Source organism: Pongo abelii, chromosome 10 (genome assembly GCF_028885655.2).
Source record: "Pongo abelii isolate AG06213 chromosome 10, NHGRI_mPonAbe1-v2.0_pri, whole genome shotgun sequence".
Taxonomy (NCBI): Eukaryota; Metazoa; Chordata; class Mammalia; order Primates; family Hominidae; genus Pongo; species Pongo abelii.
Window position 1 is genome coordinate 67,478,561 of NC_071995.2, and position 118,657 is coordinate 67,597,217.

At 38.3% G+C, this 118,657-nt stretch overlaps 1 protein-coding gene across 7 annotated transcripts; it reads left to right on the forward strand.

Moving 5' to 3' along the window:
- Positions 1 to 814: 814 nt before the first annotated feature.
- Positions 815 to 113,416, forward strand: FRS2 (fibroblast growth factor receptor substrate 2). 7 transcript variants are annotated; one of them, XM_009248017.4, is made up of 10 exons: positions 815 to 1,161; positions 64,708 to 64,803; positions 65,831 to 65,873; positions 71,709 to 71,776; positions 96,350 to 96,444; positions 103,226 to 103,317; positions 104,545 to 104,731; positions 105,491 to 105,649; positions 106,335 to 106,498; positions 108,221 to 113,416. In XM_009248017.4, exons 6-10 carry the CDS (start codon positions 103,252 to 103,254, stop codon positions 109,169 to 109,171), a joined length of 1,527 nt encoding a protein of 508 aa, XP_009246292.1. In that variant the 5' UTR covers positions 815 to 1,161; positions 64,708 to 64,803; positions 65,831 to 65,873; positions 71,709 to 71,776; positions 96,350 to 96,444; positions 103,226 to 103,251; the 3' UTR covers positions 109,172 to 113,416. The 7 variants fall into 7 exon arrangements, with proteins under 7 accessions (XP_009246292.1, XP_002823553.1, XP_063568260.1 ...); XM_063712190.1 differs by lacking the exon at positions 71,709 to 71,776 and adding an exon at positions 86,665 to 86,744 and having other exon boundaries at positions 1,005 to 1,161; XM_002823507.6 differs by lacking the exon at positions 71,709 to 71,776 and having other exon boundaries at positions 895 to 1,161.
- The last annotated feature ends 5,241 nt before the right edge of the window (positions 113,417 to 118,657 follow it).

The window sequence follows — 118,657 nt, forward strand, 5'->3', positions numbered from 1 at the left end:
GAATCCCACCCCCTCCTCCTTTCCATCCCTTTTCCCTGTCTGGTATGTAACTCTGTGGGTCCTCATACTATCACTGCACGGAGCTTCACAAGCACCTGCATTTTTCCAGTTGTAAAAACCTCTACTCTTTCTTATTTCCTTAACTAACCTTTTCTTTTGCCTATTGCTGATGAGGTATAAGAATAGTTGACTTTTATCCAGTGCCAGACACTCTGAAATGTTTATCATGCATTATCATTTTGGATTCCTACAATACAGAGATGATTTTATAACTTGCCAGGGTGAAAAAATAAAAGTAAATAAAAGGAGACAAGCAAAAAGATTCCAGATCCCCACCCCAACCCCCCAACCCCAGCTCTAGCCTCTGTTGAAGTCACCAGTGATGACAGAATATAGGAATATAGTTTGAGCCCTGTCTTTAAATAATTTAAAAATCTTGTTTGGGGAGATGAGATTTATACACACATGAATTAAAATCAACCAACATTTGTGAGATTGGGTTTGGTATCTTTGACCGTTTTTCTCCCCTGCAAGACGTAGATAATAGCACCAACCCCAAGGAGTTTGGGGATGATTAAATAAGTTAATGCACCCGAAGGGACTTAATACAGTGCCTACCACGTAGTAAGCGTTCAATAAATGTTAACTATTATCATTATTTTTTAAAGGAGGCAGATTGGAGCGTAGAGTACACTGAAGGGAGTCGGGAGGCCGGGTGTATGCACTGGATTCTTGCACCTAAATTCTCCGAGCCTCGGTTTCCCTATTTGTAAAATTAGGTAGCTGGAGTAAAACAACTCAAACAGCAGTTAAAGCAAAGGGTGCAGCACTCGCCGGCGAACCAAGGAGCCGCGGGGCGGAAAGGGTTAGTCAGCAGCCCAGAGGCTGATTTGTGGGCGCCCGGCGAGAGAGGCCCCGCCCCGCCCCGCCCCGCCCTGGAGGCCCTGGCAGCTCCGGGCTGAGAGCAGTTCCGGTGCCAAAACCCTTCCCTCCCCCCGCTCCCCCGGAAGTGCTTTTCCAGGATTCGGGCCGGAGAGAGGCCTTGTAGGCACAGCGGCTGAGACTCGATCGGCTCCAAGTAGGGGCTCCAGCGCGGGTCGCAGTCTGGGGGTTCGCGCCCGCCGACCCGCGCCCTGCTCTCTCTCAGCACCTGGGCCGACGGTGAGTGGCTAGGTAAACGGACTGGGACGGCCGCGGGCCCGCGTCAGGGCTGGCGTTCTCGTGCTCCCGCTGCCCGCTTCGGGATCCGGGCTGAGGGCTCGGCTGCCGGCGTCCGGGGAAGGGGATTGTCGACCGCCGCGGACTTCTCCGGGCCAGCAGGAGGGGAAGAGCGGACTGTGGGTCCTTGGAGTGGGCGGGGCGGAGCCAGGGAGGGGGTTCCCAGAGCTGTTGTTGCTGTTGGGACTCGAGAGTGGGGATGGGCTGGGCCTCCGTCCGTCAGACCCCCCTCATGTTTGCTGCCCCAAACCTCGCCGCTCCCCAGTTTGGTATTCTGTGTCCGGCCTGGGGTAGTAGCTGGACACCAGACTCAATCTTGGGCTCCAGTTCCCGACTTTTCGCCTCCTCTGGGTCTGTCCCGGGCTCAGTAATTAACCCGGGTCCCAGGGGTGTCGTCTTTTCACTCCAGGGTGGGGCGCTGCCTGTAAATGCCAGGGATCTTTGCAGGGCTTTTCGTCCAGATTTGCTTCAGAGTTGTCCAGGATCGATTTGGACTGGGCTCGGAACCGGTCCTGGATACTTAGGTCGCTGTGGCACCAGCATGCTCTGTATCATCTTTACTCACTTGAAAGCTTACTGAAGCTGTTGTTGAAGTAAACTTAAAAAAAAAACTTGCTTAAGGAAAATCAGTAGTTTAGACACCCCCTCCCCCCGCCTTTTTTTGCAGACATTAAAAAAAAAGATGCTTTTCTCTAATCTACACTCTTAATTCTTTTGGCTGTCTGATGTCACAGTTGTATGATGAGTTCATTCAGAGGCTGTACGAATTGATTTTAAAGAGTTGGACAATTATATCCTTTCTTTCAAAGTTTGTTTACCTTCATATTTGGAACTGTCATTTTTCTTAAAGAAAAATTGTTCTTGGATTTTCTTGAGAGATTCCTTACACTGTTAAAATTGTTGCTGCAATGCAGAGTTTCACACAGGTGGGCAGAGATGTTTTGTTTAAACTTATTCCATGAAGTGTTTACTTCGGATAAACTGAGGATTTCCTAGGGGAGAAAGTGATGTAGGTAGGTTTAGTGAACAGATTTTAGATAATAAACTTTACTGCTGAAAGGTTTGTAGGAAATATGGGTTTTCCACAATAAATGGTGATTTAAAAACTTTTTATAAGGGAATGCAGTTACTGCAGATTATTGCTATTAGCAGATGGCCACTGTTTTTGCAGCGTAGAGTATTCACAAATCACCTTCTTGAAACCAGTGACACTATCTGCACCTCTCATCTTGTGTGTAGATTAGGATTTATACTGTAGTTTTTTGGGTGCTTATGTCATTCTCTTTCCTCCCACCCCTGAAAGGGGAGGTGGTATCATGAATCAGGAAAAATAGACTGAAGTGACAAGTTCAGTGAGCTTTCCTATGCAAAGGGAAATTTATTTCAAGGTTGTTGATTTTGGACAGGCAAAGGGTAGATGATTTTTCAAGTCCTTGGAAAAAATTGTGGAGAGATTAGCTGCACAACTTTTCTTTTTCCTTTTCCTTTCTTTTCTTTTTTCTTTCTTATCGAGACAGCCTCATTCTGCTGCCCAGGCTGCAGCACAGTGGCACCATCATAGCTCACTGCAGCCTCCAACTCCTGGACTCAAGCAATCCTTCTGTCTGAGACTCCCTGAGTGGCTAGGACGACAGGCACCAACCACCACACCTGGCTAATTTTTTTTTTTTTTTTTTTTTGGTAGAGCCGAGGTTTCACTGTGTTGCCCAGGCTGGTCTTGAACTCCTGGGCTCAAGTGATCCTCCCATCTCGGCCTTCCAAAGTGCTGGCATTACAGTTGTGAGCCACCATCCCCAGCATATTTGCACAACTTTTAGATAGAAACTGTAGATTCTTCCACATATGAAGTACTTAATTATTTAGAGCATAAGATTGGAATATTGGAATTGAGAGAATCTGGAAAAATAGTTAAGTTAGATGTAGTTACAGATTTGCAGGTATGACAATGTATTTTGAAGGGAAATATTTCAAGAGTTTTAAGAGCAGAGAAAGGTGATCGGGGAAAATCACTTACTGATTGTATTTTTATGTTATACAAGTCAATTCAACAAACACTGAGCATTTGCTATGCATCAAGCTATGTTAGGCAACTATGTAAGGAGCAAATAAAGGTATGGCCATAACAGGTAAGTTTCATGTTTTGGTAATAATTTCTGAAATCATGAAGAGTTGAGTTGTATTCTTTAGGCATACTAACAATTTTTTTTTAATTGGGACTTAAAATTGGCGATGGGTGTTGAGTGCTTCATGAAAAGTGCTATACTGGGCATTTTAGGATATAAAGATTAAACTTTTGGTTTTTAGGAATTTGAAATCTAGAAGGGGATATAAGGTTTGCGTAAACATTTACAACATAAACATTTGTAAATACTTAAGGGTGGTTTGAGGTAAAGTTTGGAGTAAATTATACAAAAGAAGAAAGGGTTCATTTTTAGCTTAAGTAGTGGAAATTTGTGGAGATAGCTCAGAAGCTACTGTTTATTGAGCATTTACTCAACAGACTTAATGCTAGTTGCTGTTCACAGCATTTTCTTAGCTTCACAGCAATATGTAAGTACCTTAATAATGAGGACAGTGAGGCTCAAATATATTAAGTTACTTGCCTGGGCTATGTGGCTAGCATGTAACAGCCCCAATTTGAATCCAAATCTGTCTGGTGCCAAAGCCTGTGTGTTTCTACTGCATCATGTTGCTTCCCAATAAACTGGTAACCTGAGTTTAATGTTACAGAGAATAAGACTTTTCTAAGACAAAGATTTATGGATTGGGAGTAGGTGGGTGAAGAAGGCCTTTCAAATAAAGAGAATGATGTGAGCAGAAGTGTGGAGGTGGGAAAGTTCACTGTGTACTTGGAGAAAAGTTAGTGGACCAGATTACCTGCAATATACTGTTCATTTTTGGGAATTAGAGATGAGGTTTGAATTTTAAGTGGGGGCAGGATTGTGGAGCATGTTTAACTGCTGCTTTTAGAAGTTCGACATTTGGGGAAAAAAAGTTCGACATTTGGGAGGTAATGAGAAGTTACCAAGGTCTAATAGAGTAGCATGCAGAATGATTTGATTTGGAAAGCTGACTTTCAATATAGTATAAATACTGAGCAAGCACAGTGGTAACGGAATTAGAGTGAAGGCTCTGCAGGACCTCAATGTCGTAGGTGGGTGGCGAGGAGGAGGGGATTTTTGGAGCAGGTTTGGAGGAGATGGAAGGTGAAGATTACACTTTTGTTTTTGAGACAGTCTCGCTCTGTTGCCAGGCTGGAGTACGGTGGCGTGATCTTGGCTCACTGCAACCTCTGCCTCCTGGGTTCAAGTGATTGTCCTGCTTCAGCTTCCCGAATAGCTGGGACTACAGGTGCTCGCCACCACGCCCAGCTAATTTTTTGTATTTTTAGTAGAGACGGGGTTTCACCGTGTTGACCAGGATGGTCTCGATCTCTTGACCTCGTGATCCGCCTGCCTCAGCCTCCCAAAGTGCTGGGATTACAGGCGTGAGCCACTGCGCCCGGCTGAAGATTACACTTTTTAAGTGTCGGAGATGTTGACGGTGGTACTCTTACTAGAAATACGGGCAAGGAGGTATGTAATGAGATCAGTTTTGGATTTGTTGACTTTTTTGTATACTTGCCAAATGCTGGAAATGTCCAAAGGCTTTTGGAAATGTGGATTTGTGGTTCAGGGGAGAGGTCAGGACTAGGCATATATTAAACATGGGTTTAGTGAATAATACAAATAGGTGTACTAGTTGAATCTGTGTAAGAAGATGAAAGTGCCGAGGGAGAATGTAGAGGGGAAAGAAAAAAAAAAACTTCTGTTTTAAATGGCATCTGTTTAAAACAAGGAAATATGCTAAGTGATTTATTTTATGCAGTGGGTAAAGAATTTGATAGTATGTGTACTGCTTCTTCACACTGTAGGTTCACACGGAGTAGAAAGAATCTGATCATTAAAAATCCAGTTGGGAAATACAGTTTTCTTGCCCTGGGTAGCAAGAATACTATGCTATCATTACCCTGTTTCAGGGAGGACAAACTACTTCAGACTCATTTCATCCAGAGTGTCAGATTTGGTTACTTAAAAGCTATATTAGGTTGTTTCTTTTGGACATTTGTTTGGCAAGTGGTATGTGAGGAGTTGGAAGCAAATCTCTGATACAGTATTTCACTTATTTATGTGTGTGACATCAATTTTGGTTTCAATATCAGGAACCTCTGAATATTCAAAGATAATATTTACATCTCATTAAGGCTGTTAATATTGCTTTTTATAGAAAATGGCATTTAATTACATATTTTTCTTCCAACTCTGTTTTATAAGTTCTTTTGATTAACATGATTAGTTTTGGCTTATAATGTTTGGATTATATTAGAGGGATAGAATAAGATACTTTTATCCATTGTATGATAACACATGAAAGTTACATATTTTATTTTGGAAACTGTTTAAGAACTGTAAATTTATAGAATTTCGTGTGGTTTTCTGTTTAGGTATTTAAATGGGGGAACTTGAGTATTAATGTGTAAAAGATTATAATAGTTTGCAGAATGAGGCTTAGAGTTGTAACTTTTTGAGGGCAAGTTTATTATTTTTAGACTGAGTTACCATGGAAGTGTTTATTTCCTTCTTGAGAATTAATACATTCCTTTTGTTTTTCAGGAATATGTTTTCCACTATATCACAGGCACTTGGGAATGTCGAAAGAGTCCTGTGTCAGTGTTGTTGGAGGCAGGGGGTTTTGTGTGTGCTTTGTCTGGGCTGTTTGGCTTAGTTTCAGTAAGCCTGGTATTAATGAGGCAAAGGTCAGGAGTTCCATTTAGCTTCAGTCTAAATGATGGCCAGGGAGTACACCCCTCACTCCCTCCAGCTGTCTTGGAAATTCCTTGGTTGTCATTGGTCACAAAGGTGACTAGATGAGGGTGGATCATTATACCATTGGAAGAATATTAGAGGAAACTTAGGATAATGGCTGGGACCTCTGACTCTAGAATTAGATAGACCCGTGTCAAAATCCTTGGTGTTCGACCTTGGGAGAGTCCCTAAACTTCTCCAAGCTTACATTTCCTCATTATTGAACAGGTTAATATTTGGTTTGGGCATTACCTATCATCACTTTCCTTTTCTCAGTGGGAGCTAGCCACTTAAGCTTGTGGCTCCCGAATGCTGGACTGTGGAGTAGTGTCAGTTCATGACAGAGTTTTCCTTTGAGTGAAAGGAGAATGTAGTTGGCTTCTTTAAAGCTAAATCTATTGATATTTTTTTCTAAAATTATCTTTTACCATTTTTGATGGGCGCTTAGTTCTTTTATGAAATAGTGGTGATGGGTAATCCGTAGTTTTTGTTTTTGTTTTTTAAATGTCCTTGGCAGAATAAAAGTTGGCAACCCTATGCTGGTCACCCTCTCCTTCCTCGTGCCCCTTTTTAAAGATTATGGTTCTGTGAAATCCGAAAATCTTGGCTTAAACGGAATCTGAGGGATTGGAGGAGACTATTCATCCACATATTTATGCATATTAAAGAAGGTTTGGGGTACATTCTGCCCTTGTGTTAGCCTACAGAGGCTGAATTGTGATTCTCGCCACCATTGAATTTAATTTTGTCAAGATTCACAGTCAATACTTATAACACATTTCAAAGAGCAGTTCAGACTGTTTTCAGTTGAGTTCACACAAGTGGCTCTAAATTACTTGTTTAAGACTGTGTTTCTCAACCAGAGCCTCCGGAGAAAACTGTTGAACTGTGGGTGCTGCCTGGGGGTGCTGCTTTAAGTTATTTACTCTGTTGATTAGCCAACAAGATAAATCACTCGCCTTTGACATAGTGAAGCAGCAGAAATTGGCTTTCCACTTCACTTCTTCTGCAGGAAAGATAGAGCAAGAAAAGCCTTTTTATTAATATAGCAAGTAAACCTTCTACAAATATCAGTATTCAAAATGCTTTCTAGAGAAAGAATAGTGCAGCACTGTGCGTAATGGGTTATGTAAGTGGAGTCACAGAAGTCCTCCTGGGGACACAAACCAATTATGAACGTAAGTGCATATTGAAATTGCATCAGTTGTCTAGATGAGGAGCTTATTGACTCCCTGGTTCACTTGGGTGAGCAGGCGGTGGTGGGGGAGGGAGGGGGTTGTGGGGGTGGGGAACTTAAGGTGCAAACCTAGCCTAGGTGACTGTTAAATTAAGGCTTAACATTTGTTTCTTTTGAGTGTTTTTGGTTGGGTAATTTTAAAAGTTGGGAATGCTATAGAAATATTTAAATTCTATTAGAATGCCTAAGGCAAAATGTTCAGGTTAAGTAGAACATGATATGGGTTTATAGAGTTATGTTGTGTATCATTGTTTCTGGTAAATAAAAAATGTTTAATTCATTTATTTTAACAGTGCTTAAATTTTTCTCTTAAAGTACTCCCAGTGGCAGAAATGTGGATGAATAGTACCCTCAGAAGTCTAGGAATGCAGCCCAAAGTGTGCCTGCTATAAATTGAAGTTTTTGATGCCTGTAGGGTTTTATATTTTAAAATTTATATAAATGTTGCATTTTGCTATCTTACATGCATGTTGACAGTATTTTAAAATACTTTTTTTTTTTTTTTTTTTTTTTTTTTTTGAGACGGAGTCTTGCTGTGTCCCCCAGGTTGGAGTGCAGTGGCGGAATCTCAGCTCACTGCAAGCTCCGCCTCTCCTGGGTTCACACCATTCTCCTGCCTCAGCCTCCCGAGTAGCTGGGACTACAGGCGCCCGCCAACATGCCTGGCTAATTTTTTGTATTTTTAGTAGAAATGGGGTTTCACCTGTTAGCCAAGATGGTCTCGATCTCCTGACCTCATGATCCGCCCACCTTGGCCTCCCAAAGTGCTGGGATTACAGGCGTGAGCCACCGCGCCCGGCCTAAAATACTCTTAACTAAAATTGATGCTCCTAAGAGAGAGTGCAGTGTTCATCCTGCGGCTTTTTATATCCCTATGGTGTGGCTTTATCACTGGTTAGTAGTACTGTGCTTAAATATTTAATAGTAGCCTATTTATTTATTTATTTATTTATATTTATTTTTTTGAGACAGAGTCTCGCTCTGTCGCCAAGGCTGGAATGCAGTGGCATAATCTTGGCTCACTGCAAGCTCCGCCTCCTGGGTTCACGCCAGTCTCCTGCCTCAGCCTCCCGAGTAGCTGGAACTACAGGCGCCCGCCACCATGCCCGGCTAATTTTTTGTATGTTTTAGTAGAGACGGGGTTTCACCATGTTAGCCAGGATGGTCTCGATCTCCTGACCTTGTGATCCGCCCGCCTCGGCCTCCCAAAGTGGTGGGATTACAGGTGTGAGCCACCGCGCCCGGCTATTTATTTATTTTTAAACCCTGTGTCTGATGGTTTTTGTTGGAACATAGGAGATGGTAAACAATTTCTGATACTTCCTATGTATTTTTAATAAATAGCAAGCTGTTTTAAATACTACTAAGAAGCTGTAGTTTCATAGAAATAAAATGACTTTTAAGGGGGATTTAATCCGTTAAATTTTTTTTTTCTATTTAAGATTTTAAAATTATCAATGTATTTCTATCATTATAATAAAATATGGTAGTACTGTCTAAGAGCTTTCTGAAATGATGGAAATGTTCTGTGTCTATGCTGTTCAATATGGTGGCCCATAGATAGCTTCTGAGCACTTAAAATATATCTAGTGTTATAGGAGAACTAAATTTTTAATTGACTTTAATTTTAATTAATTTAAATATGAATACACATGCGGCTGGTGGCTACTGTATTAGTGCAGCTCTATAAGGTTAGGAAGATGAGAGAGAAGAGAAATCAGACATCTTCATGACACCTCTCACCTCACATGTAGGCAGATTAGGCACTCAGTAAGTATTTGTTGAATGAAATAATTCATCTTTTTGTTTGAATTTTGAAGACCAGTGTTTGTGAAGTATTCTAAATTTTTGGGGAGGAGCCATAGATTTTTGAATTTTTTTCTTCTATATTGATTTTCAGAATTTACTTTTATTCTTACAAAGACATACATCATTATGTGTGTGTGTGTGTGTGTGTGTGTGTGTGTAAAGAATTATATAATGAACTACCATGTATGACCAACCGCTTTAAAAAACAGAACACTGCCAGCACCTTTGATGGCCCTTCATGTTTCTCACTACTTGTGATCTCTGACATACTCTTTAAGTAACCGCCATCTGAATTTTATATTAATCATTACCTTGCTTTTCGTTTTAATTTTATATGAATGTCTTTTTTTTTTTTTTTTTTTTTAACATTTCCCTCTGTCTTGGAGTTTGGAAGTTAAACTCTGTGTAGCTTTATTTTAGTTCTCCCTGACCTCCAACAAATGAGATACTTTTGTTTTAAACACTGTTACTTTGATTTGCCTATACACTGTATTTGCAGATGTCTGCTTATTCTCATTTGCATCTGAGACCTCTGATCTAGGACCATTTTTCTTTGTGTGAAGTACATCTTTTAGAATTTTCCCTAGGGAGGGTGTGTTGGAAAACTTTTTGTTGGAAAATGACTTTTTCTTAGCCTCATTCCTGAAACTGGTTTTCCTGAGTATATATTCTAGATTAGCAGTTGTTTTTTTCTTTGTTCATTATAGATTTTATTTTGTTCTCTTCTGGCTTTTATTGCTGTTGAAAAATACACAGTGTGATTGACAGTCCTTTACAGTTAATCTGTTGTTTCTTTTTTTGTTGTTGTTTCTTTTTTTTTTTTGAGACCAGTCTTGCTCTGTTGCCAGGCTGGAGTGCAGTGGCGCGATCTCAGCTCACTGCAGCCTCTGCCTCCCGGGTTCAAGCAATTCTCCTGCCTCAGCCTCCTGAGTAGCTGGGATTACAGGCGTGTGCCACCACGCCTGGCTAATTTTTGTATTTTTAGTAGAGATGGGGTTTCACTATGTTGGCTAGGATGGTCTCCATCTCCTGACCTCATGATCCGCCTGCCTCAGCCTCCCAAAGTGCTGGGATTACAGGTGCGAGCCACTGTGCCTGGCCTAATCTGTTGTTTCTTTATGGCTAGTTTTAGAACCGCTTCTTTGTCCTTGGTGATCTGCATTTTCATTTTTATGTTTGGAAGTTGATTTCTTTTTATTTATCATGCTTGGTATTAACTAGGTTTTCAAATCTGAAGATTAGTGTCTTTCAACAATTTTGGAGAATTTTTGGCCTTTTTCTTAAATTTTGTCTTCCATATTTTCTGTTTGGAACTTGTATTTGAAATATGTTAGATTTTCTTACTCTACCTCCGTGTCTCTTAACCTGTCTTTTATATTGTCCATTTCATTATCTTTGTGTATTGTATTGTGTTCTGGATACTTTTCTTGAAGTTAGCTACTTCTCTCTTCAGCTGTGTTCAACCAGTTTATTGAATTTAAAAACTTTTTATTTAACTATTATACCCATTTTTTTCATTATGGTTAAATACACATAACATAGAATTTACCATTTAACCATTTTTAAGCGTACAGTTCGGTGGCATTAAGTGCATTCACATCATTGTGCATCTGTCACCACTACTGATCTCCAGAACTTTTTCATCATCATGAACCAAACTTGTACCCATTAGACAGTAATTCCTTATTTCCTCTTTTCTGTAGCTCCTGGCAACCACTATTTGAGTTTCTGCCTTTACAAATTTGACTATTCTAGGTACTTCATATAAGTGGAATCATAAAATATTTGTCTTTTTGTGTCTGGTTTATTTTGCTTAGCATGTTTTCTAGGTTAGTCTATGTTATAGCATGTTCTTTGAGTTTTACAAATTTATGTTAGAGATGGGGTGTTGCTATATTGCCCAGGCTGGAGTGCAGTGACTCTTCATAGGGGTGATCATAGCACACTACAACCTCAAATTTCTGAACTCAAGCCATCTTCGTGTCTCAGCTTCCCAAGTATCTGGGAAGCACAGGCACATGCCACTGCACCTGGTCGTTGAGTTTTTAAAAATTTCATTTACTATATATTTTTGTTTCTAGACATTTTATTCAGTTCCTTCTTAAGACTATCATCCTTTTTTTGGGTAGTCTTATTCCTTTTCTTGGTTATATTCTCAATATTTCTTTTATTTCTTAAAAATCTATTAAATATACTTATTTTACATTTTGTGCCTGATAATCCAGTATCTGACGTCTTTGCAGACATGATTCTGCTGTTTGTTTCTGCTGGCTGTTGTTTATGGTGCCACGTCTTCTTGTCTTGTAATTTTTGACTGTGAAGTTCTTGTAACTTTATATTAGTTTTGCAGAGTGATTTTTAGTAGTACTTAAAAATTTTATTCCCTAGAGCTTATAAGTAAATGCCTGGAGAATAGTGTCCTATTTTCTTAAACTTTTTATTTTGAAATAATTTCAAACTTACAGGAAAGTTGCAAGAATAGTGCAGTAGAGCTCTGTATACCCTTTATCCATATTCACTCATTTTTAATATTTTGCCATATTTTTCTTTTTGCATACACACATTTATTTTTTTGTGAACCATTGAAGAGTAGGTTGTATGCCTTTTACTTCAGGGTGTATTTCCTAAGAATAAGGGTATTCTCTTAAGATAATCACAGTACCATCATGAAAGTCCAAATTCCAGATTTTTTTTTTTTTTTTTTTTTTTGAGATAAGGTCTCTCCCTGTTGTCCAGGCTGGAGTGCAGTGGCACAGTCACAACTCATTACAACCTTGAACTCCTAGGCTCAAGAGATACTCATGCCTCTCTTGTAGCTGGAACTACAGGCAGGCCCAACCATGCCAAACTAATTTTTTTTTTTTAAGATTTTTGTAGAGACGGTGTCTCGCCATGTTGACCAGGCTGGTCTCAAACTCTTGGGCTCAAGCTATCCTGTCTCGGCCTCCCAAAGTGCTGGAATTACAGGCATAAGCCACCAAACCTGGCCTGAGAAATTTAACGTTGATACAGTACTTTACACTTTACATTCCCATTTTGGTAATTTGATCACATATTGTATTTTAGTCTCCTTTAATTTGGGGAGAGTTCCTCAGCAGTTCTTTGTCTTTCATGGAATTGAAGAGTGTAGGTCATTTATTTTATGGAAAGTTTTTCAACTTGGGCTTGTCTGATTTGATCTGATTAGCTTTTTGATTGTAGTCAGGTTATCTTTAGTCAGAATGTTACAAAAGTGATGTTTTCTTCTCAGATTATCATATCTGGAGATACGTAATGCCCACTTGCCCCTCATTAGTGATTTTAACTTCGGTCAAGATGTAGTCTGGTTCTTCTACTCTATAGTTACTATTTTTCCTTGTAACAAGCAGTCTGCTTAGAGGTACCTTAGTGTTTTATGGTTTTTTTTTTTTCCTTAATGAAAACTAAGTGTAGTAATAATATACCTTATATTTGTATAGTGCTTTCTATATATATGTGTATAAAGTATAAGTATATATAATTGTATATGTATAATTGTTGAGAGTTTAAGGCTTGTGTAGAAGAGGTTTTTGATACTTTGCATAACTCTAGCTAAGATTTGTCAGATCAAAAAGTCGATAGAGTTGCACATAGCAAAGGAAATTCTAAAGCATTAGGTGACAAAGATTAGTAAGGCAGATTTTTTGATACCAGATCATTTCTTTTTATTAAACAATCCTTTAAGATGTGAGTGATTAGAGGAGGTGACTTAAGGTTTTCCTAAGGTAAACTTTTACGTTGATATTACGGGAGTGTTGGTTAATATAATCCTTTGATCTGGTAAATTGGTAGAAGCTGGGCCTTTTTCCCTCTAACCCTCTACCTCCCATTCCCAGTTAAAGCTGGAGAGACTTGGGCATTGAACCTTTGTTAAAACGTGAATTCATCCATTGACTGACTGAGTCAGTAGATAGTTATTGGGAGCCTACTATATTAGGCATTGTGTTAAAATGTTTAATTAAGACAGATGTGATTGCTGTCATGGAGCACAGTCCAGAGGTAATAAGCTTTTATATCTTTTGTGTGTAGTAGTCATTTATATATTTAAAGTGAATGTCTGTAAGAAAATATCATTTATATCTGTTGAAACTGTTTTCTGGCAAGGAAGAAAGTTCCGAAGGCTCTTGCTTAGTAAATTATGTAAGTATAGGCTTTGAGGTTCAAAACTATTCAGTTAAGCATGTTCTGAAAATTGACTGATATTTTCATTTAAATTGAAGCCTTTTATTAAAACCTGACTTAAGTAAATTACATTCAATCTAAAGACTGCCATTTGCCTTCTATGGGGTTTTGTGAATAGTTAGTAGGTTAGTGCCTTGAAAGCTACATGTTACAGGGCTCATTTTACATTCCCACATCTCCCACTCTCAGAAAAGTTTAATATACATGGTAGTGCATGTATTATTTTAACATTTTATTTTGAAGTAGACTCACAGGAAGTTGGAAAATAATAGTCCTGCATACCTTACCTTCACTTGGTTTTCCCAACGAAAACATCTTATATAGATGTCATTTATGAACACAAAGAAATTGACATCAATACATTACTGTTAATGAGACAACATATGGTATACAGATTTCACCGTTTTTCAACCTGGACTTCCTTGTGTGTGCATGTGTATATATAGTTCTGTGTAATTTTATCCCATGTGTAGTTTTGTGGAAACAATACCACAATCAAGATACAGAATTGTTCCATCACCATGAAAGAACTCCTTAGTGCTGCCTCTTTGTAGTTACAATGCCCCGTGCCCCTCAACCACTAGTTTTGTCATTTTGAGAATGTTGCGTGAAGTCATGTAGTATGTAATCTTTGGAGATTCAGGTTTTAAAAATATAATTTGTTTTAATTCAAAAAGTGAAATCTCAGAAAGTTTACAAAAATAGAAAAAAATTCTTAATTCTGTCACTAATACAGTCAATTTTGGAGTTTTTTATAGCCTTTTTCATATACATCTTATATCAGTTATAGTATATGCTCAATTTTGTTTGCTGCTTTTTACAAACTTTATATTATTTTCCGTGTCACCATCCATCATATTTAATTTTTGCTATCATAAGAAATGTTGCAAAATATATTAAAAAAATTAAGCTTACAAAGAGAAATATTGCAGAAAACACCTCTGAATATATGGATTTCTTCATATTTCTAGTTATTTCCTTAAGGTAGATTCCCAGGTTTGATTTTTGAGTCAAAGGATATGAGAGTTTTTTAGTCTTGAAATGTGGTTAAATTGCTTCTCAAGAGGATAGTATTACTAGTACTGTTTCACTGTATTCTTTTAGATTGGGTGCTGCTTTCTCCTTCCCCCCAACTTACTAGGTAAGAAAGGTACTTCACTGTTGTGGTTTTAGAGTGCATTTCTTTATGTAACAGTTTTTTCATGAAGAGTAAAATTGATTATAATGTCCTAAGACATGAACTTTAAAAAATGTGATATTACTTTTAATTAATTGGAAAAGCTTTTTTTTTTTTTTTTTTGACAGAGTCTCGCTTTGTCACCCAGGCTAGAGTGCAGTGGCGCGATCTTGGCTCACTGCGACCTCCGCCTCCCGGGTTCACGCCATTCTCCTGCCTCAGCCTCCTGAGTAGCTGGGACTGCAGGCGCCCGCCACCATGCCCGGCTAATTTTTTGTATTTTTAGTAGAGATGGGGTTTCACCGTGTTAGCCAGGATGGTCTCGATCTCCTGACCTTGTGATCTGCCTGCCTTGGCCTCCCAGAGTGCTGGGATTACAAGTGTGAGCCACAGCACCCGGCCTGGAAAAGCTTTTTAATATCTGTGCCAGTGTTCCACAGTTCTGAGCTGGAGGTTGAATCACCACATCCTTCTCTTTAGCTTACAGGTTTACCTACAAAATGATTGCCAGTTTCTACATTGCTTCTCTTTGGTCTTTATCATTATCTCCTAGTTACTCTCCTCAATTTGGATTCTCGACCTTTCTTCCTGTCTGCTCCCTGTTCAAAGAGCTGCTGCTCCCTCCACTGGTACCACGCCAGCACCTCATTCATTTTTCCTGTGTTGTCACTTTCAAGTGCCTAGTCGTGCTGACATGTTAATACATTTCTGTAATCTTATCTTTATAGTTAAGTATACCCCTGGGAGACTACAGTCTCCTGGAGCTCTCAGGAGTATTGGCCTTGACGTTTTTTGATGGCTGTTTAGGAATTTATATGGCTAATAATGTCTGAAGTCTGTATGTGTAACATATATGAATACAAAAATAACAAAACAACAAGAAAATTGTGCATCTTTTACTTTTCTGTATGTTTTGGGAGACAGCAGTACTATGTTGTTAGAGCAGCAGATCATTATGGTAACAACAGAAGACATCAAAACCTGCCAGGCATGGTGACATGCACCTGTGGTCCCAGCTACTTGAGAGGCTGAGGTGGAAGGATCACTTGAACCCACGAGTTCAACACTAGCCTGGGCAACATAGTAAGACCTCATCTTAAAAAACAAAAAAACACACACACACTCACCCCCCAAAACTCTTAAAGTAAAACAGAAGGTTTTTTATTTATTTATTTATTTATTTATTTATTTATTTATTTATTTATTTTTGAGACAGAGTCTCACTCTGTCCCCCAGGCTGGAGTGCAGTGGCGCCATCTCCGCTCACTGAAAGCTCCGCCTCCCAGGTTCACGCCATTCTCCTGCCTCAGTCTCCCAAGTAGCTGGGACTACAGGCGCCTGACACCACGCTTGGCTAATTTTTTTTATTTTTAGTAGAGATGGGGTTTCACCGCGTTAGCCAGGATGGTCTCGATCTCCTGACCTCGTGATCCACCTGCCTCGGCCTCCCAAAGTGGTGAGATTACAGGCGTGAGCCACCGCGCCCGGCCTATTTGTTTATTTATTTAGAGATGGAGTCTTGCTCTTGTCACCCAGGCTGGAGTGCAGTGGTGCGATCTCGGCTCACTGCAACCTTCACCTCCCAAGTTCAGGCGATTTTCCTGCCTCAGCCTCCGGAGTAGCTGGGATTACAGGCTCCCGCCTTCATGCCCGGCTAATTTTTGTATTTTAGTAGAGATGAGGTTTCACCATGTTGGCCAGGCTGGTCTGGAGCTCCTGACCTTGGGTGATCCGCCCACCTTGGCCTCCCAAAGTGCTGGGATTATAGGCATGAGCCACCATGCCTGACCTAAACAGGTTTTAATTGAATACTTACTAAGATTCAGACACTGTACTTAAGTGCATTTTTTTCAGTCTTCACAATAATTCTGTAAATTTTGAGATAGCTACATATTAAGATCCTCTATGTGATATATTGAGTAGGTACTTGAAAATGTTGGTTACAACGAATCATAAAAAATAACATTTTTTTATTTTAACTAGAACATACATTCCTTCACTTTTTCCCTATAGGCTCAAGGTTTTTGTTTTTAAATGGGTTTTTTAATTAGAGTTCTGGATTGCCTTTTTTGGCATAATCCACAGCCATGTAGCATTATCCATTAAGTATCCTAATAGATTCCCTTTTTTATGGAGAAGAGAGAACATAAGGCACTTTCAGTGTAATACAGGCATACCTCATTTTTTTGTGTTTTGCAGATAACTGCATTTTTTTTTTTTTTTTTAACAGATTGAAGGTTTGTGGCAACCCTGTATTCAGAATTCTGTATCAGTGCCATTTTTCCAGCCAGCATGTGCTTACTTCATGTCTCTGGGTCACATTTTGGTAATTCTCACAATATTTCAAACTTTTTGTCATTATTATATCTGTTATGGTGATCTTTGATGTTACTATTGTAATTGTTTTGGGGCACCTCAAACTGTGCCCATATAGGATGGTGAAATTGATCAATAAATGTGCGTGTTCTGACTGCTCCACCGAATGGTTGTTTCCGCATCTCTTTCCTGCTCCTCAGGGTTCCCTATTTCCTGAGACCCTAAATATTGAAATTAGGCCAGTTAGTCCTATGGTGGCCTCTAAGTGTTCAAGTGAAAGGGGGAGTCACACATCTCTCACTTTAAATCAAAAGCTAGAAGTGATTAAAGTTAGGGAGGAAGGCATGTTGAAAGAGAAGCCTCTTGTGCCAGTTAGGTTGTAAATGCAAAGGAAAAGTTCTTGAAGGAAATGAAAAGTGCTACTCCAGTGAACATCCAGATGTTAAGAAAGTGAAAGTCTTATTGCTGGTATGGAGAAAGTTTTAATGGCCTGAATAGAAGATCAAACCAGCCATAACATTCCCTTAAGTCAAAGCCTAATCCAGAGCAAGACCCTAATTCTGTTCAATTGTATGAGGGCTGAGAGAGGTGAGGAAGCTGCAGAAAAAAGGTTTGAGGCCAAGTAGAGGTTGGTTCATGAGGTTTAAGGAAAGAGGCCATCTATGTAACATAAAAGTCCAAGGTGAAGCAGCAAATGCTGATGTAGAAGCTGCAGCAAGTTACCTAGAAGAACTTCTTTATCATTTTTCTTAGAATTATGTTTTATTGTTATATAGATGAGGGCTTGCTATGTTGCCCAGGCTGGTCTCAAACTCCTGGCCTTGCCTCCTTATGCACCAGAACCACAGGCCTGAGCCAACATGCCTCACCAGAAGAACTAATTTAGATAATTGATGAAGGTGGCTACCCTGAACAACAAATTTTATTGTAGGTGAAACAGCTTTCTATTGCAAGATGCCGTCTAGGACTTTCGTAGCTAGAGAGAAATCTATGCTTGGTTTGAAAGCTTCAAAGGACAGGCTGACTCTCTACTTAGGGGTCAATGCAGCTGGTGACTTGAAGTTAATATTTACCATTCCAGAAGTCCTAGGGCCCTTTAAGGATGATGGTAAATCTACTCTGTGCTTTATGAATGGAACAACAAAGTCTGGATAACAGCACATCTCTTTACAGCATGGTTTATTGAATATTTTAAGCCCACTGTTGAGACCTACTGCCCAGAAGAAAAGATTTCTTTCAAAATATTACTACTCACTGACAATATACCTGGTCACTCAAGAGCTGTGATGGGGATGTACAAGATTAATGTTGTTTTCATGCCTACTAACACATCTATTCTGCAGCCCATAGACTGAGGAGTAATTTTGACTTTCAAGTCTTATTGTTTAAGAAATACTATTTTGTAACACTATAGGTGCTATAGGTAGTGATTCTTCTGATGGATCTTGGCAAAGTAAATTGAAAACCTTCTGGAAAGGATTTACCATTCCAGAGAGTCATTAAGAACACTTGTGATTTATGGGAGGAGGTAAAAATATCAACATTAACAGGAGTTTGGAAGAAGTTGATTCCAGCTCTCATAGATCTCTTTGAGAGATTGAAGACTTCAGTGAAGGAAGTAACAGCATATATGGTGAACATTGCAAGAGAATTGGAATTAGAACTACAGCCTTAGGATGTGACTGAATTGCTGCAATCTCATGGTCAAACTTTAACGGATGAGGAATTGCTTCTTAGGAATGAGCAAAGAATAGTTTCTGAGATGGAATCTACTCCTGATGAAGATTTTGGAAACATTGTTAAAATGATAACAAAAGATTTAGAATATTACACAAATTGAGTTGATAAAGCAGTGGCAGGGTTTGAGAGGATTGATGACTCCAATTTTGAAAGAAGTTCTACTGTGGGTAAAATGCAGTAAATTAGCACCACATGCTACAGAGAAATCTTTTGTGAAAGGAAAGAGTCATTTGATGCGGCAAGTGATTGTTGCCTTAAGAAATTGCTGCAGCCACCCCATCCTTTAGCAACCACCACTCTGATCAGTCAGCAGCTGTAACCTTGAGACAAAACCCTACACTAGCAAAAAGATGACCGCTTGCTGAAGGATCAGATGATCATTAGCATTTTTTAGTAATAAAGGATTTTAAAATTAAGGTATGTGCGTTTTTTTAGACATAATGCTGTTGCACACTTAATAGACTATGGTACAGTGTAAACATAACTTTTGTTTGCCCTGGAAAACCAAAAACTTTGTGACTTGCTTTATTGCAAAATTTGCTTTATTGCTGTGGTCTGGAGCAGAACCCGCAATATCTTTGAGGTATGCTTGTATATAAAATCCTTCTATGTTTTCATGCTTTTCCTCCTATTTAAAGCTGTTTTGACATATACCTAATTCCATAATAACTTTAAAAAATACTAGCCTCTGAATCTTTTTGAACTTTTCAACATAATTTTCACAGAAACAACCTTCCTTTTTCCTCATAATTCAGTTCATACGATCTTAAATTACATAATTACAGTAACAAGTACAGTTGGCATAAACTGGTTTGGGAACGGACAGCTGGCTCTTATTAAGCATTAAGTGCAGAAGGGTAGGGACATGTTAAGAAAGTGGTCTGCTTAGAAGACTACTAGGTGTAGGTGATGAGCCTGTGTTGGGCATTAGGGAGTGACTTATGGAGGGATTGGAGAGCTTTATTTTTTAAGTTTGATACAGTAGAAGTCTGTTAAAAGGGTTTCTACTGAATTATTATTCCTCTTTCCATTTTATAGATGAAAAAACTGAGGCCTCAGAGAGTTAAGTAACCTTCCCAAGGTCAGGCAGGTGATAATGGAGCCCCAGGATTTTTACTTAGGTGCGTATAGGTTCAAATATAGCATGTACTGTTACCTTCTGTGCAGGTGTTTGATGCCTTTTAGGGAATCTGATTTACCCAGTCAATAGGTAATCTTGAGTGGTCTTCAGATAGTGTTTGGGGTATCTGTAAATTGTCCCACATCTTAGATACTGGCTTCATTTTGCTCCTTGGTTCTTTTTTTGCACCAACTGTGTAAGAAAAATGAGGCTACATTCCAAGATAAAAATTAGGCTTACAAGGCTTGGTAAGGTGGCTTCCGCCTATAATCCCAGCACTTTTGGAGGCTGAGGTGGGAGGATAGCTTGAGCTCAGGAGTTCAAGACCAGCCTGGGCAACATGGTGAAACCCCGTCTCTACTAAAAATACAAAAATTGGCTGGGTGTGGTGGTGCGTGCCTGTAGTCCCAGCTACTCAGGAGGCTGAGGCGGGAGAATCGCTTGAACCCAGGAGGCGGAAATTGCAGTGAGCTGAGACTGTGCCACTGCACTCCAGCCTGGGGACAGAGCAAGACACCATCTCAAAAAAAAAAAAAAAAAAAGAAAATTATTGGTTGGTTGGTGACATTCTTGTCCTTTTCCTTTGTAATTGTCAAGATATGTAAATACCACATATTAATTCTGAGGTTTTTTTACATCCTGTTTTCTTAACTCTACCTTTTGTGAAGTTTTTGGGATTTTTTTTTTTTTTTTGGCTTTTCTGGGGGTCATTAGCCTGAGTGTTTGAATCTGGCAAAGGAATATACTGATTGTTTGATATGCCAGCTAACATCTTTTGTATGCTGAGTTATATTCTAGACCTCAAGAGACTATAATTGATTTTAACAACAAACCTTTGAGCTATATAGTTTGATTAAAAAAAAATAGGTCATCAAGTCTAAAACATACTGATGTAGCAGTATGTTCAGATGGCCAAGTCATAATGTTGTTAACAGAAGACCCAGTAAAAGGATTTTAACAAAAAATAAATACACTACTCTTTATGTTACCGTTATGTATTTTCCCCATTTCAAGAATTTGCTTTCTAGTTTTATAATGAAATAGATTGTTTGAATCTGAGAAAGAAGAGGGGACCTGAGTAGTATTAGCTGCTATCAAATTAATAGTTCTTTATCTAATAGCAAAAACAAAAATCATATTAAATAGCAACATTTAAAAATTAGCTTGAAAAAGATGAATTGTTTCTTTACATTTCTTGAGTTTTAATGACTAATTGAGGGATTATAGTGTTCAGCTTATTTGGAATTTAAGAGCTGAAAAGAAAAATTCCATTAGAAAAATACCTTAAAAATGTGTGGGTTTTTTTTTTTTTTTTGGCATTTGAAACTTTTGCCCAAGTTTTTGTCCTCCTTCTTCTCTTGTTTTTAACTGCCTTTTGGATTCAAATGATTTTGGCACTTCTTAGGTTCTTTACAAAATATTTCTGGTGTATATAGCCATTTGAGATCTAGATCATAACCAGAAATTTCAGCCAGATGGTTTTTTTCTTTTGGTGAAGCACAGTTTGTAGAGTGCTAACAAAATTGTATTGTATTCAGTGTTATTTCTGTAAAAAGATTGCTTTGGGTAAGATAATTCTTTGTGTATTTCTTGACTTCTTATATTTTGTTTTGGTTGATGCAAAGTTGCCATGGTTATACTTTTCACTAAATAAATAAGTCCTCTACCTGTGGTTATTGGTAACCTCTAATAGCCTAGATTTTCAGTCCAAATTAAAAGTGCCTAGAGATAAAAGAGTAGAACTATTTATGGATTAGAGGATCTGAGAGAATGTCCTAAATTCTTTTGCTGTTTTAAAAATTATTTTAACAAAAGTTTAGTATGTGTACATGATCTAAAATTTAAAGATACAAAAGGGCTTATTGTGAAAAGCAAGTCTTTTTCCCTACCTTTCTGTCTACTAGGTCCTATGCCCTGAGGCAGTTGCTGTTTATAGCACGTTTTCTTCCTACATTTATAACCACATTCTTTTTCTTTTGAGACAGGGTCTCTTGCTCTGTCACCCTGGCTGGAGTGCAGTGGCGTAATCTTGGCTCATTGCAGCCTTGACCTCCTGGACTCAAGTGATCCTCCCACCTCAGCCCTTGAAGTAGCTGGGAGCACAGGCACAAGCCACCTGCCTGGCTAATTTTTTGTATTTTTTTAATAAAAGCGAGGTTTTGCCATGTTGCCCAGGCTGCTCTCAAACACCTGAGCTCCAGCAATCTGCCTACCTTGGCCTTTCAAAGTGCTAAGATTAATAGTCGTGAGCTACCACGCCTGGCCCATACATAGCTTTTTAATGGCTGTGTAGTATCCATCGAATGGAATGTACTATAAATTCCCTTTTTGGTGGACGTTAAGTTTGTTTCCTATCTTTGGTGTGTTTCTTCCATTTTTTTTTTTTTGGAGATGGGTACCCAGGCTGAAGTGCAATGTCACAATCATAGCTCACCACGGTCTTGAACTCCTGGGCTCAAGCTATCATTCTGACTCAGCCTCCCAAGTAGGTAGGACCACAGGTGTACAGGTGCATACCTCCATTTCCAGCTAAGTTTTTAAAATTTTGTTGTAGAGACGGGGACTCACTATGTTGTCCATGCTGGTCTCAAGTGCCTGGCCTCAAGCAGTCCTCTCAACTGCTGGGTTTACAGATGTGAGCCACAGTGCTGGGGCTATGTTTGACTTTTAAAATAATGATTTAATGAATATTGTATACATATTTTGCCCGTGCAAATATATATCAGTACTTTAAAATTAGAAGTAGAATTTCTGTGCCAGTGGATATACAATAGCATTTTTGATAAATATTTCCAAATTGTTCTTCGTGTATTCATTTCTAAAGATAGAATGTTAGTTTTATAAGGTACTCTGCAAAAAATATGATTACTAGTTTGGTTATATGCTGTTTATAATTAGATTTATTTTCTCTATTTTTATTAATTATGTGGTTGCAAGCACTGATCACTCTTGTACAAACAACTGGCTTTCACTTGTTTACTTCATCAAAAATGTATTATTTTCATTACTAGCAGTCACTGTAATTTTACTTTATGTGGATAGCCTGTATCTTGTGAATGAATTGTGTTTAAAAAAGAATTTGACTAGAGGCTAGCGGTAGAGGAAATGGAGAGTTTAAAACAAGACAAACAAAAAAGAGTAATTTGGAATTATGAATCTATATTTCCATTAAGTCATATAAAATGGAGTAACACGGAAATGGGAAAATATGTTACTAGTTCCACCCAGGGGATCCTGATACCTGTGATTCAGGTGAATTGAGATGAATTAGGTCTTGAAGGAGATGATGGAGAGGGATGAAAAGTGGAAATGGCTGTAATTGTCAGGAAGATTTATGGAATCTGAGAAAAGGGGAATGGAATGGAAAAGAAGATTTCTAGGGATAAGACAAAGAACCATCTGTATGTTAAGCATAGTTTATTCCTTTTTAAAAAAATGTCATATATTTTTGGGGGGCAAGTGAGTGGTTACTGTTGAAGTCACTTTAAGGATTGTTTTGGGAGAGACGATAGCTTGGCTCCATATGGATTTTTTTTAGGGATACTCTAACTATTCTTCCCTGAAGTGAAAACATACACAAAAGCTCTAACTTAAAGATAATGTTCTGTCTGTTATAGTCCACTTAGTTTAGAAGTATCTAGGGCTGGTCTCACTTGGTAGTAATAATTCTCTATTTGGTTCCATGGTGGAGCAAAACAGACTTGACTGTACAGCCATTGTCCTTCAGATGTGTCTAAATTTCTCAGTCTATTTATGAGCATCAACAAACACTTTGTGCATACTTCTGCCATGGGTTGAATGCGTCTATTTTCCTTTAATTTAGTTTAAAACTAGTAATGGAATTCCTGAGGTTTTGAGAGGAATAGTGTTGGCAAATTAAGTTTTGAAACTAAAGGCATATTAAGATACCAAGCAAAACAGAGAGACTATTGCTTTAGAAAGAGATCTTAAAACTCCGCTGACATTTGCAAAGCCAGTGTCTTATATTTATAAAAGCTTTAGATAGGAACTGCTATTTTTCTAAAATTGTTGGTTTAAAAATAATTGTTACATTTGTGCATTTTAAAAGTTGCTTCTAACACACTTTGGGTGTGCTTGAGCTCAGCCTTTTCAGCAAAGTATACAGACATTTGGGCATCAGCCTTTTTGGTCTTATTCTGTCTCAGACGATTTATGGATTGTGGATGTCAGGGATTTGATAAGCTCCCATTAAAATTTAATGTGGTTTTTAAAATTGCTTAAAATGCCCTTTGAACCTGTTAAAATGTGCTGCCGTCATCTGAATTAAGAAATTTAGCGGCCAGGCGCGATGGCTCACGCCTGTGATCCCAGCACTTTGGGAGGCCAAGGCGGGCGGATCACCTGAGGTCGGGAGTTCGAGACCAGCCTGACCAACATAGAGAAACCACGTCTCTACTAAAAATACAAAAATTAGCTGGGCATGGTGGCGCATGCCTCTAATCCCAGCTACTTGGGAGGCTGAGGCAGGAGAATCGCTTGAACCCGGGAGGCGGGGGTTGTGATAAGCTGAGATCACGCCATTGTACTCCAGCCTGGGCAACAAGAGCGAAACTCTGCCTCAAAAACAAAACAAAACAAAACAAAAAAGAAATTTAGCTAAATATTGCTAAAATGACAAATGATAGCACTTGTCATTTTGATGTTTGTTCGTTAAGTGTACTTTCATTCCCTTTAGAAAATACTAGCTGCATATACATAGGATTTTGTTGATTTAAAATATGCCTTTTCCCTGATTAAATATCTTTAATACTATTTCATCTGCATTCCATTAATATTCAATCGTGGCCTCAGCTATTTACGTGAATTTTACCCATCAATCCATGAGCTTTTTTGAGTGTCTACTGTGTGTTAAATCTATCTGTATGTATTGTTTTCTTGTTAGGCTTCTTTTCAGAATTTTTCCAGGGCAAGAATTATGTTTTCTTATATTTGGCAATTTTGCGCAATGCAATTTATACCTTATTGTAATGGGTAGGTGTTTAGAATTTATTCGTCCATTTGTGCTAGAGGCTGAGGCTACAAAGTCCAATAAGGTAAGGATCTTTAAGTTCCTTAAATTTTGATAGAAGATAAAGAAAATAATTATAGTACCATAATAATTTAAAAATACATCTTTGAGTGGGCCAAAGCTCTGTCTGTGATGGAGATTTTACTCTGAAGAATGGTAACTAACATTTGTAGAGTGTCTACTCTGTGCCTAGGGCTTCTGTCTCAGTTTTTCCTCCTAGCAGTCTTTCAGTATAAGCATGATATCCAATTTATACATGAGGAAACTGTCTCAGGTTATATAATTTGCTGAAGTTCATTTAGCTAATGAGTTGTGGAGCTGGAATTCTAACTCAGTTCTTTCTTTTAAATTGGGGCTTCTAAATGTTAGCATTATTGACCTTTTGAGCCAGATACTTCTTTGTTGTGGGAGACTGTCCTATGCATTGTAGAATGTTTAATAACATTCCTGGCTCTACCTAAGGCCAGAGTGAGTCAAGGAGGCACGTAGGACTTACAATTTAAGGAGGCAGTCACTCTCAGGATCTTGTAAGTGCCGACCCTATGTTTTATCTCACAGCACCTGAGTAAGTTCTCCTGCGCTATAGCCTGTTGCTCCTAGGTTTTTATTTTGTTTTGTTTTGTTTTTCAGATGGAGTTTTGCTCTTGTTGCCCAGGCTGGAGTACAGTGGTGCACTCTCAGCTCACTGCAACCTCCATCTCCCGGGTTCAAGTGATTCCCCTGTCTCAACCTCCCGAGTAGCTGGGATTATAGACGCCCACCACCACGCCTGGCTAATTTTTAAATTTTTATTAGAGACAGAGTTTCACCATGTTGGCCAGGCTGATCTCAGACTCCTGACCTCAGATCCACCTGCTTTGGCCTACCAAAGTGCTGGGATTACAGGCATGAACCACCTCGCCTGGCTGCTTTTAGGTTTTAATTCAGTATTCCCTGGTATTGATATGAGGACTAAATCTCCTACACACTTAGATGTTTCATGGGAGCTGAAGAACAGTGATGAACTGGAGCTTTTAGGCATTTATTGTTTTTCTCATCCCAGAACACATACTCTTGGCCAAAAGTGGCTAATCAGAAATAGCATTTATAAATGCTAAATAAATACTTGCTAAGTATTACAGTGCTTAGAAGCTGTAAGTGATGTGTTATGAAACAAACCTATTGCTTCAGATTATTGGAAACTTGTACTATACATGGAATATGCTCAGCTTACTCATGCCTGATGGGCCTAGCATTTAGCTGCTAGTCTTGGCTTATTTACCGTTAGAAATTCCATTGATTGTTTTCTCATTTCTGTGCCTCAATATAATAAATATTTCCTTGTTGTATGGATACATCCACTAATACCTTTTGATTAACTACACTGTAGCTTGCATGATAAACACAGTCTAGATTGTTTGGGTAGTTCTCTAGAATGGAGTATTTAAAAAATGGAGACTATAATAAAAATCTAAATTTTAGGAGTATTACAAAATAATGCTTAACAGTTTGGGAGGCTGAGGCAGGAGGATAATTTGAGGCCAGGAGTTTAAGACTGTCCTGGAGAACATAGCAAGACACTGTCTCTACAAAATAGCAACAACAACCAAAACAAAAATTAGCTGGCTGTGGTGGTGCACACCTGTAGTCGTAGCTACTTGGGTGGTGCACACCTATAGTCGTAGCTACTTGGGAGGCTCATAGGGTGGATTGATTGAGCCTAGGACATAGAGGCTTTGCGAACTCTGATAGTGCCATTGCTCTCCAGCCTGGATGACAGCGAGACTCTCTCAAAAAAAGAAAAAGGAAAAAAAAAAGTGCTTAATTGAATTATTAATAGTGTGCCAGATTTGGAGGCCAAGTAGTTTTAACTTACATTTAGCTTTCTGATAAAGCGTTAATATTTGACTTATGATAATAGTAATTTTTTTCTTTTTATTTTATTATTGTTATACTTTAAGTTTTAGGGTACATGTGCACAATGTGCAGGTTAGTTACATATGTATACATGTGCCATGCTGGTGTGCTGCACCCATTAACTCATCATTTAGCATTAGGTATATCTCCTAATACTATCCCTCCCCCCTCCCCCCACCCCACAACAGTCCCCAGAGTGTGATGTTCCCCTTCCTGTGTCCATGTGTTCTCACTGTTCAATTCCCACCTATGAGTGAGAACATACGGTGTTTGGTTTTTTGTCCTTGCGATAGTTGACTGAGAATGATGATTTCCAATTTCATCCATGTCCCTACAAAGGACAAGAACTCATCATTTTTTTATGGCTGCATAGTATTCTATGGTGTATATGTACCACATTTTCTTAATCCAGTCTATCATTGTTGGACATTTGGGTTGGTTCCAAGTCTTTGCTATTGTGAATAGTGCCACAATAAACATAACGTGTGCAGGTATCTTTATAGCAGCATGATTTATAGTACTTTGGGTATATACCCAGTAATGGGATGGCTGGGTCAAATGGTATTTCTAGTTCTGGATCCCTGAGGAATCGCCACACTGACTTCCACAATAGTTGAACTAATTTACAGTCCCACCAACAGTGTAAAAGTGTTCCTATTTCTCCACATCCTCTCCAGCACCTGTTGTTTCCTGACTTTTTAATGATTGCCATTCTAACTGGTGTGAGATGGTATCTCATTGTGGTTTTGATTTGCATTTCTCTGATGGCCAGTGATGATGAGCATTTTTTCATGTGTCTTTTGGCTGCATAAATGTCTTCTTTTGAGAAGTGTCTGTTCATATCCTTTGCCCACTTTTTGATGGGGTTGTTTGTTAGGATAGTTAGTTCTTCTTGTTGAATTGATCCCTTTACCATTATGTAATGGCCTTCTTTGTCTCTTTTGATCTTTGTTGGTTTAAAGTCTGTTTTATCTGAGACTAGGATTGCAACCCCTGCTTTTTTTGTTTTCCATTGGCTTGGTAGATCTTCCTCCATCCTTTGATTTTGAGCCTATGTGTGTCTCTGCACGTGAGTTGGGTTTCCTGAATATAGCACACTGATGGGTCTTGACTCTTTATCCAATTTGCCAGTCTGTGTCTTTTAATTGGAGCATTTAGTCCATTTACATTTAAAGTTAATATTGTTATGTGTGAATTTGATCCTGTCATTATGATGTTAGCTGGTTATTTTGCTCATTAGTTGATGCAGTTTCTTCCTAGCCTCGATGGTCTTTACAATTTGGCATGATTTTGCAGTGGCTGGTACCAGGTGTTCCTTTCCATGTTTAGTGCTTCCTTCAGGAGCTCTTTTAGGGCAGGCCTGGTGGTGACAGAATCTCTCAGCATTTGCTTATCTGTATTTTATTTCTCCTTCAGTTATGAAGCTTAGTTTGGCTGGATATGAAATTCTGGGTTGAAAATTCTTTTCTTTAAGAATGTTGAATATTAGCCCCCACTCTCTTCTGGCTTGTAGAGTTTCTGCTGAGAGATCCGCTGTTAGTCTGATGGGCTTCCCTTTGTGGGTAACCCGACCTTTCTCTCTGGCTGCCCTTAACATTTTTTCCTTCATGTCAACTTTGATGAATCTGACAATTATGTGTCTTGGAGTTGCTCTTCTCGAGGAGTATCTTTGTGGCGTTCTCTGTATTTCCTGAATCTGAATGTTGGCCTGCCTTGCTAGATTGGGGAAGTTCTCCTGGATAACATCCTGCAGAGTGTTTTCCAACTTGGTTCCATTCTCTCCGTCACTTTCAGGTACACCAATCAGATGTGGATTTGGTCTTTTCACATAGTCCCATATTTCTTGGAGGCTTTGTTCATTTCTTTTTATTCTTTTTTCTCTAAACTTCCCTTCTTGCTTCATTTCATTCATTTCATCTTCCATCACTGATACCCTTTCTTCCAGTTGATTGCATCGGCTCCTGAGGATTCTGCATTCTTCACGTAGTTCTCGAGCCTTGGTTTTCAGCTCCATCAGCTCCTTTAAGCACTTCTCTGTATTGCTTATTCTAGTTATACATTCGTCTAAATTTTTTTTCAAAGTTTTCAACTTCTTTGCCTTTGGTTTGAATTTCCTCCTGTAGCTCGGAGTAGTTTGATCGTCTGAAGCCTTCTTCTCTCAACTCGTCAAAGTCATTCTCTGTCCAGCTTTGTTCCGTTGCTGATGAAGAACTGCGTTCCTTTGGAGGAGGAGAGGCGCTCTGCTTTTTAGAGTTTCCAGTTTTTCTGCTCTGTTTTTTCCCCATCTTTGTGGTTTTATCCACTTTTGGTCTTTGATGATGGTGATGTACAGATGGGTTTTTGGTGTGGATGTCCTTTCTGTTTGTTAGTTTTCCTTCTAACAGACAGGACCCTTAGCTGCAGGTCTGTTAGAGTTTGCTAGAAGTCCACTCCAGACCCTGTTTGCCTGGGTAGCAGCAGCGGTGGCCGTAGAACAGCGGATTTTCGTGAACCGCGAATGCTGCTGTCTGATCGTTCCTCTGGAAGTTTTGTCTCAGAGGAGTACCCGGCCGTGTGAGGTGTCAGTCTGCCCCTACTGGGGGGGTGCCTTCCAGTTAGGCTGCTTGGGGGTCGGGTCAGGGACCCACTTGAGGAGGCAGTCTGCCTGTTCTCAGATCTCCAGCTGCGTGCTGGGAGAACCACTGCTCTCTTCAAAGCTGTCAGACAGGGACATTTAAGTCTGCAGAGGTTACTGCTGTCTTTTTGTTTGTCTGTGCCCTGCACCCAGAGGTAGAGCCTACAGAGGCAGGCAGGCCTCCTTGAGCTGTGGTGGGCTCCACCCAGTTCGAGCTTCCCAGCTGCTTTGTTTACCTAAGCAAGCCTGGGCAATGGCGGGCGCCCCTCCCCCAGCCTCGCTGCCACCTTGCAGGTTTGATCTCAGACTGCTGTGCTAGCAATCAGCGAGACTCCGTGGGCGTAGGACCCTCGGAGCCAGGTGCAGGATATAATCTCCTGGTGCGACGTGTTTTAAGCCCCTCGGAAAAGCGCAGTATTAGGGTGGGAATGACCCGATTTTCCAGGTGCCGTCTGTCACCCCTTTCTTTGACTAAGAAAGGGAACTCTCTGACCCCTTGCGCTTCCCGAGTGAGGCAATGCCTCGCCCTGCTTCCGCTCGCGCACAGTGCGCTGCACCCACTGTCCTGCGCCCACTGTCTGGCACTCCCTAGTGAGATGAACCCGGTACCTCAGATGGAAATGCAGAAATCACCCGTCTTCTGCGTCGCTCACGCTGGGAGCTGTAGACCAGAGCTGTTTCTATTCGGCCATCTTGGCTGCCCTCCGTAATTTTTTTCTTTTAAGTTTTAATGTTTTTTTTGATAAATGGTCAAAACTCTGTCCTAAAACATATTGTCATGGATTTACACTTAAAGCTTGTAGTCTGGCCAGGCGTGGGGGCTCACGCCTGTAATCCCAGCACTGTGGGAGGCCGAGGCGGGTGGATCACGAGGTCAGGAGATCGAGACCATCCTGGCTAACACGGTGAAACCCCGTCTCTACTAAAAATACAAAAAAATTAGAAGGGTGTGGTGGTGGGCGCCTGTAATCCCAGCTACTCAGGCGGCTGAGGCAAGAGAATCGCTTGAACCGGCGAGGCAGAGGTTGCAGTGAGCCGAGATGGCACCACTGCACTCCAGTCTGGTGACAGAGTGAGACTCCCTCTCAAAAGAAAAAAAAAAAGCTTGTAGTCTGATGAACAAATCCATTGCAATAGAAAGGAGCCTGTGAATGATAAAATAGGTATATCTACATATTTTTGAAGTGTCCAGCTAAAGTCAAAACAGCAACCTAGTTTGGGTTTGGTAGAGCTCTTACAGGCTTCAGATCAGATATATATAAACCAAACGCTTTCACTTATAATAATAGTGTATAACAATTCTAACTTGCAGTTGTATTAGTAGTTTTATCATTATTAGGAAACACTCTATACTTTGTAGCTTTTTGCCTAAGGTAACTTTTGGTTAGAGAAGATATTAGTTGTCTTTACCATTTGCCTACAAAAATCATTGTTTAGGGCATAACAAATAGGAATCATACATTTATATCTAAGAATATAATTGGATCTAAGTGGCTGAAATTAATAACAATAGGTAACAGAGAACAATTCTATGTGCTAGATGCTATTCTAAGTTACACACACTCTGTCTCTTAATCCTTACATCTCCTGCAAGGTTTAAGTATTATTGCAAATGTATGAATGAGGAAATGAGGAAGCAAAGATATAAAATGGATGCTATTAAATAAAACTGAAGATAGAGTGTTCTAGAGTCAATTAATTCAACCTAGATTCATTTCTTCATACAACAAATCTTTATTGACTATTGGGCCCTGTTGTCTGTACTGGGGACTGGGGCTGTAGCAGTGAACAAAGCAAAGTTCCTGCGCTCATGTAGCCTACAGGCTGGTGTTTAGAAAGAGACAATAAACAGATATATAATTCATTGGTGGTAATAAGTGCTATGAAGAAAGTTCGTGAAAGGGTTGGACTGTGGGGTGAGCTTAGTGCTCTTAGTGTCTCAGTTCATTTGGGCTAATATAATAAAATACCTTAGACTGGGTAGCTTATACATAACAGATTTCTTTCTCATAGTTCTGGAGGCTGGGAAGTTCAAGTGACCAGTAGATTCAGTGCCTGGTAAAGGTGTACTCTCTGCTTCATAGATGGTGCCTCTTGCTGTGTCCTCACATGGTAGAGGGGGCAAGATTGCTCCCTTCAACCTCTTTTATAAGGGCACTAATCCCATTCATGAGAGCAGAGCCGTCTTGACTTCCTCACTTCCCCAAAGGCCCTACCGCTTAATACCGTTGTTTTGGGTACTAGGTTTTAACATAAAATTTTAGGGGGATGCCAACGTTCAGACCATAGCAGATGATAAGGAAAGGGCTTTCTCCTAGAGGTTGCCTGAAGAGCATGAGAGAGTGAGCCCTGTAGATATTTGGGAGAGAACATTTCAAGAGAGGGAAAAGCAAGTGTAAAAGCTCTAGCTGAGCTAATTTGTTTCTTACTGTATTCAAGGAACTGCAGAGAGAGCAAGGGGCCTGGCCATTGTAAGTACTTTCACTTTTACTTGGGTGAGATAGAAAGTCCTTGGAGAGTTTTGAGCAGAGTAGTAGTCTCATCTGGTAAGTCTGCTGTGTTCCGCTAGTAGATGTCTCAAATGGTAAGGTGATTATGAGAGTATAACTGTTATTCCAGGAAAAAGATAATTCCAGCAATATCAATCATCAGACCTTGTTTGTTTTTTCAGATTTTTTTTGATGTGTACATTAACTTTAACAGTAGAAACTTGCTATTTTCTCTCTTTTTTTATGTGAGATTTATCAACTAAAGTGCTATTTTTCTGAATGTAGAGTGGGCCAGTAGCATTATACTATATATTTTTAGGATTACAAAGAAGACATAAGTTAGCCCTGACAGGAAGATTGCAGTCTAGTTGGAAAGGAAATACTAAAATATGCAAAACAATAATTTTATGTTGTGGATCTATTCTATACAAGGAATTAATGTATCAAGGGATAAAAGTATAAGGCACAATGACTATCCTCAGACTGCTAATAGTCTAGTAGAGGCTGAGACAGAGAATTTCAAAGTCTACAAGTTTTGAGATGAGTATTAATTCACCTGCCACAAGAGCCATGAGGTGTAGAGCAAGCTTGTCCAACCTGCGGTTCATGCGGCCCAGGATGGCTTTGAATACGGCCCAACACAAATTTGTAAACTTTCTTAAACCATTATGAGGGTTTGTGTGTGTGTGTGTTTGTTTTTTTGTTTGTTTGTTTGTTTTGTTTTTTTAGCTCATCAGCTCTTGTTAGTGTATTTTATGTGTGGTCAGGATAGTTCTTCCAGTGTGGCCCAGGGAAGCCAAAAGATTGGACACCCCTGGAAAGAATATGAGAAGTGGGGGAAGTCTGGCCTGTGCACGTTTCAGAGAACTGGTGGAGCTTGAAGAAGTGGAGGATTGGCAGAGGTTATTCAGGGCGTGGGAAACACTGTGAGCCAAGCACATAAAGTCAGGTGTATTTGTGATAGTGGGCAAACCAGCCTTGAGCTGAGATTGTGTGTAGGATTATAAAGGAGTAGTAACACTGTTGTTTATTGAGCTTCTATTATGTACCAGTCCCTTCATTACACACTTGATGTTTATAACAACTTTATGAGGTATTATTGGCCCTCTTTTTACAAATGCTTAGCCAAGGTATCTGGAGGTTAAATTACTTTTGTAGGATGACACAGCTGGTAAAAGATGGAAATATTACTTGAGCAGTTTGATTCTAGATACCATGAAAATCTATTATATTGGTAGAATTGGGGCTAGATAAGTGCCTAAAAGCTGGGAGAGTAGGCAACTCTTAGGATTATAGTCAATAGGAAACTATTAAAGATTGTTGACTAGAAGTGTAACCTAGTGAAAACTTTTCAGGAGTATTATTCAGGCAATTGTGTGTATAATGTATTGGACAATGACCTTTGCAAAGGTCAATTTAGAGGACATACAGGAGGATTTAAAGAGAGTTGAACTAGGATGCTTGAATAGGAATTGAGACATGAGTCCAGATGGGACTACTTTTTGGAATGTATTTTTTTCTTGATGATAAAAATATAGAAAACATACAAAGTTACAGGAAAATATGGAGCAGATGGAACTTACTCATTTCTACCATGTACCATGTAGAAATGACCCCTGTTAATATTTTAGGGCATTCCTTTTCAAATCTGTCCCATCTCATGTCTTCCCCTCTGCCCTCCACCCTCCAATTTTAGAGAAAGCATCCACAAGGCTACATATCTCCTCTCATAGAATGTGAAAGTTTTTAAGAAACAACATTCTAAAATAACATGATTTTATTTGCATGCATGATTTTATTTGTGGAATGAATGAGCTGGTAAATTCTGGAATTCAGTGAATGGAGAGGGATGAATCACAGGTAGCTTCTAGATTTTTATATTGTGTGAATGGTTATATAGGAGAATTTAGCTAGGTTTTGATGGTGAAGTTGGAGTAGAGTGGGGGTGGGAGATGATCCAGAAGAAAATGGTGTTGAATTTGATGTGCTGGTATAGTATCCCAAGTTGGAATCTGGAGCTTAGTTGAGAATTTGGGGTCATCAAATAAGCCAGAAAATGTGGAGAAAAAATTGAGTTTAAAATGGCCACAATTCTGGTCAGAGTAGTGTTTCTGACACTTCAAGGGCCATTCCAAGATTCAGTTACTTCCTGAATATCTTTAAATGACTCTTTTCCTTAAATACATTTATTTAAAGAGAAATTTTATATTGGTACTGTAAATGGAAAACTAGTATCACTGGCTTTGAATAGTTGGCAATGGCAACATTAAAATAACAACGAAATAATGATATTAACTTTTAGATAGATGCTGTTACCTGCTAAATTATCTGAGCCTAAATCTGCCCAGTAAAAAAAAAAAAACAAAAAACAACAACAAACGACATGAAGAGACTAAGATCTTGTAATTAGAAGGCTTGAGGGATTGAAAAGCTATTAACTTTCTCATGACATGATTGGTTATTGTATACATTCTACCTAAAGTGGGCATACATCCCACACATCCTAAAGTGGGGAACACCAAGGTGTGGCAGAGGGAAGAGGAATTGGCAGTGGGAACACAGAGGAATTGATAAAATACCTTCTTAGTGTGTTAGGAAGTTTTATCTAGAATATAAATTAGTAAATGAAAATGTGGACAAGGTGCCTAACAATGATGAAGAAAATACATTCTTAGCTTTCAAATATAGTATCTATTAGAACATTTCTTTTGGTTTTGATTCTGGTCTTATGATTGAGTCTTAGCAGGCTTATTTAATTCAACCATAATAATTCAGTAAATGACATTTGTAGATACAGGCTTAAACGTGAATTAGACTGTCATCTTTTTATATATGAACTGTCTCTAAAAAGGAAGAATTCCACCCCTTTTTAGATCCTACTTTGAGGGAATGTGATTATATATAATAGGGATAGGGAATAATTTTGAGGAATAGTTTTGTGAGTCATATACAAAGGTATGAACCAACACTGGTCACAGATGTGAAGTTCTTTTTACTTTTGGTGGATGGGGGAGGAGTGAATGTATTAATGGTTTACTTGTGTTTTTGTTATCCTTAAAATGAAAATTTGTCCCTTAATTCCGAACACATTTTTGGAAGTTCTTTAAATTTATGGTGATTAAATCATTCTACTTTTCTATGGATTATGCATAATAGTACTTTGTTGTTTTCTACATTATAAAATTAATTTTAAAGAATATCTAAGGGGCATGTATGTGCTTTCCCTGCGTTCTTTTCAAGCTGAATTGAGAGGGTCCCAATTTAAGATGAACTTTTTCTGTTGAAAAAAGACTTCTTTAGGAATTGCCATCCTTAAAAAAAAAAAAATCATTATATTGCTGCATATGATGATTACAACCTCCCCCCTCCCCCCTTAAAATAATGAGACAAGATATAAATAAATACATAATGTAATTGCCAGGACACAAAGCTCTGTAATGTACCTGAAGTACAGACTGCTTATGGCACCTAACCGCCATTTTTAACAGTGATTCTGTAGGGGTGGAAAGACATTCGTGACTCCCAACCAACCAATGAATCATTCTGGCATGTACCATGTTGAAGTTTGGAATAGAAATAATTGTTTCTAGCAGAAGAGATGTATTAGAATTAGATTATCTCTTTCTGTTATCTGCTCTTGAATGTGCCAGAAATTGTATTCAGTAGAAGGTATAATTGTTAACATATTTCTTTTGCATTATATTAGGGCTTTTAAACTTAATTTTGAGCAACATTCAGTTTAGCATAACAAAGAAATTAGATGTAAGTGTGATTCACTGTAGAAATATGCTCCACTGCTCATCTGGAGATTTTTCTGGTTCTCAGTTTCTTCAAGCATATCAGGATTCTTGAACTCTGGAGGGTGTGGACGGTTGTGAGGAAAGAGGTGATGAATTGGCTGTATCACCTGAAAGTAAATTCCCCATCTTAATCAGTTGATGTTGGGATTTCATTATCATATTGTTTATTAAAACACCATTCTATTGTCGTTGATATATTTTCCAGGTTACAAGCATTCTTTACTAGACAGCATTAACGTAGACATCTGTGGAAGCACGTGTGAAACAACTGTATGGAGAAACGTCTATCTGTTTTTTGAGATGGAGCCTCCCTCTGTCACCCAGGCTGGAGTACAGTGGTACGACCTCGGCTCACTGAAACCTCTGCCTCCTGGATTTAAGCAATTCTCCTGCCTCAGCTTCCTGAGTAGCTGGGTTTATAGGCACCCGCCACCACGCCCGGCTAATTTTTGTATTTTTAGTGGAGACAGGGTTTTACCATGTTGGCCAGACTGGTCTTGAACTCCTGACCTCAAGTGATCTGCCCACCTTGGCCTCCCAAAGTGCTGGTATTACAGGTGTGAACCACTGTACCTGGCCAACACCTATCTTTTGTATTAAAGGGACATCATTTATTAGAATGGACTTCGCTGAATGCAGCTTTTCCAGTTGATAATGTAGTTATTCTAAGAAATCTTATATATAAAACACAGTTTACTGTGATTTTTTTAATTTTTAATTTTTATTTTTTTATTATAGAGATGGGGTCTCACTGGTTGCCCAGGCTGGTGTCAAACTCCTAGGCTCAAGCAATCTTCCCACCTCAGCCTCCCAAAGTGCTGGAATTATAGGTGTGAGCCACCATGCCTGGCCACTGTGATTTTTGGTTGATGACAGCTTCTCCAGCAAATATTTATTGCATGCCTATGTGTCAGACATTTTTTAAGGTGCTAAGTATTCCGCAGAGAACAGGAGACATAATCTCTGTTCTGATGGAGCTTTCATTATGATAAGTGAGAGTAGCAGCAAGCAAATTAATACACATAGTCTGGTAATTATAAATATGAGGGAAATGAATGCAGTGTGGTTTCAAAGCTATGTACCCCATTATGGTGACCTTTCTTTAGTTTCCAGGCAAATTTATAGTCTGCCTCTGGTCTTCCTGTTGGAGGTGTTGCTGAAGCTAGAAGGAAATCTACCTACTCCAGCAGCAGCAGCAGCAGCCACAGCAGCAGCAGCCGCAGCTGCAGCTGCCGCCGCCTACAGCCTTTCCCTCCAAGGAGTCCCTTATTAATTTTGCTACATAACAAATTACCATAAATTCAGTGGCACCCACAGTTCTATACATCAAAAATCTGGATACAATGTGGCTAGATTCTCTGCTCAGGATATCACAAGGTTGAAATCGAGGTGTCAGCTGGGATGATTTCTTGTCTATAGGCTCTGGCAAAGAATCTACTTCTAAGCTCATTCAGATTATTGGCAGAACTGAGTTCCTTGTGGCTGTAGGACTGATGTCTTGTTTCTTTGTTGGCTGTGAGCTGGGAGTCACTCTCAGCTTATAGATGCTGCCTTTATTCTTTGCCATATGCCCCCCCTCCATTTTGAAAGCCAGCTATGGAGAGTATCCTCTCTCACCGACCAGTCTCTCTGACTTCTGTCTTCTAGACCCACGTTTGAAGGATTTTTGAGGTTAGTTCAGGATTATCCAGCTGGATAATCCCATTTTCTTAAAGTTAGCCTGATCATGAAAGTAAAATCCCATCATATTCATAGTCCTAGAGATTTTATACATCATGGAGCAGGGATTTTGGATCTTAGAATTCTGCCTACTACTGATAGTCCCCATTGCATGGCTGACAGTAAGTGATGCAGTCGCCTCTTGTGTGTGGTGTGTGAAGAGGAGCATTAGCAACCCTCCTTTGTACATCTGTCTATCACCAGAGACCACGAGCTTCTACGTGATGGTAATGGAGATTCTTTTGGGCTGTGGAGAGGAGGTTGGGCAGTAGTTGGTAGGAACTGCTGAAGTTGTGGAATAGTGTCTTTGCATTTACCTCTTCAGTGCTAGGAGTAAGATGGGGAATGATGGCTCGGAGAAGAAAGCAGAGTGGAAGGTAGGTTCTCATGCCCTACATCACCCTTGGGGTGCAGAGTTTAGCCATTTTATAGAAATGAGAACACCAGTGCTTTTATTTTTTAAATCCCAAATGAAAATTAGTATTAAACTGCTTTTACAGATTTTTAAAATTTGGCTGGGCGCGGTGGCTCATGCTTGTAATCCCAGCACTTTGGGAAGCCGAGGTGGGTGTATCAGTTGAGGTCAGGAATTTGAGACCAGCCTGTCCTACACGGTGGTGAAACCCCGTCTCTACTAAAAACACAAAATGCTTATTGCATGCCTATGTACCTGACAGTTTTTAAGGTGCGAAGTATTCAGTAGAGAACAGGAGACATATCTCTGTTCTGATGGAGCTTTCATTCTGATGACTGAGACAAGCAGCAAGCAAATTAATAGATACAGCCTGGTAATTATAAATATGAGGGAAATGAATGCAGTGTGGTGGCAGGCACCTGTAATCCCAGCTACTCGGGAAGCTGAGGCAGGTGAATTGCTTGAACCCAGGAGGTGGAGGTTGCAGTGAGCCAAGATCATGCCTGTACACTCCAGCCTGGGTGACAGAGTGAGACTCCATCTAAAAAAATAAATAAAAAGTTTTTAAGGGAATTTAAAGCATAGAACCAGGAGACTGAAGTGAGAGTTTATTTAAGAACACCAAATAAAACAAAGTACAGATGATCCCTGATTCACAGTGGTTCTACCTTTGATTTTTTGGCATCACAATAGATTTATTGGGATGTAATCCCGTCACAAGTCAAGGAACATTTATATACATTATAGAGGGAAAATAAGTCTGCTATGTTAACAGTTGCATCCCATTATAAAAAATATATTTTTTTCTCATAGATTATTATAATGTAATAATGTTCTTTTTATTTAATGTATGCTTTAAACATAAAATGTGCATTATGATAACTTTAAAAACACAAATAACTTTTCCTTCTTCCTCAAAGTAGAATTACAGCCTGATGGAAATAAATGGACAACTATTTCCAGTTCCCCACTTTTTAAGTTGCTTACAGTTGTGCATCTGGTGGTAGAAGCCTAATCCCTCATAGACAGGGTCTCATTCTGTCACCTAGGGTGAAGTACCGTGGTGTGATCACAGCTTAGTGCAGCCTCAAATCCCTAGGCTCAAGTGATCTTCCCACCTCAGCCTCCCTTAGTAGCAGGAACTGACTACAGGTGCATGCCACCATGCTAGGCTAATTTGTATTATATTGTATTGTACTGTATTGTACTGTACTGTACTGTACTGTATTTGTAGAGATGGAGTCTCAGTATACTGCTTTGGGTGATCTCAAACTTCTGGTCTCTAGTATCCTTCCACCTTGGCCTCCCAAAGTGCTGGGATAACAAGTGTGAGCCAATGTACCTGGCCTCTTCTAATTTCCAGTTTTTGTTTCTAAAAACTGAATATCACATGGTACCTAATATTAGCAAATGAGGAAATGGAAGCAAAGGTAGTGTAAACTTTCTTTTGTAGTAGTCAACTTTTGGCTTAATGTTTTGGAAATATAGTTCTGTGGAACATTTCTCTGCTTTTACAGTGGTGGAATAGTAGGATTCACTGTGTAGCTAACGTTGAAATACTAATTCCATAAAATAAAGGATATACATAATAAGAATCTGTTTAGCAATAGGGTAAATAAGCACTAAGGTGGTATTCTCATACTGGGGAAAATTTTTGCTTTATTACATCAGCAAATAATGTGTTCCACAAGTTTTGATTTATTATTTTAACTATATGGGTGGTCTTACATCTAAAAAAGAATACCGCTTAAAAGACTTGTAGTACAGCATATAAGTTCTATTAGACATGGAACTGTGTTTCTGCCAATAACTCGACATTTTGAGGACAGATAGCATCTCATTTCCAATTTGAGATTGGGTACAAAAATATCCTGGGGCTGAGAATAGGCATAGTAAATTGCACCAAGACAAACCTTTTGTGTATTTGTAGTGGAGGAAAAGTCTACATTGAGTTTGCATGGAAAAATGTCATAAAAGCTCTTTATGCTTTTAACCAGTAGATTGGACCTCATTTTGTGGTGATTACTTTGTATGATTAGTTTCCAATGTAGATTCCAAAAATGTTTCTGCACATGAGTTCCTTGTCTTTTTTCTGTTATTTTCACCTTTGGTTGATTGGAATCCACCCCCGACCACCATTTCTTGTTCCAGAAGTGTTTCATTAGTTTTTCTTCTCTTATTTTTATTTTCATGTTTTCTTCAATGTTTTTATACTAACCTAAAAATTTCTCATAGTGCTTTAAAAAATTATGAGACAGTAAAGTTGTCTTCACATGTTTTTTATTTTTACCCGAACACTATTTGAGTTGGCTTGCAAGACATGCTTATATTGCATAAATTTCTGTTCATGGGAAAGAGTCACTTTGAGCATTAACACTTCTGGGAATTGTTTCAAAATTTAGTTTATTGTCTTAATGTTAATAAGAGTTCCAGAAGTCTGGTTGGGGTTTGTTTTTGTTTTTTGTTTTTTTTTCCTCCCTATATCCCCAAAGACTATATTTGATTTTGTTTTAATTGGGTCCTATAACACTTAATTGGTTTGATCCTGGATCCTTCATAAGCTATAATTACTTTTAGTAGTCTCTTGAATTTATCCAGTATTTTAGAATAGTATCGCAAATACAGTTAGGCAGATAAATTTGAGAAGTACTGATATGTATTCTGTTTTTTTTTCTTTCCTTTTCTTTTCTCATCTGACTGATACGTATTATTTAAATATATAGCAAAATCCAGAGAGAGAGAGTACTCATTCTCCCTAATATTCCTTATCTTCTCAAATGCTTTTATAGCATTTGAAAGGTTCTTTTAGATCCAGTTCGGTGTCTACTTCTTCTTTCAAGCCCTCTATTATTTTCCCCTTCTCTAAATTTACAATTTCATGGTTTAGTTCTTAGTCATTTCTCTGTTTTGTATTGTTCATGAATTGTTTTAATGTCTTAATATTGGCAGCCTGCTATGGTTTGAATGTTTGTCCCCTCCAAAACTCATGTTGAAACTTAATCCCCAATGTGGCAGTTTTGAGAGGAAAAGCCTTTAAGAAGTGGTTAGGTCATGAGGGCTCTGCCTTCATGAATAGATTAATACATTCATGGATTAATGGATTAATGGGTTATCACGGGAATAGGACTGGTAGCTTTATAAGAAGAGGAAGAGACCTGAGCTAGCATGCTCAGCCCCACCACATGATGCCCTCTGCTGCCTCAGGACTCTGCAGAGAGACCCCACCAGCCAAGAAGGCTCTCACCAAATGCGGTCCCTCGACCTTGGGCTTCTCTGCTTCCATAACTGTAAGAAATAAATTTCATATCTTATAAATTGCTCAGTTTTAGGTATTCTGTAATAAGCAACAAAAAACACACTAAGACACAGCCCTACTACAACATAGTTCTTACCCCCTCTCCTACACTAGTCAATTTCAAACTCCTTGCGTGCAGGAGGAGTATGCCTTTCTTTCTGTCATGTTCCGACACATAATAGACACTCAGTGAGAAATACTTGGCATTTTTTTTGGTTGCTGTATCTCTGACTATATGTCTGTCCTGTTATATGGGTGTGCAATGTAAATAATAAGACAAATATTATTTTAATGTTTTTAAGCTTTTGTAATAGTTGTTTAATTATTTGCAAATTTGTTTTATAGTTGACACATGAAATCCAGCAACTCTGTGTTGTAGATCAACACAGCCCATTAGTACTGCTGGGAAAGGAAACCAAGGCCTCATAGCTTTTATCTTCATATGAAAAGAACTTCATTAATTTTTAAAAAATTTAATAGACTGTGATGTAGTTTTAATCTCATGGTTTTAATCTAGTGTTTTTAAGCATTTTCCTTTTCTGGATGAGGTTCTTGGTTTTGACTGTGTAGAAGTATGTTAATTAGATTATATTTAGTTGATGAATTTGTGCCCCCAAGTATGGCACTTAAAAAGTTGCAGCCGGGCCCGGTGGCTCACACCTGTAATCCCAGCACTTTGGGAGGCCCAGGCGGGTGGATCACCTTAGGTCGAAAGTTCAAGACCAGCCTGACCAACATGGAGAAACCCTGTCTCTACTAAAAATACAAAATTAGCCGGGTGTGGTGGCGCATGCCTATAATCCCTGTTACTCAGGAGGCTGATGCGGGAGAATTGCTCGAACCCAGGAGGCGGAGGTTGTGGTGAGCTGAGATCACGCCATTGCACTCCAGCCTGGGCAACAAGAGCGAAACCCCGTCTCAAAAAAAAAAAAAAAAAAAAAAAAGTTGCTGCAGTTCTTGCAGATAAGATAATAAGATTGTTTACTGTTTTCTTTGCATATTTATTACTGTGTGTATTTTTCCGTGAGGTACCCTTTCAGTCTGTCCATTTGTATCATTTGACATTCAGACTTAAATCAACTCTACTATCACTGGTGTTTACAAATGCTAGTCATTCAAAATGTCAAAATTTGGATTTGACCCAAGAGTTGCAAATAATGTAAGCTTTTATAAAATATATCCAAATATCTATTCTTAGGGAGAAGGAGAGAAAATACGGCATTTAAGGAGTGGTTTTAAACAGTTAGGCTTTAGAATTGCTACGTTCCCAAAGTATTTCTCTAGTGAATGATATACCAGTTAATGAATTGTACTACAAGAAAGACATTTATTATGATTGGCCTCACTATTACTGGAAGTCCTAAGAATTAACAGAAATTAATAATGATAGTTGGAAAAAATGTATACTCTGTAGACAATTTTAGATCTTTTAAACAAAATCTTCTGGTTACCTTTCTAAATTAAATTTGTATTTATTTTAAAATTAAAGTGATACTTGTACATGTGTAGTTTAAAAAGTCAAATTGTATTACAAGGCTTATGAAAACAGTTCCCCATCTCTCTTCACCTCCAATTACCAATCTTTACAAGGCAGTCAGTTTCAGTTCTTTTAGTTATTTGTTCTGATATTTGTCTTCATTTTTCTAAGTCAGTTATTTTGCTTTTTGTTGGGTTTTCATTTTAGATATTAGTTACTGACTTCCATCGAAGAAGGATGAAGATTAGTTATCTTAATCTCTCTGCTGCCCACAAGCTTTTATACATACTTCCCTTTTTCTCATCTTTATAGGATATCAGATTTTGGGGGTAGTTTAGTGTTTATTAAGACTATGCAAATATTTTTCACAACTGAGTCACAAAATTCACTAATTATATTTTGTTTTTCCAGATAATTATCCCAGTTTAAAATTTTTTTCTTGTTATTCATTTACAATTATTTAACACATCTGAAACAGCTCTTAATATGGTTGGACACATTAAGTAATCTGTCATCTCCATTTTATCCTGGGAGATAGTCTACTGCATCCTGAGCAGAATTTCACATTATTCTCCTCTTTTTCAGTAAGGCATTTTGTCTTGCTTCAGTTGTGACTTGTGTTCCTAAGATTGGGGTCTCTCATTCACCCTCTCCAGAGATGCATCTCCAGACTCTTATCAGGGATAGGGAGAAGATTGGTTTTCAGGGAGAGGCCACTTATAAGAATTTTCAGCCAGTCATATGGTTTCCAGCCCCATCCTGTGTTTTGTCTTCACTCTCCCTATAATACCTAAATCTTTCCAGCATGAGTCAACTTGCTGCTGCTTTTTTTGTTAAATTGTGGTAAAATATAATAACAAAATTTATGGCTACAACCATTTTAAAGTGTACAGTTCCATGGTATTAAGTACATTAGTGTGCAATAATCACCACTATTCATCTCCAGAACTTTTTCATTATCTGCAGCTGAGACTCAGCACCCATTAAGCAGTAACTCCCCATTTCCCCCTCCCTAGCTCTTGGCAACCATTATTCTACTTTCTGCCTTTATCAGCTTGCTTCCTGATGGCTTCTCCCTGTCAGGTTTAGGTTTCAACTTTCTTGGTCTTGATAGGTTATTCTTTTCCTTTTCTAGCTTCCAAAATGTTGTTGATGACTCTCATTTGCTATTGTGTCTTTCCCAATTCTACTCATCCTTATGGGCTTTATACTTCTAAAAACTCCTATAACTTTTTAAAGCAAGGTCTCAGGAAGAGTCAGTCATGCTTTACATCCACCTTTCTCCTCCCAGCCCTCATTCCTTTGTTATTGTTTTTAAATTTAGGTTTATTTTATTAAGAATTTATTGGGAATTTACAGATATGCCAAACAAAAGCAGTTTTAATAGCCATGTTAGCTATAAAATTAAGTGTGATAAATGGACTTGTCACTGGCTTCTATTGTGTTGGTAGGGGTTTGATTCTGCAGATCTGTGGCAATCTCTAGCCCCTTCTTTCTCTCCCTAGCATACCTCATGTGGTGCCAGCTGTCCTAAGCCATATTCTGTGCTTCTGCTGCAGCACTTTTCATAGTGATAACCTGACCCATCTGTGGAGAATGATTTTGAGAGAGAAACTTATAGCCAGAGACATTAAAAGTCTGTTATTCAAGTTGCATTTGAGCTGTTTCCTTTCTGTGCAACTTCTCTGAGTGCCCTAGGTAGAGTTAATTACTCCTTCTGTGTCTTGACACTTGTGAATAATTCTATTTTATTCTGTCTCCGTTACATCTGTCTCTGTACGCTAGATATCTATATTACAAGATCTGCCTCTTTCTTCCCTAAACTGTTTTCAAGGTTTGAAAAATACTCACATATTCTGATACAGTTCTTGGCCCATGATAGATAATAAATAATTATTTACTAAATAAATAAATAATCCATCCAAATAGATTGAACACCCTATTTTCTGGCAAGCATATTGTCATTGTACTCTTTATCACTAATGTCCACTGAAAGCTGTGCCAGAAACTGTATTTGCTTTTGCTTGTTACTTGGAGTCAAAACTGTGTAGTGATTAGGCGTGTGGCCAGAATGTCTTGGTTCGAAGAAACAAGCAAGTTTCTTTATCTTCTGTTTCTTTGCCTGTGAAATAGAGATAATAATACCTAGCATGGAATGTGGTGAACATTAAATTAATACATCTAAAGTGCTAGCTCAATACCCTGCACGTTGTCTTATAGTGAATCTGTTTTTCATCTTTATGGGATACCTGCTATAATAACATTAGTACCTCTGAATAAAAATCAATGTAGAATGAAAAACCTAGCTAGTATTTAAAATATTTAGCCCTTTGAAGCTCTTTGAACATGTTCTGAAATTATCTCCATGGACAGTGTGCCATTTAGATAATAAACTGGGAGAAGTAGTATCTTTCAGTGTTACATACCTACTAAAATACTGTATTCTTTAAATATACTATAAGGTATCCAACTCTTTTAAACATATGGAGATACTTTGAATGGCAGTGCCAGTACTTGTGCTTTTTTTCTCCCTAAGGAGGGTTTTATGCAGCCCATCAATAAATTTGATATTTGGCATCATTTGTCTTCTCATTTGGGAACCTGCTGTATTTAATTCTCCCCTCAGAGATTGTGTGCTAAGGGAAGGGAAACCTCCATCATTCATTAAGCAGTCAGTGAATACTTGCTTATGTACTAGATGTTTTGGACACAAGGGAGAATAAGACACAGTTGTTTTCCTAAAGGGACCATCATCTCTTCATCATTTCAGTAGTAATAAAATCAAATGTTCTGGCTGAATGTGTGCACATTCTTTGACCCAGAATTCTGTTGATAATGTTTTATAAATGGAATAAAAATGTACAGAAGTCTGTGTAGAAAGTGTTAATCAAACTGTTAATTATAAAAGCAATAAAAATATCAGTTTTAGTATATTCATTATATTTCCCACAGTTTCAATTAGAAACATGATATTACTTAATTAAAATTTTGTTTTAAAAAAACTCTGAACTGGTGGATTTACATGGAGATGAATAGAGGATTAGGTCAGTCGTTGAGTTCTATGATCCATTACAAAGGAGTGGTAAACTGCTCATATCCGTGTTAGGGCCCCCATTTCTTACTATATGTATGACTTTGGCTAGTTGCTTATTGAAAATTCTGTAAATCTTGCTTCTTTCCTTCCATCTATAAAATGGGCACAGTGTTAGTAGTTATGAAGTTTGTTTTGAGGATCAAATGAACAATGTATGTAACCTAAAAACAAAAAATACCTCAGTAAATATTGGCTGCTCTTATTGTTACTGTTTTTCTCTATACTCTTTATCTCCTTAATGAGTTTTCTCTGCAGCTTTTGTTCAGTCAGTCTCAACCAGGGATGACAGTGTTATATTTAATCTGACAGCTCCCATTGCTTTGTAACAGAGGTTTCTGAAGCCTTTGCCAGACTCCACAGAGCTGTCACCTGTTACCTGTGTCTGCCAATTTTGAAGGAGGAGAAATAGCAGTACATGTGTCTTAGGTTTGCCTTCCTTGCTGTAAACCTTTTATCTCTTTATACACACCCTCCCTCCCTGTTCTCTTTTGGGTTTCATGTACTTTTTGTTCTTGCACCTTATTTTAATAGGAGTCTGTTAGCTCATCTTTTTGGCGGGGGAGGGGAATATTTTGACTGTTACTGTTATTTCATAGCATAAATTACTCTTTATAACAGGGTAGTGATTCAGAGCTAGCCTTAGGACCTTTTTAGCTCTGCTTCTTCTAGGCTTCTCATAAAACACAAATATAGCTAGTTTGTAGGACTTACTTGCACAAGCCTCATTTAAGAAAGAAGACCTGGATTTTGTATGAACTTTTTCCTTTTATTCCCTTGAGTAGAAAGCTCACACCACATTTAGTGTAAGAATCAAATGCAGAAGAACTTTTTCCTAAGGAATTGTGGTATCTTTATAAGGTGGGTGGATTGTGACCAGAGAAGAATTTTTTTTGTTGAGTGGCATACACTTAAATTCATGGTGTTTAGGTATATGTTCTGAGGGCATGCAGTAAATAACAACTTGTATATTATAATTGATGGTTAAGAAATAGCCCTTGGCACATATGCAAAAATGATTTTACTTTATAACACATCCCGGGCATTACCTAGAAATGAATTTATAGACACTATAAAAAGTTTTCACTTTCCTTGATGACTTTTTCTGTACTGATAGGTCTAGAGTATTTATGAATTATCATAAGTCATAACTTTATGTTAAAAAGAATACAAACAGTTGAAATCACTTGCTTTGGATTTAGTATTTTCTTGTTATTTTAAATTCAGGAATCATGCCATATGGTATTCAGTTAACGTTATTTCAGTTAACTTTATTTTGAAAGGCAAAAGGAAGATGTCTTAATGACATTCAGCTAGGAATCAGAAGAGAAGTTCCTTGGGTAACTTGCTCAACTCTCAAGGCCTCAGCTACTTGTAAGGTGTAATGTAGCTCTAATGCACGAGCATGAACCTTGAAATTCTGTGACTTCTCCACCCGCCCCCAAATCTCTGGCAAAGTTTGGGGTTTTGTTTGATTTTTTTTTTGACTTTTTAATACATTGGATGTACATTAACAACAATATACCTTTCCAAGTTCTTCTTTCTTTTTTCCTAAATTTTAATCTGAAAAGATTTGCTTTTTTAAACTCTTTTTTTTTTTTAGGTCGGCAGTCAACAATCACCTTTTTAAAAACTATGCTTGATTTTGTCATATATATATTATTCATTAAATATATTCAATAAAAATATTAAATATATATATTATTCATTAAATATATTCAATAAAAATATTAAATATATATATATTATTTATTAAAACATAGTTTCAACCCCATATGGTAACTGGCTCCTGAGAATAGGGAAACTAGTCCCCAAGCTTCAGCCTCCCCACAAACCTTGTATCAACATTTTTACTGATGAGTAATAAAATTAACAGATTTGAGCTGTAACATTCTGAACACTGGAAAAAGCATTACTGAACTGTAGAATAGACCTGCAGAGAAATCTGGCAGAGGAGGAGTGTGCGTTAGCCTGTGACAATGAGGCACTGACTTACTATGCACTATTTTAACAGAGAATTGAATAGTTTTGCTATTTAGATATTTTACTGAGTTATGTTTTAAAACAAAAGAGGAATATATATGGTTTTCTGATAATAATTAAAAATTTTTTGACCTAAAAATGACCCTTGGGAGTGGGGCTCCTCAAGTGTAAAGCTCCTGCTGGGAAGAAAACTGTTGGGAATACATAGGTTGGTTTTAGGCATGGTGGAATCATTTGTTACCTCGATAAAAGCTACTCCTTGGATAGAGTTGTTTTCCTGTGATATCACTTCTCCTTGACAGTGTTCCTTTGAAATAAATCTTAATCTGCCTAGATATTTCTCACTTTCTAAATTAAGAAAATAATTATCCATAATTTATAAAAATAAAATTCCAAGTCTTCCCAGGATAAATCCATTGGTTAAAAGCAAACAATACTTTTTGAGTTTCTTTGGAGAGATGGAAAATTGCTTTTTTTTTTTTTCTGTGTGGGTGAGGCAGGTGAGAATAGATTTCGCCCCTGCATGATGTCAATCAGAATTTTTGGTTAGTAAAAACCAAATCAAATATGTTTTAAAAGGAAACTGGGTAGACCTCAGTGGCTTATCAAATTGTTGTGAGGGTTGGAGAACCAGATTCAGGGCTAAGCAACCAGAAACAATGCTCCAAATCACATTGCATAATTCCCATGAGGATGCCAGTACCATCTAGAGACAGACGGATGGACGCCACAGCCTGTCCCAGCAACACTGCTGGCTCTGGATGACTCTAAATGCTGCCACCTCTGCCCTAGACTTGACCTTGCTGAAACTGCTCCACCATTAGTGTGAGAATGAGCTCCTTCTGCTCTCTGCTTCTGCTCACTAGTTCGCTACTCTGGGATGCACCATGTGTGTTTGGCAAAACATGTATCCTAGATGTATGGGAGATGTGGGAAAGTGTTTAACCTTCTGCAATTATAAGATGGGTGGATGGCCAGGTGCAGTGGCTCATGCCTTTAATCCCAGCACTTTGGGAGGCTGTGGTGGGTGGATCACCTGAGGTCAGGAGTTCTAGACCAGCCTGGCCAACATGGCGAAACCCCATCTCTACTAAAAATACAAAAATTAGCCAAGCGTGTTGGCGTGTGCCTGTAATCCCAGCTACCTAGGAGGCTGAGGCAGGAGAATCATTTGAACCTGGGAGGTGGAGGTTGCAGTGAGCTAAATCACACCACTGCACTTCAGCCTGGGCAACAGAATGGGACTCTGTCTCAAAAAAAAAAAAAAAAGGGGTGGAGTTCTCAAGAACTCCAAGCTGTGGAACCAGTGTTTTACCTTCTGAAATCATATGGCAGGAGAAGTTCAAGCAGACAAAAAGAATAAGAGATGTTCACTGCACCTGATGTTTCAGATAGAATGTGAAGCCCTCAATATGTGCCACCATGCTAAATGTTTTACAAGAACTATCTGTGTCATCCTCACAACAAACTTATTAGTTTCATTTTAGAGATTAAAAGATAGACCAAGAGCAGATAACCTGCCCAAGATTGTACAGTTAGTGATAGCAGTGTTGGGATATAAATTCAGAGCTATGACTCCAAAGCCAGTGCTAACTACTTAATTAAACTAACTTTTAGTGTTTTTTCTGTCCTGATGCATTTAGCTCAAAATTCTGTAAATGAATCTATTAGATTGAACCTACTATGTTTATTAAGATTTTGTGTATGGCATGTTTATGTGTTTAGGTAGTTTAAGGAAAGCTGAAAGTTTCTGGCTTTAATTTTTTCTATTTTCAACTGATGATTAAATAATTTCTGATTCTTTTTCTCACTTTGTGACTATTTTTGTAATTCACTTTGCCTCAGACTACAACCTGATAAAATGCTTTGTTTCTGAATATCAGTGCTTAGAAATGAATTATTGAGTGTGAGAGACAGGCTGACATAAAAGGAGAGGGGATATAGAGTGACCGAGACTGAGGGAGGAAGGGAAAAACATCCCTCGCTCTCTCTTGCTGTCTCTCTCTCACACACATACACAAACCCACACCCACCCCTTGAGAGGGAGAAACAAAGACAAATACATGTGGAAGAGAGGGTATGCACACACATTACCCTGAAAGCAACATTTTTAATCTTTTGTTCCCTCTAACGGTAGGTTGAAAAACAATTAAAATTTTCCCTTTCTGTATCAGGAAAGTCATTGAGGTCTTTTTTTTTTTTTTTTTTTTTTTAAAGTTTGAATCTGTGCTTTCCCTAGAGTAAACAGTAGATCTTAAGCCTCTCTACCAGTTTACATTTTATATAGGTTTATGTATTTTTAGTTTGACCGCTCCACCCCCACCCCCACACACTGCAAAAGATGTGATATCTAGGAGAAATAAACAAGAACTGTTATTTAACCTGGGAAATATCCAACTTGGTTTGGGCAAGAGGAAATGGTAAAGACAAACTCCCATAGTTTCTATGATGTCAATTAAGCTGGAGTATTTATTCGTAAACCACATCTCGTTAATTATTACTTTAGTACAAGTCTGTCCTACGGATTTTTCTACACTTCCAAAACAGTACTTCATGATAATGTTATTTTATTCACTTGTACCTTTAAGACTAAATGGGCAGCTATATTTTTGTAAAAGTGAGTAGATTTTTTTTTTTTTTTTTTTTTTGAGACGGAGTTTCACTCTTGTTGCCCAGGCTGGCGTGCAATGGCGCGATCTCGGCTCACAGCAACCTCCGTCTCCCGGATTCAAGCCGTTCTCCCGCCTCAGCCTCCGGAGTAGCTGGGATTACAGGCATGCACCACCACGCCCGGCTAATTTTGTATTTTTAGTAGAGAAAGGGTTTCTCCATGTTGGTCAGGCTGGTCTCGAACTCCAGACCTCAGGTGATCCACCCACCTCGGCCTCCCGAAGTGCTGGGATTACAGGCGTGAGCCACCGCGCCCGGCCAAAAGTGAGTAGATTAAGTGCCCTTCCACACACACATGCTCTTGTAGACCATCTGAATGTGGGCTGGGTGCTAGAGATGTGCTTGATGTAAGGTAAATATCCATGAAATTAAAAGTGATTTGTGTTCTGTTTAAGTACTAAATTGTCAACATTGAGTATATTATACTTTTGTCCTTATCTCCATCTGATCTTTCCTAGCATGTAACTTTTAATATGAGAACTGTTATTTCTTTATAATTTTTTTGTCTTAATCCAGTACTAGCTTTATAAAACGGATTTTTGCATAAAAGCAGTTGATGTTATATATTCTTCTATTCTGCCGCTTTTAAGATTTATGCTTCTTATACAAACTTTTTAGTGAATCAGTTTTCAAATGAGCAGTAGTCCATTTTTGAAAACAGTGTTGGCATATATAGACTTAGCATCCCTAATCCAAAAATTTGAAATCTGAAATGCTCCAAAATTCAAAACTTTTTGAGCATCAACATGATGCTACAGTGAAAATTTCACATCTGACCTCATGTCATGGGCTACAGTGAAAACACAGGCACACAACACACAGCTTATTCATCCTCCACAAGGGAAAAAAGACCCTCCCAGCCCTCACAGCTGTAGTTAGTTACCTTTTCTGTGTGCAGAATGATGATAGTGCTAAACAACCACAGATTGTCCACATGGGTGGCTGAGATAGCAACACCTTTGCTTTCTGATAGTTCAATGTATATACAAACTTTGTTTCATGGGCAAAATTATTTAAAATGTTGTATAAAATTACTTTCAGGTTATATGTATAAGGTATATATGAAATGTAAATGAATTTCATGTTTAGACTTGGTCTCATTCCCAAGATATCTCATTGTGTATATGCAGATATTCCAAAATCTGAAAAAAATGTGAAATTCGAAACACTTCTGGTTTCAAGCATTTTGGATAAGGGATACTCAACCTGTACATTTTTTTTTTTTTCTTTAGGGGCATTTGCCAATGGTGAATCTAACTAATCATCTAGATAAGAAATGGTGTGTGAGGCCAAAGCAGTGATCCACTGACCCTAGACTGTCCTAAAGAGCCACACCAAGGAAACAGATTTCTTACTGGAATTCTGCCATTCCTAAAGGGCACATAGGCCATTTCTAATTTCCTTTAACTCATAATTCATGCATTTATTTAAACTCTTCGGCATTGCTGTCGGTTCTGATTCATATATAATACACGTATGTTATACATGTATTAAGCTAAAATGTCCTATAAATTTGTTGGAATGTGTAATTCTGGGGGGAAAAAACATTTATATTGCAAACTTGAGTTCTTTCCTTGCTCATAAGCTGCTTCATTTTCTTTACCTGTAACATATATAATGATTTCACAGGTATTTTCCCCCCAGTCTAAAAATATGTTGTAATATGGCAAATTTATAGGGCCTGTCTTTTTTGCCCTTCTTCTTAGCATTTTTTTTCCTATATTGCATTTATGTATAAAATATTAAGCACTTTTTTATATATAAGGAAGGAGGCACAAGTTAGGGAGGACCACTGAATTCATTTGGCTTATCTTAACTAAAAGTTTTGTGGATTTCACGAGAAACACTATTCCACAGCAGTAGTTCAGAGAAAACAGGTACAGCTTGTCTTGAGTGCTTTGAGATATGGATTTATTGAAGACCTCTTCATGAGACATGAATTCTACTTCTCAATTTGTTGGAAACTGGTTGAAGACATTGGCGATTCCTTCTTTCATTGTCTTTTGTACAATTCCCACTTATGAGAAATTACCTTAGAGTTTAGTTGTGGGAAAAATTGTCTCTATATCTTGTACACTGCTGAAAAATATTTAGAGCCTACCAGAACTACTGACAAATGAAGATAGTGTTTTCCTTCTGACAGATAAAGGCAGATTTTTTTTTTTTTAAATTGTAACTATTTTTGGCCAGGGGGCTCACGCCTGTAATCCTAGCACTTTGGGAGGCCGAGGTGGCAGATTGCTTGAGCTCAGGAGTTTGACACCAGCCTGGGCAAAATGGTGAAACCCTGTCTCTGTGAAAACATAGAAAAAATATAATTAGCTGGGTGTGGTGGCACATGCCTGTAGTCCCAGCTACTTTGGGGGCTGAGGCAAGAGGATCACTTGAAACCAGGAAGTCGAGACTGCAGTGAGCAGAGATGGTGCCACTGCACTCCAGCCTAGTTGACAAAGTGAAACCCTGTCTTAAAAAAAAAAAAAAAAGTTGTAGGCCAGGCGCAGTGGCTCATGCCTGTAATCCCAGCACTTTGGGAGGCCGAGGCAGGTGGATCACCTGAGGTCTGGAGTTCGAGACTGGCCTGACCAACATGGAGAAACCCCATCTCTACTAAAAATACAAAAGTAGCCGGGTGTGGTGGTGCATGCCTGTAATCCCAGCTACTTGGGAGGCTGAGGCAGGAGAATCGCTTGAACCCGGGAGGCGGGTAGCGCCCTTGCACTCCAGCCTTGGCAACAAGAACAAAACTCCGTCTCAAAAAAAAAAAAAGTTTTAACTGGTTTTCATTGACTTCTATTTTTGAAGTTATGGATTATTGCCTAGAAAATAAGGGGGCCAAGGTGTGTTTTATACAAATTGCATCCACTTCTGAGGAAGTTAATGGACTGGGTAACAGTCTCTGGGACACATAGATATGAAGATACCATCTTCAAGAAGAGGTTGTCAAATACTGAGGTCTTTTGGTATTCACGTAAGTCGGTTCCCTGGGATCGTATAAAAGGCAAACCTGCTTTAATACCAAGCTGCTCTTCATGGTGAATATTTTGTGTATTGCATTAAAATTCATGAAAAACAGTAAAATCACAGACTCTGATGACGTTTACATTTGTATGCATCTCTTATGCGTAATGTTGAAGACTAGAAGAAAACTCACTCTGGAAGTTTTATTTAAGTTCAGGGATACGTGTGCAAGTTTGTTATATTGGTAAACTTGTGTTATGGGGTTTGTTGTACAGATGATTTCATAATGCAGGTACTAAGCCTGGTACCCAATAGTTATTTTTTTCTGCTTCTCTCCCTCCTCCCACCCTCCACCCTCTGGTAGGCCACAGTGTCTGTTGTTCCCCTCTTTGTGTCCATGTGTACTCATCTTTAGCTCTCACTTATAAGCGAGAACATGGGGTATTTGGTTTTCTGTTCCTGTGTTAGTTTGCTTAGGATAATGGCCTCCAGCTCCACCTTTTGTTGCTGCAAAGGATATGATCTTGTTCTTTTTTATGACAGTTTAGTATTCCATGTTGTATATGTACCACATTTTCATTATCCAGTCTACCATTAAAGGGCATTTAGGTTGATTCTGTGTCTTTGCTATTGTGAATAGTGTTGCAGTGATCATATATGTGCGTATGTCTTTATGACAGAACGATTTATATTCCTTTGGGTGTATACCCAGTAATGGGATTGCTGGATTGAATGGTAGTTCTGTTTTTAGCTCTTTGAGGAATCACCACACTGCATTCCACAATGGTTGAGCTAATTTACACTCCCACCAACTGTATATAAGCATTCCCTTTTCTCTGTAACCTTGCCAGCACGTTATTTCTTGACTTCTTAATAATAGTCATTCTGACTGGTGTGAGATGGTGTCTCATTGTGGTTTCGATTTGCATTTTTTTAGTGATCAGTGATACTGAGCTTTTTTTCATATGCTTGTTGGCCACATTTATGTCTTCTTTTGAAAAGTGTCGGTACGTGTCCTTTGCCCACTTTTTAGTGGGGTTGTTTTTCTCTTGAAAATATGTTTAAGTTCCATATAGATGCTGGATATTACAGCTTTGTCAGATGCATAGTTTGCGAATATTTTCTCTCATTCTGTAGGTTGTCTCTTTTCCTCTATTATTAGTTTTTTGTTTTTTGTTTTTTTGCTGGGCATGAGCCCTTTAATGTAATTAGATCCCATATGTCAGTTTTTACTTTTGTTGCAATTGCTTTTGACATCTTCATCATGAAATCTTTGCCAGTTCCTATGTCCAGAATGGTATTGCCTAGGTTGTCTTCCAGGGTTTTTATAGTTTGGGGTTTTACATTTAAGTTTTTAATCCCTCTTGAGTTGATTTTTGTAGATGGTGTCAGAAAGGGATCCAGTTTCAGTCTTCTGCATGTGGCTGTCCGGTTATCCCAGCACCATTTGTTGGTTAGGGAGTCCTTTTCCCATTGTTTGTTTTTGTCAAGTTTGTTGAAGACCAGATGGTTGTAGTTGTGTGGCCATATTTTTTTGCTTTCTCTTCTGTTCTATTGGTCTGTATGCCTGTTTTTGTACCAGTACAATGCTGTTTGGGTTACTGTAGCCCTATGGTATAATTTGAAGTCAGGTAGCATGATGGCTCCTGCTTTGTTCTTTTTTCTTAGGATTACATTGGCTATTTGGGCTTTTTTTGTGGTGGTGGTTCCGTATAAATTTAAAAAAATTTTTTTCTAGTTCGTAAAGAATGTCATTGGTAGTTGATAAATTGCTTTGGGCAGTGTGGCCATTTTAACGATATTGATTCTTCCTATCCATGAGCATGGAATGTTTTCCCATTTGTTTGTGTCATCTCTGATTTCTTTGAGCAGTGTTTTGTAATTCTTGTTGTAGATCTCTTTTACTCTCCTGGTTAGCTATATTTCTGTTTTGTTTTGTTTTTTTTGTGGCAATTGTGAACAGAATTGTATTCCTGATTTGGCTCTTAGCATGGCTGTTGTTGGTGTATAGGAATGCTAGTGATTTTAGTACATTGATTTTGTATCCTGAAACTGCTGAAGTTGTTTATCAGATCTAGGAGCTTTTGGGCTGAGACTGTAGAGTTTTCTAGATATAGAATTATGTTGTCTGCAAACAAGGATAGTTTGACTTCCTCGCCTCCTATTTGAATGCCCTTTATTTCTTTCTCTTGCCCAATTGCTCTGGCCCGGACTTCCAGTACTATGTTGAATAGAAGTGGTGGCAAGAAGGCATCCTTGTTTTGTGCTGGTTTTTAAGGGGAATGCTTCCAGCTTTTGCCCATTCAGTATGATGTTGGCTGTGGGTTTGTCATAGATAGCTCTTATTATTTTGAGGTATGTTCCTTCAGTACCTAGTTTGTTGAGAGTTTTGTTTTTTGTTGTTTTTTTTGAGATGGAGTCTTGCTCTTTCGCCCAGGCTGGAGTGCAGTGGCGCGATCTTGGCTCACTGCAAGCTCCACCTCCCTGGTTCACGCCATTCTCCTGCCTCAGCCTCCCGAGTAGCTGGGACTACAGGTGCCCGCTGCCGCGCCTGGCTAATTTTTTGTATTTTTAGTAGAGACGGGGTTTCACTTTGTTAGCCAGGATGATCTCGATCTCCTGACCTCGTGATCCACCCGCCTCGGCCTCCCAAAATGCTGGGATTATAGGCGTGAGCCACCGCGCCCGGTGTTGTTGAGAGTTTTTAACGTGAAGAGGTATTGAATTTTATTGAGAGCCTTTTCTGCATCTATTGAATTGATCATGTGGTTTTTATCTTTAGTTCTGTTTATGTGATGAATCACATTTATTAATTTATGTGTGTTGAACCAAACTTGCATCCCAGGGATAAAGCCTACTTGACTATAGGGGATTCACTTTTTGGTGTGCTGCTGGATTTGGCTTGCTTGTATTTTCTTGAGGATTTTTGCATCTATGTTTATCAAGGATATTGGCTGAAGTTTTCTTTGTGTGTGTGTGTGTCTCTGCCAGGTTTTGGTATCAGGATGATGCTCACCTCATAGAATGAGTTAAGGAGGAGTCCCTCCTCCTCAGTTTTTTTGGAACAGTTTCAGTACAGATGGTACCAGCTCTTCTTTTATTCATTTCTTCTAGATTTTCTAGTTTGTGTGCATAGAGGTGTTCATAGTAGTCTGTGATGGTTATTTTTATATCTGTAGGATCAGTAGTAACATTGTCTTTGTCATTTCTCATTGTGTTTATTCGTATCTTCTCACTTCTCTTCTTTTATTAGTCTAGCTAGCAGTCTGTCTTAATTTTTTTCAAAAAGCCAACTCCTGGGTGTGTTGATCTTTTGAATGGTTTCTTGTGTCTCAGTCTACTTTGGTTCAGCTCTGATTTTGGTTATTTCTTGTCTTTTGCTAGCTTTGGAGTTAGTTTGCTCTTGCTTCTCTAGTTCTTTTAGTTGTAATTTTATGTTGTTTATTTAAGGTCTTTCTGACTTTTTTATGTGAGCATTTAGTGCTATAAATTTCCCTCTTCATGCTGCCTTAGCTGTGTCTGAGATTCTGGTCGTATCTTTGTACTCATTAGTTTCAAATAATTTCTTGACTTCTGCTTTAATTTCATTGTTTACCCAAAAGTTATTAAGGAGCAGGTTAATTTCCATGTAACTAAGGTTTTGAGCAATTTTCTTAGTCTTGAGTTCTATTTTTCTTATGTTGTGGTGCAGAAAGGTAGTTGGTATGATTTTGGTTCTTTTGCATTTGCTGAGGATTGTTTATGTTCGATTGTGTAGTTGATTTTAGAGTATGTGCTGTGTGGCGATAAGAAGAATGTATATTCTGTTTTGGGGTGGAGAGTTCTGTAGATGCATATCAGGTTCATTTGGTCCAGTGTTGAGTTCAGGTCCTGAATATCTTTGTTAATATTCCTCCTCAAAGGTCTGTCTGATACTGTCAGTGGGGTGTTAAAGCCTCACACTTATTATTGCATGGGAGTCTAAGCCTCTTTGAAGATCTCTTAAGAACTTGCTTTATGAATCTGGGTGTTCCTGTGTTGGGTGTATATATATTTAGGATAGTTAGGTCGTCTTGTTGAATTGAACCTTTTACTGTTATGTAATGCCCTTGTCTTTTTTGGTCTTTGTTGGTTTAAGGTTTGTTTTGTCTGAAATTAGGATTGCAACCCCTGCTTTTTCTGTTTTCCATTTCCCTGGTAGATTTTTCTCCATTCCTTTATTTTGAGTCCGTGGGTGTCATTGCATGTGAGATGGGTCTCTTGAAGACAGTATACCGTTGGGTCTTGCTGCTTTATCCAGTTTGCTACTCTGTGCCTTTTAATTGGGGTAGTTAGCCTATTAACATTGCAGGTTAGTATTGATACGTGTGCATTTGATCCTGTCATCATGATGTTAACTTGTTATGCTGACTTGTTTGTGTGGTTGCTCTGTAGTGTCACTGGTCTATGTACTTCAGTTTGTTTTTGTAGTGACTGGTAAGTCACTACAAATATGGAAAGTGACTTTCCATATTTAGTACTTCTTTCAGCAGCTTTTGTAAAGCAGGTCTGGTGGTAACAAATTCCTTCAGCATTTGTTTGTCTGAAAATGATCTTATTTCTCCTTCATTTATGAAGCTTGGTTTGGCCAGATATTAAATTCCAGTGCTCCAGGAACACTGGTCACCACACTCCAATGGGCAAGTGCCAGCCAAAGCACTTCATAGGGTGATAGCAGCAGGCTTGGTCCTTGTACTTGTTTGCACGTGCCAACAGCAGTGGCAGTGTGGACTGTGGCAAGGTGCTAGCCAGTGCCAGGGTGCCAGCCTCCATGCAGGCATTTGCAGCAGCTGGGCAGCAGCATGGCTGGAAGAGGGCAGGGGGTCCCTGCAAGGAATGGAATGGGGCACTGATGGGGGCAGTCTGCTGTTCTCCATGCTTGGTTTTGGGCAGGCAGCAGTGTCGGCGGCAGGGGCTGGTGGTCTCATTGCTGCCAGTGCTTCTATGACAGTGGTGGTATGGTGGGGGATAGGGGACGGGGGTGCACTCACAGCAGCAGAGGCATGGCAGGGTGCAGACGCCCTGGCTGGGAAGGGAAGGCAAGATTTCTACTGGCACGCACATGCTGGCAAAGTGATGTGAGGGGTTGCTGTGGGCTAGTGCTTGTAGGCAAAGCAGCACAGGGGAGGGCACAGTTGGGGGAGGGCACAGGCAGCCTGGTGTGTGTCTGTGGGGCAGCTCTGCTAGAGCACTCTGCCAGTCAGGCATGGCCTGCCAGTGCAGGAGCTGTGATGCGGCCCCCAGGAGGTACCTGGGGGCTGCACTGCATGCAGGTGTGGCCAGGGTGGGACCCTGGGAGAGGCCAGCTGACTGAAGGGTGTTCACGTCAAACTGGCCCGGTTTCATGGACAAGACTGGCTCTGCAGAGTTCAGATCTGACAATTTCACTAGGGCTAAAATCTCCTATGGGAGCAAGTCAATTCTAGGGGAATGGGCATCCCTGGCGGTGTTCCACTACAGAGGCTCCAGCACCAAACCCTCTAGACTTAGCACAGGCTGGAGTTCTGCTACTACCACTTCTCTAAGTAGCTGTCCCTGCCAACTCAAGTGTCCATGGTGGCAGAGGGGTCTCTTCCTACTGGGATTCCAGAGGCCCCTGGTGAGAGCAGGTTGCTCCTTGCCTGTTCAACTCACCCCTTCTGCAGGAATCATTGGGGACCAGGAACTAGTCCTGGTGCCTGGTAGCCCTGTGTAGAGTTCCCAGCTTCCTCCTGCTTCAGCTGTGCCCTGTATCTTTCTTCCCTCTGATCTTAATGCCTTCCCTCTGAAGGTTTGCTAGGAGTGCAGGAGTCTTCCTGATGTCCCAGTCCCTTGGTGGGAGCTGTTTCTCCTGGCTTCATGTAGTCAGCCATCTTGGAGAGTCCTCCACTCTGGAAGTTTTTACCTTGATGCTCTAAATCAAATCACAATGTTAAGATGTAATATTGGTTTTTTACTAAAAAAAATGTGTTTTATGTCATGGCCTAGAATGTGTATAGCATGTTTTTATACAAACCACAAGTATTTAAATATGCATTATTCGTACTGTTTGTGAGTATTCAAGAGGAAGGAAGGAAAGGAGAGAAAGATGAGACAAACTGACTATAGAGAGACTGTGTGTGTATGATAAAGTTTCAAGAAACAATACATATCTATATGCTCTGTGATTTGCATTTCCTTAAAATACAAAACAAGTAAATGCCACAGGTGATAACCCCCAACATTGATTTCAAAACCATGCAGACCATCCCATTATCTTTATATGTTCCTAATTCTAGGTCTGCACACAAAGTCTTTGTTACTGAGAAAGGAACACTAAAATCCTAAGGCTTAAAAAAAATAAAGTTGTATTATTTATAATTGGTATCTTGAGAACACATGTCCTCTCTTTCCTCTCCTTTCCTTTCCTTCATCTTTATTAACCATCAGTGCAATGGAGACTGTGAGGGAGATTTTTTTTTTTTTTAGCACCATAAACTCAACCAAGTGGTATGTGTTTTTTTAAAAGAATGTTGTTTTTTGCTGATAATTTCCAGATCACAAATATTTAGAAGACTAACATATGTATTTAGTACTTTGGGAAACTTTATTTATTTTGATTTTAATTTTATTTTTTGAGATGGAGTTTTGCTCTTGTTGCCCAGGCTGGAGTGTAGTGGTGTAATCTTGACTCACTGCAACTTCCACCCCTTGGGTTCAAGCGATTCTCCTGCCTCAGCCTCCCAAGTAGCTAGGATTACAGGCATGCACCACCACACCCGGCTAATTTTGTATTTTTAGTAGAGATGGGTTTCACCATGTTTATCAGCTGGTCTCCAACTCCTGACCTCAGGTGATCTGCCGACCTCGGCCTCCCAAAGTGCTGGGATTACAGGTGTGAGCCATGGTGCCTGGCCCATCCTTTGGGAAACTTTAAATTGACCAGTCTGTTTCTCTGTGTAAATCAGTAAGTTGTATTGATGTTTAAATGGCATGTTTTTTAATCATGGGGATAATCTGTTCTAAGGAATTTTCACTTTTTCCAAATAACTTAGGACATTAGTATAATAAGGCTACATTTCCTGGGTAATGTGTCCTGATAAGGAATTACCTTGATTTTCGTTTTAAAATACAGTAGGTATACTACTTTTACTGTGTGATAGGCAGTAGTTCAATCTAATAATAACCAATTAAGCTTACGATTCAAAAAGAAAATATTCTTACACAATATTTTCTCATTAATGACACTTATAAAATTAGATGCTATTGAATATGAAGAACTAAAGCCAATTAGTGTTGTCTGATAATGTCAAGAATGTGTTCCACATGAGAGGATTTTTTAGAAAAAGAAAATTAGGAAAATTAATAAAACTAATAATTTTATTATAAATTCTAAAAATTACTTTAAAGATAATTTAACATATACATGTGTATGTATGTAGATAGATGAGAGAGAAAAATATTTCAGATAGTCAGAAAAGTGTAGAAACTGTTTTTTTTTTTTTTTTTTTTTTTTTTTTTGAGGCGGAGTCTCCGTCACCCAGGCTAGAGTGCAGTGTCACGATCTCGGCTCACTGCAACCTCCGCCTCCCAGGTTCGAGTGATTCTTCTGCCTCAGCCTCCTGAGTAGATGGGACTATAGGCGCGTGCCACCACGCCTGGCTAATTTTTTGTATTTTTAGTAGAGACAGGGTTTCACCATGTTATCCAGGATTGTCTTGATCTCCTGACCTCGTGATCCACCCGCCTCAGCCTCCCAAAGTGCTGGGATTACAGGCCTGAGCCACCGCGTCCGGCCAGTGCAGAAACTTTTGATGAACACCTGTGTGGCCACCCCATGGAACCCTGACATTTTTTCCCTGACTTTTCTAAGTGTATGGAATAACAATCAGTCATTTAAAGGTGATTTGAAAACCAATTATTTTGCTTTGCTCTGGCCAGCTTATTTTTACTCAATTCTTTTAGACCTAAGTGTGGCACATTCTTTGGATTCACCCCTTAATGCCCTTAATAATTCCGTAATGCCCAGGTTTACTCTTAATGTATAGCAGTGAATCTTTCTTCATTTGTCCTCTTGTCTGAAGCAAGAATGGAGCAAAGTTTTTTTTTTTTTTATGATTTTTTTTTTTTTTAAAGAGACAAGGTCTAGGTACATCGTCCAAGCTGGACTCTAACTTGTGGGCTCAAAGAATCCTCCTGCCTCAGCCTCCTGAGTAACTGGGATTCTTGTTGTGGGTTACCGTGCCTGGCTTTAAGCAAATTTTTACATAAACAGCCTGGATTTACATGTTATTCCTATGGCACGAATATGGGATTTGTCATTAATAACTGTATTCCAGTTTACTGCAGATTATAATAGTGAACAAGACAGACTGGGATTTGGAATCCTGAGGCTATCTCTGATTTAGACAAGTTAGGTAACCACTGTGTGCTTTAACCTTTTTGATTGGGAAATTCTGAGAATTAACTAATGTAAATATGGGGCACATAGAAGTTGCTCAATAAAAGTTTTTAATATTACTAGCTTTCTTTCAAGTGGTTGAACTTGCTAAAAGTCTGATTTCTAAATGAGTGGGAGCATTTCGGTACAAAAATATTCAAGGGTTCTCTCCAGCTTTCCAAACAAAGCAGATTTGAACATTAAATTTCATCATCTAACTTTTGGAACCCCCGCTAATTGTTTTCTTTGTACTCTTGGTTTATTTTTATACCTAAGGTCTGATAGGCACATAACACATGCTTTATGTACCTTAAAGTAAGTGAAAATAGATTGTTCAGATGAAAGGTATGTGGATAAGTCAGTTTTGCAGCAATTCTAGAGAACTCTTGCCAGAACTGTATCTTTGTTTTGGTTTTCAGGGACTGTTAAATGTGATCACTGAGTCAGACTTGCTGTTTTCTCTGTCCCCTGGCTATCTCTCTTAAGACCCTGAAGTTTGCCAGCCATAGAATGTTTAAAAGGCAGAGGAGGGCTTAGCCTAGGGGGAGTTTGTTTATTTAAAGAAAAAATAATTAAGTTTAAACATCCTACCATGTCATAGCTAGTTTAGTCATGTTAAGAGTTAGTGAGTTCTTTTGATTCTTTCCTGGTGGTCTTGATACCTAAAGGTAACAGATAAATTTGAAGCACTTAAACTTCGTGAGATTACCTGGAACCTTATAATATAATCCCAAACAGAAATCCCTAACAAAGTGGGAGGAAAGGGAATGCCATTTTTTTTTTTGCTGGTTTTTGTTTTTTAATGGGACTCTTTTAATTCAAATCTTCTACCACTCTGTTCTAGAGTTATGGTACAGATGATTTAAAAACAAAACAACAGTTTTAAAAAACCACACTGTAATAGATACATCTTCATTATTTCTTTGAAGTTGGGAACTTAAGAATCTTTTAAAAGGAACAGTGTAGCTCTACAGATGTTTAGACACAAAGAAAGATCTAAAAATTGATGATGTTATGTTTGAAGATTACCATCTCCCAAATTTATAATTTACTATTCCTTACAAAGTCTTTGCCAGATAAGGAAAACTAAGACAGCTATTTTGGGCTTGCCCAGGACACTAGGGCAGATTTCTTTGATGAGATGACTTACAAAAACAAAGTCCTAAAGGAAGAGGAGAAATAAGCCAGAGAGAGAGAGAGAGATCTCTTGTTACTGGCAGAGGGAAAAACAAGTCCTGAGATCCTGAAGTGAGAAGGTGCTTGATAAGTTTAAGGAAAGGAAAGAGGTTGGTATGGCTTGAATGGGATGAATAAGAGAGAGAGTGGTAGATGAGGTCAGAGAGATGGGGTAGGGGATAGCAGATCATGGTCTTTATGGGCCTTTGTAAGGAGTTTGGCTTTTAGACTACTGAGCTGGACTCAGTTGGAGGATTCGATTAGAAGAATGACATGATCTGACTTTCTTTTGAAAATGGCTAATCTCACTGACTTGTTGAGGTGAGCAAGAGAGAGACTGGGAGATCAGACAGGGAACTATTATACTAATGTGTATGCAAAATATTGTGGCTTGGACCATGCTAGTAAGAGTGGAAGTGGTAATAATATGAATATCTTTTGAAACTGGAGCTCCTAGGGTGAACACTACATGGGTAGTGACATTTTAAAATACTAGAAGGTAGGCTGGGCATGGTGGCTCATTCCTGTAATCCCAGCACTTTGGGAAGCTGAGGCAGGTGGATCACTTGAAGCCAGAAGTTTGAGACCAGCCTGGCGAACATGGTGAAACCTCGTCTCTACTAAAAATACAAAAATTAGCCAGACGTGGTGGCATGTGCCTGTAATCCCAGCTACTTGGGAGGCTAAGACAGAATCACTTGAACCTGGGAGGCAGAGGTTGCAGTGAGCCGAGATTGCATCACAACACTCCAGCCTAGGCGACAGAGTGAGATCCTGTCTCAAAAATAAATAAATAAATAAATAGTACTGGGAGGTTAAATATTTCATCAATTTAAGTTAAAAAAAATTCATCTGTTTATTAATCATTTCAGTAAATCCTTATGAACGCTTATAGCATGGAATTCATTGTTTTAGGTGCTTGAAAAATACCCGTAGGCTGGGTGTGGCAGCTCAAGCCTGTAATTACAGCACTTTGGGAGGCTGAGGCGGGCGGATCACCTGAGGTCAGGAGTTCAAGACCAGCCTGACCAACATGGTGAATCCCTGTCTCTACTAAAACTACAAAAATTAGCCAGGCGTGGTAGAGCGCACCGGTAGTCCCAACTGCTAGGCAGGCAGTTGGATTGCTTGAACCTGGGAGGCAGAGGTTGCAGTGAGCTGCGATCTCGTCATTGTACTCCAGCTTGGGCAACAGAGTGAGACTCCGTCTCAAAAGAAAAAAAACAAAAACCAGTAAATAAAACCAACAAAAATCCCTTCTGTGGTTTACATTCTAGTTATAGGGGGAAAGTTGACAATAAACAAAAATAATAATTGCTTATAACAATTAATGATAATTGCTTATAACAATGATAATAATTGTTTATAATAAATAAGCAATTTGTTGTATTCAGAATGTACTATATTAGGACTCCCATATATTTCTTTTTTCTTTTTTCGAGTCTGTAAATGGCACTCAGGAGTTGCAAGGTCCCACTGGGTGACAGGAATTGAGGACTGAAGAGTTCTGGTCCTGTGGGACAAATAGCCAGTTTTCTATCTCTCCCACCTCAGTCTCAGCTCTGTTAATAATGTTTTTTATGAGAAGGTTGCTCAAGAAGTGCTTTGAGGCTGGGCATGGTGGCTCACACCTGTAATCCTAGCACTTTGGGAGGCTGAGGTGGGAGGATTGCTTGAGTGCAGGGAGTTCAAGACTAGCCTGGGCAATGTAGTGAGACCCTGTCTCTGCAAATAATAATTTAAAAAATTGGCTGGCCATGGTGGCATGCACCTGTGGTCCCAGCTACTCAGAAGGCTGAGGTGGGAGGATCGCCTGAGCCCATGAGATTGAGGCTGCAGTGAGACGTGATGGTGCCACTGTGCTTCAGCCTGAGCGACAGAATAAGACCCTGTCTCAAAGGGGAAAAAAGTGCTTTGAGAGTTCTTTCTGGTCACTACAATTTAGATAATTATCCTTAAAGAGTTTTGTTATAATATATTCAAGAGTAACATTCTTAATAACTTAACCTATATTTCAGAAATGACCATTAAGAAGTAGATGCCCAGATGCAAAAGTGATGAAACAGTCCATTTGTCATAAAGTAAGATGCAGCTGTGGCGTGTCAACCAGCTTGGTAAGTGTGGCCAAATCTTTTTTTTTTTTTTTTAACTTCATAGTTATCTACTTTGAAAATCATTTAATTAAAAAATATGATAGACAGGCTGGGCATGGTGGCTCATAACCTGTAATCCCAACACTTTGAGAGGCCAAGGCAGGTGGATCACCTGAGGTCAGGAATTCAAGACCAGCCTGGCCAACATGGTGAAACCCTGTCCCTACTAAAAATATAAAAATTAGCCAGGGATGTTGGCATGCACGTGTAATTTCAGCTGCTTGGGAGGCTGAGGCATGAGAATCGCTTGAACCCAGGAGGTGGAGGCTGCAGTGAGCTGAGATTGCACCACTGCACTCCAGCCTGGGCAACAGAGTGAGATACTGTCTCAAAAAGAAAAAAAAAAAGGTAGACATTAAAGTTACCTTGTATTTTTGGTTTTACTTTGTAGTACAAATTCTACCATACAGCTCTAAGAAGTGTATTTCTGTGATGTATCTTACAGCGTAATTTTGATCATTATGCTTCTTGCGTATTTTTAAAAATTAAATTTGTTTCATATGTTTCTTCCTAGGATTAAAAGTATACCCTTCAGTATGAGGTTTCTTACTGGAGTGGTGAAAATATTCTGGAATTAGATGATGTGGTCATGGTTACAAAACTTTGTGAATATGTTTAAAAAAACACTGTTCAAAGAAATGTTTTTTACCTTATGTGAATTACACCGAAAAAAAAAAGTACCCTTCAGAACATCAAGTCTTAGGAAGAGTAAAATCTATTTGACTTAACAGCTGTTTTAGAATATAAAAATTGCCATATACCATCAGGTACCTAGCAAAATGACTTGATATTTAGCGAATAGAATAAGTATTTTTGTAATAAAAGTAATAAATTTTGTTATTAGAGACCAACTGTCTCTCAAGCTTTTTTAATATCAAATGTCATAGTATAATATTCTGAATGTACTCTGTTAGCATTTTGTAATTTTTCGTTTTTAATAGACTGTCTTGAAACTAACATTTCCACTTCCTACCTGAAATTTTTTTAGGAACAAAATTGTATCTGTTTTTCTCAGAAGAGAATTCCACAAGGTAAGAAATTGTAAATATAGTAATAAAACTAATATTGTTGAGTAAGGCTTAATTGCTCCTGATTTTTAAAAATTTGTTTCCATGTATTTATTTAATATCTTTTCTTTATTATAGGATTCTCACTCATTTATTAGCTACTGTTTTACTATGTCAGAATTTGCTAGCAAGACACAGATCGTCTTGTTTGAATTTAGGATAAAAGGGTATGATAAAAGTAGTCACCTTTAAAATTCAAATACTGCTTCTCATGGTCAGAGCTTATTGAGTGGGTTTATCCTTTTTAGGAAAAAAGTTCTTCCATTGGGGCTCATTAATCTTTTACTCAGTGGACATTGCCTACGTGACTTGGAGTAGAGGGTTCATAGAAGCTCTCTTAGGGGCTGGCAGATTTGTTTGTCTGTCTGGTAAGGGTTGCATCCTCCAGAGGGGAGGAATGCCGTGTCCTTGCATGGCGGAAGGTGGAGGGCAAGCAAAACTAATGCTGAGCAAAGCTTCTTTTATAAAGGCCTTAATTAGGTCATGAGGAAGGAGCCCTCATTACCTAGTCACCCCCTAAAGGTCCCATCTCTTAATACTATCACATTGGCCATTAAATTTCAGTATCTGAATTTTGGAAGGGACACATTCAAACGATAGCAGGAAGGGAATTCACACATTTGCTGAAAGTGAAGCCAAGATTAGGGCTTTTTAAAATAAGTATTTATTTATATATCAGCACTTAAGTATTTATAAGATCTTTGGTGGGAAGACCAGAAAGTACTGAAGTTGATATTGACTTGTTATTCTATTCATTGTTGAATATTCCCGCCATCCTTTTTAAAAACTAAGAGAATTATACATCAGGTAACATAGTCCCTTTCTCCAGTTTCTTTAATTTTGAGTCTTTTGTATGACATAGTAATTTTATTATTCTTACTTTGTTGTGTTACCACACTGCATAAATAGAATAGATAGTATTCTCATTTTACAAATGAGGAAACCAGTAGTAGGATTGGCTTTAGGTTCTTTTACTAATATTATACTGCCACCCTATCAGCTGATACTTTCCTATATATAAAAGGTATAATTACTAGGATAGTCTTAACTTGAAGGAAGTTGTTTCTAACCAGGAAGAACCTCATAGTCTGAGAAGTTTAAAAAACACACATATACAGACAAAAATATAAGCAATGAATACTGTAGGCCATAGTCAAAGGAACATTTATTAATATGGAATTGGTCCACCTCTGTTATATAGAAAAGTATTTCATAAGTATTTCCAAGTTAGAATGAATGCCATAAATTTAAGTCGTCTAGGTTTTTTTTTTTTTTGAGATGGCGTTTTGCTCTTGTTGCCCAGGCTGGAGTGCAATGGCGCGATCTCGGCTCACCACAGCCTCCGCCTCCTGGGTTCAAGTGATTTTTCTGCCTCAGCCTCCTGAGTAGCTGGGATTACCGGCACGCACCACCGTGCCTGGCTAGTTTTGTATTTTTAGTAGAGACGGGGTTTCTGCATGTTGGTCAGGCTGGTCTCAAACTCCCGACCTCAGGTGATCTGCCTGCCTTGGCCTCCCAAAGTGTTGGGATTACAGGTGTGAGCCACCGCGCCTGGCCATATTTCTAGTTTTGAGCATGCCTGTTTACTTAAAGGTTATGTGTCTAGTTTTGATGGGTGGGAAATTAGAATTTCATTGAGGGGATGAAATGAGCAATTTGATCTTGTGTTTTTCAGAATATAGTAATCCCCTCCCCGCCAAATTATTTGTTTGTAGTGTGAAAATCAGGTATACTGGGTTATAAACCAGTATCTTCCATCCTAAAAGGCTTAATTTGGTTCAGACACTGTTTTATTGTTAGAGGCAGAGATTTAGATTGTTTTTGAGGAATCCAGTGCTATTCTAGGTCATTTTAGGTCTGAAGGGTCTTCAGATATATAATAGTAACCACTTGGCTTACACCTAGCTTACATTTAAGCCTGTAGAAAGACTGAGAGAGATTTCACATGTAGGTGGTGGAATATGGAAATGCAGATTGATAGTCTACTTGGAGTTATGGGACTTTGAAGTTTAGCAGTGTTTTTGTTGTTCAAAAATACACTATGATATTAAAAAGATGTGGGTCTTCTGACCCTGATTTCTTATTGTGTATTAAGGCTTCAGATGTTACAGTTCATTTTAACTGAGGTTGAACGTAATACACAAAAATGTGGATTGTTTTATAGTATATAAAAGAACAGTTATTTTAGGTACCTTTTTGTTTCATGTTCCATTCTTAGAGTTCCTTATTAGCTGGCTTGATTTTATTTTTTCAGCTACGTGCTTTTAGATTAAAAAACAAAAAAACAAAATTCAGAATAGGTTGAAACTCAACACAAATTGCTGCCATGTAACAAAAGTGCTGATCAAGTTAAATCAACCCCTGTAATGTGTATTGAAAGGAAAACCTCTCCTCTCTCCCCCAATTTGAAGAACAAGCATTTTCCCTGCCAAAAAGTACTGACTTTAAATGGACCAGCTGTCCATATTAGGAGTACAGGGTTGCTAAGGTGACCATGGCTGTTTGGAGAAGAATGCAGCTGAGAGGGCAAGTTCTTGATGTGTGAGCTGAGGGAAGGAATGTGGTGTGATTAGGCATCATTCCTCCAAATCACATGCTCACAAAGTGCTGTGTGGGCAGCATGTAGAAACTACAAGTCTGAGCGCTGGAGCTTGTGTGTGGTTAAATGCATTTTGTTTTCATGTAAGCCACAGACTTACAGTTTAGATGAAAAAGGTCTGCCTTGTATGTATGTATGTGTTTGGGGTTAAAGTTGGGGATGGTGCTTTGATGGCAGATGAAATGGCAATGAATTTATTTTGCTTGATAGATACATATTTTTATTGTTTTTAAAATTATTTATCTTGGAATAAATGTCATCTTTCCAATTGATCCTTTTCAGTCATATATATACAGTATTAATAGTCCCAAGTAAATGATGTGTTCCTTGTAATTGTGTATTTCTTTGGCACTGTAATTTCAGAATGATTTGGAAATTCCTAAAAATGTGTTGTCTACTTGTTCCATTTCTTCTTTTTAAAAAACTGAGTGTTTTTTCCTCAAGGCATCCAAAGATAGGTTCTGGGCGTATCTGACAAATAAGTAGCCAATTTGGTAAAAATAATGATTCGAGGACAGTGAGAATGGTCAAACTAACATCCCATTTACCTGAGATGCTGTTAAGATTTTACTATGGGCACCATTACTAATACTTGAAATGAGATCTAGATATAGGCGTTGATGTAGATACTTAAATGAAATGTGTTATTTTTGTTTTTTTATCCTTTTTTTGTTAATCCCTACAGTGATGTGCTGATCTTAAATGAGGGCATAAATGTGATGTATTTAAGATGTGAAGTAGCTTGAACAGTAGCAGCCCTGTATTACATGAGCATCATATTATTTTTCATAATCAGATAGTCTCTTTGCTTTGAAATGATTGCTGTTTAAGTGATTAATTTATAAAATATGGAGGGAAATGAAAGGATTAAAATAATTTGACCTCTTGGGCTCAAGCAATCCTCCCACCTAAAATATGGCTATTTTTTATAAATGTTCCATGTGTATTTAGAAAGAATGCAACTTTTTCAGTTATTAAGTACAGTGTTATATTTATGTCTAAGAACTTGTTAATTGTTCTCTTCATATCTTCTCTGTCTTGGTTTTGTTTTGGATTCAGGTTTAGTTTTATTTGGGGACTGATTTATGAGTTTCTGTAGTAAGAAAGACCTGGTAATTAATGTCGCTCACCATGGCTATTGATTTGTCAGTTTCTCCTTATAGGTGTGTTAATTTTTGCTTTATTTATTTTGAATGTATGCTATTAAGTACATTAATAATAAGCCAAAATAATGAAACAATTTAGAATTAGAATTGTTTTATCTTTTTGTTGAATTGAATTTTTATCATTATGAAAGGGCCCTCTATCTAAACACATTTTTAGCCTTATAATTTTTTTTAATTGTTATTATTGCTGTTTTCTTGGATTAATATAGCTAGTGTAGTTTTCTTTTGGTTACTGTAGTATTTTCATTCTTTTTTTTTTTTTTGAGACGAAGTCTCACTCTGTTGCCCAGGCTGGAGTGTAGTGGTGCTATCTCAGCTCACTGCAACCTCCATCTCCTGGGTTCAAGGAATTCTCGTGCCTCAACCTTCTGAGTCGCTGGGATTACATGCATGCACCACCATGCCTGGCTAATTTCTGTTTTTTTAGTGGAGATGGGGTTTCCCATGTTGGCCAGGCCAGTCTCGAATTCCTGACCTCAGGTGATCGCCCGCCTCAGCCTCCCAAAGTGCCGGGATTACAGGCGTGAGCCACCGCACCCAGCCAGTATTTTCCTTCTTTAGTTTTTCATGTATTTTGGTTGGAGTTTTGTAAATAGAATAAGGTTGAGTTTTATTTTTGTTCTGAATGACAATCTTTATTTTTTAACTGGAGAATTTTAGTCAGTTGTGTTACTGATAGATTTAGGTTTTTTTTTTTTTAATTTTTTTTTTCTTTTTTGAGACAAGATCTCGCTCTGTTGCCCAGGCTGGAGTGCAGTGGCACGATCCTCTAGCCTTGATCTGCTGGGCTCAACGATCCTCCCACCTCAGCCTCTCAAGTAGCTGGGACCACAGGCATGTGCTACTGTGCTGGGCTGATTTTTTAGATTTTTAGAGATGTTATCCCACTATGTTGCTTAAGTTGGACTTGAATTCCTGAACTCAAGTGTTCCTCCTGCCTCAGCCTCCCAAAGTGTTGGAATTACAGATGTAAGCCACCATGCCCAGCTCTGATTTACATGTATTTGTGTCCCCTTCTGTGGTTTTTCTATTTATCCAATTCTTCCTCTCATTCTTGCCAGTCTTTTGTGTTGAGTTAGGCATATATATTTGTTTCATTCCATCTCCTCTCCATACCTTGCATGCATGTATACTTGTTTATAATTAATATATTATTTATTCTTTTAGTGGTTGCTCTGGCTATTTTAACATGCTTTTCTTAGGAAAGTCCAAATTAATCAGTATCTTTAACCTATTCCTGAATAATGTAGTAACTTAGCATGCTCTGGTTGTCCTCCTCCCAACCTGTAACACTGTTGTCTGTTATCTTAGTTTTGGCATATTCTTCTTATGCATACATACAGAATTTTAGACAATTTACTGTTCTAGGTAGTAAACCTTTGTTTAAATTTATTTACCCAATTACTGTTTTCTTGGCTCATTGTTCCTTTTTGGATCTGAGACCTTTCTTCTATGATAATCTTTTTTCTACCTGAAGTACGTTCTTTAGAATTTCCTTTAGTGAAGATCCTTTGGTGAAAAGACACTTTTTTCTTTGTTGAAAGATGTCTTTATTTCATCTTCATTCTTGAAAGGTAGTTTCTCTGTGTGTAGAATTCTGTTTTCTCATCATATTGAAGACATTATTCCAGTACTTTGACTGCCAGTATTGCTGTTGAGAAGTCTTAATTGCCCTTCCTTTGTAAGTAATAACCCTTTTATTTGGCTGTCTTAAGCCTCTTTTTTTCCTTCCCATTTAGTGTTTTGCAGTTTTGTATAATGTATTGAGGTGTTATTTTTTTCATTCCATCATTTTATTTTTTGTAATCCCACTTGGGATTCTTTGGGCTTCCTGGATCTGAGGATAATAATGATGTCTTTGAATAATTGTGGAAAATTCGTAACCAGTATCTCTTTGAATAGTGCCTCTTATTTTCTCCTTCTATAACTCTAATTAGATGTATAGTCTATTTTTCATGTTACTTATGCCTTTTTATCCTTTTTCGTCTCCACAAACTCATTTAAGAGCTGGCTTATAGTTATAAATTCTTGCAGGAGATTTTCTTCTTTCTACCAGCATCAAGATCAAGCAGGCAAGTTTACTTGCTGTCATCTTCTATAAGGTAGGTTTACTGCTCATTCATTTGTACTTTGTGGATTTGGGGATTTGCAGCTGTATGCAAGGCAGTCTTGATCTATATAGTCTGTCTCCCACAGTCTGCAGTTTTCTAAGCAGCATTATGAAATTACCTTAAAGTCAAGAGCCACCTTTCGTAGCTTTTTACATTTGTGCCAAAGTAGGAAAATGTTTAATAATAACATTAAAATATATATATAAAGCATTGCAGATTCTAGCAGTAGAGCCAGTCTGGACATCTAACCTACCATGTTGCTAGAAATAGAATTCCTTGATCCATTTCAAATAACATACAACTTATGTAAGGTTTGTATGAGAAACAATACAGAATTCTAATCAGCAGTCTCCCATTAACAAAAAAAAGGCCCTCGCCTTAAGTTCGGTAAATTCATGCCTTTTTATATGTTTAAGCTAAAATAAAATGATTCATGTCTTTTTATATGTTTAAGCTAAAATAAAATGTTTAAGGTAAGGGGTGTGTGTGGGGGTGGTATGTGTGTTTTAATTTCCTGCCTTATCCAACTAACTTCATGTCCATTTGAATTAAAATGGATTCTACTGAACTTCCTCTTTTATTCCTGACATTATACATTTGTCACCTTTTTCTCTTTGCAACAAAAATGGCATGTGTTAAGTTTATATTTTTAAAAATTTAGGTTCCCTTATATTATTCAGATGCATTATTTTCAAAACACATTCATAAAAAGTGATAATACCCTATCTGTAATTGTATTAATCTTTCAACTTCATAGTCTTAGTCTATTCTCCATGAGTTTATTTCTATATTTTTTTATGCAAATTCTCCACAAAATAACATAACATTTAGTTACACAGAGGCCCTCCTAGATGCAATGACACCCCGGTAGCAAGAGCACACCAAGAACCCAAATCTTGGTTTCTAATACAAGTTGATTATCCTTATCCTTATCCTAAATGCTTGGGATCAGATGTGTTTTGGATTTCAAGGTTTTTGTTTTGTTTTGTTTTGTTTTGAGACGGTTGCCCAGGCTGGAGTGCAGTGGCACGATCTCAGCTCACTGCAACCTCTGCCTCCTGGGTTCAAGTGATTCTCCTGCCTCAGCCTCCCGAGTAGCTGGAATTACAGGCACACATCACCATGCCTGGCTAATTTTTTGTATTTTTAGTAGAGATGGGGGTTTCACCATGCTGGCCAGGCTGGTCTTGAACTCCTGGCCTCTTGATCTGCCCACCTTGGCCTCCCAAAGTGCTGGGATTACAGCTGTGAGCACTGTGCCCAGTTGGATTTCAGGGGGTTTTTTGGATTTCAAAGTATTTGCATATACATAATGAGGTATCTTGGGGATGGGACTCAAGTCTAAACACAAAATTTATGTTTCATATATGCCTTTACACATAGCCTAAAGGTGATTTATACAATATTTTAAATAATTTTGTGCACGCATCATATGAGGTCAGGTGTGAAATTTTCCACCTGTGGTGTCATGTTGGTGCTCAAAAATTCTCAGAATTTTCCAATTAGGTATGCTGAATCTGTACCCTTCTCCTTTGAAAAGGACCAGGTTTCCTTGGAGAAATGGCTTAATCTAGGACTAGAGCAAGAAATAGACAAGATCCACTTTGGGAGGCCAAGGCAGGCAAATCATGAGGTCAGGAGCTCGAGACCAGCCTGGCCAACATGGTGAAACCCCGTCTTTACTAAAAATACAAAAAATTAGCTGGGCAGGGTGGCGGGCGCCTGTAATCCTAGCTACTCGGGAGGCTGAGGCAGGAGAATCACTTGAACCCAGGAGGCGGAGGTTGCAGTGAGCTGAGATTGTGCCACTGCACTACAGCCTGGGCGACAGTGCAAGACTCCGTCTCAAAAAAATAAAAATAAATGCCGGGCATGGTGGCTAACGCCTGTAATCCCAGCACTTTGGGAGGCTGAGGCGGGTGGATCATGAGGTCAGGAGATTGAGACCATCCTGGCTAACACAGTGAAACCCCGTCTCTACTGAAAATGCAAAAAATTAGCTGGGTGTGGTGGTGCGCGCCTGTAGTCCCAGCTACTAGGGAGGCTGAGGCAGGAGAGTGACGTGAACCCAGGAGGCAGAGCTTGCAGTGAGCCGAGATGGCTCCACTGCACTCCAGCCTGGATGACAGAGCGAGACTCCGTCTCAAAAAAAATAAATAAAATTTAAAAAAATTTAAAAAATAAAAAAATAGACAAGATCAGCTTAGAACATCTTGTAGTGCCAAAAAAAAAAAAAAAGTAAAGAAAGGGCTTTAACAAAAAACCCACAAAATGGGACTATGTCAAAGGGGCATAGGAGTCACCTAAAAGAGCTAACAGTGATCAAAGTTGGAATAATTTGAACAAGAAAATAAGTAAAGTATAAAGTAGTATTGAATTATAACTGAGTATAAAATAAATATCCACGGGCTGATACTGGTATGAATAAATGATTGAATAAATAAGTAAATGGAGAAGAGACAAATCTGTACAGAAGAACTCCAAATAATGTATGTCAATACTCCACTTTCATCATGGTGAAACACAATTCCCTAATCCTTAAGTGTGGGCTGTGCATGCCTTCCTTCCAAGAAAGACAGTACTTCCAAGAAGTGCAGAAGAGTTCGGGGAGAAGTAACTTCACAGTGGAGAAACCTGACAGCCAGGTGGGTTGTCAGGGGTAACATCAACAGTGATAAGTCATGTTGATAGTGTGTTTCAAGGGCTATGTTGTGATAAAAATGGCACTTTATCTCTGTGATCCTCCTCCCCAAATCCCATACTCCCAGTCTAATTATGAGAAAAGCATCAAATTCCAAGAGAGGAGAGGCATTCTACAAAATACTTTACCAGTGCTCCCGAAAATGGTCAGGATTATCAAAAACAAGAAAAATCTAAAAAACCATTACTGCCAAGAGGATCCTTAAGAGACATGATGACTGAATGTAATGAAGTTTGTTTTTTAAAAAAAAAAAACACAAAAGTGAGTCCCTCAAGAATTTTTTTAAACCTAGAAGTCACATACTTTGCAACTTTTATTTGATTTTAGATCGCATCCCGCTCTTGAATGCATATTTCCCCTGGAGCAACCCACGTTTTAAAAAATTTAGTAAAGGAGAATATCAGATAACCAGTTCTTACAAACAGGCCCAACATTTATTATGTAGCATTTGCTGCCATCTGAAGGCCTATTCACACAAATGGTAGAAAGTTGTGTTTATTAAAATCTTAACTTCTTTAATATTTCAAATTTTTAAACTTCAGGGTAAACAAAATTCTTATGAAAATACTGACACTATACCTTAGAATGTATAATTTACCTGAAGGAAGTGTGTGTATGTGTGTGTGTTTGGCCTGCTCTGTAAAAATAAAGAATATAGCATTAATATTATTAGGCCCAGTTGGTCTATTCTAGTATAGTTACTGGTACAAAAGTAACACTGGGCCAGGTGCAGTGGCTCACACCTGTAATCCTAGTACTTTAGGAAGCTGAGGCAGGTGGATCACTTGAGCCCGGGAGTTTGAGACCAGCCTGGCAACATGGCGAAACTCCTTCAATATTAAAAATACAAAAATTAGCCAGGTGCGGTGGCATATGTCTGTAGTCCCAGCTACTCGGGAGACTGAGGCAGGACGATCACTTGAGCCCTGGAGGTGGAGGTTGCAGTGAGCTGAGATTGCAGTGAGCCTGGGCGACAGGGTGAGACCTTGTCTCAAAACAAAAGAAAAAAAAAATAACACTGTATTATTGTAATTCAGGGGAAGTAGTTTTGATATAAATCTAATAACTTTATGTAAAAAGTCTTCTTATTCTTTGATGTAATTCTAACATTTTTTATAATTTAAAGAGAGATACTGGTTTCAAATAAGTTATTTCTCCATTTTCAGAATAATTTTTCCTCACGCACTCGAAAGATGATTTTATTATCTTTTTATTATTAAAGCAGATATTATCAGGGCCATACATTAAGAGCATTTATTGCCTCTACAACCAGATATAGGTGGCGGCGCGTTATGTTCTGAATATTTTTCTTTACTGACAGACATACTTAGTATAACAAACATATTAATTTGCAGCATTGTAATTAAAAAGTGAAAATGTGCATGCTGTCAGACCCAGTCTTAAACAGGTTCAGCCTTATCAACTAAAGGAATTTAAAACCTTACTTTATGATACCTTTATCTTTGATTTATAGTTGGTCGTTCGTATCCATAGGTTCCACACCTGCAAATTCAATCAGCCACAGATTGAAATTATTTGAAATAGAAAGCAGTATAAAAAATATTACAAAATACAGCATAACAACTATTTAGATAGCATTTGTATTGTAAGTAATCTAGAGGTTATTTAAAGTATGCAGGAAAAGAGTATAAAGAAGAAAAAAGACTAGCTCTAAAATTCTTTATTTTTTCAAACAGATTTTTGAATGAATCAGGGTATGTAAAGAAAGAAAATATTTAAACTAATATTGTTTGTAGCTAAACCATTATTTCATTGGTCTGTGATGTTCCAAACTTGTACCTTCCAACCATATGTAACCATGTTTCTATTTTCACTGAAATAACTCAGTAGACCAAAGATGTTGGTGTTGGAATTGCATATGGCAGGTAGTTCAAGTATATTCAAAGTAAATTCTAGTTAATATTAAGTACCTTTTAATGTTAGAAATTAAAAGAGCTTAGGAAAAGCTATAGGATGAGAAATCCAATATAAACAGTTGTTTCAATCCTAGAGTATCTTCACCTTCACCCAGGCTCATCCCAGGACTGCAAAATGTCAAAGAGTGAGCTAGCTTGGAGGAAATAATGTGGCTTGGATAATGACTCTTAGGCAGTTAACTTAACCCAGATAGCGTCTTCAGGAGTTACATCTGCTATAATAACTATAATCCAAATGACAGTTTTTGAATCTATAGTACAAAAAGGAAAACATCTGGTACTACCTCAGTCTTATGAGTATACTTGCTCACATTGATAACAACATGGTAGCATTGCTTCTAAAAGAAATTTTGTGATACTGTATCTTAAATTTCATATTATTTTTCATGAGATAGCTGTCAGTTTACAGACAAATCTAAGTGATAATTTTGAGCCCCATTTTTACAAGTCATCTCAATAAGTAACTATTAAGTAACATATGTTAATAAGTAAAAATGTAAAAGCATTTGGTTGTAGTTTTATTGATATGTTTGTACATTGCAGAAATTCAGGACAAATTTTGTGAATACTTAAGTTGCTATTTTTAAACAATTTCTGATATTATTAATTCAACTAAAACTTAATAAGCATTTAATATCTGTCGGGCACTCTTCAGGCACCAAGGATATTTCGGTGAACAAAACAAAATCTTTGTCACTATGGAGTTTACGTTTTGTGGTGGCACTGGAGTGAAGAGATAGGGAATAAAAAAACAAGTCAGTATGTAGTATGCCACTTGGTGGTAAGTCATTTGGAGAACGACGTAGTAGGGAAAGAGGAAAAGGGTGTATCATCAGGGGCTAGTGGGTAAGGGTTTATCTATTTCATATGTAGTGTGCTCAGGAAAATTCTTTAATAAATTGATTTGTGAGCAAAAACCTGAAGCAAGTGAAGGAGCAAGCTATGCTGATACCTGGTAGAAGAGCATTCCAGGTACAAGGAACAGTAGTTGCAAAGGACCTGAGATAGGAACATAATTAGTGTATTCTAGAAACAGCAAGGAGGCCACTGTGGCTGGAGCAGAGTATGGAGAGAGAAGAATTTTAAAGTACATGATCAGTAGTGGAACAGGAGAGGCAGAAAATGATACTAAAAAATTAGGATCTCATAGAGACCATTGAAAAGTCCTTAATTTTTATTCTCAGAGGAATAGGACTTTGCAGGACTTTGTCAGGATAAATTGTGAACCACTTTGAAGTGGACAAAAAATGGCAAATGGGTGTCCTGTCTAGCTCAGCCATTGAGTTTATCTCTGTCTCATTTTGTGGGCAGGGTGGGGGAGTGGGGAGGCTTTTTTTTTTTTTTTTTTTTTTTTTTTTAAGAGTACTGGAACTTAACAGAAAACTTCTTAAAAATGCAATTGAATCATAAACGTTGATGTAAAAATCCTCAACAAAATACTAGCAAAACCAAATTCAGCAGCATATCAGTGGGATTATATACCATGATCAAGTGCGTCTTATTCCTGGAATGCAAGGATAGTTCAACATATGAAAATTGTTCAATGTAATATACACATTAAAAGAATGGGAGAAAACCACATGATTGTGTCAATTGATGCAGAAAAAACATTTGACAAAATTCAGCATTCTTTCATGATTTAAAAAAACACTAAAACTAGAAGTAAAAGGAGCCAGGTGCGGTGGTTCATGTCTGTAATTTTAGCACTTTGGGGAGGCTGAGGTAGGTGAGTCACTTGAGATCAGGAGTTTGATACCAGCCTGGCCAACATGGTGAAACCCCATCTCTACTAAAAATATAAAAATTAGCTGGGCGTAGTGGTGCGCACCTGTAATTCCAGTTACTCAGGAGGCTGAGGCAAGAGAATCGCTTGAACCCGGGAGGAGGGGGTTGCAGTGAGCTGAGATCATGCCACTGCACTCCAGCCTGGGTGACAGTAAGACTCCATCTCAGAAAAAAAAATAAATTAAATAATAAATAAAAGGAAACTATTTCAACATAGTAAAAGCTATATGTGAAAAATACAGTGAATGTCATATTCAGTGGTGAAAGACTGAAAAGATTTTTCTCTAAGATCAGGAACAAGGCAAGGATTCCCACTTTCACCAATTCTATTAAATATCGTACTGGATATTCCATCCAGAGCAATTAGGCAAGAAAAAGAAAAGGCATCCAAATTGGAAAGAAGTAAAGTGATCTCTGTTTACAGATGATATCATCTTATATATAGAAAACCCTAAAGAGTTAGCATTTTCATCTAACAATGAACAATATGAAAAGGAAATTAACAATTTCATTTACAATAGCATCAAAAAGGATAAAATACAAATAACCAAAGAAGTGAAAGATTTTTACAATGAAAACTATGAAACATTGCTCACAGAAATTAAATAAATGAAAAACATCTGATTTTCATGGATTGGAAGCCTTCATATTGTTAAGATGTGAATACTAAAAATAATCTACAGAATCAGGGCCGTTCCTATCAAAACCACGATGATGATTTTTGCAAAATTAGAAACGCCCATTCTGCAATTCATATGGAATATCAAGGGACTCTCAATAGCTAAAACAATCTTGAAAAAGAAGAAGAAAGCTGGTGAGTCACACTTCCTGATTTCAAAACTTACTGCAAAGCTATAGTAATCAAACAGCGTGGTATTGGCATAAATTTAGGCAGACATATAGCCCAGTGGAATAGAGTAGAGAACCCAGAAATAGACCGGTGTTGTGGCTCACACCTGTAATCCCAGCACTTTGGGAGGCCCAGGTGGGTGAATCATGAGGTCAGGAGTTCAAGACCAGCCTGGCCAACATGGTGAAACCCTGTCTCTACTAAAAATACAAAAAATTAACTGGGTGTGGTGGCAGAAGCCTGTAATCTCAGCTATTTGGGAGGCTGAGCAGGAGAATTTCTTGAACCCAGGAGACGGAGGTTTCAGTGAGCTGAGATCATGCCACTGCACTCCAGCCTGGGCGACAGTGTGAGACCCCATCTCAAAAAAAAAAACCTCCAGAAATAAACACTTGCGTATATGGTCAAATAATTTTTGACAAGGGTGTCAAGACTATTCAATGGGAAAGGAACAGTCTCTTCAACAAGTGATGCTGGGAAAACTGGATATCTACATACAATATAGTGGAGTTGGATCTTCACCTAGCACCATATACAAAAATTAACTTAAAATGAATCAAAAGTATACAACTCTTGTAAGGAAATGTAGGGCAAATGCTTCATGACATTGGATTTGGCAGTGGTGTCTTGGATGTAACACCAAAGGCACAGACAATACAATAAAAAACTTTTGAAACTCAAAACAAAAAACATTTAAAAATGGGCCAAGGACTTGAATAGACATTACACCAAAGAAGATATACAAAGGCCAGTAAGCATGTGAAAAGATGTTTAACATCACCAATTATTAGAAAAATGCAAATCAGAAATACAGTGAGATACTACCCTCACACATTAGGATGGCTACTTTTTTTTTGGAGACAGAGTCTCGCTGTATTGCTCAGGCTGGAGTGCAGTGGTGTGATCTCGGCTTACTGCAACCTCCGCCTCCCAGATTCAAGTGATTCTTAGTCTCAGCCTCCCAAGTAGCTGGGACTATAGGTGTGCACCAGCACACCTGGCTAATTTTTGTATTTTTAGTAGAGGCAGGGTTTTGCTATGTTACCTGGGCTGGTCTTGAACTCCTGGCCTCAAGTGATCTGCTCCCCTTGGCCTCCCAAAGTGCTGGGATTACAAGCATGTGACACCATGCCTGGCTAATTTTTGTATTTTGAGTAGAGATGGGGTTTTACCCTGTTGTCCAGGCTGGTCTTGAACTCCTAGCCTCAAGATTCGCCTGGTTCAGCCTCCCAAAGTGCTGGGATTACAGGTGTGAGCCACCGCACCTGGCCAAGGATGGCTACTATTTTTTAAAAAAATAGTAACAAATATTGGTGAGGACGTGGAAAAATTGGAAACCTTATGCACTGTTGGTAAGAATATAAAATGGTACAGTTTCTGTGGAAAAGAGTATGGCTGTTTCTTAAAAAATTAAAAACAGAATTACCATATGATGCAGCAATTCAACTTCTGAGTATATCCAAAAGAACTGAAGGCAGGGTCTTGAGGTATTTGTACACCCATATCTATTTGTACAAAGTAGCTGAAGGTGGAAGCAACCCAAGTGTTCATTGACAGATGAATGGATAAGTAAAATATGGTGTATACATGCAGTGGAATATTATTCAGCTTTAAAAAGGAAGGAAATTCTATAATATGCTACAACATGGATGAACCTTGAAGACATTATGCTAAGTGAAATAAGCCAGTCACACAAAGGCAAATGCTGTGTGATTCTACTTATGTGAAGGAGGTAGTATAGTCAAAATCAGAGAGAAAGTAGAATGGTTTTGTCAGGGGATAGGGGGAGGAGGGAGTTATTGTTTAAGGGCCATGGAGTTTCAGTTTTACAAGATGAAAAGAAGCCTAGGCAACATAGTGAGACCTCACCTCTACAAAACATTAAAAAGTTAACCGCACATGGTGGGATGTACCTGTGGTCCTAGCTAATTGAGAGGCTGAGATGGGAGAATCCCTTGAGCCCAGGATGTCAAGGCTGCAGTGAGCTATGGTCACATCACTGCCCTCCTGCCTAGTTGACAGATTGAGACCCTGTCTCGAAAAGAAAAAAAGAATTACAGAGATGGATGATGGATAGTTAAGATGGTAAATTTTATGTGTATTTTACCACAATAAAAAAGTAGAAAATGCAATTAAATCTTATTCATAGAAATAAATATAAATTATACCCAGTGGAATGCAGTTGATTATTGCCCTGTGAATATGCCTGTTTTGCATCTATTTGTAAATTTCTTTCAGAACTCCTTATTCCCTGTGTATGTGTAGTTCTTGGAATGTTCCGAACCAGTTGTAACATCTTACTAATTCCATTATTAATGAGTTAAATTGTATCTTTGACATATGTTTGTTTTACTGTTTTTTAAGAGTCATGATTTTTACCATTTTTAGAAAAATGTATCTGTTAATACTTTTTTTTTTTTTTTTTTTTTTTGAGTCGGGGTCTTGCTTTCTCACCCAGGCAATGGCACAGTCGTGGCTCACACAGCCTCCGACTTCTGGGCTCAAGAGATCCTTCCATCTCAGCCTCCTAATAAATAAGTAGCTACGACTACAGGTGCATACCACCACATCTGGCTAAGTTTTTTTTATTATTATTTTTTAGAGATGGGTTCTTGCGATGTTGTCCAGGCTGGTCTTAAACTCCTGGCCTCAAGTGATCTACCCACCTTAGCCTCCCGAGTTGCTGGAATTACAAGCGTAAGCCACTGCACCAAGCTCCTGTATTAATACTTTTTAACAGAATTCATCTGGTTGCTGTGTTGAGAAAAGACTAGAGCAGGACAATCAGAGGCAAAGACCAATTAGAAGGCTGTTGGAAAAATTCATAAAGAAATGTTGGTAACTTGGACCAGAGAAGTAATAGTTTTGAAATGGTAAGCAGTAGTTCAACTTGGATATATTTTGAAGATACATCTGAAAGGATTGATGGATTGGATATGGGATGTGAAGAGAGTAAGGTGTGAAGGATGACTGCAAGATTTGTGGATATTAATCTTAATGAAATGTGTAATTCCTTCTCAAACATTTTTAGGTTGGTAATTTTTATTTTCGATTCTTAGGAGTTTAGTTGGTTTGACTAAGAAATGTAAAAGCTGGTGATCGTGACTCTTTTCTCATAAGGTATCTTTTCCACTGATTATAGTGTAATATATAATTACTGCATTGAAAACATCAATAACAGCTGCTTAAGTCAGGGTTCTGGCAGGAACCCTGTAATGGAAAAGAATTTAATAAAGGGATTATTTACACGTTATGGGCAGGTTAAGGGAAATCAGCAAGTGATATTGGCCAGGTTTGCTAGGAACACCAGGCTGTTAGGAACAGCTCTTAACACTCCTAGGTGTCTAAAAGGGGACAGAGAGAAGAAGTGGTTACCTGAATCAGCAAGAGCTATAAGTATGTGAGAGAGCTGCCTAACAGGGGCCATTACTAGAAGAACCTCAGTAAGGAAGGGAACCACAGCCAATCTGGTCTGCTGGTGCCTCCATGCAGGTGAGGCTCCTAGGGGGCAGAGTAGAGTAGAGAAGGTTAGAGAGTGGCATTGGAGGGTCAAATGGAAAATATACAGCATTACAGATAACTTTTAAGCCCTACCTTAAAACAAACAAATACACTTATGTGCTTCAAGTTTAAAAATAAAAGAGAAATGAAGAACATAATTATTTAGTGGTAGAAAGTTATAAAAACTCAGTTGGGTAGGTTTTAATGACATTAAACAGAATTAGTACAGCTAAAAATCAACCATAAAATTTGGTGAAGTCTTTAGAGGTTTTATATCATATTAAATGTTTTACTTTGGACTTACAAAGTTAAAAATGCTTTTTATCTTTTTTATGTGTTTTACTTAGAATTAATTGAATATAATATAACTTCAGAAATATGCTTTATATTTCTTAAGTATTTAAAAGCTGTTTTGTTGTGTCTTTTTGTTTCCTTTAATGTAAAGTAGTTCAGATTTAGTTTAGTCCTTGAAATTTATTTCAATTGAAATCTCAAATCATCACGTCTAACATTGTTGTTAATTTTGCGTATTTAATTCATTTTGTTTTTAGAGACAACATCACACTTCTTAACCAGTTACAGAAACACTGTCAGTGATTGGAAACTCAGCATTTAAAGGGAACTCAGTTCTTTGTTGGGCACATAGAAGTTTGTTCCATTTGCATAGACTTCTATGGTTTGGTCCGTCTCCTATTTCAGGAGCAAATCAAGCCTATTATTCCATAAGATGGAAATTTGAAGACAGTTGTCTGTCTCTGTTCTGCTCTTCCATATTGCTAAATATTTTCTTCTCCACACTGGTTTCTACAGTCTTACCTTATTGATTCAACAGTGTTCTTTCTGTCCCATCTCACCTTGCCTCAGTCTTCCCCTAGGCTTCTGTGATACCACACTCTTGGGGGTTTTCCTCTTGTTTCTTGGAGAGTGAATGTCCAGTCTCCTTGTGGGCTTTTTTCACTCTTTTTTTCACAATTCCTTTAGATGTTGGTGTTTCTGAGCTGCTGTAGGTCTTACTTTTCTTCACACTGGGCAGTCTCATTTGTCTGTATGCTTGGATCCGTAAGTTGATGACTCCCAAATCTCTCTCCCATCTCCACATCTGTATTTCTATTTGTTGAGCATCTCCATTTGGATGTCTCACAGACATCAAAGTACATTCAAAACTGAGCTTATGTTTTTCTAAATCTTGTGTCCTTCCTATGTTCCCTGGCTCAGTGTATGTACTGTCAACCTCAACTGAAAATGTGAGTATTTTCCTTGACTCCTGCTTTCCTTCCCAGTCTAATCAATCATCAGGTGTTATTAAGGCTAGCGCTTAAGTATCACTCTAATCCATCCTTTTATTTTTTTCCATCTTCATTGTTTAGTAACTCAATTCAGTCCTCATGGTTATTGCATGCAACAACCACTTCCAAACCTGCAAAAACCATATGAAGTGTAGGGAGTGTTGGTAGGAAGTATTTTTAGCTCAACCTGTGAGGAAATACAGATTCAGAGAGGTTAAGTAAGAACTCAGATCTCTCTAGTGTCATACATATTTTAACTAAGTCTAAAATGAAAGGCTTTGTTTTTAGCATTCTAAATTTCTCCAGAAGACATTATCTCCAATAATACCAGCCTGGGCGGTGGAGCAAGACCTCTCTCAAAACATACAAAACCACCAAAGCCTTTCATTTTAAATTCTAATGTAGTGTTTAAAGTACATTTAGATAGCAGAGATATTGTATGCCATTTGTCAGTTACATGAGGATTAAAACCTCACCTGAGCCATACTGCACTTTCTATTTAGAAGGATGAATCATTTCTGGGAATTCAGTTTTGTAATTTACATGTGGAAAATTTAAAACTTTAAGGCTTCAACATGAGTATTTTATGTACATAATTATAGGAAACCAATATTCTTTGTAGCTGTTGAATTAAGTTCAAAGGCCTTTCAAAGATGATTCAAAGTCTTTTTAAAAAGATTATTTAAAGTACACAGCTTTTCAGCCAGTATTGGTGAAGAAACATTTTGAGAGTATGACGGAATAAAACATGTTCTTAGAAATTTCAGCTATTTTTTATTGAGATTTGTTCTCTTCACATTTGTCTTTAAAAAAAAGAAAAAAGAAAGGAAGAAAGAAATATTCTCAAAGTTGCTTTCAAATCCCAGCACTTTGGGAGGCCGAGGCAGGAGTATTGCCTGAGACTGGGAGTTCTAGACCCCTTGGGCAACATTGTGAGACCTTGTCTCTACAAAACATTTAAAAAATTAGCTGGGTGTGGTGGTATACACCTGTAGTCCTAACTACTTTGGGAGGCTGATTCGGGAGGATCATGTGAGCCCAAGAGGTTAAGGCTGCAGTGAGCTTTGATCGCCCCACTACACTGCAGCCTTGGCAATGGAGCAAGACCCTGTCTCAAAACAAACACAACTACCAAATTATATGTTATTGTAAGTTGTTTTCAGAGGGATGAGCTCAAGTGTAATTATGAATGTGGCTCTTCAGAATTACCTTCACCATGGATGATTGATATGTGTTTAAATTAAGATCCAGATAAATATGAAGGAAAGCAAACCATGAAACCTTTAGAGGAAGGATGCATGTTGGCTTTGTTAATGTGGTAGAGAGGAAAACTGAACATTCTAAATTTGGCTTCTAGTAAAATTTTGATTAATTTCTTCACCTTCATTTCCCTATTGAAAAATGGAGAAAATAGTTCCCAGCAGTCTGCGTTACGAGATTGTTTTTTAGATCAGTATTTAACAAGGGCTCAAAAGAACATCACATCAGTCGTGGATGCTCTGAAATCCTACCGCTTGATAGTAACTATCTTCAACATCTGGGAAGGAGTAAAGAAAAGACAGTCCAAACAGCTTTTCATTTCTGTTATTTGTAATGTGTTGATAGTTCTTTCATTGACTGTATGGCATGTTTTATGGATCCTAAGAAACATTTCCCAATTTTATTCACTAAAATTTGGGTGTGTCTTACAATTAGTGGCATATTATAGTTAAATTGACTTTTTTTCTTTCTCAGTGGTATATAAAATATCAGTCTTAAATCAATCATCTCTGGCCGGGCGCGGTGGCTCACGCCTGTAATCCCAGCACTTTAGGAGGCTGAGGCGGGCAGATCATCTGATGTCAGGAGTTCGGGACCAGCCTCAACATGGAGAAACCCCGTCTCTACTAAAAATACAAAATTATCCGGGCGTGGTGGAGCATGCCTGTAATCCCAGCTACTCGGGAGGCTGAGGCAGGAGAATTGCTTGAACCTGGGAGGCAGAGGTTGCAGTGAGCCGAGATCATGCCATTGCATTCCAGCCTGGGCAACAAGAGCAAAACTCCGTCTCAAAAAAAAAAAAAAATCAATCCTGTCTCAGCTTTGATGAAAAACAGAATATATGTCTATTAATATTCAAAATAACAACAACAGTACAGTGGCCACCATACCTGAGGATCACTTTTTTGGTAGGTAGCCTCTACTTTCTTAAACACAACCAAGAACTGGAAAGTAAGAAACAAAGGCTTCTGATGCTTAAAATCACTGTTACAGAACTCATGAAGTAAAGGCCAGGTACTTAAACTTACAAGATCCCTTTGCCTCTGAGTGTGGTGTCTTATTTTGTAGGTCATTAAGTTAATCCTAGGTATCTTATTACAGAGTCCACAGGGATTCAAAAGAGTAAACTATGGGAGGCTGAGGTGGGCAGATCTGAGGTCAGGAGTTCAAGACCAGCCTGGACAACATGGTGAAACCCTGTCTCTACTAAAAATACAAAACTTAGCCGGGCGTGGTGGCGCATGCCTGTAATTCCAGCTATTTGAGAGGCTGAGGCAGGAGAATTGCTTGAACCCGGGGGGCAGAGGTTGCAGTGAGCCAAGATCGCACCATTGCACTCCAGCCTGGGTGACAGAGCGAGACTCCATCTCAAAAAAAAAAAAAAAGTAAACTAAAAAGGAATGCATATAAATGTTTATTAAGTGGTGGTTCTAGGACTTACTGTACTTTCTGCTGAGAATGAGTGACCCATAAACAAACAATTAAAAATTATGTTTAAAAAAATAACACAAAACTCAGAACAGGCCACTTAGAGCAATTTTTTTTTTTTTTTTTTTTAGACGGAGCCTCAGTCTCACTCTGTTGCCCAGGCTGGAGTGCAGTGGCACGATCTCAGCTCACTGCAACCTCCACCTCCCAGGTACACGAGATTCTCCTACCTCAGCCTCCGGAGTAGTTGGGATTACAGGCGCCCGCCTCCACGCCTGGCTAATTTTTTGTATTTTTAGTAGAGACAGGGTTTCACTGTGTTAGCCAGGATGGTCTCGAAATTCTCCTACCTCAGCCTCCGGAGTAGTTGGGATTACAGGCGCCCGCCTCCACGCCTGGCTAATTTTTTGTATTTTTAGTAGAGACAGGGTTTCACTGTGTTAGCCAGGATGGTCTCGAACTGCTCACCTCATGATCCGCCTGCCTCAGCCTCCCAAAGTGCTGGGATTACAAGCATGAGCCACTGCGCCTGGCCCACTTGGAGCGATTTTAGGAGGAGCTTGCAACCTAACCTATGTCAGTTACGCTGATTACAGCTTAGAAGAAATTTCTTATCAAAATGTAATCTGATTCCACTAGCACTTTCTTTAAGGGACAATATGATTGTACCTTTAAATTTTGATTGGAGAATATTGTTGATTAAATTTTCCCTTTTTATGGCTTAATGGAGTTACTAGAACATATTTTTCCTTGAAAGTATCAGGAAAAAAAAAAAAACAACTTGTGGGAGACGTCTGTTACACATCTGAAATAGGATTTGATTCTGTAATTCCAGTGGTCTCTAGACCTAGATAATTCTACCCATGTTGCTAGATGGCACCAGGGTGCCATTTTTAGGCATTAGGGCTAAGGAATGGGTGTAGGTGGTAGGAAGGTGTGGGAGAGGAAAGAAGTAGGGAAGAAAAACTTTGGGAACATATTGTGGTACTGAAGACTGTCTCTAGGAGTTCTCAGTGGGCAGTTGCATACCAGGTGTCCAGCTGCATTATTTATGTTGGAAGTAAACCCAGGCTGTGTATCTCCATGAATTCATAGTATTGGGGGCTTTTCAAGACATTCATTCCCCTAAGATGGGAATTTTGAGCATAGCTTGTTGGCCTCAGGCACTTTAACCTGAGAGTAGATGTTAAGTTCTGCTTGTTGGCAGGTTTCCAGCATTTACTAATTAGAGTTTCCCTACTTAAATGCTCCTGGCAGTTTCCCTTGGCCACTGTGTTCTTCACAGTCTGCCCAAACGTGTTTTGTATGTAGTCTGCTTTTGGGCTCTGCTTAGACATTTACAGCTTTTGTTTCTAAAGAACCCTTCAGTAAGTATTGATTTGTATTTTCTTTAGTTAATAATTCATTGATTATAAAAGCAATTCAAACACTAGAAAACATAAAAAGAAAAAGTCCTTTTCATTCTACCACCAAATGAATCAGTGTTAACATTTTAGGGTGTGTTCATCTAGTCTCTTTTTGTGGGTTTATGTATTTTATGTGGAGGTAGGGGAGAGAAAAATAGGTGTAAAACATTATTTTTTAAAAATGCAAATCCTCTCAAGTTTGCTACTGGGTGTGAAGAGCAACTTTTAAAATAAAATTTTGTAGAATAATTTTAGAATGTTGAGTTGCAAAGATAGTACAGAGATTCCCATATACCATTCACCTAGCTTCCCCTAATGTTAACATCTTACATAACCGTGACATATTTGTCAAAACTAAGAAATTAATACTAGTACAATACTATTAACTAAACTACAGACTATTTACATTTCTTCTGTTTTTCTAATGTTCTTTTTCGGTTCCAGGATCCACCCTAGGGATACATATTGCATTTAGTGGTTTGTTGTTGTTTTGAGACAGTGTCTTACACTGTTGCCCAGGCTAGAGTGCAGTGGCATGATCACAGCTCACTGCACTGTTGGCCTCCTGGGCTCAAGCGATCCTCTCACCTCAGCCTCCCCAGTAGCTGGGATTACAGGCATTCGCCCCCACGCCCAGCTAATTTTTTTTTTTTTTTTTTTTTTTGTAGAGACAGGATCTCACTAAGTTGCCCAGGCTGATCTTGAATTCCTGGGCTCAAGCAGTCCTCCCTACTTGGCCTCCTAAAGTGCTGGGATTGTAGGTGTGAACCACGTGCTTGGCCCAGCTTTATTTTATTTTAATAATAGTTTTTTTTTACCTTTTTTCGTTTTTCATTTTTGAGACGGAGTCTCACTGTCATCCGGGCTGGAGTGCAGTGGCACGATCTCAGCTCACTGCAACTTCTGCCTCCCAGGCTCAAACAATTCTCCTGACTCAGCCTCCCAAGTAGCTGGGATTACAGGCACGTGCCACCATGCCTGGCTAATTTTTGTATTTTTAGTAGAGATGGGGTTTCGTCATGTTGGCCAGGCTGGTCTCAAACTCCTAACCTTAGGTGATCTGCCCGCCTCGGCCTCCCAAAGTGCTGGATTACAGGTATGAGCCACTGTGCCCAGCCCCTTTTTCTTATACTTAATTTTGTATCATGAACATTTTGTCTTTGTCATTAAATAGCTTTTGAACAATACTTATTTTAAGAGCTCTATAAAAGTTAATCACAGGGATAGATGTGCTCGGATGCAAACTTTTCTGGTAAACTTTTTGTTGTTGGCGTTTCATGAGGGGGAATGTTACAAAACATATATACAATTGACCCTTTAACAACACAGGGTTTGAACCGTATGGATCCACTTATAAATGGATTTTGTCAACCAGAAAGTATTTGCGGGATGCAAAATTTCCATATACAGAGGGCTGACTTTTCATACACACAGATTCCACAGGGATGACTGTGGCACTTGAGTGTGCACGTGTTTTGGTCCATATAGAGGCCCTGGAACCAATACCCAGATACACCAAGGGATGACTATACAGAACAAACATTTTTATTAGTGGGATACTTGAATCAGGTGTGTTAGATTGTAACAGTTATTTTGAATGCACTGCTCTAGAAGTAGAGAATAAATAGGCAAATTTAGTTTTCTTTGAGAATATATTTAACAATATTTTAGGTTGATTTAAATGCAGAAACATTTAAATGAGCTATTTGTGAAACAATTTGTTTTGGGGGTTATAGTTGCTTGGCATTTGGCATAGCTTCTTTTGATCAGTGTGTGTGTGTGCTGGGGGGGCGGTGTACACATGGTATACACATTTCATGTACACATAGTCAATATTAGACTTAAAAAAAAAATTAGAGATGATGTCCTGCTATGTTGCACAGGCTGGTCTCAAAGTCCTGACCTCAAGCAATCCTCCTGCCTCAGTCTCCCAAAGTACTGGGATTACAGGCATAAGCCAGCACACCTGGCCCATATTTAGGCTTTTAATATTAGTCTAGTAACATCATATCCACCTGAGTTTGGAAATACAGATTTATAGTAAATTGTGCTTATACATTTCTATATTCAGTTTTGAAAAATATCTTTTAATTTACTTTTCTTTCTTTCTTTTTTTTTTTTTTAAGTCTCTGTTACCAAGCCTGGAGTGCAATGGCGTGATCTCAGCTTACTGCAGCCTCCGCCTCCGCCTCCCAGGGTCAAGCGATTCACATGTCTCAGCCCCCAAGTAGCTGGGACTACAGGCATGTACCATCGCACCCGGCTAATTTTTGTATAGAGACGGGGTTTCATTGTGTTGGCCAGACTGGTCTTGAACTTCTGACCTCAAGTGATCTGCCTGCCTTGGCCAAAGTGCTGGGATTACAGGCGTGAGCCATCGTGACCAGCTTTTATTTACTTTTCTGTTATCCATCATTAATGTTTATTTAGTTCTAGGTTAAAGGTATCATATATAAAAAGTGAAGATGCCTAGGGATTTTCTTACATGTCTTTTAGTGTTTTATTGATGTTTATGGTTTGAATAATATTAGTTTGCGTATTTAACGTGAAGCTTGAAATTAGAGTGACTTGGATTTAAATTTTGTTGTTTTAAAAAATAAAGCCATAAAGCCAAATGCTTTTTAAGAACTATTAGGTATACCATATTAAGGAAAATATTGTAAAATTCATACTGTGGTTTTACCTCCTACAGTTGCTCAGTTTAGTAAAAACTTCATTGCCTATAAACATGAGTGTAATAGAAAAAACTGAATTGATTTTAAGTTACTCAGTGATTACATTAAGAACAACTTGGCATTTATTTGGGAAATAACAATTCCTTTGAATTTCACAGTATTTTTTAGTAAATGGGTATTGGGTTAAAGATTTTGTATGATATGTGTTTTTCATAAGTTAAGTATTTATTATGCTAGAGTTCTGTCCCTGCTAAGGGATTAGTGTTTATTAGTAAATTTCTAAACTAGAGGTTTATTATGAAGGTTAAGTGACCCTTTATTAATTTGACACAGTTGTAAGATTAATACGTAGAAATTATCACTGAGCTAAAGAATAAAAACATGGAATTTTGATCTACAGTGTTTACAGAAAACTGAATGCACTGACTCTATGAGATCAAATCTATTCATTCAGATTTTCAGAGTTAATAATAATCGTTTTCTAGAGAGTACCTATACTTTCTTACTGCTACCTTAAAAGCACACACCTTTGCTTTCTGTGGTGCGATCTGTGAATGTTTAGTGGAGAGAGCTGTGTGATTGCTCATATAGAATGTTCATCCTTTTGGTGTTGCTAGAGGATGGTATTTGATTTCCTTGTATATGTTTTTATACTAAACTAAGAGTTTCTTTGAGAGTTCTGAAGGTTGATTTTGTGTGTGTGTGTGTGCGTGCGCACGCTAGGATTGTTGCCCTTGGTACTGATGACCTTATTGAATTAGCTAAGACAGAGTGACTCATCTGCTGGATTTGCACATATCTTAGGGCAGACATTATGGGTGCTCTGATTTAATTGTCTAAATTTCATCACCAGTGTTTCCTGCTATAGATACGTACCAAGATTAACTATGACTCCAGGATAGAGTTATGACCAACACAACTAATGGTAGAGATAGTATTTTGTATCATCTTCCATTTTAGCTTTTTCTTTTTTTAAAAAGCAAGTTTTTTTAGCAAACTATTTTAGTAATATTTTCTTAGTATTTGCCAAATACCCACACAAAATTGTTTTATATATATGTGTGTGTGTGTGTTGTTTTACACACAAACAAATGAATCTCTCTCTATATATATATTGTTGGATTTCTGTTCCTAAAAAACAAAATACATGATTAAAAGGGACTTTGTCAGATTCACTGTGAGATATGGGGTTAAAGTGTGTGAGTTTTCTGGGTCTAGAAGGGAAGAGGGAATCTGACGTTCAGGTCATTGTACAGTGACACTGCACGTCCAGTTGCTGTCGGGGGAATGTTTATAAATGGATGTTGTGCCTTGAAGGTTAGACTTTGGACATCACAGACAGTAAAACACTATTAATTGTATTCTTACCAATGTTAAGTTAAATTCTTCTTGTATGTAATCTCAATTTTCTGCCTCCATGGGAAAGTATTCTGGTAGGACATTAGTGGTTTATGTAAGATTTTAAGGGGAAATGTGAATTACCCTCAGTAGTACGAACTGACCCTTGGTGAAATGGCCATGTGCCTTCTTTCCTACCTATCTCCTAATATTTTCCCGTGCACACCCTACATTCCAGCTCTAAGGAACTACCTGGTGCTCCTGGAGGAGGCTGTGTTCTTTTAGGTTTGGGGGGTTTTGCATGCTTTCTTCTTAATCTGGATTGCCCCTGCCCTACCTAACTTCCATCCACCTTTCAGGACTCAGTATAGGGACCAGCTTTCCCAGGGAGCCTTTTTTGATGCTTATTTCTGTCTTTCCTTCTGTTCTGTATTGAATGTTTTGATAGCACCAGCACATGGGTCTGCAATTCTGCCACATACTCATTTTCTTGTCTGTCTCTCTCACTAGACAGTAAGCTCCTTGGAGTCAGGGAATGTGTCCTTTATCTTTATTTCTAGCATTTAATTAACTCAGTGCCTGACACACAGAATAGGTGCTCAGAAAATACTTGGTAGAATGCCTCAGTGTATGGATAGGGAAATGAATTAATTCATTGTTTAATTTTCTCTTTAATATTGATAGTTGCTTAAAAATCATTTTTATCTACTAAGTAACCTTTTGTTAGCTTAATTCAAGCAACTATGTCTGAAATAAAGAAATGCCACTTTAGGCTGGGCGAAGTGGCTCACACCTGTAATCCCAGCACTTTGGGAGGCTGAAGTGGGAGGATTGCTTGGGCCCAGAAGTTTGAGACCAGCCTGGGCAACATAGACCCATCTTAAAAGAAATGCCACTTTATTAATATTTAGATTTATCCACAGAAAAGTGAATTGATGACAGTTTAAATATACGTAAGCATATGCTTAATCTTTCTTGATCATACTGGTTTTACTTATCTTTTATAGAGAAATGAGAGGAATCTGGTTTAAACTGCAGTTCAGGGAATTTTGATTAGCTATAATTGCCAGAAATTAAGGTACCAGATATTGAAGTGATTTGTAAGTAATGTAATTGATTTTTTTCAAGAGTTAAAAAGGGGATGAGTGGAGGGTTATGAATTATGAAGCAGTTCATCAACATTGACCTCAGATTAAAAAAAACTAAAGGAAGAAAGATCTGTTTAGGAATGTGCAAATACAACCATATTCATGGATGGATGCTTAAAAATAGTCACGTACCTTTGTAGTTTTGTGTATAGGTGTCTACTTTAAATTTTCACCTAACAAGGGAACTGTTGCAGATGTCCTTGCTTTTGACATAATGGCTCTGATTTAAGGCAACTAGCAGACTGTACTGAGAATCTCCCCTCCTTAGCTTTTTTTTTTTAAAACTCTTCTTTTTCAGAATAATATAAATAATTCAGAAATCTTTGTCAGTGTTAAGAATTCACAGGAAATTAATGTGTCTATTAAAAGACCTACCCAATGGTTAAAAAAAAATAATAATAACAGCCAGACCATGGACACAACACGGTTTTTGAATGCCATCCTCTTGATTGTTTTAATGTAATAAAACATGGCAGTTTGCTGTGCCCCAAAATTAGTTATGTTGCTATGCTTCCAACTATAGACATTCTTTCCTGGTTGTATTTGAACAAAATTACTGTAGTATAAGCCAAATTCCCCCTCATTGCTAGTGAACCGAAAGAGCATATATACCTTCCTAAGCACCAAATTTATAATCATACTTGTGAATAGAATTCAGTGTTCTGTTTCCATGTCATTCTGCAAGAATCATATTTGGAATAATTTAGGACAGCATTACTAAATTTATTAATGTAATGCTTGTTATAAGGATGTGCTCAAGTTCTAGATTTTCTGTGCTTACAGTGCAAACGTCTTTGTGAAATAAGAGACAGAATTTTACTTGTAATGGTGATATAATAATGCCTTATCTTTTAAAATGCTATTAATTTTCAAAATGTCTTTATATCCAGAGTTTTTTTGGTCTTCATAGTAGCTCTGTGAAGTGGGTGTCCTAATCTTACAAATGAGGGAATGTAGGCACAGAAAGGTTGACTGATGGTCAAAGGCATGCAGCATTGTAAAATAACAAAGTATTGTTATTTTCACAGCTAACATTTACTGGTGCTTACTATATGTTAAACACTGTTTTAAGATTTTTGCGTGTATTAATTCATAAGTGATTGGGCTTTGGTGTCAGATCAAAATTTAAGTCTAGCCCTTCTGATAAGTTCTTGACCTTGGGAAAGCTACCTAACCCTTTTAAGCCTTGGTTTCCTTATTTGGAACACAGAAATAATGGTAGTATGTACCTTATTGGTTGTTTGGATTAAATGAGATAATCCAAATGACTCTATGTGTGGCATACAGTAAGGTAAATTAGTTTGCTATAGAAAAATAGGGTGGTGGTAGACAGCATTTAGTGTAATTTTTAGCGTCTTGGTAAAATTGTTTTCTTTTTTACTAAGTATCATAGTCGATGCAGTTATATATACCTATTTTATAGAAAAATACTGGTGTTACAACAATAAGATTATAGTTCCATATAGTGCCTATAACCACCTCTTCTCTTACTGTCTCCTAATTATCTTTTAGTTCTTAGTCTTCCAACAGTGGGGAGAAACCAAAGGGGGTTAAGAAGTCATAGAGAGTGTCTGAGGCATCCAGTGGACACCCACGGTCCATTGGGTTATGTTCATTCCAGGAGTACTTTGGTATGTCAGTTGCTTGGAACTCAGAATGTGTTTTCTTGTAAAAAGTATCCTTCTAAATGAGGCACAAAAAATCTTTACTCCCCGATACAACTGATATGCTGGATATTTGCACTGAAAAACAGTAAAACCAAGCAAAAACTCTGCAATACATTGGCAGCATTAATCAAAATAATTAAACAATAAAATTGAATAAATATTGATTCTCAAGAGATTAAAATAATTTCTGGAAATTCATGTAGAGACTTTTTAATGTTTTTAAGAGCTTAATGAGTTGGTACAGTGATTCTTTAATATGTTTAACTTCATTTCAAAGCTTATGAATTTTCATTGATAGTTAATAGGTAGATCACTATCATTTCTCTTAATTTTATGTGCAGTCATTAAATTCATTGCAGGATAAGAGTTGGAGAATGCTTATAAGTGGAATGAAGAATGAGAGGAATAGAGATGTTTCTAACTTAATTGGCCAAAATCCCCTAGAATACATTTTAAAAGAGTTTGGCAAAGAGAGTATATATTCACCTAAAAGAAGTGGTTTATGGTAGAATTAGTTCAGCCCTGGGCAGTTTTCCAAGCCGGAGATAAAGCATGGCGTATATTTGAGCTCCTGGAGAAAAGAAAGGGATAATAAAGAAGAGGGACAGGATTGCTGCCCACCTTAAAGTGAGATGTAGCAGCATCTCACAAGGAGTGTAAGCCAACACCTGGCATGCTGATTTTATATATAAAATTGAAGTTCAGAGTTGAAATTGTTGCATTTGAAGTTCAGAGTTGAAATTGTTGACTGTGGGTACATGGTTTTGGAAATGTTCATTTTGGCTATCAATCATATTTGTTCTCTAGTTAATATGTAGATTAAAATGAGACTATTTCCATAACTCCTAATAAAATGCCTGATACAGAGTAGGTATTCAGTAAATATTAGTGTCCCTGTTTAAGTGAGTTTGAGTTTTTTTGTGCTGTGAAGGGTAAATAAATTGACCAGAAATTTTTCAAAAATATATTGAAATCTCTTGTAACTCTGGACTGTAATTTATCACTGTAATGTCACTGTTCTGTGATTCTGTGGCATGCTTGTTCATACTGTTGATTTTCTGATTTACTGATTTTTCTGAACTGGTTTTGGAGGGGTCTTGTGGAATAGGAAGATATGGAGGGTGGATTTTGAAGACAGTCAGCTCTTCAAGAGGAATTATGGTGAGTGAGGTTTAGGAAATGTCACTGGGGACGGAGAATTAGTCTGCTACTGGCTAAAATGGGTTTTAGAGCTGGAATGGAACCTTAGAGGTGGTTTAATCTAACCCCTCATTTTACAACTATGGAGATAAGTATAGAGAAGTGAGTTGTGCAAGTATTATAGCTGTAGTAGAGAAGCCAGAAACATCATAGAACTTAGACTATCACATTTTTACTTTTTCTTCTGAAAAAGAATGGTAACATGTGCATATTATATTACTTTTTAAAATTGATGTTATATGTTAAATACTTTTTATTCAATCTTTTAGACTTTTGAGTTTGTTTAAATAGATTAACTGAACTAACTGTGCTGCCAGAAAGCTCATAAGGAATATTATTCTTTAGAAATGAGAAATTCTCAATGTTTTTCTTCTGTTTTTAGGTTAAGTCAGCAAACAAAGAAAACATGGTATTTTAAAGTATGATTAAACTCCTGATGCTGCAGCAGAGGCTAAGAATATTAATGGCCAGATCTAGGTAAGTTGAAGTTTATTTATTTTTTACATCCCTAAACCTACATTTACAATTATTTTTTATTTTTATTTTAAATACAGATGAGGTCCTGCTATGTTGCCCAGGCGGTTTTTAACTCTTGAGCTCAAGCGATTCTCTACCTCGGCTTCCCAAAGTGTTAGGATTACAGGCGTGAGCCACCACTCCTGGCCTATAATTTTTTAATGAGAGAATTTAATAATGTTTTCTTGAACTACAACCATTTTTCTTCCTGATTGCTGACACCACCCCCCTACTCCCAAAGGATGAAGATAAATGGCTTTAATTAACTAAGACATGTTTACTAATTTAAAGTATTCAGCAAACTTGTTATAGCATTGCTCTTCCCAAACAAAAGCTACCTTTTATTTTATTTTATTTTTATTTTTAATTTAATTTAATTTTAATTTTAACTTTATTTTATTTTTTGAGACAGAGTCTTGCTCTGTCGCCCAGGCTTGGAGTGCAGTGGCATATCATAGCTCACTGCAGCCTCAACCACCTGGGCTTAAATGATACTCCCACCTCAACCTCCCAAGTAGCTGGGACTACAGGTGTGTGCCACTATGCCCAGCTAATTTTCTATTTTTTATGGAGACAGAGTCTCACTGTGTTGCCCAGGCTGGTCTTGAACTCCTGGGCTTAATTAAGCAGTCCTCCCACAACAGCCTCCCAAAGTGCTGGGATTACAGGTGTGAGCCACCACACCCGGCCTACCTTTTGTTCTTAAATGTACCCTACTTACTTTTGTATGTTGCTGTCTTGAGTGAGCATAATAAAATCATTTGTGTTTTTGCTGAGTTACGAACTTGGAGGAGTGTATGCAAATGAGATCACATGGTTGTTCCTCAAGTGTTTACAATATTAATGCATATTATTAGGTGTCACATAGCTCAGATGTAGTCTTCAAATATTAATCTGGTGGTCATAAATGCAGGATATCTAGTATCTAGCCTTTTCCCTTGCCTCAGAGTTTGTGGTTTAGGAGAAAGAATCAGAGATGTGGATGAAAACTTCACATTAAAGAGTTCTCCTTTCAGGAATTGGAAGATTGGCCACAACTGCCTATGTTCCAGCTGTGTCTATCCCTCACTCATGCTAAGCCTATTCTTTAGCCTTACTGAGGCCACCTGTTTTTTTGTTTTGTTTTGTTTTGTTTTGGGTTTTTGCCCCATTTTCTATTTTGTTAGCTCTCTTCTTTCTTTACTTCTTTCCTGACTGGATGTGATGATCTGTCACTTCAAACCTCTGTATTGCCAACATACTTTAGTATCCTTGCGCTCTTACCCTCTGACCCTGGGTCAGTTGAACTGTCTATCCTGTGGACTGCTCAGCACAGCTAGCAAAACAGCATAATCTTGCCTCTGCAGCCTCTGCTGAGTTCTCCTCTCAGCCTACTTAATAATCCTGCTCTCTTTTCTTGGGTAGCTCCTAGGTGACTAATCCTGCCATTCTCAAGTCCCTAATTCTACAAGCCTTGCCTTCTCTTTTACAAAGGAAATGTAGGGTGATAAATGTTACCTACTTCAGCCTCTTTTCTATATTCCACCCACCCTTATATCTTTCCTCTCTCCTCAGAGAATGAAACATTCCTCCTTCTCTGGGTAAACCTCTCAATCTGGGCCCTGGAACTCATCTCTAGTATCCCCCTCTGTCTTGATCCATCAATTAGCCCTTCTCTTTTCTTTGTTTTTCCTATGTTTTTAAACTTCCCTGACCTACTGATTATAAGCCTGTATAAATCTATGTCATCTTAAAATACATAACTCAAGTAATGTATTCTCTTTTGAATATATTCACACCCTAGCCCTCTCTATTCTTTATTTTCTCAACCAGTTCTTCAAAGACCAATTTCCGTCCTCTAAGGGTTACGTCTTTATCTTCCACTTGCTCGTTGCAGTTTGGCATGTGTCTCTGCCATGGATGGTGCCCTCCTGCTTGATGCTTACTTTTCTTAGTTTGTATTCTGATCTTATTTATTTATTTTTTTATTCCTTCACTGGCTTCTCTTTACTCCTGTATTTAAACATATTTGTATTTCCTCAGAATTTCAACCACAGACCAGTCTTCATACTATCCTTGAGCCAGTGTTCAAGAGCTTAAAATGTGACATGTGTTCTAATGTTTTACCTTCTCCCTCAAACACATACTTATGTACTTAACTATTGCACTTGGACATTCCCTGGGCTCTCAGTTTAACATATCTGAACAAATCATTATCACTTCCTCTTGAAGACTACAGTTTTTTGTATCTCAGGTAATAGAACCCTGGCACCCTTTGTCTGCCATGCTGGAAACTGCCTCTGTTTTCCATTATGTCAAGTCAGTTCTTTGGTGCCACTGACTTGTCCTCTTAAATGTTCCTTAAATTTATTCTTTTCTTCTTCATTCCTACCATTGCTGCTCTTGTTTTAGGTTTTTATCATATTTCATTTTTTAATAATCCCAAACTGATTTTCTTTCCTCTGAGCTAAACTCCTACTTAAATTTATCATACATACGGTTATTTAAAATGCACTTCTGACCACCTCACTTTTCTACTTAAAATACATCAGTGGTTTTCCATCATGTGTAGGATAAATTCCTTTCTCTTTGGCATGGCATACAAGGCTTTCGTATCACATATTAGGCATTTCATTAATTATTGTTGTATTGAACTCAAACATTCAGTGTGGATAGAGTCCCCAAGTAGGTTGCACTGCCACTCATATATCACTTAATGGTGGAGATACATTCTGAGAAATGTGTCATTAGACAGTTTCATTCATCACTGCGCAAATGTCATAGAGTGTACTTACACAAACCTAGATGGTATAGCCTACTATACACCTAGGATATATGGTATAGCCTATAGCTCCTACTCTACAAATCTGAGCAACATTACTGTACTGAATACTATAGGCAGTTGTAACACAATGGTAAGTATCTGCATTTCTAAACATAGAAAAGGTACAGTAAGAAAACTATAAAAGAGAAAAAAATGGTATACCTGTATAAGGCACTTGCCATGAATAGAGATTACAGAACTGGAAGTTGCTCTTGGGTGAGTTGGTTAGTGGGTGGTGAGTGAATGTGAAGGCCTAGAATGTTATTGTACACTACTGTAGGCTTTATAAAACTGTACTCTTAGGCTATGCTGTTTAAATAATTTTTTCTTCAATAATAAATTAGCTTACTATAACTTTTTTACTTTATAACCTTTTAATTTTTTGAAACTTTTTGACTCTCTTATAATAATATTTAGCTTAAAACACACACATTCTACAGCAGTACAAAAGTATTTTTTTATATCCTTTAAGATTTTTTTCTGTTTTAAAATTTTTAATTTTTTTTTAACCTTTAAAACTTCTGTTAAAAACTAAGACAAAGACACAAACACACACATTAGCATGGGCCTATACAGGGTGAAAATCATGCATATCACTGTCTTCTCCTCCTACATCTTGTCCCACTGGAAAGTCTTCAGGGGCAATAACATGGAGCGGTCATCTAGGAAAACTGCACCTTCTTCTGGAATACCTCCTGAAGGACTTGCCTGAGGCTGTTTTACAGTTAATTTTTTTTTTAATAAGTAGGAGTATACTCTGATATAATAGTAAGATATGTAGTATAGTAAATACGTAAACCAATTACATAGTCATTTATCATTATCAAGTATTACGTACTATACATAATTGAATGTGCTATAGTTTTATACACTGGCAGTGCAGTAGGTTTTTTTTTTTTTATACCAGCATTATCTCAAACACATGAATAATGTGTTGCACTGTGATGCTGTGATAGCTATAGTGTCAGTAGCTGACAGGAATTTTTCAGCTCCCTTGTAATCTCAGGGAACCACTGTCATATATGCAGTCTGTTGCTGACCAAACATTGTTATGTGGCTCATGACTGTATATCCCTGCCAGCACAAGAGGTTCTACCTTAACAGGTAGCTTATGAAGATGCCAAGTGGAGGGATGATTTTCCTGCTCCTTTTGAGAAAAAAAAAAGTTTAAAAACATTCCTTTGGAGCATCGTCTTTTGAGGCAAAAGCCATACTGTAGTAATCTTTTAGCTCTTCATATTTCACAAGGAGGTCAGGGAGAACGAATATGTAATTTCAAGAAGACTTTTAAAAAATGTCTCTATCAATTATCCCTTTACTTAAAATTTCTTATATTACTCATCCTATAATTTATTAATATTAAACATTTACTATTTTTTAAAAAATTAAATGTTTATAGAATATGTGCCATGTCTGAGGCAGGAGAATCTCTTGAACCTGGGGGGGGCGGAGATTGCCGTGAGCTGAGATCACGCCATAGCACTCCAGCCTGGGCAACAAGAGCGAAATTCCGTCTTGGGGGATTTAAAAAAAAAAAAAAAAAAAGAAAAAAAAGAATATGTGCCATGTAAGTTGGTATGCTTAGTGCCCTGGAAAATGAACAAGACAAGATTTCCTATCTTTAAAGAGATCACAGCAAAGTGGATGGTGCAGAAAGATAAACATTGCAATAGAGTATGATAAAGACCACAATAGAGTTATGCCATTCTATTGTGGGAACACTAGAGGCAGGCTATCTTCAAGGTCACTGGAAGATCAAGTCTCAAATCTAGGGAACATGTCCCTAGCTTGTTCAGGCTGCTTTATGGTTGGGCCCCATTTGTCTTCCAGTCTACCCTGTAGTCCAGTCATACTGAACACCTCACTTTCTCCTGAATGTGGTGTGACACTTCATGACTTTTGTCTGTCTCAGGTGCTTATTTCTCTTTATTTTGCTTAGCACATTGTTTCTGCTCTTCTTTTAAATCCCAGCTCAAATAGTGCTTCCTGCCCTGCCTAACCCAGAAAGTTAGTTGCTCCCTTTCATGTGCCCACAGTACTCTGCTCATATCCTAATATAAGGTTTATCGCAGTGCATTATCTATTTACATCTCTCTCTCTCTCTCTCTCTCTCCCCCTCCCCCCCCCTTGACACTCACAGCTCTTCAAAGACAAAGAAGGTGACTTATGTGTTCTTGTACTGTGATACTTAGCTGGCATATTAGTTAAAGCAAAAATACCAAATATCATGAGTCTTAATTAACTTTACTATTATATGTTATCCTATACACTTTTGGTTTATACGCTAGTACACTTTTTCATTTTCTTAATACTTATACCTGCTAGGGATCCTTCACATTTGTTTAATACAGTCCATTTAAATCCAGGTCCTATAGCACCTGTGATTAAGTACTAAGAATGTAAGTGTTAAGTACTGGGAATGTAAAAATGAGTAAGGTTCATCTGTGCTGACAAGGGGCTCACAGTGGAGGAGAAAAGACAGATAAACAGACACCTGCCACAATTTCTACTCAGTACAAAGTGTGATAGATGCTATGATACTAGGAAGCCCAGGGTGCTTTGTTAGCATATGCATGATGGTCATACATAATAGTATAACTTGCCTAGTTGCTTGGAGTCAGGGAAAGCATCCTAGAGGAACTGCACTTTGAGTTGAATCTTGAGAAAGGAAAGAAGCAGAAAGGGAGCAGCTTGGAAGGATGTGAGAGACCAAGATGCTCTGGGGTAACTGCAGCTTGTTTATTCTGACAGGACTAAGAATAGGGCTTGAAACAGAAAGCAGGGAGAGTCTAGACTGCATCTGTTAGACAGGGATTACATTGTATCTGATCGAATCTATCATACTGAAGAGTTTATACTGTTAAACTGAAGATAGTGGAAAGCCACTGAATAATTTTCAACAAGCTTCAATCAAATTTATGTTTGTAATGTTATGTTTTGTAGCTTCTGTGCTTCCTTCCTTCCTCCTTTTTCATATATTGTCATATTCTATCTGATTATTTCCCTTGTTTGTAAGTGATGCTTTGGAGTTTTCTTTGTCTGCTCAGTTGGAGTGTTCTTAAACACTCAATGTCAGGTATATAACCACTTACCTCTAACCTTCTATGGGAAAGGAGTATTAAATAGACATGCTATATCAGTTTTGCCAGTATTCTGTGTGTTACTTTACTGCTTAATTTTGAGTTGTCTTTCTCTCTTACCAATGCACTATTTGAAATTTGATTTTGTTTTAATTACCAATGAACTCTTGTCTTGTGGAGACGTAAAAGATACTGCAATGAGTAACAACAGTCAAAATACCTGCCAAGCCAGAAGTTCACCATCCCTTTGGTGATTTTTTATTTAAAGAACAAGCCAGGCCTGGTGGTCCTGTAGTCCCAGCTACTCAGGGGGCTGAGGCAGGAGGATCACTTGAGCCCAGGAGTTTGAGCCCAGCCTTGGGCAACATAATGTCTGCCTGCCTGCCTGCCTGCCTGCCTGTCTGTCTCTGTCTCTCTGTCTGTCTGTCTCTCTCTCTGTCTCTGTCCCTCTCTGTCTCTCTCTCTCTCTTTAAAGAAGGACATGAAATTCCTGATAAGCCACAAAGGGTTAATTTCATTATTAACTCTTGAACAAAAATTAATTATTTAAATAATATTATATATGAGACCTTAAGTTGGTTTGTTTTTTAGATGATTTTAGAATGGGTGACCTTTGCAAATTTAACTAGAAATTTGAGATTTGTTCGACATTATTAATGCCTCACAAAATTTATTCTCATTATTACTGAGTAAAATCAACTAGCTAGTTGTAAAAAATCTAGCTGCAGCCATGTACCTTGTTGGACTTAATTTTCTGCATCAGAATAATGTTTGTGTTAGATGATTTCTAAAGTCTTTTTCTGTTTACAGTTTTTGTATCCTTCATCTAATAAATTTTTCCAAATTATTTTTCATGTAGTGCACACATGGTCTTCTGAAGAAGCCATGGGTAGCTGTTGTAGCTGTCCAGATAAAGACACTGTCCCAGATAACCATCGGAACAAGTTTAAGGTCAGTAAAACTGGTTGAGTTATATATCTTACTGCCTAGTTGGGTGTTCTTCTTTTATTTCACTTAACATATCTTATTTCTGGCTTTTATCACCAAACCCTTCTATTTCCCTTTCTTTCCACCCTGTCTTTCTTGATTTAATAAACGATGACAACATTTTCTTACAGTATGGATTTTTTTTTAGTTTTCCTTCGGTCTTCTGTATCTAACTAGCCATACCGTTCTGGTAATACTGTTTTTAAAATGCCATTTTACGGGGTGCCTTTTCAGTCTCATCACTGTCTTTCAGTTATTTTCATGCGTGCCTGTGTGATTTCTTAACTGGACTCTACCTCAAGTCACCCTCTGATTCATCCTGTAGTCACCATCAAATTAATCTTCTTTCGTCATTCACTAACCTCTTTGCTAAAATTGTGTGGTGTTATTTTACCTGTAGGCTAAATGCTCCTATAGCTGTTTTGTGTCTGATAATTTGACCTCGATCTCTTACAAAGAATAGCCTTGATCACAGAAACCTAGGTGTAAATCTGTCACTTTATAAGCTTTGTGACCTTGGGCAGGTTACGTTATTACTGAGCCTTAATTCCATTTTTGTACAATGTAGTCTAGGATTGTTATGAGGGTTAAATACATGTAAAGCTCTTTTCCTACTCCCAGGGGAATAGTAACTTCTCCCTAAATGTTACCTACTGCTCTTAGTCTTTGGACGTTTTCTGAAGCTCAGCAGTACAAAGCCTTTCCTTATATGAACTCTGTGCCAATCTATTTTGGTGTCTTTGAAAGGTACTTTTTTTGTTCTGCTTTAACATTGTGTCTTTATGATGTCTCCTTTATCTCCTGACCCACTAGATTTCCCCTCTGAGTTTATTTTGTGCGTAAATTTATTTATACTAGTGGTCCAGCTAAAGGCCCTCCTCCTCTTAAATGAAGGTGTCTCAACAACCTTAGACCACAGTTCCTGCCTTCTGCAGCCTCTGTTGCATTCATTTGTCAATTAATCATACACTGTTTTGTGGTATTGACTTTGTGTTTCTACATTTTGTTTCCCCAGTGGGAATGTAAATTTCTTACAGATCTGAACTGGGTGTTACATGGCTACATAGTCCATGCCTGATACACACATTGGTTGATGAATGAACTAACAAATTACAAGTAACTAATTAGCAACAATGCATTTTCCTGACAAATTGGTGACATATTTGCATGACTGTCACCTTCTTTTTTTAGGTCATTAATGTGGATGATGATGGGAATGAGTTAGGTTCTGGCATAATGGAACTTACAGACACAGAACTGATCTTATACACCCGCAAACGTGACTCAGTAAAATGGCACTACCTCTGCCTGCGACGCTATGGCTATGACTCGAATCTCTTTTCTTTTGAAAGTGGTCGAAGGTGTCAAACTGGACAAGGTAGAACCTTTGTTTTTTCCCCAAATATTGTATTTGAAATTGTTTTTTCAGCTATTCTGTATACAAAGATTAAATTAATATTTTTCTTCTGAAGAAAATCCCAAAATAAACAGGTTGTTAAGAAAAGGTATAGTATACTATGTATTAATTTATCAGCTGTTTATTAAGCACATTGTCTATGTGAGAAATTTTGGCTCGTGTTAACTTTAAGATTTTTCAGTAAATGATTGGGTCTGCTAAATTGACTAAGTGTCTTTATCATTGATTTTTTTACTACCTGCTACTTGAATGGCCTTGACAAGTTACAGGACTTCCATTGAATGTTAAATTTCTTGTCTATAAAAGGGAAATGGTAATACCTATCTTTTAATTATTGTAATAATTAAACAAGATAACAATTGGAAAACACCTAGGGACTTTCCAAGGGGCCTGTTACATGGCAAATGATCACCTTGGAATAGTGAATTGGGCTCCCCCTGCTGTTAAGAAACAGACTAGCGTAAGTGCGCAGGTCTTGATTTCATTAGCTTTGTTTTGGGCCATCTCCCTTAGACGAATGAAAATTATTCTGTGAACTTTTGGCGGGGGTTTGTTTTGAAACAGGGAATAATCATTAATTTATCAGATATTTATTTAAAAGGGATTTCTTACTCTTGGTGCATAGAATGCTTACTTTACAATTCTGCTCTTTGTCAAGTGTTCCTATAGTTTTTTTTAAAGGTATGTTAACTATTTCTCCCTTTTGGTTTATATTTGTAGGAATCTTTGCCTTTAAGTGTGCCCGTGCAGAAGAATTATTTAACATGTTGCAAGAGATTATGCAAAATAATAGTATAAATGTGGTGGAAGAGCCAGTTGTAGAAAGAAATAATCATCAGACAGAATTGGAAGTCCCTAGAACACCTCGAACACCTACAAGTAAGTACCCCTTTTCCCTTTCACATTTTGAATAACAGACGTTTAGTTGTAAGCTATAGATTATGGGTATTTAATCAATAACACATTAGAAATCACCATTGGATAACAGAAGTATAATGGTTATCAGTTTTTAAAAACAGCTGTAGGCCAGGCGCGGTGGCTCACGCCTGTAATCCCAGCACTTTGGGAGGCTGAGGCGGGCAGATCACTAGGTCAGGAGATCGAGACCATCTTGACTAACACTGTGAAACTCCATCTCTACTAAAAAAATACAAAAAAATTAGCCGGGCGTGGTGGCGGGCACCTGTAGTCCCAGCTACTCGGGAGGCTGAGGCAGGAGAATGGCATGAACCTGGGAGATGGAGCTTGCAGTGAGCTGAGATCATGCCACTGCATTCCAGCCTGGGCGACATAGCAAGACTCCATCTCAAAAACAAAACAAAACAAAACAAAACAAAAAAACACAGCTGTAGTTCTAAGTACTTCTAATATTTAAAAAATGAAAACATTCAGTATTTCATATTATGTAAAATATGGAGCTGGGGGTAATACTACTTGTGCTCTGATTTCTGCTGTCTTGGCAGAAAGACCTCCTATAATCCTCTCAGTACAGATTCAATTCTTACTCATTTTTATTCTCTCTGCCCCGCCCCTCTTTTCCTTAAACCAATAAACAAAAACTCAGCTCCAGGATTTGCTGCTCAGAACTTACCTAATGGATATCCCCGATATCCCTCATTTGGAGATGCTTCATCCCATCCTTCAAGCAGACATCCTTCTGTGGGAAGTGCTCGCCTGCCTTCAGTAGGGGAAGAATCTACACATCCTTTGCTTGTGGCTGAGGAACAAGTAAGCACGTGCTACTGTGTAACAGCAATAATGATTGTTCAGAGTTAGGGTATCATTGTGCTAATACTGGAAGATTTTATTCAGCTTGAAGTTTAACTTTATCTGTTTGTAAATTACTTTTGTAGTGAACAATCAGAGGAAATAGCATATATTTGCTGGTTTATGCTCAAATATATGTGGGTATTCAGGGGAACTTACCATTAGAGTAGCTTGTGGGTTCACAGAAGAGGTACATCTATAGATTAAGAAAGGCATAACTAATGGTCAGTTCCCATTATAAGAACGTCCAATGGATTAAGAGTTTATGCTGCTTTTCATATTTTAGCCATTATAGTCAGTGAACTACTAGTAGGAAGGTAGATTTTGCTGTTAATGTTATGGAGTTATTTAGTGTTCCCGAGTATTCTAGTTTTCATGTGTGGAATGAAGTATCTGGTTGGAACCTCTGTATTAATTAGTTATACTTATGTTTTGTAAACCATATGTCACATTGAAAAGTTTTTAGTGTTTTTAAAATCAGTTTCTTTGTGTTCTTTACATAATGAGTTGTTATATTATTTACTGAAATTACATGAGTCTTGGTCTGTCGCCCAGGCTGGAGTGCAGTGGCATGATCTCAGCTCACTGCAACCTCCACATCCCGGGTTCAAGCAGCTCTCCTGCCTCAGCCTCCCAGGTAGCTGGGATTACAGGCGCAGGCCACCACATCCAGCTAATTGCTTCATATTTTTAGTAGAGATGGGGTTTCACCATGTTGGCCAGGCTGGTTTTGAACTCCTGACCTCAAGTGATCTGCCTGCCCCAGCCTCCCAAAGTGTTGGGATTACAGGCATGAGCCACTGTGCCCGACCCTTGTAAATATTTTTATATTATCTCCCCAAAATACTATTAAGCTTTTCTAAATAGTGATAATTTCTTACTTGGTGGCATTTATTTTATATATATGCATTTTACAGAACTCTTATTAAATCTAGTGGAGTTAATCTTCTTATACAGTCAGATCATCAGTAAATAAGGATAAACTTATCTCTTTTCAAAGTCGTTATTTATTTCTGGGTCATGTTTTAATGCTTTCAGAACCTCTACAACAGCAGCAAAATGATAATCCCTATTTTGTTCCTGATTTTTATTTTTTACATAATATTTATCATGTTTAACAATAAAATATAATGTTACATGTTATTTTATTTTATTTTTTGAGATGGAGCCTCACTCTGTTGCCCAGGCTGATATGTAATGGTGTAATCTCGGCTCACTGCAACCTCTGCCTCGCGGGTTCAAATGATTCGTGTGCCTCAGCCTCCAGAGTAGCTGGGATTACAGGCGCTTACCACCACGCCCAGCTAATTTTTGTATTTTTAGTAGGGACAGGGTTTCACCATGTTGGCCAGGATGGTCTCGAACTCCTAACCTCAAGTGATCCACCTGCTTCAGTGTCCCAGAGTGCTGGGATTACAGGCATGGGCCACTGTGCCCAGCCTGCGTGTTATTTTGAAGTCGTTATTCTTTTATCAAATTAGGAAGACATTTCTACATTTCTCCTTCTCTTTCCACCTTTTTATTAATAAAAAAATAGGTGCAAAAGTTTTGAAGTAAGAGTACATTTGGAAAGAAAGTTAATAAAGTTAACTGTTGTCAATAAAATTAACCGATGTGGTCAGGCTTTTTTTCAGTTTTGTTTTTTTAAGTAAGTTAACTAATGCACTTTCTGTTTTGCTTTAGGTACATACCTATGTCAACACTACAGGTGTGCAAGAAGAGCGGAAAAATCGCACAAGTGTGCATGTTCCATTGGAGGCAAGGGTTTCTAACGCTGAAAGCAACACACCAAAAGAAGAACCAAGTAGTGTTGACGACAGGGATCCTCAGATTCTTCTTGAACCTGAAGGAGTCAAATTTGTTTTAGGGCCAACCCCTGTTCAAAAGCAGTTAATGGAAAAAGAGAAACTGGAGCAACTTGGAAGAGATCAAGTCAGTGGAAGTGGAGCAAATAACACAGAATGGGACACTGGCTATGACAGTGATGAACGAAGAGATGCACCCTCCGTTAACAAACTGGTGTATGAAAATATAAATGGGCTCTCTATCCCTAGTGCCTCAGGGGTCAGGAGAGGTCGTCTGACATCCACCAGTACCTCAGATACCCAGAATATCAACAACTCAGCTCAGAGAAGAACTGCATTATTAAACTATGAAAATCTACCATCTTTGCCTCCTGTTTGGGAAGCCCGCAAGCTAAGTAGGGATGAAGATGACAATTTAGGACCAAAGACCCCATCTCTAAATGGCTACCATAATAATCTAGATCCAATGCATAACTATGTAAATACAGAGAATGTAACAGTGCCGGCAAGTGCTCACAAAATAGAATATTCAAGGCGTCGGGACTGTACACCAACAGTCTTTAACTTTGATATCAGACGCCCAAGTTTAGAACACAGGCAGCTTAATTACATACAGGTTGACTTGGAAGGTGGCAGTGACTCTGACAACCCTCAGACTCCCAAAACGCCTACAACTCCCCTTCCACAAACCCCTACCAGGCGCACAGAGCTGTATGCCGTGATAGACATCGAGAGAACTGCTGCTATGTCAAATTTGCAGAAAGCACTGCCACGAGATGATGGTACATCTAGGAAAACTAGACACAATAGTACTGATCTGCCCATGTGAACCTGGAAAGCATTATGTTGTTTGCACCTTTGTGAAGTTTTTAAAAATGAAGATGCAAGTGCTTCATTTTCATTTCTAAACACTAACTCCTTTTATAGACTGATAAAATTTTTTTCTGAATATTTCATGTGCATCTTTAACTAAAGGGAATTAATGTAGAGCAGGTACTCCTTAAAGAACACTAATTTCATTATATACTACTCGTTGTACAGCAGCATTCCCATTTTCACAGTGCCTATTTAAAATGAGAGTTGAAGTAAATGACATGCTGGTTGATTTTTATCAATATTCTGGACTTAACACATATCTTTCATGTCTAAGTCATGGTTGGCTTTTAAAACTTTTTATAAAGCCTCTTGACAATGTGCATTGCTAACAGGTAACTATAGGTTTTGAAAGTAATGCTCGTAGATTCAGTGTTCACAGTATGTGGCCTCCAGCATGTAACATGAGGAATCCTTTATTTCATTAATTAATGGCTTTTTGACTTGAGCCAAAACATATGTAAAGGAAACAGAAGTACCACACCTCCTCTTATACCAGTCAGCTCCTTTGCCTGCAGTGTTACTAGAAAGCGGCCTGTGTCCATGAGTATGGTTTGCTATTGGTACACTGAAAGGCAGGAAGGAGGCAAGATTTTCTATTTACTCATCTCATGATGTCATTTGAAGGGCATGTCCAGATATCTTAAAATTATAATAGGCTCAAGAATCAGTCTCAGGTCACTTTACCCAAAAACATTTGAAAATCTGAACCACAGTCTCTTGAAAGTTTTTCTCCTATAGATTATTGACAACACATTGTTTTCTGGAGGCATTTGTGCCATTAGGTTTCCATTTATCTTCAGTTTTTTTCTTTGGTGTTTGGGATGTCTTATTTTGTTGCCTTATGTCCTTTTCAATTTAAAATGTTTGAGTTTGTATATAGTTTTGAAATTGGATTATGTGTTCATTGTTGTTTAGTTTGCATTTTTGTCAAATTATGGTTTCGAAGGTTCATTTGGAACTTACTGTTATTCTGTAACAGGGTTGCCCTTGTCCAGTATTTATTTATATGCTGTTTACTTTTCAAGTTGATAAAAACATTCTCCAATTCTAAATTTACTTGTGTCCATAGGTGATCTCTTTAGCAAACTGAGAAAAAAAGGAAGATACTTTTAACATGCAAAGTTCCCTCAAGGTGTACCGTGTTTTCTCTGTGGGCACTCTTCCCCAGCACTTTAGCAGTAATTCCCCCAGCTACACGCTGCAGTTGTACTCTGCCCACTCTAGTGTTCCTCAGCTCTGCTGTCCTTTTACTTGTAGCTGGATCTTTGATTATCCTTCAATTTCCATGAAATATTAATATTGTTGCCAGCATAGCAGGTACAGTGGAAGTCTTGTAGCAATGAGATTGTATCATAATTTAGGATTTAAAATGAATTAAAAGTTTATATAAACTGAAGAGTCTCCATATGTCAAACTCTTGGAAAATCAAAGATGTTCCAGTTTCCTAAACACTAGAGAATACGAGAGAAGGTAGAGTGGAAAAGGTTAGGTAACCTTGCAAAATATTTTACTATTTTCTCTAAATATGAGGAAGTTTGAGATTATGATCTGGATCTACCAGATATAACTAAGGTTAATTTAGCATGAAAAAGTTTTAGTCATATTAGCATCAAACCTAGTCAGTAACCGAATCATAGGACAATGATGGATTAGGAGAACAATAGAGTGGGATCATTATAAAGAAAATAAATTATTAAAAGTTGTCTTTATCGTTTTCAGTGCCATTTTTAGTGTCTTTATTATAAATCAATATCAGTGTATTTTATCATTCTATGTGCATAACAGAATTTTCTTTTCCCTCTTTTGTTCCCCTGTGAACTTGGTGCTTATTAAAGTGTTCACTGTTCTCTTAAAAGAGAGCAGTGGTATAGGTGTGCAGTTTCCGTGATGCAGGTTCCATTTTTAATATATTGTTCCACTTATCCTTTCTTCTGAGTAAATTGCTAATTGTGCCAAATTTATGTAATAGTTTTTGTAATGTGGAATAAGAATTATGATGGAACCATTGCACATAGTTTTTTCTGAAACAACCAGTCAAGGCAGAACATTAATCTCCAAATGAAAGGGCTGATCTATTTATTCATTTTGGAGGTTGGGTACTTTATTCTTTCTTTCCATCATCCTTTTCATTGTTTCCCCCGGATTCTAATTAGTTTTTATTTTTTTTTAGATAACTCCAATATAATCATTACAGTTTATGCTTTAAATACTATGTGCTTTAAAAAGGAAAATGGGACCAATTTGTCTGCTAAGAATTTGATTTTAGGTACTATAAGAGTATTAGGAAAATACATACAACTGGTGTTAATTTCTAGATATTTTCTAGAAATCACTTGTGTTCCTATTTAATAAAAGGTAATTTAGAATACTACTTGGCCTTTGCAGTAGTTTAGTAATGGGCATTACGCTGTGTCCTGGAAGGATGTACCTATTACTAGGTGCATTTTAGAATGAAATATTAATATTTTATTAGCATATAATTGTGGCCATATATCTCAGATTTTCTGAGGCAGATCTAATTTTAGATAATTCTGTTGGTAGACCATGTGATCCTTCTTTTTGGTTTTGGAAATATAATCATTGTTAATGTTTTCCCTCCAAATAGAATACTGTTTTATCCATACAAATCATAACAGCATCTATCCCATGCCAGGGTTGGAAACTGATATTGGTATTACCTGTGCTTTTTCTTAGTGTGTTTTATTTCCCAGTTTCATCTTCTTTTAAAAATGAAAATATGGTGCCTTCCCTCCCTCCAAGGAAGACTGGCAAATAGTTCCTTTTATTTACTGCTGCTGTGGAGTGATGAGATATGCACTTTACTCTTGAAGATTCAGCAAAAAGCTTTTCACTTCCCAGTATATCCAGAATACATCATATCTGGGACTTAGGAAAATTTGCCAAGCAGTCTTTGTTTTTATAGATACTAATGTTGACCCTCTCCAGCGTTCAATGTTATAAATAGAACAAGTCAAGCTAGTGTTTGTTTATCTCCTCCCCTTCCCCAAAACTGTGGCACAGCATATAAAAATGTACCTCAATAATGTTCTATTAAAAATGGGACAGGGGCCTTATGTTTTCATAATTTCCCAACAATGTGCCGCCATATTTTTGCCTCAAGGTAAAGGTTTTAACAGATGAAAAAGTACTTCCCAATTCCCCCTGTGCTATTCCTAACCTATAATGCCCAAGTGTTTTGTGCAATGTGTAGTGTGTGTGTATAAATACATACATTCTTGAAATAGACATACTATCAGAGACATCATTCACAAGTAACTGATGTATTGGCATCTCATTCATATTTCTGATGTGTGAGGTATATGGTACTAATTACCTTTTCCTTGATGTTTGCCAAATTTGAATAAAGGCATTGGTACGAAATTACAGAATGTAAAGAAAATGTTTTTGGCTTGAAAAATTAACAAATATTTTATGACATACCACAGTATACTCTGCCCAAACCAGCACCCTATCTATCTTTCCTGTTCTTTACATCCCTTTTCCCCATCCCTACTTCCTCATTTTTTTGGGGTATAACACAGTTCTTTTGTAGCATCATTATAATTGCAGTTCTATGGCAATTGGACAGTTATAGCATGGAAACAGACTGGTATAAATAGTACAGTAGTCACCAGTGTGCCACATTTGCATTAGTAATGCAAAATATACATTTTATAAAGGACAAACTTTGTGTTATGTTTTATTTTCATTACATTGTATAATATTGTAAGACTATTGTATGTCGTAATTTGCATTATAAATGTTTTTTTCCTACGTAAAGGCATAAATATAGCAACTTTGTATAAAGGTAGCTTATTAGATTTTTAATTTTTTCTTTTATAAAAAATTGTCTAACAGTGGGACTACCATTGCCAAATTGTATATGAAATATGAATTTTACCCCCATGGTTAATTTCTTTTATAAGCATTCCATATTTCTCTAATAAAAGACATAAGTGATACTGTACTATGCATAAATTGTATCTTAATGCTGTTTCAGATCAGCATTTTAAATTTTGGTTTGCATTTTTAATATTGGCAAAACATAACCACTGTTAATTAAAATAAAACCTTGTTGTATATGTAACAACATAATTTGCCCTCTATCCCTTCCCACCCTTTGTTCTCTATTTCTCCCTATCAGTGCCAACTTCATACATTTTGTAGCATGGCAATAAAATATAACTTTTACACTGAGGCCGAGTGTGGCTTTTTGGAGGAAGTGGGGATGGGACGATTGCCCTCTAGTTGTCCTTTGCATATGACTGTTTTTTGCCGTATAAGCCATGTCATCAGGCATGAAAAGGTTTCTCATATATGATGTAAACATGCTTTTAAGGACAAGTGTGAATGTGCTTTTTAAGCTTAATTTTTGTCATGACAAATAACTAATTTTTTTTATCTTTGGAGAAGTCAGAGTTCTTTACAATCAAACGTTTATTAACTGGAGTACTTAGAATAAGCTAGTAATTGAATTTAGTTCAAGGGCTAAGCAACACATTTTTAAATCCTTATTTATTGTAGAGTATTAGTATACTGTCCTACAAATTATGTAAAATATGGTTTAATATTAGATGACTTTGGATTTTGCAATGCCTTTCTGTTGTCATTCTAGCATAAATATCCATGATGAGGTACTCAAGTTGATACTGGAAGCTGAGCTGATCATACACTGACCTGAAGCATTCATGAAAAGCTGCTTTGTTGAATAAAGTCTGATTGGAGTTCTTTTCATGCTCACTTTCCCCTTATTGCTGAAAGTAGATTGCAATAAAACCCCAATAAAACGTTTGGTTGGATATCTACTTAAAAGTTTTATTGTATTTATATTTCACATACTACTTGAAACTTTGTGACATTTTCTTTCCTAGTCTCATATCACTGCCTCCATTTTCAAAATGAACATATCAAAATGAAATTGTAACTATTTGACAGGCTTTCTCACAGTTTTAGCTGTGTGATCATTCCAAATAGTAATTCTCAGCTCTGGGACTTCAAACCTGTTTTTAGCCACTGAGTGACATTGCAAAGCCTTAGTTGAGTACAGGTCAAGATGGAAATTATTTAAACAATGAAGGAGATGGACATGTCCACAAATGATTGATGTAACTGGCATGATAAAGACACACACAAAGGAAGGGCATCCAACTCAGCCTAGGGGTGGAGGTTTTCAAGCAAAGCTGCTTGGAGCGGGTGATCCCTGAGGTGGTTTGTTGAAAATCTTTGTAGCTTAGAGAGGGTGTCCTAGGGAGAAGGGATAGCATGTGCAAAGGCACAGAGGTATAGAAAGATCATGACATTCAGTGGTTGCAAGAGGTTCCAAATGACTAAGCGCATGGAGAGCAAAGGCAGGGTTGGGGGATACAGAAGAAGGAAATGAGAAACAGATCACAGAATCCTAAAGAGCTTTTGTTTAAATTAGGTGAGAGAACTTGAAGGATTTTAAACACCAGAAAAATAATAGTTTAGAAAGATTACTCTGACAACATGGATACGTGAAGGGCACAGTATTTTTGTTGTTGTTGTTGTTTTTGTTTTTTGAGACAGAGTCTCTCCCTGTCGCCCAGGCTGGATGGAGTGCAGTGGTGCAATCTTGGCTCACTGCAAGCTCCCCCTCCCAGGTTCATGCCATTCTCTTGGCTCTGCCTCCCAAGTAGCTGGCCCTACGGTATTTTAATAAAGCAGGGAGACTGGTTAAGAGGCTTTTTCAGAAATGGAGCCAGATCTGATAAATCCGTATTCAAAGGCATTGTTAAAGCACCGTTTAGATTGTTTACTGCTGTGCAACAAACCACCCTAAAATTTAGTGGCTTAAAGCAGCAATCATTTAATGTCTCAAGTTGCTATAGATCGAGATGGGCAGGGCACAGCAGAGATGGCTCATCTCATATGATGTCTGGAGGCCTGGCTTCCTCACATGTTTTGTGCCTATGCTAGTATGGTTCAAGCAGCTGAGGGCTGGCTGGACCAGTTCCACTAGGTCATGTCTGGAACTTATAGCTCTCAGCTGTGTTCCTTAGTTTTCTTCCATGAAGTCTTGGGTCTTTCTTCATGTGGTCTTCTTACATGGCAGCTTAGGGTTCCCAAGAGCACAAAAGTAGATGCTGCTAGGCTTTCTTGAGGCCTAAGCCCAGAACTGGCACAATGTCAATTCTGTTGTATTTTGTTGAATTACAGTGGCTCATATAAAAGCATGAACATCAAAAGTGTAGTTTATTCAGGGCCACCAATGTAACGGCCTAAAGAAGGAAGAATTAACACCTCTGATTGATAAGGGGAATGACAGAAATGGAGGGGTCAAGGATGACCCCCAGTTGTCTGGTTTGGGTGACTGAGATGGTTGATGGTGTCAGTTCACTGAGATTTAAGATATATTTGGGGGCTGGGCATGGTGGCTCATGCCTGTAATCCCAGCATTTTGGGAGGCTGAGGAGGGTGGATCACTTCAGCCCAGAAGTTTGAGACCAGCCTGGGCAACATGGTGAAAACCTGTTTCTATAAAAAATACAAAAATCAACTGGCGTGGTGGTGTGTGCTTGTAGTCCCAGCTACTCAGCAGACTGAGGCAGGAGGATAGATTAAGCCTGGGAGGTTGAGGCTGCAATGAACTGTGATCGTGCCACTGTAGTCCAGCCTGGGCAACATAATGAGACCCTGTTTTTTTTTTTTTAAAGTGCTCCTCTAAGTGTGCTCCACAGACTGATTCCTGTGTACAAACTATCACGGTCTGCAACAGGAGAAATATCAAGTCTTCTAACCTCCCTACTACCCAAACACTAGGTGTCTGGGTGGACCCAACTCAATGTGACTCTGGACTCCTGGTCCTTTATTTGGTTTCCTTCCCCAGGTATTCTAAGTATTCCTGAGGAATGTTGACAAGTCCCATAACTCTGTTCTGGTGGTTGTTTGCCACTTCTGCCAGTTATTTCACTCCAGATAATGAATCTACCCTTGCTCCCAAATCACCTCTAGCCATCAAATAATGGTATATGCTACAGTGCTTTCCTACTTTCATATCATGCCAAGCATACCCAACCTCGGCTACTGTATTTATAAAGCCTATTAGAAGACTTGGGATATAATGATAACAATAGCTAAGCTAAACAGGCACTGTTCTAAGCTATTTAATCTGTGATAATTATCTCCATTTTACACAAAAGGAAATTGAGGCACAGAGAGATTATATAACTGGAAGCTGACCAGTTAACAAAAAGCCAATTCACTGAAAGCCAAATTATACCAAGGGGAAGAGAGAGGAGGACACAGGGTCATAGAGAGGAGAGGGCCACAAAGACTTGGAGGGAGGAGGAAGGGTTAACTAAGAGAAGCCAAGACCAAGGGACTTGAGATGAGCCAGGAGAAAGTCACATAACGTGTTTAATCACAGAAACATGGATTCCCAAGGTCTCACTATCTCCATAGGCCCTGTAACCTATCTAATACAAGTTACTATAAAATGTATAAATGGACTGGGCACAGTGGCTTCTGCCTGTAATTCCAGCACTTTGGGAGGCCAAGGTGGGCAGATCACATGAACTCAGGAGTTCAAGACCAGCCTGAGAAACATGGCAAAACCCCGTCTCCACCAAAAATACAAAAAATTAGCTGGTGTGGCGCATGCCTGTATTTCCAGCTACTCGGGAGACAGGTGGGAGGATCGCTTGAAGTCAGGAGGCAGAGGTTGCAGTGAGTGGAGATCATGCCACTGCACTCCCGCCTGGGTGACAGAGTAAGACCCTGTCTCAATTAAAAAAAAAAAAAATAGGCGTGATGGCTCGTGCCTGTAATCCCAGCACTTTGGGAGACTGAGGTGGGCAGATTGCTTGAGGTCAGAAGTTCGAGACCAGCCTGGCCAACATGGTTAAACCCTGTCTCTACTAAAAATACAAAAATTAGCCAGCTGTGGTGGTGCATGCCTGTAGTCCCAGCTATTTGGGAGGCTGAGGCAGGAGAATTGCTTGAACCCGGGAGGCGGAGGTTGCAGTGAGTTGAGATCATGCCATTGCACTCCAGCCTAAGTGACAGAGTGAAACTCTGTCTCAAAAAAAAAAAAAAAAAAAAGTATAAACAGCTAAAAGAGACAGTTTTTGGTAAGCCAGCACATTGTCACGCTCTGAATGGCCTTCAATGAACTGATTTAAAGAGCCTGTGAAACCCACCCAAGACTACAAAGCTAGTATGTAAAATGGCTGAAATTCAAACTCATATAGTCTGGGTCTAGAAGCTGAGTGTTTAGCCTGTAGGTGTAGAGGTGTCATCAAAGGAGGGGGAAGCAGGAACGAAGGAAGGGTCAAAAGATACAATGGAGAAAGGACGCATTTCCAAGGGTCCCATCATAGGGTCTCTTCCTGGCTGCCTCTAGCCTCAGTTCCACAAGGTGGCAGGGCCTGCCTCCTTCTCCCCATCCAAATGCCTCTGGCTACATTCAAAGCCCAGCAGGGAGCAGTCATTGGTTTCCCCATCACACACAGTCTCAGGCTTGCCTACCAGAGGACATAATAAATATCTCCAGGTATGTAATTTTGCCCACAATAAAAACAACCTTTTTCAATATTGTGCAGGCATCTTAGTTTTTTATTGTGAATCTTCTCATTCCGGAATGCGATTTGGGATCTGCCTAGGAAAGTACACTTCCTGAAAGAAGACCAAATTTTCCTACAAAGAACAGAAAACATTTAAAATAACAATTTGTCCAGTCTGAACCCCCCTTTTCACGTTGGACCTGAGGAATACTGTAAACCACGGTCAGCAAACTTTTTCTGTAAAGAACTAGATAATACATGTTTTAGGTTTTGTGGGCCCATTCAACCTGCCATGACTACTCAACTCTGCACATAACTCTGCTATTGTATTGTGACAGAGTAAATATGTATGGGTATGCCCATGGATTCCAGTGAAGCTTTATGGACACTGAAATATTAATTTCACAGGATTTTCATGTGTCAGGAAATTTTTGATTTCTTCCAACCACTTAAAAATGTAAAAACTATTCTTAGCTCTCAGGCCATACAAAAAACAATTGGCAGGCTGGGTTTGACTCCTCACAGCTTGCCAACCCCTGGTGGAAATCAACCCACTTAGAGGAAATCTGAAGGGTAGAAACAACTAAAAAATTGAAAATTCCTATTAATGTTAGCAATGTCAAAAATCCAGGAGACCCCAGCTACTCAGGAGACCAAGGCAGGAAGATTGCTTGAGCCCAGGAGTTCCAGGCCAGCCTGGGGAACATAGGAGACCCCATCTCTAAAAAAAAAAAAAAAAAAACAGAAAAAGAAAAATCCAGGAGCTTGTTTTGTTTTTTGTTTTTTGTTTGTCTTTTTTTTTTTTGAGACAGAGTCTCGCTCTGTTGCCCAGGCTGGAGTGCAGCGGTGTGATCTCGGCTCACTGCAACCTCTGCCTCCCGGGTTCAAGCAATTCTCCTGCCTCAGCCTCCTGAGTA

Excerpts from the sequence above, each read along its gene's own strand:
- FRS2 (XM_009248017.4), top strand. The coding sequence starts at position 103,252 with ATGGGTAGCTGTTGTAGCTGTCCAGATAAAGACACTGTCCCAGATAAC. Across the intron at positions 103,318-104,544 it reads ACCATCGGAACAAGTTTAAG|GTCATTAATGTGGATGATGA; the intron begins GTCAGTAAAACT and ends TTCTTTTTTTAG. Across the intron at positions 104,732-105,490 it reads AAGGTGTCAAACTGGACAAG|GAATCTTTGCCTTTAAGTGT; the intron begins GTAGAACCTTTG and ends TTATATTTGTAG.